This window comes from Mytilus trossulus, chromosome 4 (genome assembly GCF_036588685.1).
Source record: "Mytilus trossulus isolate FHL-02 chromosome 4, PNRI_Mtr1.1.1.hap1, whole genome shotgun sequence".
NCBI classification, from domain to species: Eukaryota; Metazoa; Mollusca; class Bivalvia; order Mytilida; family Mytilidae; genus Mytilus; species Mytilus trossulus.
The window spans coordinates 27,441,985-27,553,461 of record NC_086376.1 but is presented as its reverse complement, the minus strand read 5'-3'; the positions used below and the strand labels follow the sequence as shown (position 1 = coordinate 27,553,461).

Below are 111,477 nucleotides of genomic sequence, written 5' to 3'. Positions count from 1 at the left end.
GCTTATAACTCAAAAACCAAAGTATTTAGAGCAAGTCTGACAGAGGGTAAAATTGTTAATCAGGTTAAGATTTATCTGCCCTGAAATGTTTAGATGAATCCAACATTCCATTGTTAGGGTGCTGCCCCTGAATTGGTAATTTTGTTGTTTTTGGTTAGAACATTATTATAGATAGAGATAAACTGTAAACAGCAATAATGTTCAGCAAAGTAAGATTTATAAATAGGTCAGTTGACCGCTTTATGGGTTTTTGCCCTTTATAGTAAATTTTTAACCATTTTTCGTAAATCTTAGTAATCTTTAAGAAAAATCTTCTCCTCTGAAACTACTTGGCCAAATTAAAACAAACTTTGCCATAATCATCATTGGGGTATCTAGTTTAAAAATGCGTCCGATAACTTGGCCAACAAACCAAGATGGCCACATGGCTAAAAATAGAACATGGGGGTAAAATGCAGTTTTTGGCTTATAACTCAAAAACCAAAGCATTTAGAGCAAATCTGACAGAAAGTAAAATTGTTGATCAGGTCAACATTTATTTGCCCTGGAATTTTGAGATGAATCAGATAATCGGTTATTAGGTTGCTCCCTCTGATTTGGTAATTTTTAGGAAATTTTGCTGCTTTTTTGTTATTATCTTGAATATTATTATAGATAGAGATAAACTGTAAACAGCAATAATGTACAGCAAAGTAAGACCTAAAAATAAGTCAACATGACCAAAATAGTCAATTGACCCCCTAAGGAGTTATTGCCCTTCATAATCATTTTTTAACAATTTCCATAAAATTTGTAGATCTTCACTTACATTTTCCACAGAAACTATTGTTATAGATAGAGATATTTGTAAGCAGCAAGAATGTTTAGTTAAGTAAGATCTACAAACACATCACCATCACAAAAACACAATTTTGTCATGAATCCATCTGTGTCCATTGTTTAATATTCACATAGACCAAGGTGAGCGACACAGGCTCTTTAGAGCCTCTAGTTAATTACAGGTATAGTGACTATTTTTCTCTTTAAATGGAAAATTATTTGACCAAATTAACCTTGAGCTAAGCCATCTTTAATTTTTACAGTGCATTAAGCTTTGAAATTAGAATAGTGGAATGAAAAAGAGTTAACAACCTGACCAAAGAGCAGATAACAGCCAAAGGGTCTTTAATGCAGCAAGAAAACCCAGCACGTGGAGGTGGGCCTTATCTGGCTCCTCAATAAAAATATGTACTAGTTCTGTGAAAATGGAAGTCATATTTAACTCCAAAACATGAACATGAACTAAAAGTGAAAAAACTTACAAGACTAAAAAAGGCCTGACTTAAGACAGGCGCTCCTGACTTAGGACAGGCGCAATAATACTTTTTAGACATGTTTTGTGAGATCTCAACTCTCCTATACCTCTAGCCAATACAGAATAAAAAAACACACAGTAATAAGCACAGTAACAGCCAGTTTAAAAGAAGTCTGTCTGATGTCAGAATTGGTAACTAAAGAAACTAAGGAAATAAGTCAGAATAAGTCTGTTTTAGATTGGTTAGCTTTTGAGGTGAATGCCGACATTTTTGTGCTTTGTAAAGAATATTTACATAAAAGATTGGATGTGAAATACCCGAACGTATAAGGTGAATGCATGTTGATTTATATTTACGAATGATGCCTTTGTACCGATGATAACATTTTGTAAATGTGTTGAATAGTTTGTGATATCGAAAAATTAATAATTGTTCAGTAATAAAGAGATTTATTTCATTAAAATCAAATATGTTGTTACTACACGAGCAAATCGAAAATGTTAATATGTATAAGCGCCACGAGATGGTGATAAGGAAACTTCACCATAAAAATGGATAATTAACAATAGGAAAAATTTTGGTATCGAGCTTTCCGTTAAGATATAGATATTATGATACGGGAAAGGGCAATGTTCATTATTAGAATTAGCTTTATTTTAAGTTGGTTCGGCAAGATAAATCTCTTAAGTGTACATACTGAAGTCGTCATTATTGGGAGTCAATGTATTATCCAAAGAAGTGTTATTTTAAGCAGATGTTGTTTCAATGAGTCTTCGCTGATTTGAATCATAAATTGTAACTCATAATAATAACAGGTCCATAGTAAAAGCTGTACATTTAGTCGACAGGATTTCCGTTAAATAGACGATATACGGAATCTACATAGCGGACACAAATCTTATCTAGTAAAAATTCAAGAGCAAATTCAAAGCAGGTCCAATTGACATCGAGTTCATTATACATGTTCTTTTGTTGTAATTCTTCTTTTTTTCGAACAGCGGTATTCAACTGTTGCCTTTATTGTATTAAAGATCTCAGAATTTGATCACTTGGTATTGCCATGAATTACTCAAGTCAAGGAGGAGTAACAAAATAGTGATCTCCGAGGCAAATATCAGAAAATTCTAGAAAAGTGAAGTCATTAAAAATTACTAATTTAAATACTATCCAATCAAAAATCTGCCATCTTCCTGACTTGTTACAAACTGAATTTATAGCTAGCTAAAGCGCCCTCTTGTTTGACAGTTGGTATTAGTTCTGTGTAAATTGACAAAATAGGGGAGGCAACCCAAACAAAAATGTTAATGTGACAATGATTGGGTCCAAGCAGCTAAAACTGTATAAACATACACCAGACACACCACACAACAGACACAATATAGGTTGAAAACTTATTTTACTTAGTTTAATCAACGTTATGAATAGAGTCCCTTTTTGTTGATAACACATGTACATTATTCTTCACCCTGCTCTTTAATTTTTGAAATTTGTATGGCAAAGGACAATCCCTCTTTACCAGTCAGGGGAACCTTACATGGTTTTTGCATTACATATTTTACAGGTAAATGACGAATTAAAACACAAAAACACAAGAAAAATAAATCGTAGGAAGATAAGGCACATTATGGCACAGAGCTTTGTTCATTACTACTTCCAAACTTAATTCTCCAACTTATTTAAAAACCACTGTTACAAACCCTCATTCAGATAAATAAAATCATCATAGATATCGGGACTAAATTTAGTATATTCGCCAGACGCGCGTTTCGTCTACAAAAGACTCTTCAGTGACGCTCGAATCCAAAAGAGTTAAAAAGGCCAAATAAAGTACGAAGTTGGAGGGCATTGAGGACCAAAATTCCTAAAAGTTTTGCCAAATACAGTTAAAGTAATCTATGCCTGAGGTAGAAAATCCTTAGTATTCCCAAAAATTCAAAAATTTGTAAACAGTAAATTTATAAATTTTACCATATCAAAGACAATTCATGTCAGCACAAAAAGTGCTGACTACTGGGCTTGTGATACCCTCGGGGATATAAATCTCCACCAGCAGTGGCATCGACCCAGTGGTTGTAAATAAACTCATCATAGATACCAGGACTAGATTTAGTATATACGCCAGACGCGCGTTTCGTCTACAAAAGACTCATCAGTGACGCTCGAATCCAAAAAAGTTGAAAACCCATGTTAGAACACATGCAAATCAATACGGACATTGCAAGTCGCAGACTGGAAATGAAAAATAAAAAAATAATTTCGTTAACGTTTCTTTGTCAACAAAGACTCGATGTCATCAATTTTGGGAACATCCTTCATCATAAATCAGTTAAATCGAAAAATACTTTTTTTAAATATTAAGGTTTTTCTACCTCAGGAATAGATTACCTTATCTGTATTTGTCCTAGCTTCATGGAATGTTTTGATCCTCAATAGTTTTCAACTTCGTACTTTATTTAGCATTTTAAACTTTTTTTATTCGAGTGTCACCAACGAGTTTTTTGTAGCCAAAACGCGCGTCTGGCGAAAATACAAAATTTCAATACTGGTATCTTTAACCAGTGTATATACCTCCCTATTTTAAAGATCAGTCTGTATCTATCAATTCTTATAACTTTACCAACTCAATTGCAACTACACTTTTAAATTAAAAACACGTGTTGCCGGATAAGAATATTGACGACTTTAAGTCTAGACCTCAGGATTGCACCTGTGTGAGTATCCCGTTCATATAGAATCCGACTGGCCACGTTATTACTCGTGACTTAAATATTCTTCATCAAAATTCTCTGCAAAATGTATTATCCAAAGACCCGCAAAATCATGAGCCTAAATCCATCAATTAGAAACACAACTTCAAAATACTGATGGATTCAGTTGAGGATTATGCTAGACAAAGGGTTAAATACGAGAAAGAAGACGCAGATACTCTTTCAGAATGGATTAAGGCTGCGAGCTTTATGATAAAAATAAAAAAGTGAATGGGTTTATGAAAACCCATGCTACATCAATCTTTTAAGACACAAACGTGCAAAACACTTGTCCTACCTCCATGAAAATTATGTTGGTGTCTCTGGAGATAAAAACCCAAATAATGTCGTTTTTGTGTGTAAATTACATAACATTAACGGCTTAAGAAATTAATCAGGTATTGGCAAATCACTAGGAAACACAATATATACGCTCGCAACACCAATCAAAGAGGAAATAATTGAAAGTCATATATCTGTTCCGTGGTTTGTTTGCATTTTCAACCAAAGATGAAGAACTTTATTGGAATCCTAAACTACATACAAACAACTGTATATTGATGAAGTTCTCCATGAAACCAGTTTCTAAATTATCAACATCAAAGTTATTATAGAACTATGTACCTATTTCTAGAGTTAGTGTGATTTAGATGTGAATACTGAAAAAAATCCTCAGTGGTTTAAGAGCAAGATACATTGTAAGACTCTTTCATCTTGCAACAACATTACAACTTTTGAATTTTCTATACTTTACACAAATATCCCCCATTCCAAATAAACAGACAGATTGGAAGAATTGGTCCCGCTTTGAATCAGAAAAAAGATCGGTCAATGCAAATAAGGAGAGATAAATCCTATGTAGAAAATGTTTGATTAAACATGTTTTAATAGCTCTCTTAACCTCTCACTTGTATCATATGACAGTTGCAAATATTTCTATCATATTGAGAACGATGTGTGAAAAAAACCAAACAGACATAAAAGATAAAAATGTAAAAAATAGGGGTACAGCAGTCAACATTATGTTATAATCTTAATCCCTATAAAATAAACAAATATGTCCAGAAGGAGAAACAAAAAGGCATATAAACAAAGCACATCAGCAAATAAATGGAAGGAATATCACAATTTTCCCAGCACAACTTGGTATCTTCCGATGAACTTTAAAAGTGAATTTACGAGATAAGAAAATCGGCAAACTACTGTCTCCCGCTTCTATGTTGGACTCTGGATATTATAGTTTGCATCCTATACATTGAATAAACAAATTGGAAAAGTTCAAATTGTCTTTTTTATTCATCGAACGTTTGGTTAATCAAGACAAACTATGTTTTTAACAATATCAATGTGGTTCGTACTGTAAGAATATATTGATAATTTTTTTTACACCTTTAGTCTAAATAAAGGCAACAGTAGTATATTGCTGTTCGAAACTCATAAATCGATTGACAAAAAAAGTACAAATACGGGTTACAAACATAAACTGAGGGAAACGCATCAAATATAAGAGGAAAACAACGACAAAACAGAAACACAACATTAAAATGTAACACACAAAAAACAAACTATAATATAACAATGGCCATATTCCTAACTTAGTACTGGACATTTTAAGTAAAAACAGCTGTTAAATTCAAACATATATTACAAATCTTAAAAAATGAAAATATTTGTCTAAACCTTGTTTCATATATTATATAATAAAATTTGGTGAACAAATGTTTGTAGTATGTGCGAATTATATGTTGCATCTTATTTCTTACAATTACTTTCTAAATTTAAATCGAACAAATTCGGCAAATAGAAATCGCTTTGCGTGAATATCGATCGTTAGATTAAAAACAATGTACATAACCAACTAATTCAATTGAAATAAACGAGAAATACTTATTGGGTATTTCTTTGTTTACAGCCACAAAACAGCATTATGTCATGACCAACGATCTATTAATTTAACAAAACAATTTTGGTACTGCGGAGGGTTTAATTTCAAAAATATGAATCAATACATTCTAACCTTTGAAAGTATAATTGTATTTTCAAAATATTTTCTGGACTCAAATTCTGAATATATCCACTGCATCAATATGTTTTGATAAATCTCGAACAAAACACTTAAATCATGATTTGAAATATATATTTTAATTACTGTGATAAAAAGATCGATAGGATTTTTGTATTTCTTTTTTTTCTTTGTTTCATTAAGAAACATTTAAAACTCAAACTAAAAAAATTCCAGAGATTTGATGCAGTGTTTAAAAAAAAGTAGTAATAACAGTGAAACAGAAAATAAAAATAATTATTAAACATGGAATTCAGGATATATGAAAGTTCTTTTTTTTTGTATTTTGTACTTAATCATATTGTTAGTATGGTTGATTTTTACCATCATAGAAGAAGCCCCTATATTTGCCTGATAATGTAATAAAGACATATTTAATCCCAATCATACTCCTCCGAACTCCTACAATATGGATCTGAAAGAAACGAAATGAATTAATAGGACTGTAAAATAATGTGTTTTATAAGATGGTGTGATACATACAGGAAATCAATTCAAAACCTTTATTTTACATTTTTAATCCACATAAAGCTTTTGTCATCCCTCCGGTATTATTTTTTTTATAAACCATAACAATCTGTCTATTTCAAAATGTTGGCATTATCTTTTCCAAAACGCTCATAGCCATTGCTGTAATTAAGGAAAGTTTTGAAAATATAGAGTAATTTGTTTGAAAAAAATGAAACATAAACTTCTCCTAAATTACATCAATCATTTCAATTAATTATAAATTGCACTAGTTGTGAACAGTTTGGCGGAAGATAACAAGCTCTAACATTTGCTTTGAAGCAAAATATTGTTTCCATCTAAAACCGTTATTAAAGACGAGAACGGGGGGAAGTGTCGGTTGTTTTCCGGTCTATCGTAATGACACGGTAGTAACAATGAGATGTAACCAAAGGCTTTAGGATCTACGTATTGGAAAAGAATTATTAATCACTGTGAGGATGCAATTACACACAGACATAAAAGGATGTTCTATAAAACAGATATATTAACAACGTTTTGTTGGTAATAACATCTTTCTACTATCTTAAGGGTTAACGTTTAATATTCCGTTTTCTAAGATCTATTATTGTCAATTTAAAGTAAATCATATCTATTTGTCTTGTTATTTCTCCTGTAGATTATCATAGTTAATGACCGACAAATCTTTATTAAATGTCCGCGGTTATTTGTCATATGACACTTAATTGTCAGAGTCATTATATAGTCAATAGGAGTCTATAGATAACGTTAAGAAAATTGAGGAATTCATCTTACGAAAATAATCAAACAGAACTACAATAACTGTAGGTATTCATATTTCCATTGTAATATAGTCTTTATTTAAATTAGTATTGGTGATTTCGACTTGGTTTGATTGTTATAATTAAAACTACAATAACCATCAGAAGCAAATATACTTTTTGTAAAATGATTATTAATTCTCTCAGTGTGGATTTCATTAACCATTTAAGATTATTTTACAAAACAAACTACCGGTATCTGAATAATTAATTGTATTTCCATAAATGGAAACATACGTTAGATTTGAAAAGCAGGTATATTTCTTGTAGCTGGTTTTTAATTTAAATAAAAGTCTTTATTGCGGTTAAAACAATAATCTTTAAATAATTATACAATGATTTAACACTTCACGCCAAACAAGACATTACATTTACTCTATTATGAACAAAGGTCTTCGATGTTGAAATTTATTCGGAGTTTATTGATTTTATCTTTGCCCTTTGAAACCGACCCTTACTTATAGTTTCTATCAGAGATTTCAATCTTGATTGTTGTATCTTATACACAATCATTGTAATGATGCATTATTTTTCACCTTGGACCTGTGGCGTACATAACTTAAATTATGGTTTCTAGATTGGTATTTGACTAAAAGAAATGCATATAAAAATAGGAAGATGTGGTACGATAAAAATATGAAAATTTAATAAGATTTAGAATAGATCAAATGACAAGCAACTATAAATCACCGAACCGCCTTCAATAATAAGCAAAACCAATACCGTATTGTATGCTATAAAAGGGCACGAAATTACAAACATTAAATAATTCAAACATGTAAATCAATGAATTGATTTATGTTAAAAACACAGTGAACGATGAAGAAAATATATAAGAAAGGTGGCAACGGTATCCACCGAATTACATGTTTCTGAATTGGGACAAACACATACAGAACGTAGCGCTTCTAAACATGTTTGCATACGCCTCCCATTATCGGATTGTCGTTTGTTTCTGCATATTGTATTTGTTTTTCGTTTAATGTTTTGTACTTAAATCAGGCCGTTAGCTTTATCGTCTGAATTGTTTAACATTTGTTATTCTGGGAACTTTTATAGCTTACTATGCAGTATGGGTTTTGCTCATTGTTGAAGTCCATACGGTAAATTATAGTTGGTAACTAATATGCCATTAGGTCTCTGAAGGAGGGTTGCCTCATTGACTATCATACCAATATTATGGTCTTTTGATTTGTATACAATAGTTATCAAAGGTACAAGGATTATAATTTAATACGCCAGATGAGTCTACATAAGACTCACCAGTGACGGTCAGATCAAAATAGTATTAATACAGATCTAAATGTACTCGTAGTAACTTAGAGCTGGTTCAAAGTCAGACTCAACTAATGTATTCTTATATTTTTGTCTTTTATTTTTACTAATATGCTTTGTTTATACGCCTTGTTTTTGTTTAGGTTTTACATATGACGTGGTTTTGTTCTTATACATCCCATGGTTGTGTTATTGTCTTATGATAATTTCTGTATTTTTGTCTCTCATTCTTGCTAATATGCTTTGTCTATATGCCTTTTTGTGTTTCATTCTTATATGACGAGCCTCTATACATCCCGTCATTGTGTTATTGTGCCATGGTAAATGTTTGTTTATATATTGGTTTATTTTTACAGTGATTAAGATAATAGCACATTATTGACTGCTGTACCCCTATTTTTGGCATTTTTACTTATTATGTCTACATGTATTTGATTTGTTCACACTTCGTTGTTAATATAATGGGATGTTATGCGACTGTCATACAAGTGAGAGGTTTAGCTAGCTAAAAAAACAGGCTTTATCCACCATTTTCTTCTAAAAAAATGCCTGTACCAAGTTAGGAATATGACAGTTGTCTATTCGTTTGATGTGTCTGAGCTTTTGATTTTGCCATCAGATTAGGAGCGTTCCGTTTTGAATTTTCCTCGGATATCAGTATTTTTTTTTATTTTACTTTCTAATACAAAAACTATATAAGAATTAAATATCAATCGGTACGCATCCGCAATGTGCCAAGGATACACATGTCTGCAACCACTCAACATTCCATCCTAGCCTGGACCAGTACACTAAGGCCAGATGGGAATGGAACTAAGGCGAAAATGTAAATTTAGATATAAATATTGAATAAACAAAATTAAACATTTTTTTATAGCAATTTTTACAACATTTAATTAGCCAATTGTTTCTCTTGAATTATTATTTTTAATAAAAATGACCATTTTTATGATTTCAAAAGTTGTGAAATCAGAAAAAAATCTACAGTAAAATATGAGTCAGTTGGAAAGTTGCTTCTGTTATGCTTAATTGAATATATCGAAGTTTCAATTGTATAAATTTTATGCAATTAGAAAATTTTTAATAATCAAATTATCCTTTACATTGTGCAACACAAACAGTTAAAAAGACAGAGAAGATTACAACTTGAAGGAAAATTTCGTCAGACAACAAGTAGAGAACCATTTCTGCAAGCTGATTATGATGACATCAACCAAATACTGATATTTCAACTGCTGAAAATTTACGACAATTGTGCACTGCAGACACCGTATACTGTGATGAAAATTTATACACAGCACCTCCAATGTTTGACAGCATATTTGACTACATGCATGCAGTATGGTGATTCTCAAACTTGGAAACTAAATGAACATTGAACATTCAAATGTGTTCACCGGTGTCTTGTTTTTCACAATATAAGCTGTATGGAAATATTTTTCATGTTATATGTATTAGTGCTTTTTTCTCATTCTATTATTTATAACATGTACATTTTCTTTATTAGTATGCAGATTTAAAATTGTGCTTTGAATTCAGGGCTGATTTAGAAATAAAACATTTGTTATGATAGTATGTTATTTGTCTCTATTTATTCATTAAAATATGAAATATCCATATAAAATTGTCATATCTAATAAGAATTTATTTAAAAAATATAACACATTCAGAAAAAGAAGAGCAACTACAAAAAAAAAGAATTATTTAAAAAATGGGACACCAAAAATTAAAAAAATTTCATGATAGAATTTGACATCAAAATAACAATTATCAAATAGTTGCAATACAAACAAAACTTAACTTAATTATAAAGTTTACAAAAGCTTCCATTTCGCCTTAGTTTATTCTTATGTACCTAAAAATTTGTTCTAAGGCAAACTGGGATTAATTTTATATAATTATATTGACAGCTAAGGCGAAACGAGAATAAGCCATTGTACACATCAGTAGAAAAAATCGAACCAAAATAAAAAAATCAATTAAAAACAAACCCTGCAGACACAGAGAATTCGCAGCTAATAAAAGTTCAAAGACAGTTAAAGCCGACAAATAAACAACGTTTTCTTGTTCATTAAAATAGTCTTACTATTTTCACACCTTCTGGTATGAATTATATAATTTTTCTGTGGTAGCTTCTACCTGGGATGAGAATTCAGACACTGTACAAAACATTGAATGCAATTAACAGTAAGCAGGGTGTCAAGGACAAAAAGAGTGTAAGCAAGGTACACCAATGGAGGAGCGAAAGATACCAAATGGACAGTCAAACTCATAGATCGGAAATAAACTGACAACGCAATATTCAGCACTGCCTCAGGTTCGAACTTTGAAAGGGGCCTTGGTGGCAGAGTGTTCTAAGTAATGGAACCTATGTATCGCTACTAGGTTATGAGTACACATGCTGAAATTGACATGTACACTCGACTCCAATTTTGAATGATTAGGATTGTCTAGTTTCCTACTGAATGATGTTTCCTCAATCAAGAAAAGACACATCACGGCTAAACAACACAATCGATCAATCAATCAATCAAACATTGGAATGGGTATTTATATGCGTCAAGCTGGAATTGGCTACCATATCTAAATCATTTAACGTGGGATATAGATTGGAAACGATATTTGACAGGGGGACTGACAGAAATAGGAATATTACAATTTCAACAGAAGATTATCTAGATAGAAGTAAACACTTGTTTCGTTTTTTTTAAATAAAAAAACCCATGTAGAATGAACAAAAGACAGCAAATAAAAACAAGCAAGCTGTATTGCTTAACAGAAAATTAGGGGAATATTTTTTTATTATTTACCTTTATTTGATAGTTTTTTCTCTGTTTTTCTGTGCATTTGGTATGGACTTCCAACAAATTTGATTTGGGCGTCACTTATACATTTATGAAATCGAAAGACGCGTTAATTGTACTAAATTATAAGTATGAAATACAAGTGAGCATTAATCAGTAATACATTCAACAAACATATCTCAAATCCATTACATATCCAAACATTCAATGATTAATTTCTTTCGATTTTATTGTATTAATAATAACTCTTTGTTGTCATATAAGTAAAATTATACTTGTGACATAACCAAAAGTAACAAAAACAACAAAATAACTATTAAAATGTTTAGAATAATTTGATTTTGCTGTAATTTTTACTTAATCGAAAAAGTGTATACTATATTTGTATGTACTATAAACGACAAAAAATGATTTCCTGACGTCATTTGTACCATTTACTTAACTTGCTTCAAACGTACCTACTCGGCCATTATCGCTATGCAGTTGTTTCTTCGTGCAACCAAAAAGGTCGAGTAGTTCCGACTGAACCTGCTTTTGTCGTACAAAAACTAATCGTGGAATCTATGATAAGTTTATCTAATCCTTTGTTGTTGTTGTTGTCTTTGTAAAGATTTATTTGTATGAGAGTCTGAGTTTTTGTAGGCAGTTCTATAGTTTGTCTGTTATATATATGTAGGACTCTGAACTGCGATGGTTCTCCGAACCGCGATGGTCACGCTGAAATGCGATGGTCTACGCCGAAGTGCGTTGGTTAACACTTTGAAGTGCGATAGTGATATTGTAACGCTAACTTGTAAGAAACGCTGAAGTGCGTTGGTGGGTACGCTGAAGTGTGATGGTGGGTAGGCTGAAGTGCAATGGTCTAATTTTGGCGTTGTTTATAATATCTTAACGCGACGGTCAGAAGTTGGAATCCTATCTAATGTGGAGGTGTAGTGGTTAGTGTGCTCGCCTCATATTTGAGAGATTGGGTTTTTATTTCTGTTCAAGTTTAACCAAAGACTTTAATTTTGTATATGTCAATCATCCACTTATATAAGCATACATCAGTGTGGGGTCAGAAAGTAGACTGGATGGCAGGGAATAACGATAAATCACACTATTTATACTTTGTCTACTAACAATAAATCATTGAAATTTTGCATTAAGACAGATTATACTTATTTCGGAATTTTAAGCGGACAGAAATTGAAGTCCCCTATGTTGTTTTCGAGATATGTCTTTATATTGCGTGTTGAAGTGTGATAAGAAGAAAAACCCGCTAGGTTCACTTAGCAGGATTCAACTTAATTTATCAAATATACTTCTTACTGAACTAGTAACATATTTGTTTAGGGGCCAGCTGGAGGACTCTTCCGGGTGAGGGAGTTTCTCGCTGCATTGAAGACCGATTGGTGACCTTCGGATGTTGTCTGCTCTAATGGTCGGGTTGTTTTCTCTTTAACACATTCCCCATTCAAATTCTCAACTTTATTAGTAACTTGTTTTTGTCATATCACATCTAGGAAATTGCTCACAACACTCAGTCATCCATTGATCTGATATCATAACAGTTTAATGATTGACTCGTAGCTGCATCTCCACCCATGACCAAGTTGGGACCAATCGGTTTTTTTTTTGCCTATCTTGTTGCAGAAAATTATTACTGTAACCACAACAACATTACTGAGATTGTGTGTTTTCTCACAAAGCAGGATTCAACTCAAACCGCTGAATAAAACAAAATTATCGCTTCTTCATATAACAAAAAACATTGCTTATAATTAATTTTATCTTATTAATAAGTTGTCAGCACAAAATAATGTGAAGGATACTGTGAAAAAAGTCAAAATTAATAATAAGATCAAAAATTTTTACTTGTCGTACAAAGCTTTTCCGGCATCCTTTTTGTACTTCCGAACAGCTCATTCAGAGACCAAGATCATCTTATCCTTTAGTCGCCTTGTTCCCATTGATTTACATATTTTGGTAACATTTGGTAACCCAATGTTCAAAACTGTTCGGGACTTGAATCTTTCGTTTAATTCTATTTCCATTTCTTTCACTTACGCTTAACACTTTTAGCTACTAATCATCTTATCCTCCTGTCTGGATTTTGAGATTTTGTAATAACGTTGAATTTAAAAACTTTAAAATATTCAACCTTTCAAATGTCATGCAAAACTATCGCACTCTAGCGAAAGGATCATCGCACTTCGGCGTAGACCATCGAACTCCAGCGTTCAGTGTGACTATCGCACTTCAGCGTCCCCATTGCACCTCCGAGTCCTACATACTTAAACAGTTTTGGTTGCTTGTTCCCAATTATTAAAACATTAACCTTTTGTTTGTTGTGTTGCACATTCAATTTTGTCAATCTGAGGGTACTATAAACAACTATTATACTAGTGGTATGATTGATTGAACTCACAATTTTGTTTTGTGAAATGCCTAACAGGATCGGAATATTGTAGTTATGTTGTGTTATGTTGATTGATAGTCTTTGAAATTTTCAGTTATTAAGGATTTTCGATTTGTTTATTTGCCTATGATTTCGGTATTTTTGTTATACTTTTCATACTTTTGAGGGTAAAATAAAAGCATGGGCTTTGCAATATTTTAATCTGGTGGTACACATTTGTATCCACAACAAATCAAAAGCACAACATTATAATTTATTGAAACTTAATTTTTTTTAACCATATTATGCAATTGTGCACATCTGACTTTGTTTTCGATCCGAATTATCGTCTTGTTTGGATTAGAAAACCAAGGACTTTACCATTGGTTTTTCTAGTTATACCCATTTATATATACGGAAGTCTTTAATATCCCTATTATTTTTCGAAACCTTCGCCATTCAATGCAATTGAGTTTCTTTTTTTGTTTTCTTGTAAAAAAATCATGAGGCTTTCGTAAAAAAATCATTGACCTTACGGATCTGGGTTATCATTTTGTGAGTATTTCTATATGTCATCTGGGTTTTCTGTTGTGGATTTCAAATAGATGTTGTATGTTCCAATGTCAGTCGGACGAGAATTTTGTATACCCTTTCTTTAATCTTAGGTGGACAATATGTATGGTTCTGCATCAAAAACCTTTAATACACTTGAAGCTTTCTTGCAGATGGTTTTTTAAATGTGTTCATATGCAAGGGAGAAAACGAATAGATATTTACATTATGTTAAACAAAAACAAATACTAGTACTCACTTGTTTATAGAAAAAAAATGACTCGTGAAATTGATGCCTTTGAAGTACTACTCCTGGATTTACTTCCATTAGTAACTCTGAAACCAAACATATATTAAGCCATTAAATGTGTTTAACTATTTGACTAATCGAAGGAGGGAACGACCAAAAGGAACATACAAATAATAACCAAATATAGTCAAGCTCAACTATGAGGGACATACAAATACTAATCAAATATATTCAAGCTCAACTTTGCCTGATTGAGTTTTACCTTATTTTGTTAATATTTTCAAAATTTGGAAATAAGTAATGTTAAATATAAATAAGTAGTAACACATAGAATAATTGTTGGTCTTGAGGGGACGAGCTTTCCAAAATTATTGAGATACAATTGAGACAACAACAAAAAATAGAAAAAGGAAAAGAGAAAAAAAAAAGAAAATGGCTCAACAAATAAATGTATACACAAGTTATGGTAATTGTTTTTCGTATCATATGGAAAAAAAAACCATTTTGATGTTTGTGTTTTGAAAATTGTGCAATAGAAAGTATTTTGAGTTAATTAATTGAACTGTCACAGAGAATTCGTAATAGAAGAAAATAAATGGTCTGAAAGCATAATATTTATAAGTTATTACAAGGATAAATTATATTAGTTAAAGAAATGCTATTAACTATAAGGAGATGATAGAAGTAGTTATGATTTAATTAATAAGATTTTTTATGTAAAATACAGCGTTTAACCCGCAATCAAATTCATTTACTTCACGCGATATTAATGTTGTCGTGACGAGACTTCGTTAAATACACGATTACTAAATGATGAAGTGGTTATCATTTCAATTATAAGCTTATTTTCACGATATGTTTAAGAGTGTATTAATTATTACTTGTATAGCCTGTAGCGACTATTTTATTTTCCTTTTTTCAAAGAAATCCAATGCAATTGATCTTCTACGCGAGTTCCTTAAGCAGCTTATGAAAATTGACAGAACAATAAGTTTCCGTTCGGGTAGTGTCTAGTTACATTGTACCTGGCGTAAGCTGTGCCATTCAAAATAGTTTCCCGTTCGGAAATGAAAAAAATCGCGGTAGGAATAGGGGAACTTGGAGGTTATGATTTATGTAATTTAATTCATTTGATATCATTCTCGAAATATCAATTTCATGATTTTTATTAAGATTGAGGGAACATAAGTAACTTAGAAAAGATACCTATATATTTTATGAAGTTGTTCAATTTGATTTAATCTGATTTAAGTTTTTGATTGGCCTCATTTAAATAAAATTCAGCAGGTGGAAAGATCCCCATTACAAAATCAGAATGCAATTTACGAACTATTAGTGATCACGATATTCATTATAACTATCAGTAATTATATCTCTTGGAAAGAGATAAATTCTGACAAGTCCAATGTGCGTCACGGAAAACTATCACAGTCTTAACATAAATGGATAACAGTCAATCAACTTCAAAGTAATTCTCAATTAATTTCTAACGTATTTCGTGAGACTCTGGATTTTCCGTATTTAATGCTATTTGAAATAAATATAATTTTATAATGACCTTTAACATGAAACAATGATATTTACTCATGTTTTTCTAACGTTCGGAATGATTTGGGTTTTACACATGTATCTACCTTTATATTTTCTTCAAAGCTACTATGTGAAGATATTTAGATAGATATTGATTGTCCAAAAGAAGTGGGAGATTTCACCGATGTTACAGAACATATGAATTTGGAAATGATTGGGTGCAAAGTTTTAAAATTCTTTTAAACGTTCAAATAGACATGAATAACTCTACAATGTATCCACTAATACTATGTAAAGGTATTTGAATATTCTCTATGTAAAATAGAAAAGTAATATGTCCCCCTTATAAAGAATGAACATATAAATTAAAAAATGATAATGTATACGTTTTATTCAAACGCCCATATTGAGTGTGACTAACTTTACAACATGTCAACTCACAGGATAACATACAGTGCATGTTCGGAAATTGTCACCTTATCGATATTTAAGGTCTAAATTATTAACGTCCATAAATGAAAAAAATTATCTTAAAGCTGACAGATTTTATCCGTTGGTTTTCACCATTCCTTATAAAGACTCTACCTCTAATTTATTCACAGCTTTGAAATATAAACTAAACGCAGCTTGGGTTGCAAAAGCACCCGAAGATATAAATTCAATATCAGGTATATAAATTCAAATAGCATGTTTTAAAAGAACCATAAAAAGGAGGACACAACTGAACACCATTAGCCAGACAACTCAAAGCCATTTTCTACCCTCGGAACAGACATTTTTTTGTACCTCCAATCTGGAAGTTGTTTGAAGTTTTATACAAAGATTCAACTAATATTGATATAAACCACAAACAGCACAACACTCTGATAGTTGTCCTCCGTATTTGCATTATGTTTTTAACACACAATAATGTACAATAGTATTTTTTAAAATAAATGACTATACCAATGTCATTCAATAGACCACTTTCGAGTTCGTCTGTCATTGGAAAAAAAACTCGTCAATAATGTTAGTTGTTACGGAACTAGTTAAAAGCATTGGAAGATAAGTTGCAGAACACTTACTAGAGGCCAAATCAAATGATAGTTTACTAGTTCTAGGTGTATTTTAGGTAACCAATACATGCTAGGGAAATCCAAATGTTCAAAAGAGGCCTTACGCTAGGTTGTAGTTATGATATATTTGTTCACTACGTGACTCTCTGTGAAGCGGAAGGACTTGAATGCATGTGAATTTTAAATTTCATTCATAGGAACGTCCGTGTAGTATTAACGACATACCACAACCACATTGTTGGCTGCTTTGTCGGCCGATACAAACACAAACCGCTTTGAAAGTTCTTGAAGTTTATTTATTTTTCTGGAAATAGGTGTATTGTTTACTCTATTATTTATTTCTGAATTATTTTTATAATGTGATAATCCAATATTCACATCATTCTTGCGTCTATAAAATAAGAATCAAGAGATTTTTTATTATCAGATTTTGCAAGTTAACACCATTTTTTACAAAACGAGGGAAGCACGTTTTTTGTGACCTGACGACACTGTTTGCAATCTATTTTAGATGGTGGACGATGTTTTTTTTTCACAATAACATGCCCATAGGGATTATAACTGTTCTTCGACGATTCACAGTTTAAAGAAGTATTGTTTTCTACATTGACGTCTGATGTTATTGACTTATAATTGAAAATAGAACTCTTAAATATTTTTATGTATGTGTACGAAACAATAAGTGAGTCTTTGTTTTCAAAATAAGGAGGTATACGGTTTTGAATGGTAGATTCGTTAGATATACTCGATAAGTTGATAAAATCAATACCGCGTCTGAAAATGGTCGCGACTAGTCTTCACAAGTCATGACCAGTATTCACAAGTCCAGACATGTCTTGACCTGTTTCGACTCAGTCTTGACCTTTAAATTTAGTCTAGACTAGTCTGAATCAGCCCATTTATCTCAATTACACATTGATCTCACAAAATTCCAGATTATTTGGTTGTTTGGTTTATTGCTGCCAAATTAAAAGAAAAGATTTAACTAATATGTTGCTCTTTATTGCTACCTCATTATAAATTGATTTTACAGAATGCCAGCTTGTTTTACTATGTTTTATTATGGACTTTCCGAATTGATTTTCCTCTAAGTTCAGTATTTTTGTGAATTTAATTTTTACTGTCAAGTTTAAGGGTTTACATTTAAAATAAGGGAAAAAAAGAAGCTAAAACGTTCAGTTAAGACTAAATTTATACAGTCACATTTAACTTTTTCAAATAAACTTGGATTTTCAGCAATCATACATTGTTCTTACATAATGTCAAGTTGTTTGGTAGTTTGGCTGATTCACACCAGTCTAGACTAAATTTAAAGATAGAAACTGATTGATACAGCTCTAGACTTGACAAGGCTGAGTCGAGACTTCGGACTACACCAAATTATCAATTACTTAATCAAACATATTAAGTAAAATCGAGCCCAAAGTCAAGTACAGTTAAGTGCAGTTAAGCACTGTCGAGATCATGTCGAGTCTTGTCAAGTAAATAATTTATTATGTTCTCAACCTTACTAAACGAGCACACAATATAGTATTTTCAGACTCTACGCAGCTTGTAATGTTTGTTTTGATACAACGGATGAAAACAAAATATGAAAACATCCCTTTATAAATTCTGGATTTACGAAATGTTGGAAAATTTATAACTTACTAAAAAATGAAGAGCATATAAAAAAAGACAAAATGTATAGCTAAAAGTCGGGCAAGGGATCAGATCTTTACATGATAGATATATTCCTTATTTTCAAAATAAAGCAAATTTGAACAACACAATATCCAACTTTTCTTTCTAGTATCGATGGACGTAAAGCAACCAACCAACAATCAATCAATCAATCTAGTATCGAATTATGTGCCACTGTTCCACAACAGAGGTATTTATCCAATGGTAAGGTAATGATTGTTTTGCAATAGATGTCTCTTTAATTGTGCTCGAGATTAAAGTATGTGACAATCAAAACTTTTTTTAAAAAGATTTATAAACACCGATTGACAAAAAGGTTTATGCAAGATAAGAATTATATCATTTTAAATATTTGCCTTAGTCTAAAGTTCATTTTTATTTTCCTTTTAATTGTAAATTAAACATATATTTGGATAGGATATACAAAAGTTATTTTCAACGCAGAAGGTCATGCTTTACTTGCATATCGTATCTCAAACAAAAACTAATTTCCTACCATTAACTATTCACATTATTTTCAAATTGAAAACGATTTCTTTCAAAATCAGCTTTTAAAAGCAGGGAGCCGGAATATTCTTTCTCACTAGCAAAGGAAATTACTAATTGATTTGACTTTATGTAACTTTGCTTTTTGTAAAAAAATCTGAAATTTAAAGCAGTTTATGATATTACCTATAAAAGTCACAACCGATCAAATTGCTTACTGAATTCGCAATGTTTATTTCCTACTCTTTTTAATTTATAAAAAATCTCTTTATTGGTAAATGACATGTATAAATCTAGATGAACACCATATTTTTAAACAGTTAAAATTTTGAATAAAAAAGATAAACCTTATGTTTTTAATCAAAATTCGGTATTACGCTTTTGTAATTGTTTTATCAGTTGTAGTAATTTTTTGAATATGGTTCTTTATATAAACATAGCTTAAAACACGAGAAAAGACACCGAGGGAAAATCGAAGAAAAAAGCTGAGAAACACAGACTAAAGGTCTAAAAAACATAATAAAAACCAGACAAATAACAGTTCACCAGTTTGAAGATAAAGCAGCACTAGCTTCACCAAATACCGGGGAAAAATCAGTGAAAGCTAAACAGTTCCTTTTGCTTATGTTGTACCCGCTGTGTTCGTCATTTTAAGCGAAACTCGTTGGTAATTGGCTGTTGATGTCGTCATAGTTAAGTAAAGAATGATGGGAATGTGTTGACTTTTACAAGTGAAACATAAAATATATTCGTTGTAATGTTTTGAAACAATAATACCATAAATGTACAATTTCTTCAACCATAAACGATAAAATGATGTACTTTGTAGGAGACACTTAAATCTTACTATAAACAAATGTTGGTTGATTTGCTTTTATGGATTAAACAGCCCTCTGAATAATCAGGACAGGAAATGGAAGCCGTGAAATTATATATCAACTATAAAATCTAAATTTTCTTTCCAAGTATAAAAAAATACTGTTTTTAAAATTAAGTTCTCATTATCACTATGTACTTTACAATATGCAGCAAATTGTATTAGTATTTGGTGCATGAACTTGATCAAAAGTCACCAAAAATTTGATTTCACAGTAAGATTAGATCATTTACTAGTATATAGAGAAATAGAAGTTAGAATATAATGATATCTTTATCGCTCACGTTCAAAGATCAAGCCGGTCTGAAGACGGTCACCAAACACAGTTATTTCGTAGAGAATTTCTTTAGACAAAAAAAACCCCACAAATTCAAAAAAACACACGCCTGTTCTATCCAAAACAGATTGTATAGTGTAGTGTGCTACTTTTGGAACAGATTATATCAAACTAGTAGAACATTTTATCAGCTTTAACTCAAGATAATTTTATGTTAAAGGTGTCTGTAACTCAGTTTGACAGCTTCAGACATACTAATTTTTGACCTATTCAAACTGGACTCAATCACCACTTTACCTAAACATGCATGCCTCAATTTGTTTTACCATATAATTGCATCCCCTAACTTACTACTGTTGCTTTTATTTGTACTTTAAGTATAAAGAAATAGATTTCGAACGTTTATGCAAGCTAAACACTGTCCACACTAGGGACTCTTAATCAAAGGACGAAAACTGTGTCCCTTGACGAGTCCTGTTTTTTGAAAGGAACTGTTGATGTATCAAGTATTACGAAGGTATACTGTTTGTGGAAATGTACATTGTGTGACCGTTTACGGAAATCATTATGTTATTGATTTCTTGATGAATTATCCTCAAGAGATTATCGAATTGGCTATTATCATCATTATTTTTTTATTTTTTATTTGTTTTTGTCCTTTTTAAATTCTGATGTAGGTATATTGAAAAAAAAAATACTCGTTTCTTAGATAGTTTTCTTCAGGAATACTGGTGACCAAAAGTTCAAAAAACAAAACAATAAAATCTTAGTTACCATTAAAACCATAAAACAGGGTGGAAAACACACAGCCAAAATAGTCGAAGGACCACTTTGACACAATTTCATGAAATGATATTATATACATCATACAAGTACCTAAATTTTGTTAACTACTATTGATACCCTCTAACAGGAACGGTAGTAGTTGTACAAACGATATGATTTTTTCGTGCGCCAAACAATTGTTTCTGAATAAACAAAATCATCATATACCAAGATATAATTTATTTTTATAAAGACGCGCTTCTCGTCTACAAAAGACTCGTCAGTGGCGCCCGAATTAAACAAAAATTACAACATTCAAATTTAGTGCGAAGTTGAAAAATATTTAAGCATTTAATTTTATTGTCGATTTCATTGATATTGAAGGTAAAGGTAATATATTTGGTTAACTTGCCTGCTAGTTGAAACGTGAAGTCTTTATTAGGTTAGGTTAACTACCCTCTTTTAAGAGTAGACTAGTCCGACAGATAACCAATCTATCTATTTGTAGGATAAGACTTTTTTGAAAAGATGGGTATTATACCTTACCTAATAATGACTTCACGGTCCAGCTAGCAAGTAAGCCAACCAAAGATATTACCTTTACCTACTAACTCATTGCAATCGGCTGTAAAATAAATTGGGCCTTTATTCTAATTTACGAACTATGTATGCATTACTTATTACAATAGATACAAATTGTGTAAATTATTGGTCAAAGATATTAGTGAGTTTTGTTACATACAAGATGCTTTTCGTACTGTATTTTTTTATTATCTATATTAATTTATTATGTGTAACCGTTTATGAGGCAATATAACGCTAAAACTATGCCTTCGTTTTTTCCTTCTTTTTTTCGTTTTCAGTATGTTTTCCAGTCATTTTTTTTTACCTCTTGCAACGAATATTAACATATTCAGCACAGCTTAAAAAAAATTCTATCTATGTCAGGTATTCAATACATATCTTTTTTTAAACATCAGTGAAAAATTCTAGACGAAAAATTAAAATGCTTGATTTTGTCTTCAATTTTGTAATTTCCTGACGTCATGGTTACTTCATTACACACTGAAATCATATTTGGATCTAGTAAATGAAGGGTGCAGAACGCATATTACCAGAAGCAGATCATTCATTATAATGAACCAATGACATACTAAAGATTCCAAAATTATTTACTTCTTAAAAACGATAATGTTAAAGAAAAAAATGGTCAGTCTTTTTTCTGTTAACCTACAGTGTTTCTGGTGTTCCGTTTCCTCATATAGTTGTCGTATTTCCGTCGATTTTAGTTTGTAACTCGGATTTGTTTTTCTTTCGGTCGAATTTAGATATACTACTATTGCCTCTATTTATTGCTACTTAAAATGTTTAAATTAAAATTCTGGTACCTTTGATAACTATTCTAAACAGATAACCGTATATTGTCTTAACATTTATTATATGTAGTTTTGAAAATCAAAATTGTGAATTTGTATAGTATGTTTGTCAACGAAATTAATGAAAATAACATTGTTTATATTTCCTGCGTCCACAACATTTTTTTTATATTTTAAAACCTTCATCAGTAACGTTCAATAACAGGAAAGCCAATAATGTACAAGCACTAAAAATCGACATTAAAAAATAGACAATTTCATCTAATTAAAATATGTTAAAACTAGCTAGCAATTTGAAAATAAAAATCTGCGATAAATGTTCTTGACAAAATAAAAGAATGATGATTGACTTGGACTAAACATGTATTATTTATATTGATTATGAAACAAATTATAATAATCACAGAGAGAGAGTGTAAAAATTAAGATACACGACCTTCACTGAAGAAAAATCCCTGTAACAGTTAGCGCAAAAGGATAAATGTATGCACTATATGAAGACCTGTATCATGCAAATATTCGAAGGGGGAAATGTCAAAATCAAAAAGAGAAAATCGACAGTAAAAAAGATAATTGAGTAAAATACCTTGGAAAAAAATGCTTCTAGGTATTTCATTCCGAGTTATATTATATCAAACGATATCTTTCCAATTTTATATTCTAAATAATATTAATTGAAAGGAACTATAAAGAAATGTTTTACTAGTTCCAATACAACAAATAATAAGTATACCAAACAATATAGTTAATTACTCGGGAAATGCAGGTCTGCCAGATGGTTTCCTTAAGTAAAAAGTTTCCTTTCCTTAATGTATCTTAAAATGTTGATATTCACTTAACTAAAATTGAAGCAATGGTTTTAGAAAAAATCGTCAGCAAATCAATAGCTATAATTAAAACAGATTGAAGATTATAATTAGTTTTGCCGATCCATTAGCTTTAAACTCATGTAAATCTATTACAAATTTCATATCCGCTTACAGTGTTTAAAACACTAGACACACATGTCGCTCGCCGAGGGGTCTAATAGAAAAAAGAAGAAAATTGGTTAAAACTAATGGCATCACATAATTCAATCTTAAGATCATGACAATACCTTGTCATAGGAAAAAGACGTGTGTCTTCTTTACATCTTTTAATTGTCAGGACATTAAATCTCCCAATACAAGAACGATAATAATTTAGCTGTAATGGGTGATCGTATAAAATTGCTTGTGGAAGCTGGCGGCGCTTAATCCGTAATGATGCTAATGCTTGTAATGGCTAAGACAAAACGGCTTGTCTATTACTTAAATTTCTAAGATGAAACGTTGTTCGATCTTGATGAAAGTAAATGGAAATGAGTTTTTCCGGAGATATCAACTATCAATTGACAATTAAAGTCATTATTGGTTGTCGTTAAGAGGCTCGTAATCTCAGGTGGTATATTGAGAGACCCACTGAAGAGAAAGAATTAATGGAATTTTGGATCAAAAGAATTTACCTGCCTTCTATATTTTATTTCTTCTTAATTTGCATTCAATAAAAAGGTACATTAGTTTTTTGAAAGAAAATTATGTTGAAAACCCTCAAACATTATATCATATCATTTCTGTGGCTGATTTAATGTGAACTGGAATGAATCAGACAACCACAATAATAACCCAGTCAATAAATCTCTATGGTTTGATTTTTCATATTTAATTGAAGCTTTAGAAAATACGCATCAAAAGCTTATTTTTCGAGATAAAATAATAATTTTACCATTTTTCGTTTTTTTTTTATGAAGTATGTGTCTTAATGCTTTAGAAATGTGTTGGAAATAATTTGTGAAGTATCCTCGATGCCTCTGCTGGTGGACTATTAGTCCCCAAGGGTATCACCAGCCCAGTAGCCAGTACTTCGGTACTGGCATGAAAATACGGAATTTTTGTGTTATTAAAATTGGCTGTTACAAGATATTAGAAATTATTATAAATTATATAAGGAATGTATCTCCGTCATGCAAAGCTCTGATTCCTTTCACGGATTTGGCTACACTTTTTGAACCTTTTGGATTATAGCTCTTCATCTTTTATATAAGCTTTGGATTTCAAATATTTTGGCCACGAGCATCACTGAAGAGACATGTATTGTCGAAATGCGCATCTGGTGCAAGAAAACTGGTACCATTAATTTTATTACGACCACTGGGTCGATGCCTCTGCTGGTGGACTATTAGTCCCCGAGGGTATCACCAGCCCAGTAGCCAGTACTTCGGTACTGGCATGAAAATACGGATTTTTTGTGTTATTAAAATTGGCTATTACAAGATATTAGAAATTATTATAAATAATATAAGGAATGTATCTCCCTCATGCAAAGCTCTGATTCCTTTCACGGATTTGGCTACACTTTTTGAACCTCTTGGATTATAGCTCTTCATCTTTTATATAAGCTTTGGATTTCAAATATTTTGGCCACGAGCATCACTGAAGAGACATGTATTGTCGGAATGCGAATCTGGTGCAAGAAAATTGGTACCGTTAATTTTATTACGACCAGTGGGTCGATGCCTCTGCTGGTGGACTATTAGTCCCCGAGGGTATCACTAGCCCAGTAGCCAGTACTTCGGTACTGGCATGAAAATACGGATTTTTTGTGTTATTAAAATTGGCTGTTACAAGATATTAGAAATTATTATAAATTATATAAGGAATGTATCTCCCTCATGCAAAGCTCTGATTCCTTTCACGGATTTGGCTACACTTTTTGAACCTTTTGAATTATAGCTCTTCATCTTTTATATAAGCTTTGGATTTCAAATATTTTGGCCACGAGCATCACTGAAGAGACATGTATTGTCGAAATGCGCATCTGGTGCAAGAAAATTGGTACCGTTAATTTTACTAGGCTGCGTGTTATTATCATGATTGACATTGTCTTTTTCGTATATAAATCGGATGCTTATTGCATTGTGAAAATCTATTTGTTCGTCCATCTTTAGGTCATAGTGTTATAGTGTATCTGTCTGTATAAAAATATATACTTTTTGATTGCCTAATTTGATCTTTTCATCCCTTTTTGTATTTATCTTAAAGATTAAATTTTGAAGTAATCGACGACCGCAGTTATGACACAATTATTTCTCAGTTGTACATAAATAACGGACATTTCAAAATAGTTAAATTACCAACAAGTTAAAATGTACAAATAACAACAATTATGTAACTAAAACTATCATTATTTGGTTCACCAGTTAAGACTGTTTATTTGTTCTAATAATTTGAATTGATGTTACCTACTTTTCTATGACTGACAGTTGTAATTAATTGAAAGGTATTTATAAGCTTTCAATTTCAAGTTTGCTTCAAACAGGTTGCTAATCCCGATTAACCTTTCTTAGATACATTTAGAGTTTTACCTGTGTGTAACAAAAAGTCTTCATTCAATCAATTCTTGGTTTTTAAAATACATTCCTTTACAAAAGCTTTACATTCCTTTTTTCATTTTTATTTATCCAATTATATGTCGTTTTCGAAACATTTATCATGAAGAAAAAAACCTTTGGAAACAATCAATTTGGTAATAGTTTCTTCTCAAATTTAACTAATCGCAATAATTTAAAAATCATTAACTCTTACTTTGATTATGGTTAGTTACCATTTAACCTAGACAACATACGTATTTTCTTTCTGTAAAAACAAAAATTATGTTTGCTTTAACATCGAAAAACGTTTTCAAAAACTAAAACTGAGAATATTTTGAAAGCAAAAAATCCGTAAACTTAACGTTTCTTTTTTAAAATAAAATGGAAGCACGAACATTTCGTTATTACATTTCATCTATTTTTCTGTAGTAATGAGTTTCAACAATTTAAAAAAAAATTAAAAGATTAAATTCTTATCACTTTGCTTCAATCGTGATTCGTACTATAGACCAGAATCGATTTATAAATATTAATTCTGGGTCTGCAACATATAATGATGTTATCTTCTTCAGGTTTTGTTCTAGATTCTAATATCGTTATCGGATATTAAAGATTTGAACAATGGTAAACTACTGACGATTCTAATTTAACTCCACCTTTTTCAAACAGACGAATAGGAACATATTATAAATTATTTCCAAGTAATATATGAAGCTGTCTAAATAATACACAACACAAACAATGCACAGAAATTTTTAGAATCTTTTTTTTGCGCTCAAATAAAATATAGTTTAAGTACCTTCGTATACCGACAAAGAATATGCAATGCAATAGGCACTCACTGTGTTTCTCTTATTGCAGTATAATAACTGTACACCAGCTTCATAAATACTTAACAAAACACCAATTGATAGGTACGATAGGCAATTAGAACCAATATTTAGATGATGTACTATCTACAAATAAGTAAAATCACAAAAATACTGTACTCAGGGTAAAATTCAAAATGGAAAGTCAATAATCAAATGACAAAATCAAAAGCTAAAACACATCAAACGAATGGACACCTGACTTTGTACAGGCACTTTCCTATGTAAGAAATTGTGGATTCAATAAATTTGTGAATGAACTATAAACCTTGTTTTATAGTTAGCTAAATCTCTTACGTGTATGACAGTCGTATAGATTTCCACTATATTGACAACGATGTGTGAACAAACCAAACAGACATGATTTGGAAAATAGTCAAACTATTTTTTGTAGTGAACTCAATAATTCAAAAAAAATATGAATCAAAATCTGCCTTGAAAGAATTACCGTAGTGTTTTAAAAGATGTTAACTTTTAATTGATATGAAACCAACAGGGAATGACCTTATCAATTAAATTTCATGTCAGCAAAAATGCACTAACTACTTGGCTGGTGATATCCTCGACATCGACCTTTAGATTGTAACAACTCGTCAAAGAAACCATGCGTATGATATAATACGTCAGACACGCGTTTCGTCTATATAACTCGTTTTGTCGTCGCTCGATTCAAAACAGCTGGAAGTCCAAACTGCAATAACGATGTTGGATAGTAATGAAAACCAGACTATTCTAAATGAAGTGCCAAATCTGATTACTATATTCAATACTCTTACTTCCAAATGGAAAATTCGAAAAATACCATACCGTTCTTGTAACATTATTATGTTGACCTTTTGGCAAAAAATGAGAATCATATTAGATACATATTAAAACCAGATACTTAACAACATCCGGAAGTGTTGTTCTAGACCTGAAAACATTCCATATTTAAAAAGTAAAATAGAAAAAATCACAACTCCGAAGAACATTAAAACGGAATTTTTATTATAAAATGCCTAAATCAAAAGCTAAAACACATCTAACAAATGGATAACAACTGTCATATTCCTGACTTGGTACAGGCATTTTTAATGTAGAAAATGGTGGATTGAACCTTGTTTGATAGCTAGCTATACTTTTCACTTATATGACAGTCGCTTCAAATTCCATTATTCAAACTATGCGTGAACAAAACAAGAACAAACAGATACAATAGGTAAAAATGGCAAAACAGGGGTACAGCAGTCAGCATTGTGCTAAAATCTTAATCATTACAAAAACAAAAAAATGTGACATAGAAGATTTTATCTATGTAAAGTCCACTAATACAGGATTGCAAGATCGAAGGACCGCGACCGAACATTATGCAGTTTTTAGAAAAAATAATTTGGCTTAGGGGTGCACTTATATATGCGAAATCTAATGCCTCGACATGGTTGCATATACATTTTTTAATCAGTCTCTTGTTTTAGAGTGACTTATTTATACGCTATTGTTTACCTTTTATTATTGTCTATGTTTTATATGTATATGCATGAGATAAGACTTTGATATAATATTTGTTTTGTCTTGTCTTGTATCTGTAGAAAACTTATTTCAAACGTGATTGCACATCCAAATAAACGTGTCAACAATTCAACTAAATAATAAAAATACCCCGATACGACCGGTCTGTGTTTTGTTATTTGTTTTTCTGCTTTGCATTAATCTGATGAGTAAAGTACTATTCAACAGATTTTTATAATATGCTAATATGTCGTACTGTTACACCACTGTCCCAAGCTATAGAAGGGTTGGGTGCCCAGTAACATGTTTATACCCTACACATTATTTATGTATTTATCAAAGGTACCAGGATTATAATTTAGTACGCCAGACGCGCGTTTCGTCTACATAAGACTCATCAGTGACGCTCATAACAAAATATACACATGGAAAAAAGTATTGTAACACCAAATTGAAATTGAAATTTAAAAAACACTCTTTATTTTTTTGTGATATAATTTGGTAAAATTGAACTAGTTAAACATTATTTAAGTATCACCTGAGTTTTATCAATAAATATCGACTCGATAATTTTTTATCTGCACATGCAACTACTGTACCCGTAAACAGCAAAACAGATGTTTTTATCCTCATTGTTTTCAACACTTTAAATAACCAAGTTTTTAAAGTTATGTGATTGACACCTTGTAATGGGTCCTTGACAACTCTTAACTGCAGCAAGATGGCAGATTATCAGCATAAGAGAAGCAGGGATGTCGCTGTAACAACTGCACGTATTGTTGGCTTCACCATTCCACTATAAGTCGTTTTTAGAATAAAAATCAGGCAATAAACGCTGTTAAAAACCTTCCGAGATAATGAAGACCCCCTATACCACTTGCTAGAGAAAATCAAGCATAATGAAGGCTGGTCAGTAGGAAACCCATTGCATACAATACAATCCTGAAAAGAGAGTGGTGGCCATACAGGAGCCTTTTAACAAGAACTGTTCGAGATCAACTCATCGCTACTGGTTATCGTGCGATCAGACCATTTCGGAGACCTTTGCTAACGAACAGACACCCAGTTTTCCGTATCCAATGTAGTGCAGAGCTCACCAAAGTTGGAAATTAGCATCGTGGAGGAAGATCCAATGTTCGAATGGAATGTGGTTCATAGTCCTTGACCCGATCGTAGCCCGGCTTTGAACCATATCGAGCATATACGGGACACTATTGGGCGGAAAGTGCGCGAAAGGACACCCCAGATCAAACACATCATGAAATAAACAATAGCCTTTATCAGAAATGGTTGCTGCTACCTTAGCAACAAATTAGTCGATTTATGGCAGGAATCAGATGACGTTAAGATGCGGTTATCCGTTTGAATGGAGGCTGCGCACAAAGTACTAATTTTTTGGCGTATAACGATCAACCATGATGTGAACAGTCATTTGAAGATTAATTTTGAAATGTCTGACATTGTAAAGTTCGACTACAATAAAAGATGTAAAATGCATTTTTTTGTACAAAAATCACTTCATTTTGTTATTAAAATTGTGGTTATATAAATCTTTTTTTTTTAAACATTTATTGTTCGTTTCAATGCTAATGTTATCCTAAACTATGTTTCAATAATGTTATACACATATTTTAATATATTTCATGCAAAAAAAGAGGCTGATTTTTCAAGTTTTAAAAAATCAAGGTGTTGCAATTTTTTCCATGTGTATAGTTATAACCCAAACAAACACAAAGTTGAAGCGCATTGAGGATTCAAAATTCCAAAAAATTGTGCAAATACGGCTAATATATATATAAAAAAAAGAAGATGGGGTATGATTGACAATGAGACAACTATCCACAAAAGACCAAAATGACACAAACATTAACAATTATAGGTCACCGTACGGCCTTCAACAATGAGCAACGCCCATATCGCATATAGTCAGCTATAAAAGGTCCTGATAAGACAATGTAAAACAATTCAAACGAGAAAACTAACGGCCTTATTTATGTAAAAAAATGAACGAAAAACAAATATGTAACACATAAGCAAACGACAACCACTGAATTACAGGCTCCTGACTCGGGACAGGCACATAAATCAATAATGTGGCGCGGTTAAACAAGTAAGGTCATCTATGCCTGGGATAAGAAAATCCTTAGTTTTTAGAAAAATTCAAAGTTTTGTAAACAGGAAATTTATAAAAATGACCACATAATTGATATTCATGTCAACACCGAAGTGCTGACTACTGGGCTAGTGATACCCTCGGGGTGAAACGTCCGCCAGCAGAGGCATCGACCCAGTGGTGTAAATAGTTATCAAAGGTACCAGGATTATAATTTAGTACGCCAGACGCGCGTTTCGTCTACATAAGAGTCATTAGTGACGCTCATATCAAAATAGTTATAACCCAAACAAACGCAAAGTTGAAGAGCATTGAGGATCCAAAATTCCAAAAAGTGGCTAAGGTTATCTATGCCTTGGATAAGAAAATCATTAGTTTTTCGAAAAATTCAAAGTTTTGTTAACTGGAAATTTATAAAAATGACCACATAATTGATATTCATGTCAACACCGAAGTGCTGACTACTGGGCTGGTGGTACCATCGGAGACGAAACGCCCACCAGCAGAGACATCGACCCAGTAGTGTAAATAGTTATCAAAGGTACCAGGATTATAATTTAGTACGCCAGACGCGCGTTTCGTCTACATAAGACTTATCAGTGACGCTCATATCAAAAAAGTTATAACCCAAACAAATACAAAGTTGAAGAGCATTGAGGATTATGTGCCTGTCCTAAGTCAGGAGCATGTTATTCAGTGGTTGCTGTTTGTAGCAGTATATCATAGAAAAATTTCGATCATTGGTTTTTAGTAACTTTTTACATAAGGCAGGTCGTTATTTTTCTCGTTTGGACTGTTTTACATTTGTCATTTCGGGGCCTTCATCAATGTGAAAAAAAATCATAGGACATAAAGAATATAACGGGGTTAAACATGTGTATGAGCACACAACCCTTTTCTGACCTGGGACCGTGGGGTCACAGTACAACAGTTCAATACAAGAAAAAAAACTATATAAATCAGTTGTATTCGGTTGAACTGAAAAGATAGATACGAAGTACAAAAACAACTAGCGTATAAAAATAGACACCAATCATCGAAAAAACAGTACTCGCAATTACTACACGCTAGCTCAAAGCCAATTACAATTAAATAAACAGTTCTCCCTAATACAGACTAACTTATTTCAAACGGGATAGCACATCCTCATTTTTACGGAGATGTTGTTTACCGTGGCCGGAAATTATGAAACTCCTGGTAAAGTTATCGATCTTTAATCTATATCACAAGGAGGAAACATCTTAAATTCATATTTATTTTTAAAATCGGTCTGTTCCTATTGTATCATAAGTTACTTCAAAACCATAGCATCTAAAGTATTTATAACTATAAACAAGCATTGCAGGACCTTGATTTAGAACAATACCTTTGAAAAAAAAACTGTTCCCACTCGCCTTATAATTACAGCCCCTCAGGACATGTCATTACTGTGAATTCAAAAATAATTCAACCTGAAAATCTCCGAAAGGTAATTTCTCATGGTCTTAAGATTAAAGAACCCCAACACATCAATTGGTACCATAACTTCAAAATACTTCTGTATTCCATTAAGGGCTACGCCAGAGCATGGACTAAACGAGAAGTTGAACTGGACATTTTGTCAGAATCGGTCAAAACAATTAGGTCTCTGATTCAACGTAGCATTCATACGTTGCAAAACTGTGTGAATGATCGACCAAAGTCCGTTTTCAGAGACAAAAAGGCTGTGAAATGTCTATCATCCCTTTATGATAAGTATATTGTTGTTCTGCGGACACAGCTTTAAATAGTATTGTCTCTGCATGTAAATCGTATAACTACGAATGTCTTGTAAAAGAATTAGGAATAAATGAGCACTCAGGTAATCCCACATACAAAGACACATCATTTGACATTGCAATTGGAACGAATTGTGTCCCTCTTCTTGCTAACTTGTTTCTTTATCATTATGAGGTTGACTCCATAAAGGAACTTCTTAAGAAGAAAGATAAGAAGTTATCAATATACTTTAACTTTAATCCGCTATTTAAATGATGTTCTTTCACTTAATAATTCAAAATTTGTTGACTATGTTGAATGCATCTATCCCATCGAACTAGAGATAAAGGATACATCAGATACAATTTAGTCGGCCTCATATCTTGACTTACATCTAGAAATTAACAATGAGGGTCGGTTGTAAACAAAACTTTACGACGAAAGAGATGATTTCAGCTTTCCAATTATGAACTTTCAATTTCTAAGTAGCAACATTCCAGCCGCACCTGCATACGGGGTATATACGATATTCCCGTGCTTGTACTTCCTATCATGATTTTCTTGACAGAGGGTTGCTCCTCACAAGGAAGCTATTAAACCAAGAGTTCCAAATGGTGAAGTTGAAATCATCCCTTCGTAAATTTTACGGATGCCATTTGTAATAACATGAGCAACATGTAGATCAGGATCTACTTACCTTTCCGGAGCACCTGAGATCACTCCCAGATTTTGGTGGGGTTCGTGTTGCTTATTTTTTAGTTTTCTATATTGTGCCATGTGTGCTATTGTTTGTCTGTATTTTCCATTTTTAGCCATGGCCTTGTCAGTTTATTTTCGATTTATGAGTTTGACTGTCCCTCTGGTATCTTTCGATCCTCTTTGACAAGGAACAGAACATTACATTGAACAACAAATCGGAGGACTTACCTTGTGTGTATTAGATTCCTAAGCTTCGCAAAATTCCGTACAAACAACGGTACACTGCCGGCTTATCTGTATTTTCTAATAAAGAATTGTCCATTAGATTGACTAAAATTCTGTCCTCACTAAAAGAGGGTCTTTATAAATACTGTTAAACTGTTTACTCGCGTAGTGGTATTAACCATATGTGGATTCTTAAAAATATAAAGAACTGCTAGATAATTTCAAATCTCGGACTTTTTTTCTGAAATTAGTTCTATCAAAACTGTTGGTTTTTCAACCCTGTATACCACCATTCCTCATGTAAAATTGAACAATCGTATTACTTTGGGATAACATAAGGCATATTTTGTTAATAATAAACAAAAGGGTAAAAATGCTACACAGAGAAACGGACGGCATTCCTATTGAAACGAACTGTGTGCCTCTCCTTGCCGATCTTTTCTTATTTTTATATGAAACGAAGTTCCTTCAGACACTTGTCAAAAACAAGAAGATCAAAGAAACCAGGTAATTTAATTTCACTTTCAGATATATTGATGATGTTCTTTCTATTAACAATTCGAACTTTTCTGATTGGGTTCTATTTATATATCCCTCAGAACTAGAAACTAAAGAAACAATAGACACGGCTTCCTCCGCCTCATTTTTAGACTTATACCTCGAATTTGACAAACACAGTCATCTCAGTACCAGAATCTATGAGAAACGAGACGATTTTAGTTTTGAAATAATCAATGCTCCCCCACCATAGTAGTAATATACCAACTTCACCTGCATATGGGATGTATATTTCACAACTAATTCGATATTCAAGAGTTCGCAGCTCGTGCTCAGGATTTGTAAAACGTCACCAGTGTCTGAGCAGAAAGTTGATGTACCAGGGGTATGTCAAAGAATGTCTCGTCCTTTTTATAAAAAAAGTTTCATCGAAAGGTACCAAGACCTACTTGATAAATATTCCGTGTCAACTTCACAAATAATACACGATGGTGCAGTAAAGATTCTGAGTTCTGACGTTGTTTATCATCTTTATAAGCGTTATAATGTTCTTTTATTTGTTTTTATTAATACTACTTTTACCGTTTGTTTCCTTTTTCTTTGTGTGATGTCCATTTGACGAGGCTCTATACTTATACATCCCGTCATGGTGTTTTTTGTACTAATTTTTGTTTGCCAATGTTTTGTCTATGTGCCTGTTTGTTCTTTGTCTGACATGGCTCATTTTTTTTTAGAGGAAATACACAGTTAACCTCTAGACATGCGCCAAGATTTTATTCGCTTTTTAAAATCCCCAAAATGTTTTTTCAAACCTCTAAATATTTTTCCGGATGCAATGAAATTATCTTTACTAAACTAAATGACGGCTGTACATATTTAATATGTTGTATGAATGAAAATAGATAAGTCCCCCTTTTAGAATACAAACTCGTTGGCTTTTAGCATACATCTCTATTTACAAGAAACTCTTTTTTTTTGTCGCATACGTTAGTTTGAATAAATGTATTATTACAAAATCTTCAAAATTCGAGTTAAATGAATATAGCGATTGGCATGTTCAATAGTGACATTGTTGTATTTCAAACTTTAAAATATAAAAAAGAAGAAGTGGTTAAATGCCAATCAGTTTAAACATATTTATTTATAGTGGATTGGGAAACAAGTTTTGCAACTTATATTAGTCCCTTTCCACTTTGCGGGTGCGATACTGGTGTCACCTAACGTTACACACTCAAAGACGTAAGACAAAATAAAAACGTTGGAATGCATGTTGTTCAGATGGTTTTTTACAATAAATTTCAAGGATTGATTTGTTTTCCTAAGAAGGATTTTTTTTCTTAGATAAAAGATGTTAAGCTTTAGTTTTATTAACAAATTAAAAATAAAAAAGTAACTTGAATTAAAACCATTTAATTATATACATTTTAATTATAAGGGCAATCGATTCCTTTTTTATGGATAATCTATGCACTGCAAATGCATTCATTTTTGCACTCCAGAATGTCAAGGCAAAAGGACTGCGGCATATCTAGCATGGCAGTTCTGCACAACTTGAATATATGCAAGGGAATTAGCGGGAACAATTATTATAGCTGTTTTTTTTCTATTAATTTGTATTCTAGCGGATCCTACTATTATAGTCCGGAAAACACTTCAGCTCCGCGAGGAAATCTCCGAGTCTCCTCACCCCTTCTTTGTGAATCGATAGAGCTTCAAAATAAAACATTAATTTTAAAGTTTTCTTATTAAGCAACAAAATAAAATAGCCGTATTCCAAATCGTCTGTGAAAACTGCAATCATGACAATTAGACGGAACATTAGAAGCATATTTTATTAAAAATAACGTCAAGATCGTATGTTGGGACATTGTATCGGACATTTTAGTTTTATCTGATATCTTGTATATTAGATATAATTTATGGGAATTTAATATTAAAATAGAGATAAATGTTTGTACTTTTTTCCATTATAAAAAAAAATTATGTAGCGAATGGCACTGTATTAAATAAACATCATGTAAACACAGAAAACGTAGCCCTACGTTTAATTTGGTTTGAAGGGGACAAAATGTCGGACATTGCTAATCAACTCGAATAAAAAGAATTTGTTTTAAAATTTCCTGATTATTGCATGAGGTGAAAGTGTGATCTTTGTACAAAATACTAGTATATGAATTATTTACTTTCGACATGGGGATTGCTCTGGAATTCCCTTTTTGGGACAAATTAAAAAAAATTACGGCAACCCTTTTGTCATGGGACACATAATTTGTATCATCTTGATCCCTTTTTCTTATATTTCCGTCTTTTCGAGAGGGAAAAATCGACAGTACGTCATCGCCCACTTGTAAATTGTTTGTTCTAGACAAACTTTTATATCGTTTTGTAAAAAAGATTATATGTTTTTTACGGTATTCAGAATTTCACAAAACTTAAAGTGTAACGCGGGACAAGAAAATCATATTGCAAAATAAAGGTTTAATTGAGTTTTTATTAATGAAAATTGTCTTTTACATATACAAAATGGTAATAATCTGAAAGAAGAGTTTAAAAGCTTTAAAATGATATACAACACTTTATAATATCATTGTTTATGTTTAAAAATTAACAAAATGAATGTGTCTTGTCCGTGATTTCACCAAAGTAACACCAGTAGCGTGCGACGTTTCTTAAATAGCAATAAAAGTGACCCATTATCATAATTTTTCTTATAGCATATTTCAGTTGCTCAAAATGAGATATATTGATGTTAATTTTGATTGATTTTATTTTGCTACAAGAATCATACGGCAACGAAGACATAAAGAATGAAAGGAAAGATTCTTTTTCGAATCTACAAGGGTGTCTTTGACGTGCAAGAGATGTGGCTCTCTCTTAACACGGGTCAGCAATTTATCGTCCCCTTCCAACGGAGACTATCATCGTTTCCTCAAGACCATACTCGCAAATGGTGTCAAGGGAGAGCCGAAAATTGAGTTCCTGAATTTTTTAATCCCGAATGAGATGCCAATGAGACAACTCTCCACAAGTATAAAGAGACCAAATGACACAGTAATTAACAGCTAAAGGTCATCGTGAGGAACAGTAAGAATAGACAAAGTGTGTATACTATATTACAATCTACTGGTTTAGTTGTACAGTAGTCGTTTTGTGTCATCAAAATATTTTCTGTTTTGAGTTCAATTTAGATATTTGAATGGCTCGTTACGTAAAGTCAAGGTCGTTATAACACCACATTCTAGTATATGTATGTTTTATTACCATGGAAATTTTTTATATACAATGTATGCTTATCTTGGTACACACAAGAGCAGGAACAATAAATTAAACAAACTGTTTTATTTTTTGCAGACTTCATTTATGAAATGATATTATCCAATGAAGCAATTTTATCAAAGATCTCGGTCGACACAACAGATAAAAAAACAAAAACTAAACTCTACTTACCTTTATAAGTACTTAATTGTATCTTTTAAAAAAAGTATTGTAAACTATTTTTGAAGAATGAGTTTTCTATAATCAGGTTGAAAATCAGATGGTATATATTGAAATTGGTGGGAGAAAAATGTCATCAGCACTAAACTTCGAAAAATGTCATACCACTGCTTCTTGTTGTTTCGGATTCTTAAAGGTATACACATTTATTAAACCATAAATGCAATATTAAAAATGGATATTGTTAAAATACACAAACACTTTATATTTAAAAGAAATATCGAAGCGAAATTCAAACTCAAAATCGAAGACCAGCTGACAACCCAATGACAAAACACGAAATGCGACGAAAAGACAAACAACAGTCTCCAAAACACAAGATAGAGAAATGGACCGAAAAACACGAACTCCACAAAAGAACGGAAGGATAGTTCTCCGGTATAGGTGCATACAATTTTTACTTTCATCGTTAACCTTTTCCCAAGTTTTAAGTTTCAGCTCTCGTGATGAAGGTTACACATAAAGATGTGAGCACTATAATGTCGGCGACATGTTTTCCTACAATCACTTGAGCGGTGAAATTGTTAGAGGACTCCATGACACTAGGGTACAATATGAGGAATGGCAGAAGTTGGAATATAATGTCTATCTTTATGTTATGACGGATGCCAATATTGGATAAACTCCTGTTATGTGTTTATTTAGAAAACTATTTTTTTTTAAACAAACAAGTATGGACACAGACGCAAATTGTCAGTGGGGTTAAAGGTCGTTACAAATGTATTGAAAGCTAGACTGGAAATGTGTATTAACAAATTGAGTTGATGTGTACATGTCTTCATTCAAATGCATTGACTGATAAAAAAGGTGGCTTCAACTTCCACCCCTCTCTATGAATTAGTTGTTTGAGTGTTTGAATATGGAGTTTGTTAATAAATAAATAGCTGCACTCTAAGCACATGATATGTCTTGATTCCTTTAAAGGTTGAACTATTTTGTTTTGTACAATTATTAGTCTATTTGTTTTCTCATTTCATTTGTTTTTAAATGTCATTTTAAGGTCTTTTATAGCTGACTGTGCTGTATGAGCTTTTGTCATTGTTGAAGGCTATTTGGGGACCTGTAGTTGTTAATCGTGTTTTAAATTTTGGAATGTAGCTGAAGTCAACAGACATAGACAATTCACCCAAGTTTTATAAAATGATGTGGAAGTGTTTATGTGAATAATTAAGATGGGAAATAAGGAAAGTGTCAAAGTGACAACAACCCAACCATAGAGTAGACAACAGCTGAAGACCTCCAATGGGTTTTCAATGTAGCCAGAAACTCCTGCACTTATAGGTGTCCAAAAACTATAAAATCCCTTATTTTTTTTTAGCATATATAAAAATTCATAACACAGAAATGTATAATCTGAAATTTTTTTAAACAAAACATGCATCATACCACATCTTCTTCTTTTTTTTTTTTTTATATCTGTTATATAAATGAGACAAATACTAAATAACTAGAGGCTCACCTTGGTCTATGTGCATATTAAACAAAGGACACAGATGGATTCATGACAAAATTGTGTTTTGGTGATAGTGATGTGGAGTTCTTACTTTACTGAACGTTCTTTCTAATTACAATTATCTCTATCTATAATGAACTTTGCCCATTAGTAACAGAGGAAATTATTTTGACCATTTTGGTCATGTTGACTTATTTGTAGATCTTACTTTGCTGATCTCACTTACTTTCATTACTGCTGTTTACATTTTATCTCTATCTATAATTGTATTCAAGATAATAACCAAAAACGACAAAATTTCTTTATAAAAATTATCAATTTTGGGGCAGCAACACAACAACCGGTTGTCCAATTCATCTGAAAATTTCGTGGCAGATAGATATTGACTTGATAAACAATTTAACCCCTTGTCAGATTTGCTCTAAATGCTTTGGTTTCAGAGTTGTAAGCCAAAAACGGGTTCTCCGATTCATCTGAAAATTTCAGAGCAGGTAGATCTTGACCTGATAAACAATTTTACCCCCATGGCAGATTTGCTCTAAATGCTTTGGTTTCAGAGATATAAGCCCAAATCTACATTTTACCCCTGTGTTACGGGGCGCCGAATGGGACTGTTGTGGTTTTGTACAAAATTCAATTCTGTCATAACAAAATCATTTTTGTCTTACAAAACTATGTGCTACTGACTTGTTTTGTGAGAACTTCAATTTTGTGTAGACAAAATTCATTTGTGTAGACAAAATTCATTTTTGTCATGACAAAATTCATTTTTGTAGACAAAATTCATATTTGTCATGACAAAAGTCAATTTTGTCTAAAAGGTATGCAAATATAAACATATTTGCATACAAAATTGACTTTTGTTACCTGATATGGAAATTAAATCACAAAAGTCAATTGTGTGAGGTAAGATTCAATTTTGTGAGACAAAATTAACTTTTGTGAGACAAAATTTACTTTTGTTAGACAAAATTGACTTTTGTGAGACAAAATTCAATTTTGTCAAGTTTGTTGAGACAAAAGTCAATTTTGTCAATTTTGTTGAGACAAAAATCAATTTTGTTAATTTTGTTGAGACAAAAATCAATTTTGTTAATTTTGTTGAGACAAAAGTCAATTTTGTCAATTTTGTTGAGACAAAAATCAATTTTGTCAATTTTGTTGAGACAAAAGTCAATTTTGTTAACTTTGTTGAGACAAAAGTCAATTTTGTCAATTTTGTTGAGACAAAAGTCAATTTTATCTCACATTGGTCAATTTTGTCTCACAAAAGTCAATTTTGTCTCACAAAAGTCAATTTTGTCTCACAAAAGTCAATTTTGTCTCACAAAAGTCAATTTTGTCTCACAACAGTCAATTTTGTCTCACAAAAGTCAATTTTGTCTCACAAAAGTCAATTTTGTCTCACAAAAGTCAATTTTGTGTAACAAAAGTCGATTTTGTATGCAAATTAGTTCACAGAATCCAAACCAAACCTGTTTTGCATACAAAATTGACTTTTGTCGCCCAATATTCAAATTAGGTAACAAAAGTAAAGTCTGTGTTACAAAAATGAATTTTGTCATGACAAAACTAACTTTTGTCCACCGAAAGATAATTTTGTATGACAAAATTGAAATTTGTAGTATGCTACAAATTTTGTTAAACTGAATTCATTTTTGTTGAACAAAACTCATTTTTGTCCGTACAGAATTGAATTTTGTCGACAAAAACACAAGAGTCCCATTCGGCGCCCCGTATGTGTTCTATTTTTAGCCACGACGTCCTTCTTGGTTGGTTGGCCGGGTCACCGGACACATTTTCAAACTAGATACTTTTATGATGATTGTGGCCAAGTTTGGTTTAATTTGGCCCAGTAGTTTCAGAGGAGAAGATTTTTGTAAAACTTTACAGACGACGGACGCCAAGTGATGAGAAAGGCTCACTTGGCCCTTTAAGGCCAGGTGAGCTTAAAAATAGAGATGTGTTACGATTGCCAAAAAGACAACTATACAAACAATGTTTAAATGGAGTGAACTATAGGCAACCGTATGACCTTCAGCAATGAAGTATATAAAAGGTCTCGACACGAAACATATGAACCAATTCAAAGTTCATTTGATTAATAAAAAAAACATTGACATCGATCACAAACTGGATAGAAATTGACCCAAACGATGAAATATCAAAGTTAAATCGGATTTAATTATCAATTAAGCGTACAGTGAGCTATAGTTGCTTACAAACTTTTTTGGTGGAAAGGAGTCTCAATTGGACATAGCGGTAACCACATCTCATCATGACATGGTTTGTCAGAAAATACAGAGTGCTTTTATCTTATCTTTATTTCTTTTCGTTTCGACTCAAGTTAAGGTTTCAAGGTTAAGTTTTTACTTATTATTAAGAATTTTTTTTATAAATTTTTAAATCTTATTGAATCAAACTTTTCACAACTTGAAAACGACTAAATGCTCTTTAAAAATCTTGTTCATAGATTAAAAGCCTTCAGATTGTTAGGAATTTTAGGTCTACCTATTTGAAAATCATTATATGTAATAGATGATATCACTCCAAAGTCAAATATAATTTAATTTCAGTAAATATCTTTGTAGATACTATATATTTTTGTATAGTAAATAAACTCCGTGTCATCCTATAAGAAGAGATATACGCTACCTGCAAATGTATTGCTAACAATGAAATTGTTGCGATTTTTGTAAAGACTTGTTGATTGATAATATAAACAGCCAAAAAGGATCCAAATACTAGTAGTACGATTAAATCGGTTTAAGGTTAACGGTGGCAAAATTGTTTTTCAGGACAACTAAACATAATGCTGTAAACTGGAAATAAATAAATAAAATGAATATATCATTTAAATCATATATATTGAAGACCTTGCTTCCCCCGGCCCGCATGTTACCCTTGAGTACCGAGAGTATACCAGCAGCAAAACCAATCAGGTGGGAGAAACAACAAATTAATATAGAATTTTGTATGCGAAAAAAAATAAAACCAGAGAACAAACTTCACAGACAATAAAACAACCACAGGCCTTGAAGATTATTACTCTAATTCGTCTATCTATATGTGTGTCTATGTATCTATTCTTCTGAAGACTAAAATAGGAACAATAATGCAATGAAATAGAATATAACAATTAACAATTTTAATTAAATAAAAAAATATTGCACAACAGTTGAATGATAAGGAATAAAATAATGAATCCCGAGTTAATATATTTAGCATACACATTGTGTAAATATCTTCTTAAGAACTTGTTTTATGAGTCACATTAAAGTCTCCATTATATATTTGAAGACGAAATTATCGTTACAAATATAAAATTTCTAAGCTCAAAATTAAACACTTCTAAGCTTAAAACTTTTTTCTATAAAACATTCGAAAAATCACAACAGAAACGTTAAATTATTACGGAATTTACAAAAACAATACATAGTCTTTTTCATACAATGCCCGACATTGATGAACGAACGGATGGGTTCATCTGTGAGAAACCAGCAGACAAATATAATGGTTCACAATAGTTCACATGTGGTAATGACGTACTAAGACAACTTCTGTTTGCTTCCGGAACTTGCGCAGAATCTTGTGTTTCGTGGTACAGCACAGGTACTCGAATAAATCTATGCGAATTTGCAACATGTGACATATTTGCTGCTTCTAGTTCGGCCGAAATCTGACGCTTCCATTTATTTCGACGATTCTGAAACCATATTTTGACTTGTGTTTCTGTAAGTTGTAAAGAAGATGCCAATCCTGCTCTCTCTGAACTTGACAGATAACGTTTCATATCAAACGTTGATTCTAACTGAAAAACTTGACTTCGGGAAAATACTGTCCTGGTCTTTTTCTTTCGTCTGTTCTTTCTGTCGTCGTCATTTAAGTCAGACATTGAATCATCGTGCTTTTGACCATCGTCTGACCCGTCGCAGCATATTTCATCGTCATGATCAACAGACACTGAATCGTCTTCTTTTGTATCTTTGTCATGCGTGATGCACTTATCCGGGCTACGAGATCTTTTGAAAGGAAAAGACGTTAAATCTTTATCATGTGTCCCAGGTTTCATACCAAGTCCCAATGAATCTGAAAATACAAAATAAACATATGTATTATAGTTACTATATATAAATGTATGAAAATATGATATGATTGCAACCAAAGACAAAATGACACGGATGTAAGCAACAATCAAGTTCACTGTGTGGCCTTCAACAACGAGCAAACAAATGCTCAAGCACAAACAGTGTCATATTCCTGACTTGGAACAGGCACAAACCAGAAATTGCCATATTGTAATACATGTACTGGATATATCAAATATTTTCACCAAACCAGAAGACACGACCATTGAACCAGCAGAGTTTAATCAAAAGACATTAATAATTGAAGCTTTTGAAGTGTGTTGTTCATTTTCAAGCAATCCCTGCACAAGTGACATACCGAAGAAATTGCATAAAAAACCTGAAAGAGTTAAAGGAACTCAGTTTTTCTTTTGTTTATTTTACTTTTTTTTTCATCTTTTTTTTTTAAATTTTAAATTCAGCACATTGGTGCTGACGTGAAATAACAAAGATGCGGGCACTATATATATCTATATATACTTGAGGGGGTTGTTTTGACATTGCTTTTGACGTAATTTTTTACATTCTCTGATATCTAAAATATATTGAAATTTAGTAGTTTTCAAATGTGTTTTGTTTAAGATTAATTCTAAAATACAAGATCACAACAAACTGAAATGAATATTTCGAGTGGTTTTCTTTTTATACTTTCATACATTATTGCAGTTGGTTATTTAATGGCTGGTTCTTATGAACTCTTCGATGTTGAAACTAAACGCTTTACATCTATGCATGAGCATTAAGAATTTCTATCATTTATCATTCACTATATTGTAACTTAAATTTTGGTTAGATAGAAATTAATTATAGTGTTTTCCAAGATTTTAATCACTTCGAAAGGAAGAAATAATAACATTAATATCAAATTCTGTTTTGTCAAACGTTTATAACATGTTTTAAGATTTATATTACAAATTTAATTGATTTTGTTTATTTCTAATACTGGTGTCATTTTCAAATTAAAGAAAAACGACAATAGAAATTTATTTCCTGTGGTCCTCTTGTAACAATAGTTTAACATGCTAGTGGAAGCTCGGCTTCGTTTTTCTTTCCTTTCTATCAATTCATTTTGTTTTTGTTTAGAATTCCAAATCACTGTCATTATCTTTTCAATAAAAATCATCTGGCGGCTAATGAGATGTTAAGATGATGTCGACTTTACGCTGGTGAATTCCCAGTCGCATGTCGACCTGATATTCAAGAGATATAAATTTTGTGATCCGTGATTAATTCGCCATATTCATCAAAAATAAGAGGATTGTACATAAACGCACAAAAGAGTTGAAGTGGCTTTTGAGTGAATTATGTGAGTGTAATAGTCATTTAGGCTTCATCTCCCTCTTGACAGTTTGAAGCATATTTTAAGAGCAATTTATTGACTTAAGAGCTACTCCACTATGTGTGGTATTATTAGTCAAAGAGGAAAATTATTCAAATGAATAACTATCAAATAAGATTTGTAGGTTTTAATGAAAACACTCAATTTGTAACGGTATGTCGCAAATCCTTGTGACACATGCATCAAGTTCTTTCTATCTCTTAAAAGCCTAAATTTCTTTTATACTATGACTGTTTAATTTCTATTTAGAGGTTTATTGTTTTCAAAGGGTAATGAAAGAATAATACGTTAAGATTGTTTCAGTTCAATGCTTTGCGCCACCAGCCATTAACGTTTTATTAAAAAAAGATTTAAAGTTTTTTGCTGTTTATTTTTTTTTATAAAAAGAATTATATGACGGAGATTATTCCAACTAAATACCAACAAAAACCTTACATACTTTGAACAAGCCTGATTTATCGCATTTAGCAATTGTGTGTTCACAAAACGTTAATAATAACTTCCCTATGTATCGTTTTGTAAAAAGTAATTGTAGCAAGTTATAAAAATGTGGTCAATTAATTTGTTGTTCGTCAATTACTCATCTTTTTCAAGAATGGTTGCATTCTCTTCGACGTTAATATAAAATGTTTTCGTTTGCAGAAACATAATTTTTATGCATTTCTTCAAATTGCTATATAATGTATGGATTACAATTTTCAGTATAAAACGAAGTTTTAAATCGGATCGAGCATGTCACCGGGCAAAATTAACAATGCAAAGTAAATTTAAAAAGCGAAAAGAAAAGAGAACTGTATTAAAAAGTCTGATTAATTTACTAAAACTGTTTCCTCCCATTAAACTCTTTCGTAGGGCAAAAATGGGGATTTTTTATTCTAAGACCGTTGACGTGAGAGTGGCACATATTTCTAGCGTTAAAAAATGCATGTTACAAGTCAAAAATTCTATACATTCTATTAATTGTTAATTTGCTGTCGTTCTCAATATGCTTTAAATATTTGCCACTGGATATTAAGCACAATTAAATACTACAAACCTTCAAAGGACAAGGGTTAGTTAATAAGGTTTTATTTTGTTACCTCAAAATTTTGGTTGAAAATAATTCATAATCAATTGTGGTACTAAAAGTTTATATATTAAGATAGTTTTAAATTTTTATCAATATATATTATTTTTGGACTTGAATGTGGGTAACATTCCTCTAAAAATGCATATCTAAATCATTTCATCATGTTATCATTCTATGTCTTAGTATTAAAGTTTGACCGCGTAGTCCTCACGATTTTTTTTTATAGATAAAATCGTATCTAAACCATAGAGAAATAATTCGTTGTTCCAATTATTCACACAAGTTAACGATTAATTGTGAAATTATTATAATGAAATAGAAGTAAGAAAATATCTGTAAAAAAACTCGTTCAAGATGTATCAAATTATTAAAATATTTTCCTTTGTCTTTTACACCACAAAAACATGTACACATTCTTCTTTTAGATAGAGAAATGGATAAGAATATACAACAGACATTCTATGATATCATTATTGCACTATTTATGCTTACTTCATTCAGAAAAAAAATCATATGTAAATTTTGTGATATATGATGTTCAGTTAACCAACGAATCACGACGTTTGTTATAATTTGCAAGACGCAATATTTGAAGAGGACCCGGAAACTCGAGGTTTTTGGTTTAACATTTCTTCCATTAAGGGTAATGGCATTCAATGCAAATGAACAAAAGAATATTGAGAAATATCGATTTCATGTGTTGCTTTAAATATTCGAAAGAATCGTTTTTTGGCGAACCAACAAGTTACTTTTTTTTGGCAAATAAAGGGAATTAAACAAAAAGAAATTTATTTTAAAACAAGTGGTTAGTAATTATAAAACACGAGAACGGAATAGTAATAGCAAACTTATAAACACTAGGATTTATATCTCATGAATCGACAATATTAAATTTAGCTTAAGCTCTAAACTCTAGTATCAAAATTAATAAATTATGTCTATCTAAGAAGAGCTGGGTAAGAATTAACTCGATTATATCACATGTGTATGTTCTGTATTTTAGGTTACACCTCCTTGAGGCAAAGCCAACTTAAGACCGATTTTGCTTTTTCATTTTTAGAACTGTTTTAATAACTTCTTTTAATGTTATTTTAGAAAAGAATTGCATTGGCATTGAAATAACATTAGTACACATATTTACCAAACTAGTAACGCTTTTCCAAACCTGCCATAGATATAGGAAGATGTGGTATGAGTGCCAATGAGACAACTCTCCATCCAAGTCACAATTTATAAAAGTAAACCATTATAGGTCAAAGTACGGTATTCAACACGGAACATATATATATATATATATATATTATAGTAATGCCTTTTAGTTTATTTATAGGAAGTGTACACAATTGTAGTCCTAATACCACTTTATACGCACTGTATTTACCGTCAAATTTCATATTGAAATAAAGCATCCTTATGCTTTTTGCTATTAGCATATATGTCTCGAAATTCAATCATAACAAGATAGTTAACATGATTGAAGTCCTAAATATAGGATGAGTAAAATAGTCTATGGTAACTAACTATAGTATAGCGTCTGCTTATATGTTAAATTTATTGTATAGTAAAAAAATATATTCAAAACATACACCGCAGACACAGCCAAAATCGGCGACTCTTGTCAACAGATAGATATAAGAAGATGTGGTATGAGTGCCAATGAGACAACCTTTCATCCAAGTCACAATTTGTAAAAGTTAACTATTATAGCATGTATAGGTCAAAGTACGATCTTGAACACGGAACGTATATATATTTTGTTTTATTGTATTTTCAGATAAAATTGAAAAATATAAATAAATATCTTAAAGGCGAACTCTTTGATTTATTATAACAATTGAACTTCATATGTCAAGTTTGATCAATTAATTATTTTTTTATGAGTTATTTGTATTTCGCATGTAATAGTCATGCAATATCGCAATCTGTATAAAACGATATTTAAAATACAATGTTTCATGTTTTTTTTATTTATATAAAAGAATCGTAGCACATTTTCAGTACTTTCACTTTTATAAAATTTATAATCAAAATGAAAATAAATTCAAATGATTATGTTTCGGTGTCTGAGAAAAGTGATAGAAAAGTCAAAAATTAAATTCTGTAAAACCTAGATAATTCCAAAAATATTCCAAATTCATGCTAAAATATGTTTCGTGTGATGCAATATCAATTACTGCACGATAATAACATTAACAGCTACAAGATTAATGCACCAAGTGCCCATTTCGACAAAACCCATTCCAAACTTAGAAGAGCTAATAAAACCGAAAAGGACAGAAAAATAAAACAATAGACGGACAAGAAACAGAGCTATGCATAATGTCTCATTATTTATACTAGTATATCAATTAGATTCGTTTAAGTCAAATTACTCTTTCAACTATGGTGCACTTTGATATATAATTTCAATAAAAATTCAAACTTATTACCAAAATGTTTTATTAATTCAAATAATTTATAAAAATAACAATATACCGACATTATCTAGATATGTTTTAGGCTTATTCAAATGCCAACAATTTGAAAGAGTAGATACATTAAATAGAACAAACAAACAAATTATAAAACAAACAAACAAACAAACAAACAAACAAACAAACAAATAAATAAATGAATAAATAGATAGATAAATGAATAAATAAATAAATATATTACCTATTAAATAAACAAACAAACAAATAAAAAATAAAAAAAAGTAATAAAAAAGATAAATAAGTAAAAAAATAAAATAAAATAAAATAAAATAAATGAATAAATTTTATCAATTAAAAGATGAATCAATAATTAATAAAATTATTAGAAATTAAAATAATCATTGATAGTTACATGAATAAATAGATACTTAAAATTAGATATTTAAAAATTGATAGATAGTTGAATAAATAAAATTAAATACTAGTAGACAAATAAATGTTACTTACGTTGATAGGTTTCTTGTTGGAAGTGTTGTAACATCTGATGGCCGGCAGCATACCATTGGTACCATGTAGATAGTGGATTCAAAAAACATTGCTGTGGTCCAGATAAAACATTTTTAGCTGGATTGTCTGGAAAATCTAATTTTGAAACAATTGCTGGAGCATTCGAACTCTCCTTTTTACTGTTTTCATCACTATTGTCCAGTATGCTACTTATGCTAAACGATTTTCCGGTCTCCCTTGGTTTTTCGCTTTCAGACATGATTTTCAAAGTTTTTTTTGTTGATTTACAATAACACTTTCTGCTATGGCACTATGATGAACTTTTCTTAACGTTTTGAATTTTTATAAATACAAAACAAATAATTCTACTCAATAAATAAATTACTTGTGTTTTTGACAAACACTGTGGTGTGTATGGTTAGTGCGGAGAAATTGCTTCGAGTAGTTGACTGACGTACAATTAGTGAAAACTACATACATTTAAATTCACTATTAGCGATTACCGATAACATCTTGTTTTAACAATGCAGGGGCTCATATTCCTTAACTTTATAATCAGACCTAAAGCGTGTCTAAAGCGATTCTAATAACTTAACTCCGCCCAAACCATCAATAATTACAGACTCAACTTCGTATCTCCTAAGCTATTGGAGGAAACAAGATACAATAATTATGGTTTTATCCAGTGTTGAAATTTTGTTCTTTGTCGCTTGTATGCTTCATGAGATTTTTATTGCTTAGAAAATCAGTTTTAGATGGTGAAAATACTACAAGTTAGAATTAAAAAACGGTGTACCAAAGCTCTCCAGCTGATAGCCAAATTGTTTAGATTGAATCATTATAATTGTCTTCGTTCTCTTCATTATTGAGTTGATAAATGCTAGCAGAAAGGTGGAAACGAAATCTTTATCATTTAAAGGATTAAACTTTTGAACGACTAATGTTTGACTTCACCTGCTAAATGAAAAAGTGAAGATTTAAGCGATTCGCATAAAATTAAGTGACATAGCCCCAGGATGTCCCAATTCCGCTACGATTAAGAACGATCGCTCGTTCACTGATGTGTCAAATTACTCTATTTATACACACAATATCGCACAAAATATCTTGTACCATTATGGTAACCCGGGGTGTTTAGCATTGTTACCGAGTCTGTAACACACGTTTTGTCGATGTGTCTCTTGTTTGGAAACTCGAAAAGTCAGTGTGACATAGAAAATCGTTAATGTATAAAGTTATCTATTAGATATAATTAGGATAATAATCCGTTTCACAATTGGAAACAAAAATGTTAATGTTAATCAATTAGAATTTGGTTGACTAAATATTCAACGATTCTTTATAAAACCTCTTTTAAATTCGTTGAAGATTTTTATCGTTAGGCAACAAATGACTAATATGTGCATTTTTTTTTTTAAATATAAACAAAAATTGATATCTTCAAATGAAAAGATTATAAAAAATAAATAGTTAATCGGTAGGTATTTTTTTTAAATATTTGTAAATAGACATACCGTACTTTGACTAATAATGGTTAACTTTTATAAATTGTGACTTGGATGTAGAGTTGTCTCATTGGCACTCATACCACATCTTAATCTGCATATAATTATTTCGTTTAGTCGCTGATATTTTTTTTATCAAGGAATTGTATCTTTGAATATTCCATTTCTTGATTTAATGTAGTGCACATCTGCGTTTTACCCCAGTATATTGAAACAAAAATTCTTTATTTGAATAATTGTCAAAATACAACACTATTGTTATAAATATCATCATTATCAAATAACTTGATAAATTTATTATAATCATCATCACCAAATTATAACTATTATTAAAAATACTTATCATTGTTGTTTCAAACAAATTATCATAATTTTAGAAACAAACGTTCTCATTGTCGAAAGCCGTACGGTGACATATAAGTCCTTCACTATATATAGGTTGAGTGATACGCATCACAGTGTAATTTATAAAAAATAAATAAAAATAAATTAAATATAACGTCACCAATTCAGGATAAAGTTCCACGACAATCATCTGTATAATGTGCATAAAGGGAAATTTTGATGTGTTTTTTATATTTATATTTCTAATTATCATGGTTTATTTATGTTTAATTTCAGGTTTTCGAAAATATATATTCACATGTCAGATTTAAGGAAGTTCCGGACTGTTTATCAACTATGCATTCGATAGTCACGCTGGTATTGCATTCAGTTATATGTATTTGTGGTCAAAATTCATTTTTTTCATTTTCCAACATTAAGGTAACGCATTTAGTTAAACTGAAAAGTTTGGTTTTGCGGTGGATTGTTTTCATATATGATATACTATTTAAAGTATTCGGTTGTATTTTTTTACGAGCGGGACCAGGTATTTTTAAAAGATATAGCAGTTATGGTGGTAACAACTTTGCAGTATGGAGTAGTGGTATGATTGCTCATGAGACAATTATCTATCATGAATGAAGTGACAACGGGCCTTCAATAATGCACAATTTTTTTTCCAAAAACATCTTATTGTCGGCTTTATAAGGCCTAGACATTAACAATGCGAAACAATTCAAATCAGAAAACTTACAGATTTAATAATGTAAAACAAAACAACTTACAGAAAAACAAACATGACCGCAATGAACCAACTACAACCAATGATATAAAGTCCCCTGATTTAGGACAGGAACATAAAGAATGAGGCGAGGTTGACGTGTTTGCTATACTCTCAACCCTCCTTCTTACATGGGAAAGTGGTGTAACAACACAATAAAAGAACACACTGTCAAGATAAGTTTCAGTTGACTTGAAAGATTGGTACGAAACACAAGACACCTAACAAAAAAACTATAGACAAAAACACTCAAATAAGAGGAGTACTTGCAGTTATGTGAAGCTAGTTTAAAGCCAATCAAAACTTATTTTTTCCAACTTTAAATATTTTATTTCACTTCTAGTTGTGAACAATGTCTCTTAGCGATACAACAATGACGCTACGATTCATCTCTGTGTTATTTGCTAATGAAACAAGGGGATCTGATAAGGAAAACAGATCTTATGTTTATATTCTGTGATAGTTGCATTTTACAAAATTTGCAATGCCAAAACATATCAAGATTTTTCATAACTGTACATATATAGCGAGATATTTTTAGTAAAGTTTTCAATTTTCAAAAACGAAATCAGGCTAAATACATTTTGTACTAATAAAAACAACATTTAAAGAAGAGTTTATCCAAAGAACCAATAAGTTTACATGAATCATATCTAAAGTTCCCGGCTTAATCAATAGTTTTATATTCTACTTTGTTTGTTTAAAATTCGTTATACTTTCTTACAAACGTAAATATTTCTGTGGAAAAGTTTATTTCAGATCTGTAAGTATCATAACAAAAACTTTATCTTTCAATATTTTTTGGTTTTCATACAATACCTCATGAACAGTTATCTATAGTTATTTTCTTGGGTTTTTTTTCATATTGCACTTATTACTTATAGGAATTTTTGGTCCACAATGCTCTTCAGCTCCGTCCTTTATTTAGCCTTTTTTTAGCTTTGATTCGAGTCTTTAATAGACAAAACGAGCGACTGGCGTAATTAAATCTGGTATTTATGATGAGTATATATGCACATCGTAAATAAAGGCAATTGTAGTATACGGCTGTTCTAAATTCATAAATCGATTGAAAAAAAAAAAATCTGGGTAACAAACTAACACTGAGGGAAACGCACCAAATATCAGAGGAGAGCTACGACACAACAGAAATACAACATTAAAACGTAACACACCCAGAAAAAACTATAATATAACAATGGCAATTTTCCGGACTTGGTACAGGACATTTTAAGAAAGAAAAAAATGGTGAGTTGTAACTGGTTTTATGGCATGCCAAACCTCCCGCTTTTATGGAAATGTTAAATATAACATTAAGATAATAACATTACATGACAGGACTACAATATAAATAAATGGGAGAACATATAGGACAGAGAAACACACAAATAATAGCTTACAAAAGATATCAGGTTTAAAATTTAATACACCAGGCATGCGTTTCGTCCACACAAGATCAACCAGCGACCCCAAGATGAAAAAAGTCCGGAAGCCAAAACAAGTACAAAGTTGAACAGCACTGAGGACCAAAAAATGAAAGCCAGAAGAACATCACCATTCAAAAAGGGAAAATTTAATTCACGATAAGCTCTTAAGTGATATATGCATGGTAAAGGAGTAGGTCCAGTAAGACCCCTTTTTGGCCCCAAAGTATAGCAGTTCTACAAAATTGTTAAAATGTAAACCTTTAGTTATTTATTGGACAGTGGAATGCTTCTGCTACATAAATATGGGCTGTTTTTGACAATACAATACACATATATCGGGTACAAACACCATGAAGTCATGCTAAATTACTGAAATCTTCACAATTCTAGCATTTTAGTTAAATTTTAGACGGTTTTCGTGTAAAACGAAAGTGGCCGCATTCGTGTTCATCCTTAATAATGAAATGTAATTTGTATTTTATGATAATACATAACATATATAAAGGTTGAGGATGAACACGGATGCGGCCACTTTCATTTTTGACAAAAAGCATCCGAAAAGTGACAAGTTTTGGCATATTTGGTAGATTTTTCATATTTGAGCTTGAATCGGGTCGTTTTTAATGATTAAATCAGTTAAAATCTTTCACATAAACTATTGTTATTTTGTTGTTTGTTGTTTTTTGTTAAAATTTGTATTGCCATAATCATACTTTACATGTTAAATGACAATAATAGTTATCAAAGGTACCAGGGTTATAATTTAGTACGCCAGACGCGCGTTTTGTCTTTAGAAGACTCATCCGTGACGCTCATATCAAAATATTTATAAAGCCGAACAAGTACAAATTTGAAGAGCATTGAGGATCCAAAAATTTCAAAAAAGTTGTGCCAAATACGGCTAAGGTAATCTATGCCTGGGATAAGAAAATCCTTATTTTCCTTAATAAAATTGATGATCGTAGATTTAGAAATAATTGTGAAACACGGATTTTTAACTAGCTCTAGCTAAGCGATCTTATTTGGATTTGGCTATTATTTCAGGTAATTTATTTCATTTATAAAGGCAACAGTAGTATACCGCTGTTCTAAATTCCTAAATCGATTGAAAACAAATCCGGGTTACAAACTTAAACTGATGGAAGCGCATCAAATATAAGAGGAGAACTAAGACACAACAAAAACACAACACTAAAATTTAGCACACATAGAAACGAACTATAACATAACAATGGCCAATTTCCTGACTATAACTCTTCAACTGTTTCGGTTCTAATACATCATTGGCTTTAAAATGTTCGGCTTTGAGCGTTCATGCTGAAGGAAAATTGAGAAAATGGCTTCAAAAGCATAAAATTTATAAAGCGTTGTTTTCAATTTATTTTGATTGTGACAATACATTTTAAAGCTTTGTCATAGTTTAAACACCATCAGTTCCGATTGAAGGTGTATCCTAATGGATACGCTTATTTGTATGTTGTAAAGAAGAACCGTTATCTTTAAAAAGTATGTTTGGTAATCAACCTTATATATTGCAATAAGCTTCCATAAGGCAAAGTTAACACTATCATGGTTGGTATGACTTCAATTGTGATCATGGCAGTTTTGATGTTTACATAATTTTATTTTATGTTATATTGGCTTCTCGAGCTTTTGGTCTCAGGCGTACACCTGATGACAGACGGTCATTTCTTCAATGGCTTATTTGGTGGACAGTTAACTCTTCATGAAATAATAAGTATTACGACAAGCTTTTAAAAATGTAAAACAATTAACAAACCAATATTTTCATTCCACAAATATTTTGTTTCCTCAAATGTATTTTTTTAATTCCAAATTAAGCTTTGATTTATATTTTAATAGAAAACTGTTATCTATGGTTTCCAGCGCTCTTGGAGCTTATTTCGAAGACAATTTGGTATAATTTTTGTAAGTATCTTACCCTGTAACATAAACAAATTATACCAATGCGTGGAATTTAAAGATTCTAAATGAGTACTTTCACATTAAAAAATTGTCGTATTTAGCATTCTGATTATAAATGAAGGTTTTTAATATTTACAAGCTATATAATTTTCCACTCAATTATATGTATTGATTATCCTTTACTTCTTCTGTATACTGCACGAGTTGTCGGTTTCATTAGTTTTCATCACCATAAACTGTTTATCACTTTGTTAACAATCTGTTGTTGGCAATTATTATAGAAATGTATCAAATTTAATTTGTAATTTGTACGGCTGTAACAAAATATCCATCTCATTACTAACAATTTATTTTCCTCTTTCTGATCATAAATATAATGAGAACAGGTGAATTAAATTCTTGTAACGTCAAATTAGGTGCTAAATGCATATGGCTATTCTAATTATTTACACCATAAATCTGAGTGATCAGGTAAAATACAGCTGCTTACTTTTGATTGAATATCCAGGTATACAGATTGTTACACCTTTATGTGTGCAATTGATAATAGAATTGAGATAAAGATCTATTGTCATTGGTAATTATTGGCAAATCTTGTCACTTTAGTTCCTTTGATATGAGTCGTTACAGTAAATGATCATTATTAATATATAAATTGTTATCTGTAAATATATATACTTTACGAATTATTTTCCTAATTAGTTTGTTGAACACCACAAACTAGCTATAATTATGATTTCAATCTATTTTCGCGACTCAATTTTGTTGTCTAAATACACGTGGTAATACCGCGGCTTTCACTTGTTATATCGACAGAAAAAAAATACATTAAAAATTACCTAACTGCAATGTAAATTCAAAAAGGGGAAATCAAAGGAAAAAAATACTTACAAAAAACTTACTCAAAGTGAAATTCTAAAGGGGGAAGTTCATCACATCTGACAAAATGAAACGCTCGTCTATATAAACAAAATTGGTGAAATCGTCTGGGTAAATCTGTTTTTTTATTGCTAGCTAACCCTCTCACTATGTTACAGTTTTACCTACTTCTGTTTAATTGACAAAATTGGCAGTGCATACCCAAATAGATTTAATTTGTAACATTGGGATTCAGCAGCCGAACATGTGTAAACATACATCACAGGCATACAAAAAGGACTTTGATTTAAACATCAAACAAAACAGTTTAAACATAAACCAGAGACTAACCTACACAAATGACTCAAACTTTAAATAACATACACTTTAACATGACAATAACGAAATAATAAAAATAGTTTTATAGTTGGTAGGCGGCACCAGCACATGCAGTTTTGCAAATTATAATCTAATGTACACTTTCCATATAATTGGGAACCAGAAGATAAAACATACAGACATACACACAAATGACTAAAATTTAAAAAAAAATGTCATACACATAAATTTGATAAAGACGCAAACAAAAGAGCTTATGTCGTTAATATTACATACGATATTGTAAATAAGTTCCATATGCACTTCCCTGATTAAATTAAAGTTATGTAAACTTACTAGTATTACTATTAGAAATACAGTTGTACAAAAGTAAAACAAAATGAAAGCACTTTAAAAACTGAGTGAGTCGAACCGTACTTCTGTACCCATCCGCATCAGGAACGGAAAAGTCAGAAACCCGATAGCTAAACGCACTAATACGGAGTCACGTCAAGAGCAAACTGACCGTTATAAGAATTTATAAGTATCGGTGATCAAGTATTGCAATCGGACGTTTGCGCTTTTTGTTCTACCTGTAACGCATGAATATATGCGCTCCAAACACTAAAGCAAATTTCGGTCCAAACACTTTTGCACCTTTAATCTAAAATCCCTGAATGAGCTGTAACCATTTCTTAACGGAAACAATAGTCCTCTATGTGTTCATTCTATTCCCACACCGAATTTCCGAAAAAAATTATCATCATTTTTATCCAATTAAGCCTTTTTCAAATAGGTGAAGATCAAACATAAATATTTAAACCAACGACAAATTGTGTCAAACGGGGCTTCAAAATATTTGAGATTTAGCGTTTCCGATTAAGGCTTATCCAGAAATGCGTTTCAAACATGTTATATTTAAAATTTAATATTCATATTGACTTTGAAGAAAGAGTCTTGTTGATAAATAAAGGCAACAGTAGTATACCGCTGTTCAAAACTCATAAATCCATGGACAAAAAACAAAATCGGGGTAACAAACTAAAACCGAGGGAAACGCATTAAATATAAGAGAACAACGACACAACACCGAAACGCAACACACACAGAAACGGACAAAGCAACAGACAAAACACCACGAGAACAACAAATATAACATCAAAACCAAATACATGAATTTGGGATAGACAAGTACCGTGCCACGTCTTATCTCAATATCTCAAAAATAAGAGAAAACACAAACGAATCAACGTTAAAATGCAACACACACAGAAACGAACAATATTATTACAATGGCCATCTTCCTGACTTGGTACAGGACACTTTTAAAGGGGAATAAAAGTGGTGGGTTGAACCTGGTTTTATGGCATGCCAAACCTCGCACTTTAATGGCACAGTTAAATAGAACATTGAAATGACAACATAATATTACAGTACTACAATACAAATAAAAAGGAGAACATATTAGACAAAGAAAAGCATGATTAATAGAAAACAAAAAGCATCAGGTTTAAAATTCAATACGCCAAAAACGCGTCTTGTCCACACAAGACTCACCAGTGACGCCCAGATATAAAAGATCGAAAGTGAAAAAAGTACAAAGTTGTACAGCACTGAAGATCAAAAGTTGAAAAGGTTTTGCCAAATACGGCATTGTTTGTATGCCCAGGATAAGAACATTCTTATTATATAGAACAATTCATGCTATTGCAAACAGTAAATTTTAACAAATGAATATGAAAGAGATATACATAATGAAACTGAAGTATTAACTAATTACAGAAAACTAATTACAGAAAACTAAACCCGAATAAAAGTAAAATTATTTTTCATTCGTCCTCTTAACATGCTGTCTTTTTCATCTGACACAAGATTGGTTTTAATTATCTACCTTGATTCGTGCTTCAACAACACTTAAACCTTCATAACCCCTTGGAATAATGCATCCAAACAAACTAAATATCTATCAAATATGATAATAATAGAAGCACCAATGGCTCATTAATTCAGATGAATTGATAATTCTAAAAAGCAGAAATGTGTTTAAACTTATTTAGCATTTAAAAAAACTAACTAATATTGTGTTTTGTATCAGTAGGAACCACCCAATCCTTACTTAGAATCATGCAATAGTCTCTATATAACCACTTTAAATAAAAAAAAAAAGAAACACAACCATTAGTTTAAGATTGAGAAAACATCGTACTATTCACTTGTTCATCATCCGAATTTATAATCAATTAATCTTAGGTTAATACTACTTTTATAATTCGAATAATTTCCTATAGCACATTAATTCCTTGAATTATTTCCATCTAATATGAGAACTTCAAAGTATCTTGTATTCATAGAATAATTATAGGCATGGCTAGTATCAGAGAACTAAGCAAGAATGAAAAAAAAATGATTAAAATAAAATATTAAAGTAAATTAAATTGATAAATAAATAAATAAATAAATAATGCTGTAAATAAATAAATAAATATTTTACATTAATTTCATGTCTTTTTTTGTAAGCGGAATGTAAATGCATAATTATTTGAATTTGTTCCTGATTATTTAATTATGCACTGGGGGTTTCTTATTACTCTTACAACATCCTAGTTAGTCTGATGTCTATCAAACACATTTTAAGAGACTTTTTACATTAGCTTCCTTTATCCTCAGTATCTAAATTTAATCAAGTAGATCTCTTAAGAGTATCGTTCACTCTCCAATAATTTACCCTTAAACAGCTTAAAGATTCTCCACAACGACATCAATAAAGATCTTAGCATAATCTCCTTTCATTTTATATAGCAGTTAATATTTGGATTTTGTCCCTAGGGGAAACCAAAAAGCACTAAGTGCACAATTTTCTTTTGCTTTTAGATACGTTAAATCCAGGACACAGGGAAAACGTGCGAGATGAAAATACGTTCTGTCGATTTATGTTGAAAGTAAAGGATTGTTCTCGCCAAAAACCAATTAAATCGACATCCCCATTAAGTCCAATGACAGTTTCTTGATGTCCAGTTGTAGGCTTTCGCTGGTAAGCTCCCTTTAAGTTTAAGTATTATACAATTTGCTTCAGATAAGTGTAAGTCGTATTTAATGCACTATTGAACGCAATCAAACATTTTAATCTCGGTATTTGGTTGGGTTCATGTTGCTTTATCTTGAAGTTTTCTATGAAGTGTTTTTGTGGCTGTTGTTCTGACCATGCTCTGGTTTGTATTTATTGTCTCATTTGTTTATTTTTACTTTGTTTTGTATACTTCAAAATGCAGAATGTCTTCTTAATATTGAAATTGCTATATTAAACTTGAAAATGAACAAATATTTGTTGAATGATCTAAATCTTTTAGTATATCAAGTTAAGGGAGAAAAATTGACCTTATCATTCCATGATTGCCGTACATCATGGCGATTTGAATGAATGATATATCTTATTGCTATTATGGTACGGTTCAAGGTGGCATAATTTTCATCCTTCATTAGTTGCTTATCGTTCGATAAAACTGACTTTTATGTTTCATTCTATTGGTGTTCAACTAAATTATCAACGGAGAATGATGAATCGAGAGACTTCGAATAGTATCGGTTCGGGACATAACGGTACTTTAACATTTAACAACCTTGCAATAAAAAGATAAAATCTATGGACAAAATAGTATATTGTAGTTTACCCTTTTCTCACAGTTTTCAACCGTTATTGCTAGAAATTCAAGAGACTGGTTTTCGGAAGTATCTTATAACTAAGACAAGTTTTATGGTAGTCTTAGTTAGATATGTTTTCGAAAGTGTCCAAAGTAACGATATATCATATCTTTCGTCGTAATCTTAGAACACCTCGCAACATGAATTGTGATGGTCTAATAATTATCAACTACAATTTTTATTACCGGTTCTTAAGTTTATATTTATTTATATAGTGGATTGAAAACAAGTTATTGCAACTTTCACTTTGTATCAGCATTAGCCTGCCTTTTCCCGAAATTTACAAGGGTGTCATTTACGTGCAAGAGATATTACTTTCTCCTAACACCGGTCAGCCATTCATCGTCCCCTTCCCAGGGACTATCGTCATTTCTCAAGACCATACTCGAAAAAATAAAAATTACTGCTTCTTTTCGTGTTTATTTTCATGTTCATTAGATTTACAACAATAGTTGTGTTGCTCAGTCGGCTAATTCGGAAATATTTGTTCTTCTCTACTTGGTCAAAATCTCCTGCGACGTAAAATTTTGAATCTTTTTTCTTTCTTTGAATGACAAACATACATCATTCTTATTTCTTATCTTATATAGAACATTATAAAAAACGTTTGTGCACGGATATTTCGTTAAGCGGGTACTTGATTTACGAATCTTAAACAGTTAACAATCAAAATAACACTTCATGAATACAATTCAATTCAATTCAATATTTTATTTAAGTCTCATCTCTCAATAATATATAATACAACATTACATTAAATGTAAAAATATATAAATATAAAAAGAGGGCCATTCTGTACAGAATTACAAGAGACTACCACATTAAAAATTATATAAAGAATGCATCTATTATAAAACATATTGACATTAACATTATTTACAGTATAAAACATTTCTACGTCTATTTGAAATAAGATTACAGGCTTTGGCACAGCTACGAATCATATTATTATCTGTAAATAAAAACACTAATTTCTGTTTATCATCATGAGACATAAAATCACTATTAAAATGTGTTGCTTCATCAAATAATTTTGTTCTAAAATCATCATACAAAGGACACGATAAAATAACATGGGCTTCATCTTCTAAAATATTCATACAATTATCACATACTCGATCTTTTAAAATTAATTTTTCAAATCTTCCCGTTTCTATTCTTAGTGGTGCTACACCACATCGAAATTTGGCAAAAGAACTCCTTTGCGAAAATGGCATTGGAATTTTACAATAAGTTTCCATTTCAAAACTGTTCTTAAATAGATTATATGTACGAAGTTTGTTACCAACTTTACCAGATAAAGCTTTCTCTGATTGTAAATTGCCTTGCCACTGTTCAACATATTTACTAAACATTTTAGACATAACAGTATTGACAACTGAGGTACTATCAACATAATCTGTAATGATACACAAATGTTCTGCATTATACTCAGAAAACGTTTTCCTTACATAAAAATTCCAATTTTTTATACGCTTATTTTTTTATACTCATAATGTCTGCCCATATGAAAATTTTTCTGTTTAAACGCTCAGAACTCATATTGTTCAAACGGCACCATAGTCGAATTAAGCATTGCCATTGTTTTTGAAAGATAGATATCCACCCCATATCCCCTGCAACTGCAGCATTTGGAGTATATTTACCCACTCCAAGAAAAATCTGCAAGCTTTATTATGGATGGCATTTATAAAAGAAAAATTTTTGCAACCCCAAATACCAGCACCATATTCAACAATTGGAAGCACCAAACTCTCATATAATTTTGAAAAGACATGATAATGCATAAACGCTAAGTTTACGATTAATTTGTTTTTTCATATATAGTTTCATGTTCATTATATTGAGCGAAAAAAATATTAGAATTATTTTATCTATATTTTTCAGTTTAAATGTATTTTTATTAAAAAAAAAAAATATTATTTTAAAAACTAAATTTAAAAAGTTTACCTAGACAGTCAAAAGAGCATCATAGGTATGTCTATTTTAGACTAGCTTTGATTTACATTCAATAAATTATTAATTGATAGTCATCAGATGGTCATAAAAATTGTCCTAAAGTAAATCCTACGACGTATCTTAGGACACTTTCGAAAACCAGGCCAAAAGTGACTATGATTTATGGAAAAAATTTTTATAGAAAAAATATTTTGGATCATTATCGCATGTTTTACCTTTGTTTGTATTAAATATTAAAAAAACTATTTACACAAAGGAGGTAAAATATTAGAATGATACAAATTAGAGGGTTTCAGAGCAATTGCATGGGGTTTGGTTTTGAATCTACACAAAGCACTTTAATTATAATTTGTTTATTAATTGTTGGCTAAACCTGGTTTTATGGCTACCTAATCATTCACTTGCATGACAGTTTTCTTGGTACTGATGTTGTTTATAATCCAAATAAGGGATACCGTTATCTTTTATTTGTCATTGTAAATTATTCATCTCTACTGTTTAGTCCATTTTGGTAATATCCTTTTGGCGTAGCTCGATACCTACTTATATCGCCAATGTCTTGTTGTTCCAATGTCTTTTTATTTTGTATTCTTGTAATCTATTTTTGCTTGTGTGCTATGTCTGTATGTCATTTTGTTTTTCCTTGTTGACACATTTGTTCGTTTTATAGTGATTATCCTGTGACTATCATACCTACTCATATTAATATAGTCCCAGGTATATTACCATGTTGACTGATGTAGCCCTATTTTTGACATTTTTACCTATGATGTCTGTTTGTTATTTTCACGCATTGTAGCTTTTGGTTTTGCCAAAGGAATATCTACTTTGAATTTTCCTTGGAGTTTTATATGGCTATTTTATCTGGTTCCGTTATATATATGCAAAGTGCAGTTTGATTATGAAAAGTAAATATGAACTCCTAAATAAGGCAACAGAAGTATACCGCTGTTCGAAAGTCTTAAATCGATTCAGAGAAAACGAACCCCGCTTAAAAAATAAAACCGAGATAAACACATCAACTTTTAAAGGAAAACAATAAACAACAAAAACACTAAAGTGTAACAAAAAACCAAAACGACAATACAACACACAGAGAAACGAACTATAAGATAACAACTGTCATTTTCTAAAAAAAAAAAAGAGTAACATTATCGTTTCGATGCGTCAACTGATGGTATACAAAATTATTGTGTCGATATGTCAAATAATGGTATGCAACATTATTGTATCAATGCGTCAAATAATGGTTTGCCACATTAATGTGTCAATGCGTCCAAAAAATTTATGCAACACTCAGTCATTGATTCTATGGCATTGAAGACTTGTGTATAATAAACAAAACCTTCTTGTACAAACAAGAAAAAATATCCAATTCTATCATACACAATCATCATCAAGATCTGATATTAATCAATTTACTTCTACATCACTAAAAATGTTCTGTCTCAAATCCTTGTTTTGGAAATTTCTTTTCAAAATCTCTCAATAAAAAATTGAAAACAACACGTTTAATAATTTCTTGCGCCCGAAGCGCTTTTCTGGATTTACCTTTATCAGGAACGCTCAAAGCCAAACATTTGAAATCCGAAGATAAAAAAGTACCGTAACTGTTGAAGAATAAGTCAGCATAACCCCACATATATTTGCTTACCTACACAAGCGCATACTGAAAGAATCAACTAAAACTGAAAACCCTTTCTTATGTAATATTCCCAAATACACATATTCAAACAATCAACAAGCACATAAAACACTATGCTTAAGCATGATAGGACATATACTCGCCAATACGATACACTCAAAATATATGAAAGATTTCTGTACTAATCAGACATAAACTAAAATAAGTGATGCAGCACATACACATATCAAAACAATCAACAACACCAAAACAATTAACAACACCAAAACAATCAACAACACCAAAACAATCAACAACAACAAAAATAATCAACAACAACAAAACAATCAACAACAACAAAAACAATCAACAAAACCAAAACAATCAACAACACCAAATGTTAATTGTTTACGTGAATCGTACAAAAAGTCCAAATTAATAGTATTTTTGTTTTTGTCTTAAAACCTACGTTCAACATTTATTTACATTTGAAAAAAATAAAACGGATTCCGTGAGTTGTTAATTGATTTCTATATAAATGCTGAAGATTCCAAGAATTAATTGAATCATTACTTAAATGGTACGAAAACCCACAAACACCAGACAAGAGATAATAGCCTATTTAGTAGCCGATGAGTTGATCTAATTTCTCACTACATTGGATAATTTTCCTGTGTCAATGAGATTACAATCGTGACAAGTGTCAATTTGGAGCCAGAGAAGCCATGTTTATGCAATTTTCAAGCCGAAATATTTGTCACTTCCGATTTCCTGATCTTGAATTATCTAAAATCATTAATGACGTGTTTAAGAAGATTGTCTTTAAGTTATTCGATCATGAAGAAAAAGAAATTGCTCAAGGGCTTAAATGACTCTGATTTCATCAGCAGACGACATCCTTATTAGCAAACGATAAGGAATCTGTTAGTTGATGCAATTACACCATTTTATCAATTGTCAGAAAAGTTTTGACGGTAATTAAACTCGAAACAGCGCTAATCTCTCGGCTGGAGGATTTTTGGAGTTTCAATTAATCCATAAACCGGTAAAAGTTCATAAAGATGAAACGTCAGTTAAAGTCATTTGTGCTGACTTTTCAGTTGGTTGATTATCACGAACTTAGATAAACATCTTTGTCTGTATATGGGAATAACTGTTCTTGTTGTGCTTTGTAACTATATTCATTCTTGTGTACTGATTTCATTTTTCAAATATATTATAATTATTTTGTAGTTTATCGTAAAAAGAAAAGGTATAAAGTATTATTAATTTTGGATTTTTTCATTCCTCATGGACAAATATAAGTGTACACCGGTACAATATTAATTTTATTTGGGTCATTGGAATTCCTTTCATATGATTGGTTACAAGCACTTCCAGTAATGATTGTTTTTGGTCGGTTATTTTGTTCATTCGAACATGTTTCATAACCAACTACAATATAAACAACATTGTGGCTTGAATCAATTATTTCCTTTTAGTCATGGTATTTTCTGGTTTTTTATCCGACTTGTATGCATTTTCTCTGTATACTTACAAATTTAAAATCGACAGTTGCCAAAAAAATTTTTTTTTTCTTGTATCCATTTTCAACATTCAACATTCAATTTCAACATTCAACATTCGATTTCAATATTCAACATTCATCATTCATTTTTTTGTTCTTGTTTCCATTTTCAACATTTAACATTCGATTTCAGCATTCAACATTCGATTTCAATATTCAACATTCAATTTCAACATTCAACATTCGATTTCAATATTTTTCTTCTCTTGTATCCATTTTCAACATTCAACATTCAACATTCGATTTCAATATTCAACATTCAATATTCAATTTTTTTTTAATTTTTTCCATTTTCAACATTTAATATTCGATTCCACAATATTCAACATTCAATTTTTTTAAATTTTTTTTTCTTGTTTCCATTTTCAACATTTAACATTCGATTTCAACATTCAACATTTGATTTCAATATTCAACATGCAACATTCATTCAACTTTTTTTGTATTTTTTTGTTTTGTATCCATTCAACTTCCAACATTCGTTTTCAACATTCAACATTCGATTTTGAACTTTCAACATTCGTTTTCAACATTCAACATTCGTTTTCAACATTCGATTTTCAACATTCGACATTCGTTTTCAACATTTGTTTTCAACATTCGTTTATGCGTGCAACATGTTTTTATTAGAATGTCTACTTTATGAAGATCTTAGACATATATTGTTTTATGAGGTTGAACATTTTAATGTGGATTTTAACATTTTGTTAAATAATGAAAAGTTGATTTTTTATTCAATAATGACAAAGTTTTAGAAAGTGTCGCCAGAACCTGCTATAGCATTTTAATCAGAAAATATATAGTTGATTATGCTGTATTATAATGATATTCATAATTTAAGCAAATATATATTATATATAATATGCACAATATCTTATTGTTTTTTAATAGTATTGATTGTACAGTCTCTCATAAATCTTTTAAGATTGGCAACTTCAATCGGAATTTAAAGTTTGTTGTTATACGTGAATTTGTTATGTACCCGTATGAATATTTTATTGTGTCAAGATATGTAATTGAATGTGGTGAGACTTAAATAAAATATTGAATATGAATCTCAAAACAGTTGGCAGATTTTTCGGAAAATTTCACTATAGATATATTTTTTTTTGCTTATTTTTTTTTACATTAAAAAGTTTAGCTAAAACGAGAGGCTACATTTTTTCCAATTTAAGGTTAACTATTTCTTCTTTTTTTTTTGGCAATTACACATTTAACAAATTTAATAAATACTTTTAAAGCAATAGTGAAAAACTGTTAGGGCAATTACTCTAAAACGGTTCGACATATTTAAAAAAAAACAATCACATTGAGCTGGTCATATTTACAATTTTTATCTTTTATTTTTTTCCATTTCACCGAACAGATAAACTAATGATTCTAGCCTTGTAAATGTATGATTATAACTAAGGAGTAAGTTGGCAACATATTTTTGTTTTGTGTTATAGATCCTAGTTATGGATATATACTTACTTTCAGATATTTCATCTGCATATGGGATATACATATTTCGTTTGTTCGGTATTCAAGAGCTTGCACCTTCACAAGTGCCTTAGCAGAAAATTGATGAACCAAAGTTCATCGGAAGGTACCAAGACCTTGTTGATAAATATTCCGTATCAACTTCACAAATACCGGGAAAAAGCGATGGTCTTGAAATATAGTTTATAGATATAGGAAGATGTAGTGTGAGTGTACTGACGTTGTTTATCATCTTAATAATGTGTTGTAGTATTGTTTTATTTGTCTTTATGAATATTACTTGTACTGTTTAGTCTGGTTTTGTTGATATCCATTTGACGTGATTCTGTATACATCCCGTCATTGTGTTATTTTTCTATGATAAATTTTGTAGCCTTGTCTTGCATTTTTGCTAATGTGCTTTGTTATTATGACTTTTTGTGTTTTTTCGGAACATATAACGTGGCTCTGTACTTATACATCCCGTCATTGTGCTATGTTGTATCATAAATTATTATATTCTTGTCTTTCATTTTTGCTAATATGCTTTGACTATATGCCTTTTTTTGGCTTCTTTGTTACATATTTGTTTTTTTAATTTTTATAGTGATTAAGATTATAACATAAAGCTGACAGCTGTACCCATATTTTTGACATTTTAACCTTTTGTGTCTGTTTATCTTGTTCACACATCGTTGTCAATATAATTGAAGTTGATGCGACTGCCATACGAGTGAGAGAATAATCTAGCGTTAAACCAGGTTTAATCCACCATTTTCTACAGAAAATGCATGTATCAAGTCAGGTATATATCAGTTGTTATTCGTTCGTTTGATGTGTTGAGATTTTAATTTTGCCATTTGATTATGGACTTTCCGTTTGAAATTTTCCTCGGAGTTGTCTAATTTTTTATTTGCCTTGGAACTCATTATTTTTGTTATGATTTTTACGTAATTGATTACGGCTATTCGAGTACTGCACTTTTATCTGTCTCACAAGCCTTTTCAATACTTAAAAAATTTATTGGTTAGACTAAAATGTTTTATCATCTTCAGTTATATGACATATCGGGTAACCACTATAATAGCTTTCATTACATATCGCACTTCGTTTCGCAGTTAGTTTTGACTCTTTTTGTTATATATTTCTGATTCCAGGTTTATTTGATATAACTTCGCTCTTAATTTAACATAAACTCATTGAAAGTAGTTGAAATTCTGAAGTGTACGTAGACTTGAGTCATAATTAATATAACAGTTACAGTTAATTTTTTTTTAAAGCAATGATAAGAAGACCCATGTGGATTATTTAAAATAATTTGCAACAATTTGCTGCCATCATTTACTAACGACAGATCAAGGGTTGGTGGTTGTTGATTAATCATACATCTCATATGTTTATCGACTAAATTCATAATAACAACCTCTAATAAATTTTAGATATTTCCGAACAGTTGCATCATCAGTTTCCCACTGTGTCCAATCTATCTCTATCACGACCAGATACTCCGTACCAGCAACACCAACGCAGTCGGGGTAAAATGAAGGCAAAAAGACCAACAGACTCCAGTCTATAAAATAGGTTACTACAGTCCGCAATATCCAACAGGATAGCCGGACTTAAAAATCCACACATCATCATCAATCTATCTCTGGAAATCTAAGGTCCACTGTAAAAGGCACACCTCTGAACTTCTCAAGTCGACTTAGATCATTTGAATCAGTTTAATCGGACGACAGGCGATATAAACAGCCTAGCAGTAAAAAAGTGAAAACACAAAAATACCGAATCCGAGGCATATTCAAAACGGAAAGTTCCTAATCAAATGTCAAAAACAAAAACTCAAAACATTTCAAAAGAATGAAAAACAACTAACTAGGTACAGGCATTTTGATAAGTAGAAAACGGTGGATAATACATGGTTTAGAGCCATCTTTCCTGTAAAACAGCCGCACTAAATTCCATTCCATTGACAACGATATGTGAACAAAAAAACCAGACACATTAACATGGTCTTTTAAACTAAAATTATAGTAAAATTAGTTTTAAATTGTTTTCATAGTTCAGACTGCTTCACCTTTTATTATAGGGGCACTAGCTGTTAAATTCATGGTCACCGTTTTGACTCAAATTCACATATTTGATTTATAACAATGTAATTTTTTCAAAACTATCAACAGTCTAAAATAAACAGTATACAGAGCATGGGGTAGATAATATGTAGGTTCGTTTTGTGTGATTTTTTAATCTAATTAACTATCGATATGACCTCAGATGACCATGTAAGCGATGTAAACATAAATAAACATATGAATAGATTAAACACGTGCAATTGCACTTTTATAGGTCTGTTTGATTTTATTTTATAGGTTAAAAATATATGTTTCTCATTGTTTTTAACCTTTTAAGAATGATTTTATGTGGAACGAATCGGTAATCAATTGATTTACCGTATTTTCACTTTCATTGCTGACATTATTTTTCTTTAAATAACCAGTACACGTACAACGCATGCGTTGTTAATTTCTAGCTAGGAGGTTAAATTGAAGTTCACATGAATACAGATTTAATGAGGTCGAATTATTCACTTGCAAGTGAATAATTAATTATCAATGTTTCTTAGCTAAATTTGACAAAATTTAACCTTTTTGGCTGCTAAAAGCGAATTATTATTTCACTATTTCTCTTTCATTATTGATTGAACAAAAAAAATCTTACTTGAGATTTTTTATATATCTCGTAGCTAGTGCCCCTTTAAGGATATAGTTTCATTTATCCACTAGTGTACATCTCGGTTGACATAGACAAATGTTTATCTGGATAAAGACAGCGTTACAAATATTTCTTAACAAATTCTGCAAGAAATTTCAATACAACCATCGGAATTTGGATTGAGGGACTTTGACCCAACCCAAATGTAAATAAATTTTCTTTTAAAATTAAGTTGTTAACAAGGAACAATTTAAAACCATAAATCTGATAAAAAGAGACAACAAAGGAGCGAAACGTAGAGCATAGTTTTCATCATAATATCATTTAAACACTAAAAGTAATGGAGGTATTTTTTTCTTAAGTCACTCCTTTGAGCTCATTGAATTATGAGGGGAAAGAGTTCTTCTTTTGAAGTACTTCTGTTAATCAAATGAGCTAAATCTAAGTAGTAGCAATTTCAAAGAATGAATGAAGACAGTTGTTAATCATACTAATATTGTATGAGTAGTCTTACCTGTCTTAGGAAAAAAGAAATATAAATATTCAAATATTTTGAATTGACTTTGATATAAATACACAGGTTGTGCAAAATTTTAAATAATTACTTGGACGAGAATAAAATACTGATTCAATACTTTAATAATTCAATTGTTTAAGTTTGATATTTCATTTTTTTCAAATTATAGTTCATATAAAGTAATGTTTTAAAATTTTGGGTTAACAGAGTAACTATATACAACTGAATATCTAAAACTAAGTAGTTAAGGGTGAATCATCAGTCAAAATTTGATACTTTTAATAGTTCTTACGTTGCACTGTTACACCACTGTCATGGGTTAGGAAAGGGTTGGGATCCTGCTAACAAGTTTAACCCTGCAACTGTCAGGAGTCTGTAATTCTGTGGTTATCATTTTTTGCTGCGTTACATATCTGCTTCGTTCATTTTTTTTTTACATTACTTATGGTGTTACTCATCTTTTTGAATTGTTATACATTTGTCATTTCTCTTGTGAGTAGTTGTCCCATTGGTAATCATACCACATCTTTATTTATAATTGAAGAAAAAAAACAGTTGGAGGCCAAATCAATTATGAAGTTGATGAGCCGGAAAAACAATAACATTATAACAAATCTGTGCAAACATTTTGCAACATGTTGAGTTGAATCTGCTTACCCTTCCAGAGCAACTGAGATCACCCCCAGTTTTTGGTGGGGTCGTGTTGCTTAATCTTTAGTTTTCTATGTTGTGTCTTCTGTACTATTAATTGTCTGTTTGTCTTTTTATTTTTAGCCATGGCGTTGTCAGTTTATTTTCAATCTACGAGTTTGACTTTCCCTCTGGTATCTTTAATCTCTCTTTTCTAAAAGCTGTATGTAACTTGGAGTATAAAAACCTAAGTGTTTAAATTTTTGAATATTTTGTAAACAATTAATTTACAATAAGTTACCATATCAATGATATTTCATGTCAAAACCAGAGAATAGACCCAGGTTGTTGTGGTTAGTTTGATCAACCTTGCTTTATGAAAATCACAACATTTTTAAGATCTTGTAAGAAGTATGAAATTCACACAGCAGCTTGTATAACTGTGTGATCAAAGCTACTGGAAACCCACCATTATCATAATACCATGAGAATCTGTATTCTTAGCAGCTTAAATATAAGACAGAATATTTTACAATTGTTTATTTACAAAATCGTCAATTGGTTTTTCATACATCACTCACATACCATGTATTCTTAACAAATCAAATGTCTATGAAATTCTTTTAAAATGCACCAATAATTTATTTGCATAGAACATACATGTGTTTCAACATCTACTCTTCAAGCTTTCAGTTAATATAAACTGATTATAAAAATAATACAAATTATGTATATATACCATAAAAAAAAGAGTCAACGGGTATGATAAGCACTAACTTCTAAAGACTACAACTATTTTTGAAAGCCTTTTATATAATGTTCTATCTTTTAATATGCAAAGAATATATTGCTTTTGTTCTAGTAGTATGCAGTCATACAATTTTAATACTACAACCATTATAAAAAAAGGGCTGCAAATATTACTGAGTTATCTTACACATGTTGATTTTTAACTGCAAAAAATATGTCATGTTTCCATATTAAATATACCATCATTTAAATAGTTTAACCACATCAATTCTTCATTTATTTTGATCATATTCTATACAGTCAGCTTAATAAATATATAATCAAAAGTAATCAAAACTTACTTTTACATGCAAATCATGAAATCATAAAAAAAAATCAAGACCAAAAAAAATCCCAATTTATGAGTATACAATTCCAGGTGTGCTTACATTCAATCACCATAAATCTAATGATATAGATTTCAATAGTGCAACCATGACTTTCATTTATTTTATACAAAATATTTTCAAAATTTACTTCACAATCCCTCAAGTTATGATAAAATATCTAAAAACGGAAAAAGAAAATCAAACCTGAACCTGAACCTTGTCAATGTGGATTTCAGTTAATGTTCCTATTATAGGGCATATCTAATTTCAGAAAACTGAAAAAAAATCTGAAGTAACATAAAAACATACATTCATATCAATTACATAAAAAGCTTGCCACAAAAAAAAGTCAATACCGAATTAGGTGTTTAAATATACTGGTATACCAATTCTAAATCCAGAGTAAGAAAGAAAATAAACTTGTTTAAACAAAATCTTGTAAATTTTAACTGTACTAAAAAATGTGATATGTAAGAAAAGGCCATTTAGATACATGGATTTGTTAATTTAATTGTGAATTATAACTTACATGAATAGTTTTGTCACAAATTGTATTGAGAGGTAAACATTGAGTCAGTGTATAAAATGAAGCAAAGCTTAATATAGCTATAAAATGAGCAAATGTTTATAAAGTAATCAATCCTGTTGATTTGGTCACATAATAAAATATAAAAGTACATGAAGGATCTCAAATATACAACTAACATTAACTTTGTGACAATAATCACAACTAGATAGCTCTAGATAAAATTCTAAGTACTTTGTGTGTTATTATTGATATTTTCTGATTTTACATTGATAAGTTGGTTTTCAGGTAAAAAATGCTTAATGAGAATTCAAATTTATTATTCAAATTTGGAAATGAAGAAATTTAGGGAATAACTAATAAAAAATATGTGGAAATCCACATCTTACACTATCACAAATAAATGGATGTTTATTGCAATGTCAGATTTCAATTAAATCTTGATTATAAATAAAAACCTGGTATTAAATTACTATACAGAATCCTGTTTTTAAAATAAATTTCCAATCTATGTGCTTATAATAAGTAAAGAATTTTTTGTATTATATTTAAATTATTCCACGACTTCCACATAATTAGCAGGAAACATCCCAGTATGTCCACTTGGCCCTGTACCTGTCCACCATCCTTCGTCAATCATATCTACATTTGTTATAGTATCACCAGGGTCAAAGCTTATCTCTGTGTCATCAGCTGTTAAACGAAACATAAACATTTGTAAAGTTAAACTTGGAACCATTACTTCATGGTCATTCTTTTATATGTATATGCATACATTTTTTTTATAAATTTAAGGGTATGATAGGGGTTTGCTAATTAAATAGTCAGCTATCAGTTTGTTTTCTTCTCATTTCTAGAGGACGTGATAAGAGTTGTATAGTTTCTTCAATAAATGTTGTGTTCAGAGAAGAAGTAAAATGTCTTTCTACAGCTGTTGACAGCAATATTCGGAAACTTATATATCTTTTTCAATGGAAATTCTTATTTGAGATATATTGATGAATGTCAAAATTGGTCAACTCATCAGATTCATTTAACTTGTTTCCATATATATCCTACACTTGAAACTAGTTTTGTTTTAATACATGTTTTAACTGCAACTCGGCTTTGCTCATTCCCAGCTGTTTACAGTCATATTTTACTCTACATTCTCCAAAACCATTAATTATTCATTTTACTAGTCATCTGTCAATTATTATGTTTACTTACTTGCTTGATAGTCATACAATGCTGTAACTGTTGCAGTGCCCCCTGGTGTTACTGTGGTGCCCCTGTGTATTGTTTACTTACTTGCTTGATAGTCATACATTGCTGTAACTGTTGCAGTGCCCCCTGGTGTTAATGTGGTGCCCCTGTGTATTGTTTACTTACTTGCTTGATAGTCATACATTGCTGTAACTGTTGCAGTGCCCCCTGGTGTTTCTGCTGGTGCCCCTGTGTATTGTTTACTTACTTGCTTGATAGTCATACAATGCTGTAACTGTTGCAGTGCCCCCTGGTGTTACTGTGGTGCCCCTGTGTATTGTTTACTTACTTGCTTGATAGTCATACAATGCTGTAACTGTTGCAGTGCCCCCTGGTGTTACTGATGGTGCCCCTGTGAATTGTTTACTTACTTGATTGATAGTCATACATTGCTGTAACTGTTGCAGTGCCCCCTGATGTTACTGCTGGTGCCCCTGTGTATTGTTTACTTACTTGCTTGATAGTCATACAATGCTGTAACTGTTGCAGTGCCCCCTGGTGTTACTGTGGTGCCCCTGTGTATTGTTTACTTACTTGCTTGATAGTCATACAATGCTGTAACAGTTGCAGTGCCCCCTGATGTTACTGCTGGTGCCCCTGTGTATTGTTTACTTACTTGCTTGATAGTCATACAATGCTGTAACTGTTGCAGTGCCCCCTGGTGTTACTGCTGGTGCCCCTGTGTATTGTTTACTTACTTTCTTGATAGTCATACAATGCTGTAACTGTTGCAGTGCCCCCTGGTATTACTGCTGGTGCCCCTGTCTATTGTTTACTTACTTGCTTGATAGTCATACAATGCTGTAACTGTTGCAGTGCCCCCTGGTGTTACTGTGGTGCCCCTGTGTATTGTTTACCTACTTGCTTGATAGTCATACAATGCTGTAACTGTTGCAGTGCCCCCTGGTGTTACTGTGGTGCCCCTGTGTACTATTTACTTACTTTCTTGATAGTCATACAATGCTGTAACTGTTGCAGTGCCCCCTGGTGTTACTGCTGGTGCCCCTGTCTATTGTTTACTTACTGGCTTGATAGTCATACAATGCTGTAACTGTTGCAGTGCCCCCTGGTGTTACTGCTGGTGCCCCTGTGTATTGTTTACTTACTTGCTTGATAGTCATACAATGCTGTAACTGTTGCAGTGCCCCCTGGTGTTACTGTGGTGCCCCTGTGTATTGTTTACTTACTTGCTTGATAGTCATACAATGCTGTAACTGTTGCAGTGCCCCCTGGTGTTACTGTGGTGCCCCTGTCTATTGTTTACTTACTTGCTTGATAGTCATACAATGCTGTAACTGTTGCAGTGCCCCCTGGTGTTACTGCTGGTGCCCTTGTGTATTGTTTACTTACTTTCTTGATAGTCATACAATGCTGTAACTGTTGCAGTGCCCCCTGGTGTTACTGCTGGTGCCCCTGCGTATTGTTTACTTACTTTCTTGATAGTCATACAATGCTGTAACTGTTGCAGTGCCCCCTGGTGTTACTGTGGTGCCCCTGTGTATTGTTTACTTACTGGCTTGATAGTCATACAATGCTGTAACTGTTGCAGTGCCCCCTGGTGTTACTGCTGGTGCCCCTGTGTATTGTTTACTTACTTTCTTGATAGTTATACAATGCTGTAACTGTTGCAGTGCCCCCTGGTGTTACTGCTGGTGCCCCTGTGTATTGTTTACTTACTTGCTTGATAGTCATACAATGCTGTAACTGTTGCAGTGCCCTCTGGTGTTACTGATGGTGCCCCCGTGAATTGTTTACTTACTTTCTTGATAGTCATACAATGCTGTAACTGTTGCAGTGCCCCCTGGTGTTACTGCTGGTGCCCCTGTGTATTGTTTACTTACTTGCTTGATAGTCATACAATGTTGTAACTGTTGCAGTGCCCCCTGGTGTTACTGCTGGTGCCCCTGTGTATTGTTTACTTACTTGCTTGATAGTCATACAATGCTGTAACTGTTGCAGTGCCCCCTGGTGTTACTGATGGTGCCCCTGTGAATTGTTTACTTACTTGATTGATAGTCATACAATGCTGTAACTGTTGCAGTGCCCCCTGGTGTTACTGCTGGTGCCCCTGTGTATTGTTTACTTACTTGCTTGATAGTCATACAATGCTGTAACTGTTGCAGTGCCCCCTGGTGTTACTGCTGGTGCCCCTGTGTATTGTTGGTCATCTGTAGGTTGTTCTTCTTGTTGATAGTTTTGTTCATCATACTGAACAGTTTCTTCATGTTGAACTGCTGGAATTGATGTTTCTGGCTCTAAAAATTATAGCATTTTGTATGTTTTAAACTGTTAAATTTAATAAATGCTGTTAAATTGTTCATAAACTGTTATAAAATTCCAAACAAAAAAAAGTCTTTAGTGCAAGGGCCACTTAATCCTTTTGAACCCAAAATTAGATTTCTGCTCTCACTCTCCAAAACAAATGGCCCATAACTTAAAGGCCATTAAAACATTAAAGAACAATAAAAAAACATAATGAAGATTAATATCTATTATACATTGTTTTTCAAGAAATCATGGTTTTTTTTAAAAGTTTAGTCAACTGGTGATATAATAAATTAATAGGAGAGTAAGTTTATCAGGCCTAGGGTTTCCACTGGCTGTTGTGAAAGAAATTGGTAAATCAATAATAGTTCTCAGGAGTAAAATTTTACAGTATGACTAAAAAAATTAAAATAATAAAAATAAATAGTTGTTGTAATTTGGTGTTCATTTATAACAATGTGGATTATAATACAGATATGTAGAATAATACTAAAAGAAACTATAATGCTGCAAACTGAAATTGTTTTAGTTCTAAACAAAAATCTGTTTATTAAAGTTGTCAAAAATAAATTTTGTTTTGGAAAAAAGAGGTGGAAAAATAAGAAATCGACACAGGGGAAACCCTGAATACATTTTTATTTATGTTTTTAAATGAATTTCTAATAATTTTCTTTCCCTCCCCATGTATAACTCTTGTGATTTTTCATATTTTAATGATCTACAATCTTACCATCCTCCCATACATCCACATCTTGTTCTTCATCTGAATCTTGTCTCTGAGGCATTCCTTCTGCTAACAAATTTCTGGTTTTGGGTGTACTCTCTGTTGATGGGGGTGGTGATGTTTGTCTGGGTGGTGAAGGACTTCGGGGTGGTGATGGCTCCCTGGGAGGGGGTGAAGGCTCTCTTGGTGGAGGTGAAGGTTCCCTCCTTGGTGGTGATTGCTGTCGTGGAGGAGGTGATGGTTCCCGTCTTGGTGGTGATTGCTGTCGTGGAGGAGGTGATGGTTCCCGTCTTGGTGGTGATGGCTGTCTCCTAGGAGGTGATGGCTGTCGACCAGGGGGTGGACTACGTTCCTCTTCCCTTGGTAACTGTATCGGTTGTTTTCTGGTTTGTTGATCATTGTTTTCTCCTTGAGACAGGAAATCTCCTCTCAGCTTCCTATAAAAAGTAATAAAACATGAATATTTCTTCACCAGGATTTCATCTATATCATTGAAAGGTTATAATAAAATAAATGTAAAAAAATTATCAAAATAATTTGTATCATATTATTCTAAATAGTAACATAAACTTTCTTGAATGGTAAGAATGTTTGTCAGAAGTATTTCCCAAAAGAAACATTTACCGTACCTAGATTTTACCATGATAATTAAAAGCTGCACTTGTTTGGCATATAGAAAGAATAAAATGAAATGTTTAGAAGGTTTTAAATTAGAAGTCAGTAAAATGGCCTTGTAAAAAAGTTGCATGAGGATATCTTAAAGCTATAAATATAACCTAATATATCACTCTAAAAAGGCCCATAACTCTGGATAATTAGACTAGTAAATTTTAGAAATCAAAAAGGAGTCTACATTCACTAATCCCAATAACAATCTAAATAAAGAGCTGACAAGTGATATGTGAAAAATTACCTTATCTGATAAGATTGAAATCTAGCTAATAACTCTGGAATTAAATATTTAAATTTTCAAAGTCAAAAGCTCTTATCCTCTCTCCAAATTTACACTTTTCGGAACAGATGTTTATTTTATTTATATTCAATGTGATTCATTTGATCTCAGTTCTGTGTTGGTCAAAATTCAATTATATGTCAATTTTCCAGCATTACTTTGAATTTCTAAATGTGACATCACCAAAAAAAGGTGACTATGTCACATATAACGAACTTATCATTTAGCAGACAATTTAAAAATAAAGATACAGATTGTCTACATATAGTGGAAAATTGAAACAGATTCCATCACCCAAACATGAGTGATACACTATTTCTTCACTCTTGACAGTTGAAAAATAAATAATTAAAAAGCTAGGCAATCCTCATATCATAAATATCAAAATTTAATTGTCCTGAAAAGGGAAAATTGTATTAAAAAAATTCTATCCTAAAAGATTTTCAAATTTTCCTTGGCTTATAGAATTTACAACTATTGTGAATTTATTTCATTCTAGTGTTGCCACAATTGTGAGAAAATTCATCATTTCAAGAAAGCTTCATGTAGTAGTTTATCTTTTTACACTATAAACTTGTAAATAGTTGATTAGCAAAGTAGTGATAGAATAAATGCTTACAACAAAGAACTAGCTAACTAAAAGAGCTAGTTCACTATAAAAACTACATACCTTGGAGGTGGTGGTGCTCGCCTGGAATCTTCATCTGTTTGTGATTCTCGCCTCTTAAATAAATTTCTGGCATTTGAAGCTGATGTGGAAGCTAACTTAGTGGCCTCCTATAAAATATTTAGGTTCGTTATATTTTGTGTACTGTAATGCATAATTGAATATACCCAATATACCATTTCATTAAAACTCTTAAAGTGTACATTTACTTAAATTGTATATGACTTTGTATTATATAGTGAAACCAATATCAGGAACTTTCTATGCTTCTATGAAATAATCTGAGTACAAAGTCCATCGGAGAGTATGTTCACCTTTAAAATTGTAGTTCTAATCTGAGTACAAAGTCCATTTGAGAGTATGTTCACCTTTAAAATTGTAGTTCTATTTGTTCTTATTGATTTCCAGTTGATGTCTCCTTTATAGGAGATAGCAAAAATAAACTGTTCACAGACACATTAATAATAGAAATGTATGGACTTACTGCAGCCCTTTCCTTCCTCATTATTTCACTCCTATGAGCCCTTTCTTCTTCATCCTTCACCTGTCTGCCCTGTTCAACTTCCTATAATAAATATATGAGCATTGTGAAAAAGTTTCGTACGTTTAATTGAGACAAACTCAAGGTAAAGAAGGGAAACAAAAAATGCCAGTATTTCTAATATGACAACCTATTATCAACCAGTACAATCATAGTATATCTGCTTTTAGCCCAAGTGCACACATTAACAAAAATTGCTGTTCCGCATCAGGCCCAACATAATTATACTACCAGGTATTCTCAATTTTCAACATGAAAATCCACAGTTTACATAGGCAAAGATTCACATACAATATATAGTTATCTCTATTCTAAAGGAAAATAAACAAATCAGTCCATTTGAATTTATATTTTGTGGTAAAATTTCAGAAAACGAAAATTCTGCTAAATGATTTTACTGTCTTGGCATGGCAACAAAACCAGGTGTCGTCATATGTATTTTTCCGTAAACAAAAAATCAAATGGAAACACCAGGCTTTTTAAAGCTTCTTGTACACCTCAAAATTCAATAAAATTACTTTAGAAGTATATATATATATGTGATAAATGCAATTAAAAAATACTATCATTGAGAATTATATAATATTACTAATACTATCATATGGGGGTAAAACGGAACAGCCAAACCCTTTAATGTGTATAGGGCTTTCATGGTTTACAAAATTACGGAATTTGTCCTATTAGAATTGAAATAATTCCTGGTAGTTGTAGATTTGTTTTCATATAACCATGGATTGGGCATTTATATTCGTGTTTTCCTCCTCGCTAATGCTCAGGGTAAAATAATTAAGAAATAATTCCTTCGTGTCAGGCTCTATGCTCATTTTAAAATGGGTAGGCATTATATTTGTCGATATTTTACACTGAGCATTAGCGAGGTGTAAAATGTGATCAAATATAATGCCTACCCATGTTAAAATTAGCATAGAGCATGACACGAAGGAATTATTTCGATTCTAATAGGACATTTTCAGTAATTTTATAGGTCGAAGCGTACGAAAATACCGTAAAAATGATCAAGCTTTTCCCGGTTTTTTTCCTGAGGAGTCTGTGCATTACATTTTATATTTGATAAGTTTAAAAACTACAAGCAGTGTGAATATAAGTTGTTTTTATAAAAAATATATAATAAAAGTTTATTCCTGCTGCTTAAATGTATACATTTTAAAGGATAACGATGGACATTACATTTAAACACACAGTAAGTTCGTGCGCATGTGTCAAACATGTTTTTTATGCTCATTAGAACACGGCTTTGTTTACAAAGCGTAATAAGGACGTCATATTAGAATCGAATATAAATACCCAACCCATGGTTAAATGAAAACGAATCTATGGCTGCCATGAATTATTTCTTAAGTTTTCCATTTGTAATAACTCTAGGAAGATAAAACTGACGCCACCTAAATTATATCTTGACCTGTGTTAAGTGGTAATAAGTATTGTGTATAATTTTCATACATTTAGTTCTGGTTAAGGTTAAATAAAATTAGAGAATGGAAACCAATTTTGGGACATATGGACGGACAAGGGCAAAACTTATACCCCCTTCACAATGGATTAATAATAAATAATTATTTACCCATCTTTTCTTTTCTTCTTCATTATCTATCTGACTAGCTCTTCTTTCTCTGACTTTTTGTTCATGAACAACTTTCATTCTCTCTTTCACTACTTTGTCCCTGTCTTCTGCCTCTTTTTTCTGAAGTTATAATAGTTTTTTTATTTATTAAACTGCATGATGCCAAACTATTGTGTTAAAGAATAGATACAAAATGGATATTATATCTATTTTTAATCCATGAAATAAAGTTAATCTATGGAAGACTGTTATCAATAAAATTCATAATACATACAATCAAACAAATATTTTTCTTATATCAAATATTTTTTCAAAAACCTTAGTGCATTTATGAACTATTAAAGACCATATATTGAGTTGGTATTTCAACAATGCAAAAAAAAAGTTTTAAGTTGATGGGAGCAAAACTTCATCAATGAAAATTCAATCCTCAAATTTAACTTGATAAAGGACAAGCAGTCCAGAAAATATAAAGCCTCCTTTCTCCTGTAGCTGTGGCTTTATGAAAATGTGGTGGTATCTAAACTTATTATCTCGAGGAATCAAATATTAATTATAGTATAACTAATCGCCGTATTTGAATATAAAAAATAAGACAACGCGTGACCGAACGACGCATGGATTAAACGAGTGCGCAGCACGAGTTTAATCCATAGCGGCGTTCGGTCACAAGTTGTCTTATTTTTTATATTCAAATACGGCGATTAGTTATACTTTTTATTACATTGTCAAATTGCTTTTTTTTTATGAAATTAATGTAGAAAATGTAAGGAACTATATGGTTTTCCTACGCATGTTTTGTTTCCACGTTATCGACGTCTTGACAACGCCTATTGTTGTATGACGTCAGAGAGTGAAATAACCACGTTTATTTCACATGTGAAATTATCGGATTTATCTAACTGGGAAATCAATGTAATTCATTGCAACCAATGTAATAATTTTTAATATCTATGTAAAAGGATATCTGGAGTAAAAGTGAATGAGACAAAAACCTAACAGAACAAATTGAAGAAAACAATGCACATAGAAATAAACATTTTTGATATAGAAAAATATCTATGTTACGAATAGCTACAAATGAACACCAAAATTAAACCATTTAAAGAGGCACTTTTGTATCAATAACACAATTATTCAGTAATGCTTTATATAGATATAAGAAGGTGTGGTATGAGTGCCAGTGGGTCCATAACCATAAATGGATTTGTATTTGAACTATAGTCGTTTTTGTTTTTCAAATTGACTTTTGTGACTTTGATGGAGAGTTGTCTCATTGACACACATACCACATTTTCTTATGTCTATTGTACATTGTATACAATATTGTACAAATCTGAAATTAGTGCATTGGTAAACAAACTTCAGCATAAAATGAAACTGGGTTATGAGCATAAGATAACATAAGTCAAGTTAATGGAAAATCTGAATAAATTTTAAAGATTTTATGATGTATTAATTAATGATAAGTGTGTGCTGATAAAAATAAGGCAAAGTCAAGTATTTTTTCCATTTAAAAAGGAACACAACTCAAGAAAAGTAAAAGTGATACCATCCAAATTCAAATTTGATGTGCATTGAGTAAAAGTTTCATAAAATTTAGTTGATGCAAATCGCAGTCAGAGAATGGACGTACATATGGACAAAGGTTAACCTTAATGGCCACACTGCCTAACAGAATAAGGTATTATAAAATAAAGAAAAATCTGTCTAAGGACATGAATTCCATAGCTCAAGGGTTCCAATATTCAAAATAAAAACTCATAACTCTAAAACATGAATGAATCACTGCCCACTATTGGATTGCTGTGATTCTTAGCATTGTGTATGTTTTATATAATTTGCATGATGCTTACATAAGTAAGGGTGAGGAAACAAAATAATTTAAAATTATAAAGGGCATAACTCTAGAACAGTGACTAAATTATGCCTTAATTTGATCTCTGTCTGTGAGTTTTGGCTCTCAGTTTTGTGTATTAGTATTATAAAACTGGAATCGAGCAAACTGAAGTAAAGCATACAGAAACAAAAAGGGAACAAAGGGAAGGATGGATGTTCCAGGGTAACACTTTCATGCCCCCTTCACCTAGCAAAAGGGGAGGGGGCATTACGAATAGTTCACCAGCAAACTACACTAGAAAAAAAAAATATAGTTACAACAATATATATTATAAATATGCATAAATTATAGAACTCAACTACAAGTCAACATAAATACTCTATAAGGCTACACACACAAAGATTTCTAAGGAAAGCGTTTAACAGACTATTATAATTTAAACTTGGAATTATTTTTAATTATGGAATTTGCTTGATTTCTTGTTATAGAATTTTTTTTTATAAATTCCATGTTTATTCTATACTGAAATGTTCTGTGCTGCGCACAACGCTTTCTTTTACAAAGAAAATATTATATTTTCAATAGAATGTACTGTGCCGCGCACAACTCTATCTACCCAACATACATTGTATGGAAAATGTTATGAACCACTCATATGATCATAATACCAAAAAAACATGGAATTTATTAAAAAATTTAAACACAAGAAACTATGCAAATTCCATAGTTAAAAATTATTCCAAGTTCAAATAATAGCCTGTTTTTTCTATTTAAGTTGAGAAAATGAGGTAATTGTCATTTATTTTCCACTAAAATTATATCAAAATTTCTAACATTTGTAAAAGAAATGATTAATTCTCAGACTGCTGACTTATAGATTCCTTTTGTTCATTCGTAAAATTACTTGAAACTTAAGGGGAGGTCTCAGTGACTGTGTATTATAGTCTTTAATAATGATACGTCTGTAAAAAATTAAAAGATGGCACTTTGAGATGATATTTGAACAGTCTATGTGGCTAAATAAAAGATATGTGTAAAACATTAATGATTAGTAATAAAAAAACAAACACTTAACAAAAATATAAAATTAGTATTATTAGTAAAAGTGACACCAGTTATAAAATATCAGTAAAATCCAGGTAAAATGTAAAATAATCATGCTAAATAGTATAAATCTTAACATACACAAAATAAATTAATCAGAAATTAGTCTTTTGGAACATGATAAACATGCATTCAAGATGTATTTTTACAACAGAATAATTGAGAACATCAGTTTAATAGTAAATAATAAGAAGTAAACAAGAAAATGGATCTTCTCTTTTATAATTGCAGACTCACATATAATATAAATCAATTCTTTAATATCATGATTACTGAAAAATTACATATTTTGTGATTGAAATATTATTGCCAAAAAATCACAAGATAAGTCAAGCAAAAATGGAATTCTATAGTATTACTTGTATGCAGTTTTTTTATATCACATTCATGTCTGTTTCAATTTGATTTAAAAAAAAAAAAAAAAAAAATTATCTTTGTCGCAGTAGTAATTTTTTAAAGTAATCTTTTTATGAGTTGCATAAATAAATGAACAAATAATTGTATACAGTATAAGAAAGGAGAAACAAAATATATATAGATAAGAAGACCAAAGTACCTAGAATAAATTTCCAACAATACAAGATAAGCATGCACTACACAAATAGGATATACATCTATAACAAAGTGAAGCCATTCAACACACTGTGTTACCTCACGTTCCCTCCTCTCTTGGTCAAGTTTCTTTTTTTCTAACCCTGATTTCTTCTTATCTTCTTCTACTCTTCTTTGTTCTTCTTTCTGATCATTCATTGATGAACAGAACATTTTTAGATCATTTAACACATAAATATTTGTATTATATGGTAACCTTACCATTTTGGGTACATTTTTCAGCAATTTATCCAGTTTTTTCTTCAAGTAACTGATGGCTATGAAGAGCATGTTTTGTTTTAAACTATCGGTAATTTATAATGTCTTCCATGTGCTAAGGTTAAAGGTTTAATGTGTAAATTCAGAGATTATTGCAGGTAAGGTATCTTTTTCAATCAATCAAGGTAAATCGAGGAGAAATGGGAATAGCTATGATTGGTAAAAACATTTTCGGAAATGGTTTTGGCTTTATTGGGTGTTTTTTTCAGCACTCTTTCCAATTATTTTGTAATTAAAAAAAATGGATCCTAGCATAAGGGAGATAACTGAGGAATGTTCTTATTTTCAATTAGTGCAATGAATTAAGGGAACATAAAATGATATTACCTCTTTTTCTGCCCAGAACTGATCTCTCTGTTTTGTGTTTATATCTCTGGCTGCAACTGTTCTCTGATAAACAGATCCCTACAACAAGGAAATAAAATTGTATTTAAGGTAGATCACCAGTATATATTTTTTGAGACAGATTTTTTTTATAATTTGCCAAAATGAAGATTTTACTATGCTCTTTTCAAAAATATAATAAAAAGTATGGGTCACCATGCTATTTTTCAAGCAATGAGTCGTTGAAAATTGCCAAAATTTGGTTAGTTTGTTCATGAAAAAACACATTATTGTGCATAAAAAAAATTCTATGAGATAGAATTTTGAAATAAATTGTTAGAAGAAAGGTTTCATAATATGTTTTAAGAAAATAAAAAGAAAACATGGTGTCACCGAACTTGTTTTCTTGCTACAAGTGAAAAAAAAAAAAATCCCTATTAGACCAGTATAAATTTTGTACTAAAAGAGTTATCTCCCCTTAAATGGCTCATTTGAAAAAAATGATTTGAAAACCAGAAAAAATGATATTTGTTAAAATATTTTGTATAATACTATTAATTAATAAGTTTTCTTCAAATAGAAAAAACAGTCTAGCTATTGAATTGCAATTATGTTTCTTAATTTGCAGATTTAGGCAAATAACTAGACCGATTTTGTACTGTGATTGTACAATCCAAGATGGCGGTATACCATCAATCTACCTTAATAGCACTTTTTTTAAAAGTAAATGTTCAGATACAAGAAGCAATATTTATAGATCATCGTTGATCATCTCAAAGAAATAATGGGTCAGTAAGATGAAGGGAAATCTTCCTAAAATAGCCATAAATCTAAATAGCACTTTTTAGCAGAAATTTTTCAAAGAATAAGATGAATAAGTGTAATTTTCTAAAGGGTCTTCACATCACTCATTCACCATACTATAAGTCAGTTTTGCCCTTCATGTTGCCAAAAAACACTTATGGAATATTTCGTTTGCCTTGAGATATTGCTGGAAACATGCAATGTGATGTCTAGAGGCATCAGACGGGATGAAAGCACCATAATCTTTCTCAAAGGTTGCTTATACTTTAAGAAAAGCTGACATAATTGTTACTAAGGTTATTCCAAATGATTTGGGTATGTCAGATTTAAACATCACCTTTTTTTTGGAAAGGGTATCTAATACTATGTAGAACACAGATACCATATTGCATTGCATATGACTGTTTTCTATATGATATTGTCACATTTTGAACTTTCATTGTGTCATTTGGTTATTTGTAACATGACCAATATTATGTTAGGTTTAAATCAAAAACAAAAGTCAAAATTGAAAAAATGCCAATTCCCATTTTTAATTGTATCTTTAATTAATTTTTAATTGTAACTTTTGTAGTGTAAATGTGCAAATAATGGATTCTAATGAAATTTTGTTTCATTTATCAAACATGAAATCATGATTTTTACAGCAGATTATATAAAACAAACAAACCACAGGTGCTGGGCTATCATCTTTAGGTTTAGGTTTTTCTTTATGGAAGCTGTAGTTTGATCCTGAAGATTTTGCCACTTTCTTTGTAACATCATCTGGATCTATGTCTTCTTCTGTTCTGGCATTAATAACTACATGTATACCCTAAAAAAAAAGGAACATAAGAGGGGCATAAGCTATGAATTAAAAAAAAAAATTGTAGGCTGTGGTTGGATGTTTGTCTTTGGCAGACTATATATGGTTACCTATAGGTACCCAAAGGTAAATATCAAAATATAAAACCATGGTTACTGAAAGGTACCTATCATGGGTAACCAAAGGCTGCATTAGGCGAATATCCAAACACAGCCTATATCAATGCAACTTTTCAATTTAACTTTTAGTGAAGATGGTCATCATGTGTTCATTATGATATCACTCATTAAAAGACAAAGATGTCATCATTGAAAGTGATACAAGAGACACCAGGAATAACCATTTTTTTTTACTGAATTTCCCATGCATTGTTAATTGTTTCTTTTGGACTTTTGTAATTTTTCGATAAACATAATAGTATGCCTTCAATAAAATATAATTGTTGTCAAATAAATAAACATAATTTTTACAGCTAATGTCCCTAAATATCATTCAAAATACAGCATTGACAACTACATGTATACCCAATAAAATAGAGCATTCAAACCTTTGTGTATATCCTATAAAATAAGACAATCATTTCAATTTGTATACCCTAGCTAGACAAAAGAGCATTTTAAATATAGTGTAAACCCTTTAAAATCGAGCTTTGGAGTGTACCCTATAAATAGGGCATTAATTTCTATTTGAATACCCTAGACAACAGAGCATTCACAATTTTGTGTATGTCTGACAAAATAGAGCATTCACAATTTTGTGTATGTCTGACAAAATTGAACATTCACAATTTTGAGTATACCCAGTAAAATAGGGCATATAAAACTATGTGTATACCCTAGACAATAGAGCATGTACAATAACATGCATACCTAGAAAATTCAAAACAAGTGTTTAATTACCCTATAAAATAGAGCAATGCCAACTATGTGTATACCCTAGAAAATAGAGCATTCAAAAATAAGTGTATGTGTTTCACTGTGTGGTTGGGTACATTATGATTGGATGGTAATGTTAGATATAAGTAGCTAAGCAATATTTATCCCTGTGTATTGTGTCAATTTATTTATTCAGCTTAACCAAACACCTTTCTTACCCTAAAAAATTTCTGAATATCTGGTAAATGGTTTGCACATTTAAACTTCATGGATTCTGGTGCTGCTTCACCTTGCTACAAAGAGAATTATATAGATTTATAATCTAGCAGTATATATAGTTATACTGTATATTCAGAAATTATTGAGATGTTTTTATCATTGCAAAAAAGGCAATAGGGCTATAATCTCAAAAAATTTAAACTAGTATTATGAAATGTTTTAGATGAATTTAAACAGGTTTTTTCTCAATATCGCAAAAATTAGAATAGCATTTTAGTCTACAATGACAAAACAGCAACAATAAATGCATGCAATAATCTCTGAATTTACAGTACCGGTCCGGTACATACAACAAGATTTCTTCTGAAATTTTATTTCCTGGTCTTTTATTGATCCATTAATATTTCTCTTGACAGACTGGAATACAATTTAAAAAATCTCAGCCAGCAAGCCCTTTTCTCAAGAATGAACCAAAGAAGCTGTCAAATTACATAATTTACCCGTGAGAAATCAAAATTTGATGTGTCCGAGAATTTTTAAATATGATTATATATAAATATATTTTTAACCAATTATATAATCATGTGGATTTTCTAAAATGAAAATCTTTTTATTGAATTCTACATATGTTTAAGTGACAGAAATTGTGTATTATTGTGCAATCTTTCCACCTTGTAATGGTAGTATTGACAGATATAACATACATTCCTAGTAGAAGGTATGATAAGGTGATGACTTACCTATACCATAGCCTACAGCACAGTGTTTTATGTCATGTAATATGTACACAAAGTAGATTATCTTGTACTCTTACATGTATCATAATGTATCATGTATATAACACTCCATTTAATCAAATGGCATATTAATGTTAATAGTACTTCTAAAAGTATGAAATGTTTTTAATATTCATACTTCAAGCTATATTTGTAACCTGTATACTGTCAGAGATACACACATTTGTTATAGATGGTTTGAACAAATGATAAAAATATATACTTAAATTGTTTTATTTCAAACATGAATGCAATATTTGTTATAAACCTGCATAATTTCAGATACTTATAAGTTACATTTGTTAAATATGTTTAAAGAAAAGATTGAATATTAAACAGGATATAAAGGATTTCTCAGACATAAATGAATTCTAAAAACAAATAAAATATTTCCTTTCATGTTTTTGTTTGAAAATTATAGGAAATAGGGAATTACAAATAAAAAGAGAGATACACAATTGTATGAATGTTTCCTTTAAACTCAGTTGAAGGTTTAAGGATGCATGAACAATAAATATGATTTGCTGATTAAGAGAATGAATGCTATTGAGATACATGATTAACACAGACTGGCAACTATAAACCCCCCCCCCCCTTTTAAAATGGCTGGTGGCTGGATCCGCCCCTGTATAGATAATGAGTACATATTTCGGCAAATTTGTATTGGAATTCAGTATGAGGTACTTGCCCGGATAACAGGGTTAATGAGTACATATTTTGGTAGATTTGTATTGGGATCCAGTATAATATACTAACCAAGTTAATGAGTACATATTTTGGAAGATTTGTATTGGGTCTAGTATAAGATACTCACCCAGTTAATGGGTACATATTTTGGTAGATTTGTATTGGGTCTAAAATAAGATACTCACCCAGTTAATGAGTACATATTTTGGTAGATTTATATTGGGTCTAGTATGAGGTACTTACCCAGTTAATGAGTACATATTTTGGTAGATTTATATTGGGTCTAGTATAAGATACTTACCCAGTTAATGAGTACATATTTTCATAGATTTATATTGGGTCTAGTATAAGATACTCACCCAGTTAATGAGTACATATTTTGGTAGATTTATATTGGGTCTAGTATAAGATACTCACCCAGTTAATGAGTACATATTTTGGTAGATTTATATTGGGTCTAAAATAAGATACTAACCCAGTTAATGAGTACATATTTTGGTAGATTTATATTGGGTCTAGTATAAGGTACTTACCCAGTAAAAGAGGACATATTTTGGTAGATTTATATTGGGTCTAGTATAAGATACTCACCCAGTTAATAATAAAATTTTCGTAGATTTATATTGGGTCTAGTATAAGATACTCACCCAGTTAATGAGTACATATTTTGATAGATTTATATTGGGTCTAGTATAAGATACTCACCCAGTTAATGAGTACATATTTTGGTAGATTTGTATTGAGATCCAGTATAAGATACTCACCCAGTTAATGAGTACATATTTTAGTAGATTTCTATTGGCATCCAGTATAAGATACTCGCCCAGTTTATGAGTACATATTTTGGTAGATTTGTATTGAGATCCAGTATAAGATACTCACCCAGTTAATGAATACATATTTTGGTAGATTTCTATTAGCATCCAGTATGAGGAACTTGCCCGGTTAAAGGGTACATATTTAGTAGATTTGTATTGGCATCCAGAATGAGGTACTTGCCCGGTTAACATGGTTAATGAGTATATATTTTGGAAGATTTATATTCGGATCCAGTATAAGATACTTATCCAGTACATGAGTACATATTTTTGGTGAATTGTATTGGGTCTAGTATAAGGTACTTACCCAGTTAATGAGTACATATTTTGGTAAATTTGTATTGGGATCCAGTATTTTGCAGTAGGCATACATGATCTTGGAACCATTCAGACTATCGGACATCTCTTCAAGTCCACCTTCTACAATTTACATATAAGCTATTTTCAAAACCTATAAAATTCAGTCTAAAATAATAGTTTGTAATTTTGCAAAAACTCCTTTCAAATATATAAAATAAAAGCTCAAGTAAACAATCGATGTATTGTGTACACATTTATTAACTGAGGTATCTATTTATTGGTCAGCTTAGGTTGTTTGGTGTCTGTTTCATTTACACAACGTGCACAAATCTCCTTTTTATTCATATATATCATGTTTATTGTATGACTAAATGGACCATGTTTCAGATTTTTTTGTCATAATCAATGGTCCTTACTTCTCTTTGTATCATCAAGTTTTACAATAGTAGAGGTATATAGTTACTTTGAGAGTCTTGTATGATTTTAATTTTAGTTTCTTGTGTATTATTTGGAGTTTAGTATGAAGTCTATTACGTATCACTGAACTAGCATACATATTTGTTTAGGGGCCAGCTGAAGGATGCCTCCAGGTGCAAGAGTTTCTCTCGCTACATTGAAGACCCATTGGTGGCCTTAGACTGTTGTCTTCTCTATGGCTGGGTTGTTGTCGCTTTGACACATTCCCCATTTCCGTTCTCAATTGTATGTCTCGTTATAACTATATCACATCAATACTGATTGATTTCTTGCATCTTATTTTAGGTAACAATTGTGTCTATGTTATTTGAAACTGATATTCTTAATGATAATTCAAGCTACAATGTATGGGGGCATTGTTAATTTACTCTGTAAATATAACATGTACTATACCTCCAGTTTCCACACATTTGAGGACTGGTGTCTGAACTTCATATCCAAAAACTGCCCTGCAAATTTAATTTGTTCGTATAAGTAATCTTATAAAAATATATACATATGTCAACATGGTCAATATCAATTTCATTAACCATGTTGACTACATGTATGTCCATCAATGGTACATCTCATTAGTTCATAGTTATCAAAGGTACCAGGATTATAATTTAGTACGCAAGACGCCCGTTTTGTCTACATAAGACTCATCAGTGACACTCATATCAAAATATTTAAGTTGAAGAGCATTGAGGATTAAAAATTTCAAAAAGTTGTGCCAAATAAGGCTAAGGTAAACTATGCCTGGGATAAGAAAATCCTTAGTTTTTTGAAAATTTCAAGGTTTTGTTTACAGGAAATTTATATAAATGACCACATTATTGATATTCATGTCAACACCGAAATGTTAACCACTGGGCTGGTGATACCCTTGGGGACGAAACGTCCATCAGCAGTGGCTTTGACCCAGTGGTGTATATAGTTATCAAAGATACCAGGATTATGATTTAGTACGCCAGACGCGTGTGTTTCGTCTACATAAGACTCATTTTTGATAATTTTTGCTGTTTACAATTTTTCTTTATCCACCATTATGGCATATAGTTCTCCAAAAATGCAAAAATGCATAAAATCACCATTAAATGGCAAGGACTCCTATACGTGTGATTGTTGGCAGCAGGATAATTATCAGGCACAATTGTAAAACTAGATACATGTATATAGTACCCAAAGTATAATTATCACCCAAAGTTTGGTTTGAATTGGCACAGTCATGACTGTAGTTTCACAAAGCCATGAAAGATGATGATGGAAGTGTTTAACGACCTTGACTGGCAATACAGCCTTTGCACTGCATTTCACAAAGATTTTTTTATAGTGGTAAACAGAGGACTAAAGCCAATTGATGAGAATAGAGCTAGAAAAGAAATAAAAGAACAAAAGAATTCATTGCTGAATTAACCATGTTAAACATATATATTATATAAGCATGATAAGTTTCATACAATTCTGGCAAGAATTTGTACACATGAGAGTGCCAAAAAAATCCATTTCCAATATAATTAGTATTTTCAGGGGCATAACTCTTTATAAAATTGTTGATCAACACTGAATTTATCCCAGACAATACTGATATTCAAAATTCAAACCTATTATATAAGTTTTATTGTACAAATGAAAGCACTTACAAAACCAGATGGACAGGGACAGTATTGCAGTACATGTATAATTACAAAACATGTACATGTAATATGCTATTATAATATAAATGTATAAAGTTAACCATTAAAGGTCAAAGTGTGGTCTTCAACAGGGAGCCTTGGCTCGCAATGAACAGTAAACTATAAAGGGCACATAAATGACTATTGTAAAACAATTCAAATGTGAAAACCATTATACTTAATGATTATATCTTCATCAGTATTCATTATTTCTCCTGGCTAGGTTAGCATGGTTAGTAAGGTTACATATTATTTTTTCAAAATGTGGGTTTTTATTGTCTTTGCTCTGAACGTACAGGAGACATGATTTTTTTCATAAAAAGTGAATTACCGTACAAGCTGATATTTGAACTGAGGACCCCTAGCACAGTAAGCCATCCCCCCTTTACAAGTAACCCTTATAATGAATGTAATCATAAAGTTTCTTAAAATTAATCATGATAACACCATTTTATACATTCATTGTAATCAATTACATTCTGGTTACTTTTAATCAGAACTTGCATGATTACTGATTACATGTGATAACATTGTAAAATGTAATCGATTACAACTGATTACGATTAGTGATTATGATTTTCTGCACCTGCTCCTCTACAAACTGAGTTAAAGGAGTACACCACTAGCTCAGCAAATAGAAGGCAGTTAATCACCCATTACATTATCATGATTGTAAATCTATCGCCAGGCAATTAAACATTGTAGGTATTTTAAAGGCAATGTCTGCGCATACAATTAGCAAATTGCCATCCATAGGCTACGCGTATCCACATCCTGTTTAATATAAAAAATGGCATCGGATCAGGAATGAAACGTGATATATATTGAGAATTTGTCGCAATTAGTGAATCAGAATGTTTTTTATTATAAAATACAATTTAAAAATATTATTTTTCATACTCTTTATCGTTCTACACGAAATCCCCATATTATCAATAGTTTCTGATTATATTTCTCTTTTCATGCCGATTTGATTGCACTTTCTTATAAAACCGTATGTGGGCACGTGTACCCAAGAATTGCAATTTGGCTATTAGTACCCACATGCGGGTATGCACATACACTGTCTATTTTAAAGGAGAAACACCCTGGACAGTGACACACAATTAAAAAATAACTGCAGAATCTCTAAATCTCCAGTACTATTTTGTTTTATCTGCATAGTATTTAAAAGATCAAAAGGACGATAAACCGTTAGGGAAAGTTAATGCATGCATTGTACAGTTGTATGAATAATATTCTGAATCATCCGTACTTCACGCGGAAGTCTTTTGATACTTTTATAGATATTTCAGTGTAATTGAATTAATTGGTAAACCTCTTTACAAAACGTAAGAAAGTGTAAATGCTCACCAATCGACATTATTTTTATCACTGACTACTTCGTTATAAGCCTGTAAAAGGGCTTCTTTATTTTTCCGCAAATCTATCGCCATCCTCCCTTTGCAGGTGCTTGTGTTATACGTCACCACTTCTGGGCTAAACAACGGAAGTAGTTTTTGGGACTGTTTGATTCCTACAAAATGAAGTCTTTCAAAATATTTTGTTTAATACTTATTTAAATTGTTCCTTTTAAGATTTTTTATTCAAAATTTGCATTATTAGTACATAATCCATATGATAATTATCATCATTAACATTCAGATTTTAAATTGTTTTGATTGAAATTGCAGAAGACAAACCGGAGTAAACCTAATTCTGAACAATTTGATATTTTAAGAACCAAGCGTAGCCTTTGTTGATAAATAATCCGACAACGAAATAAACAACGTTCTGTTTGAACACGTAATATTTGATGCGAAGAAACAAAGATGACAGGTTTTATTTCACACATTATCTTTTGATAAATACTTATTTACTCAATATCTAATCAGATTAGTTTTATTCTTTTGTTATACAATAGATGGTCACATCTTGCGATGATGAGTCACATAAAAGGAGAGGGAATAAAATGCATCCAAGCGTAAATTTATTTCCATATGTACATGTGACAACTTAATGTTTAGCTAAGCTTTATATCAATATTAATTATCTTTAACTGATAAAAGATGTACGCCTTTTTGAATAAAATATTTAATAGATCTTGAGATTTACAAATATAAAGATGCATGTTTCTGTTTGGAAAGTTTAGACTTCCTCATTATACTTGGACTTTGGAGAGTGTCTATGATGGAATATTTTGTAGTGATATATGTAAGGGAAGCTACTGTTCTAAGCTTCTTTCGGTTCGATATTTGTTAAAATATCTTTAATGTGATTCGATAGGTTATAGGGGGTGGGTCTTTTCACCACCGAACACCACCGCACACCGCCGAACACCTCAAAAACCACCAACCACTAAGAAAAACTTTGATATTATATAATTAAACGATCAAATAAATTAAATTACATATAAATTAATCAATTTTTCGATTTTTATGGGCATCATTTTCATGTTAAAATCGAAAATCAATATAAGGAAAAACGTCTCCGGATTCATCACTTTCCGGATTACATTGCGCGTGTTATAAAATTCAAATATATTCATAATTAGTAATCAGTTCAAGTATCCTGGATCTCTGTTCATTGGTTAGATTTTGATATTTTTCTCTTTTATTATTTTTGGTACAACTATTTTATAGAAGAGTTAGAAGAAGAAAAAATGACAAAAATATATTTGTGTCCATGAGCCGATGATGATGAGGGTCAGCGGAGTTCAAAAAGTGGGGTGTTATAAGACTCTTCCTTTCTGTTTTCTGTAGATATTTGGACTTTTAATCTTCACATTGATAACGATAAAAGACAAAATAATGAACTTTTGGGGTGTTCGGTGGTGTTTGGCGGTGTGCGGTGGTGTTCGGTGGTGAAAAGACCTACCGGGTTATAGGACTAGAATAATCATTACTTACCACTATTTTTGGACAAAATTGAACTAAAATTGTCAAAATCAGTTGATTTTTATATCTTATTAAAGGTTTTATTATTGTCATGTACAATCACGGCTGGTAATCTACACATGCAGAACATTTGGTTCTGCAATGAAAACAGTGAGAGGATTTTCTGGTTGTGCTTGAGTGGAGCAATTGACACCGCTTCGAAAGGTTTATACATTTCTAAATCGCAATTTTCTTATTTGACTGATCAAAATATTAAAAATCGGAGAATGCTATGCTGTGGTGAATACTTGAACAAAAAAGATACATGTATCATTTACTGTTGTACGTGGAGTTGAACTTCTACAAAATCAGTTGCCGCACGAGAATTTGCCTAAAAAATTGACATTTAGATTTTAAATTGGTTGTAATTACATGTACACACCCTCAAGTTCAAATTTACTTTTTATTCAGTCAATGGGTATGAATGACATTTTGGGCGACGTGTAATCTATATTATTATCAATTAAAAAACATAATGATGACAATGAAAACATTTTAATGTTTTTGTGTTACATTTTATGTATACATTTTTTGCATTTAAATGCAAACACATATACATGTACAATGTACATTTGTACTTATTGTTCAATCAACACTCCATGAAGTCATTGAAAAATAAAACACAATTAGTGTTAAATATATATATTTGCTTCTTTCATTGACAGGTTTAACCAGATAAACATATAAATATAAAAATGGTTCAAACAGCAAATCTGCCAAAAGATAATTATGAGTTTGTGAAATGTGTGGTGGTTGGTGATGGAGGTGTTGGAAAAACATGTCTGACATGTGCCTGGTCAGTTGGCACTACATACAAACTGGAAAGCCTGGTCAAGTCACATGTATCTACAGTCTTTGCTATCGATCATTTCATAAAAGACAAACAGGTATGCTGTTCTGAATAAATGAGAAAGTAGAAGGTACATGTACATTTGGGGGTTTATATGTGTCTATAAACTTGAATAGAAAATAAAATGTGATTAGTTTCATTATTGATGACATTTTGAACTTGCTTGATATTGACCTTTATGATTAAAATGTATTAGGTGCATACAATTTGACCTTGGGTCATTGAAGTAATAAACATCCAATTCTGTAATAAACAAACCTGACTTCAGGTACAGTCGGTAAAGAGCACATGCACCACTCAAATTGTTTTTTTAACTGCAGAAAAAGAAAATTCTTTGCCTTTTCAAAACTGCTAATGAGTAAAATATTTTGAAGTGAAATAGCAATCTTTCATTGAAAATGTTGAAATACATAAGTTGAACTCTAAATACTGCAATTTTTTTTTCAAAGATACAGTTTATTAAATATACAATCATTCCCTCCTCCCCCCCACAAAAAAATTTAAGATAATGTTCTTTTCTAGAAATAAAGTACAGTACATTGTACATGTACATGTACATGCATATTTTTTGCACCCAGCTCTTTTTGTAAGATAATTCATAAAGCTACAAGATTATAAGAAACTGTCCTCTGAAGATTTTCTTACACCTACATGTACTTTTATAATAATTTTTTTTTATGGACACCTCTGTACATTTTTTATTTACAAATTATTGTGGAAACTGATATAGCAGATGTGGTATGAGCCCCAATGAGACAACTCTCCATCCATCACGACCTATGTTTGTTTAAGTCAATTAGGTTTCTGATATATTTTGGTATAATTGTTTAAGATTTTATACGTATCTTACAAGTCTTATAATTGTTTTTAAAATATTGTTTTAGGTATCTGACAGATCTTGGTGCAATGTGGATGGGGTACCAGTTTGTTTACATCTCTGGGATACATTCGGTTACCATGATAAAGATAGGGGATTTGCTTATAAAGGGTAAGTTTTGGAAAGAAATTTGTATAAGAGGGTCTAAGTAATGCATTATTACAGAAATTTCTTAATTGAAATGGATACATATATAATGAAAACAAGGTAAACATTCAAAATATGAAAAGTTAGCGTTTTTCACTTCAAAAAAGGAAGAATACTGGGTCAACAATGTAGACAGCAAACTAAAGTGATCCTTATGATTTGTTGTAGTCAGGAGAAACAAATATTTTTAAAGGACTAATACTGGTTGCTTGTTATTTTAAACATGGGAGATAATTTTGTGCACTTGATCTGGTCTTCCATGAACTGATCAATTGACTACACAAACATAATATGGTTAAAAGAATTGTTCAATCATACATTGTACATGGTTGGAGGCAACATTTCAGGTCATTTCTTTTGTTTATGAAATTTAAGTATCAGGTTTTACAGAACGATTAGGCTCTTGAACTATTAAAAAAAATATATAGGGGAATATCCTACATACTTTGCTATGATTTTGCTGCACTAAGTGCTACGATACAAGGAAGGTTCTAATATTCATTTTGTATGTATGGAAGACCGTCTAGTATTCAATATAAAAAAATCTATGTATAAGCACCTAGTGAACATTCTTTTATATAGGTCACATCACTCATTTTAATAAATAACAATACACATTTAACCAAATAGTAGTTCAGACAAGGTTAATTCAAGATTAACTTTAATTGATAAATTTTCTGTCATTATTTACAGGGCAGATGTAGTTTTGCTTTGCTTCAGTGTTGTCAAACCTTCATCTTTGGACAGTGTCATAAGATTTTGGGTTTCGGAGATAAAGTCAAAAAGTAGCACAACACCTATAGTGTTGGTTGGTACCCAGGCTGACATGAGATACAATTGTTATGACGATGGCTACAAAGCTATGGACAAAGGTCTGGTGTACAAGTAAGTTGTGTGTGAGGTCATGGAGTTTAACATAAATAAATTACCACATTTTACCACGGGTTGGCCCTTTATGACAAATATTTTACCCTGAGCGATAGCGAGGGGTAAAATATCGGCATAAAGGGACAACCCGTGGTAAAATCTAGATATATTCAAGCCCCCATGAATTATTTCGATTCTAATAGGACAAATATGGTAATTCTTTTGGATCGAAGCGCTCTAGATAGAGGCTGACATTTGCCGTTCCCATAAATAAACGCACCATTCAATTGGCGTAAAAGAACGGACCAAACTGAATTAGTGACATGCTAAACTATTTACAATAATGATTTTAGAGAGTTTTGTGTGAATTTAATGATAATTTACTTATATGTCTTATATATTTAAAAAAAATTGGCTTATATCGCAATTTAGCATCGTTTGTTTACGTTTTCTAGTTGTGATGATTTTCGGTTTCACAAGCGTGTATTTACCATAAAATGCTTATATTCTGACGTCGTTGTTCTATGACGTCAGGTAGCTCATTGATTAAAATACATATGACTTTGGAGTACAATAGGAACAGCCCTATCAATATATTCATATTTTACCACGGGTGTGTACTCAAAGCGTATGAAGGACGTCATGTTAGAATGTTTGTTATATGTACTTGTAATACACAGAGATATTGATAAGACATTTACTATGTGTAAATTTGATAGTATCTATGTACTTATGAAGATAACACATGTACATGTATGTGTGTCCAAAAATTTCTGATATAGACATTATTCAAAATAATATCTCTGAATTGTATGAAATTCGCACTTACACTGTATGTACAAATGTACATGTAAGAAAAAAATGACAAAGGAATAAAATTGAAAATGAAAATGGAAACCTATATTTTTAGGTAAACCTATGGTAAACTTCATCTATAATATGAAAAGAGTTTCATAGAAAACTATAATGGATAAACAAAATCTCTGTCCAGCAAAAACAAAAGAACAAGAAAACAAGTATTATTGCACAAACAGCTCCCTTAACCCAATAGTCTTATTGCATAATTTATGACAATGATTAATATTTTATGACAATGGTTATACTTTATGACAATGACTATACTTTATGACAATGACTTTACTTCATGACAATGATTATACTTCATGACAATGATTATACTTCATGACAATGACTATACTTTATGACAATGATTGTACTTTATGACAATGATTATACTTCATGACAATGACTAAATTTTATGACAATGATTATAATTCATGACAATGATTATAACAAATGAGCTTTTGAGGATGATTATAATTCATGATAATGATAAATGATAATGATGATGATGATAAATGCAGCTATTGCTTGTTTATGAAAAAAACAAATATTTTATGTTTTAGAGAAGTAAAACCAGAACATGTTATTTTACCAGAAAAAGGGAGAACAGTTGCAAAGCAGATAGGTGCACCATACTATGAAACAAGTGTTTTAACACATCATGGTGTGGATGATGTCTTTTTTAATGTAATCAGAGCAGCCATGATTGAAAGAAGAAAGATCAAATTTTGGAGTCCACAACTACGCAGAATAAAATATCCACTCATCCAAAAGCCAATGGAATGGCCAATGAGATTGTTTCCAGAGATAAAAGTCCCTGAGAGTACAATAAATGAAGAACTTGCTGAGATACATACCAGACAAAATGTTGGAGATATGTTGATTAGTGTGCGGGATGTCTGCTTTACAGCTCATAGGGTAATACTGGCTTCCTCATGTCAAATATTTGAAGAAATTTTAATGGCAGACTATTGTAGTCATGACAAATCTGCTGTCAAAACTTCTGAGACAACACAGCAGACAGCATTTTGCCATGACATTAAATTACCAGGATTTGAAACTATTGAATACAAGCAATGTCAGGACCCATTCAATAGGATGCATGGAGAAATGATCACTGTATTAACTGTAGCAAGGGAAGTAACTCCTCTTGCTTTGCAATATGTATTAGAGTATTTATATACTGGCACAGCAAAAGAAGACTTTGACATCTTACCGGAAGCCAAACAAGCTGCTGAGCTTCTCCAGTTAAAAGATTTACTTTTGCAGATTTCTAATCTTCAATCAAAGGAAGCTTTCCTGAACTCAAAATTACAAAAGCAATTTAGACATGATAGATGTGATGCTTTAAACAGAATGGCTATTCACAAAGGAGCATTTACAGGTAACAATCTTGATATTACTTAAGGATGTTTGCTACTCTGTTTTAAAATAACAAGCTTTTTAAAAAAAAAAAACTGCTTGCAATTGATATTATATAGTATATAGATCAAAAAACAATTTTAAAAATGAAAGGTTCATGTGCTTGTTTCAGGATATATATATAAGCCATTGAAAATTTGGCAGGAAATAATTCTCTCTAGATTTTTCATACACTTAACATTTGTACCTTTCTTCTTTCAAAAAACAATGTAGAAATAGATAGGATTTAGTAATAATTTGTTAGATGACATTTACACTATATGTTATCAAATAATTGAGAGAAAAGAAGTGGTTAGTGGGCTTGATTTTTACTGGCACTTCATAGAAAAAACCTGAGGATTCTGAATACTGTAAACCAACTTATTTTCGCGAGCAATTGACGACTTTCGCGAGTAGAAAAATAACGCCAATATAAATCGTCGTCAATCTTTGATCTTTACTTAATAAATGTCATCAAGTTAATCAGATAATTGCTAAATTAAAAAGCCACAAAGTTGTCAAGAAAGGGTAAAACATGAAATACAGTATCCGCGAAAATAAGTTGGTTTACAGTATATATCTGGCAAATATTCAAAAACAAGAGAAGCAGCATTCCTTGAATGTAATTTAACTCTTCCAGAATTTTATCATCCTTTTGCATACATTTGATCAAAACAGATATTTAATGTAAAGTCTAATATGGAAAACACAGTCTTCTTTAAATTTTGTCTCAAATTTTGTTGACTTAGAATTTCACAATAAGTTAAAAGTTTGCAGTTAATAAGTTGAAATATAGTAATTTATATCAATTTACTCTGTTTGAGTTAAATTTAGAATTGTTCAAGTTTTGCCTGATTAAATTGTTTTTTTTCTGACTAATGTTATATGTGGTAACTGATGAGAAAGCTACAGTTTTCCATTGATAATCATATACATTGTTTTGAATCAAGAACAGTTATAATCATTAAACCAATGTGAACTAAATATAACAATAGACTTGGAAAATAAAGATGTTTTTATTATGGTTGTGTGCACATGAAGCTGAATATAATGAAATAGTAAATTTATGGCCTAGAATTAATTGTAACCCCTATTTTCAGAAAACATAACTTACCCCGGTAACTTAAAAAAAAAGTAAATTCTTGTAGTAGATCCCCTATTATGTATCTATTTTGCTTCCAAATGAGGACAGAAATGTATGAACGTACTATAGTGTCTGTTGACTCTGTTCATCCATAAGTAACTTAGTAATGTCCACAGTACTTAAAAGGATTTTAACTAAATTTATACATTATACATTGAAAACTTGTTTTCAGATGTAAAGTTTTCCTTGGATGATGATATTGTAAGTGCCCACAAACCATTATTAATGGCACGTTGTGACATGATGGCTGCCATGTTTACAGCTAATTTCATGGAGGCCTCTGCTCCTGTGGTATGTTCAAGATTTTGAATTTTTATGATGCAATATAAAAGTCTGCATTTGCAATATAATGATATGATAACCATGATAACAAGGTTTACTAGGGACAGTTGATGACAACAGAACTGCTGACAATTTTTTTTTTTTTTGAAAAAAGAAAACAACACTGAAAATGAAAATTGTGGACAGAATAGCAAACAAAAGGATATCCATTTAGAACCTTCAACAAAAGGATCCATGGTTAACATGAAATAATCATATTAGTCATCAGTGCTTAATTATTTTAAAAATTCTGAAAAAAGAAAAGTCATTTATAAATTGTAATTTCTAAATCTTGTTCCAGATGTTAAATCCAAAGTCAAAACATGTCTCTCAGTTGTTGACAGGTGTGACTGTTGATGTGTTCCATGTTCATTAAATTTCAGATCCCCTTACCAGGTGTGCCTATTGATGTGTTCCATGTTCATTAAATTTCAGATCCCCTTACCAGGTGTGCCTATTGATGTGTTCCATGTTCATTAAATTTCAGATCCCCTTACCAAGTGTGCCTATTGATGTGTTCCATGTTCATTAAATTTCAGATCCCCTTACCAGGTGTGCCTATTGATGTGTTCCATGTTCATTAAATTTCAGATCCCCTTACCAGGTTTGCCTATTGATGTGTTCCATGTTCATTAAATTTCAGATCCCCTTACCAGGTGTGACTGCTGATGTGTTCAAGGTTTTACAAGAGTTTCTGTACACTGGTTGTGTAACAAATGTAATGGATGTGGATTGTCTGGCTTTGATAGAAGTGGCCAACAGGTTCTGTCTTCCAAGGTTTGTCAAGTTGATAGAGAATGCCATTGTAGAACAGTTCCAGATGTGGGATGACCAGAAAGTCAACATTTTAGAAGATGTCATTCTCTTGATAGAACCATCACATGTAAGAAAGTAGTAGATATGTTTAATTACTTTAATATATAGAATTTTGTTCTCAATATTATGTGAGCATCAAAATATTATGTTCTGACTTAAGCTTGTGTAAGTACTTTTGTTAAAACAACAGCAGGCCAAGTATTAGTTCTAACATCAATGTAAATACATTGCTTTCAAGGGTAATGATTCAAAATGTACGGGTAATAAAGTGTATACCTATTTAATTTGTTCAGGGTCAAATGCATGGTTACCTGTTCTTCCCCCATTTGCAGTTCAGTTTAAGTAAAAATTCTTCATTGAAACAATATATATTAAAAATTGTGCAAAACATTTGATTTGTAAGTGGTACTTTAGCATTTATAGGAGTGTTATTGAAATTGAAAATTGAAGAATGCGAGGGAATCAGACTTTGGACAGGTTAACTTGCAAACTCTATCACAGTATGGAATTCAACTTTCCACCATAGCAAATGAATTAAACAAGGTGTAAAATATGAACTTGCTCACAGAAGATTTGGCTGAGTTCCAGTAAAAACAATTGATTGAATATACATGTACTAAATGCTTTGATAAAAAATAATTATAAATGGACTGAATTTCAAGTTTTTAGTCAGCTGTCCCAAAGGGCCAAGTGAGATTTTCTCATCACTTGTCGTCCGTCCTCTATCGTACGTCATCTGACGTGGTCCTTAACTTTTACAAAAATCTTCTCCTCTTCAACTACATGGTCAAATTTAACCAAACTTGGCCACTATCATCATTGGGTTATATAGATTAAAAAATGTGTGCAGTGACCCAGCCAACCAACCAAGATGGCCGCCATGACTGAAAATAGAACATAGGGGTAAAATGTAGATATTGGCTTATAGCTCAGAAACCAAAGTATTTAGGCAAATCTAACAGGATCAAATTGTTTATTAAGTAAATGTCTATTTGCCCTGAAATTTTCAGATGAATTGGACAACCAGTTGTTGGGTTGCTGTCCCCAAATTGGTAATTTTTAAAGAAAATTTTGACGTTTTTGGTTATTATCTTGAATACTATTATAGATAGAGATAAAGTGTAAACAGCAATAATGTTCAGCAAATTAAGATCTACAAATAAGTTACATGGCTAAAATGGTCAGTTGACCACTTAGGAGTTAGTGCCTTTTATAGTAATTTTTTAACAATTTCATTAATGTGGTAAATTTTTGAAATTTTTTACAAAATAATTTCCTCTGTTTCAATGGGCAAAGTTCATTATAGACAGAGATAATTGTAAGTAGCAAGAACCTTCAGTAAAGTAAGAACTTCAAACACATCACCATCACCAAAACACAATTTTGTCATGAATCCATCTGTGTCCTTTTTTCAGTTACACAATGCATACCAGCTTGCTGCTTGGTGTTTAGAATATGTTTGTCAACATTATCCAGACGCATGGAAATACAACAAACATTACATGCAGGCATTATCCAAAGACAATCTGAAATTTTTGGAAAAAAACAGATGGACGCCAGCATGGTAAATTTATATTCTATATTTAACGCAATCTTCTGAATTATCAGTTAATTTAAGTGTTATTACTTCTACTTACAGCTCCTTGACAATGTATGGTATTGTTATTTGTGGTATTATTATCATTTAAAATACTAGGACTCCAACCTTGGAATGCAGGTTATACTTTTTATTGTATTTTAATATTTCTTATAGAACCATGTTTTTTTTCAAAAAGCATAATTAAAAAAAATATAAATTTTGAAATCTTCTGGATTACATATTACAGGCTGGCGAAAGGATGATTTAAGTCACCAAAGAATTTTAAAACTTGCGGGGCTGACTGACTTCTGTGCGAAGTCAAATCCCAATCAAATCAGTATAAGGGAGCCAATTCTTGATTTACATGTCGCACAGGTAAACAAAAATTGCAACTGACAATAAAAATCAAGATTATGCCTAGTGAGAAATACATGCATTTTAAAGAATCTATGTATATCCAACATGAATTTTGCAGGTATGTAAATGAATATGAGTTGTATAACAATGCTATCAATGAAGACAGCAAGAAGAGACTAATACAGAGACAGGCACAGTTCACACGATTACAGCGATGTACAACAGCATGTCTTTGCTTCAGACGACCTTCAAGATTTGCATTTGAAGATACTGATATAGAAGAAGTGCAGGGTTGAATATGAGAACAAAAAATTATGAAAAAAGCCAGTGAATCAACAATACTAGCATTTCATTGGTTATCATTTGAGGTTTGCTCATCTGTCGTTTCCATGGCTACTGTATCTGGTGTGTTCAGCAACTGTTGTCATGGACCACTGTTATTATTTTAGAATGTTAAATTTAAATACTCATTGAATACAATGTCCCTGTGGTTTAGATTATTTGATATCAGCCATATTGAACCAAAATTTAATTTTAAGAAAAAAGCAAAATATTTTCTTCAAAACTAATTTTATAGGAAATTTAATTCAATAAAGATTATAAGCTGTCTTATTTAACGCAAATGACCACATACTTAATAGCAAAGATTGATTAATACATGTTAAATGTGCATGTTCTTGAAATTTCTGTTATTGACGCTTTAACAGTCAAACAAGAATATCTGTATTGCAACATGAAAAGTAATATTGTAAAGAACATGATAGTTTATATATTTTTTTTGTTACTTACAATAAAGGAGTATGTTCGATAAGGTCATAAAATGGCCCCGTTTTTTTGCGTAAATTTAAAATTCGGATTTACCGACCAATATCACGCTAAATTATAGCCAACACATTGACTAGCTAGGATGTGAACCATTTTGTTGAAAATTTTACGTTTCTGCGTTTCATTATGACGTCACAAGTTGTACTCATATTGATTTTTCATGAAAAAATCAAGGAAAATGGGTGAATTTTCATAGATCATTGGACAGGCAACATAGAGCGCATACGTCGACAACAAAGATCTTTTAAAATAATGTTTGTGAAGACATTTCAAATTTTTTATTTGAGTCTTAAGCTTGTCAACGCCTGCGCTCTATGTTTCCTTGTCCTTTATTTGGCCAAAATCTAGCTGATTTTGTCATATTTCACCAAAATCCCTTATCTTGACCTTTTTTGGATGTAAAAATCAACGTCATAGAATTAAACTTTGACAAAAACAGTTCTGTTTAACTTTCTAACATGTCTTTAAGGCAACTTTAGACATTTATTATCTTTTAACTCTGAACTTTATAATTGGGGCCAAATATGACCCTTACCGAACTTACTCCTTTGATATAAAAATGTTTTTCTCAGGGTAAAAATCTGCTCTATAATGAGTTATTTGAATATTGAATCTAATAATTTTAAAAATGACAAAAACTTTGTGGTCATGAGTTCATAGATCTTAAATCATAAATTTCAATCAATACTTCACATGAAATATAGTAGGATATTGACACTTTTTATTTGTTACAATGAATTAAATAATTGAATATTAAAATTTTTGTTTGTAAAGTCAGTAACATGTAAACACATTTGTAAGATATTTTTTTTTTTTTTTTTTTATTATCTCTGCACTGTTTATCATGCTTATGAGGGTGAAATAAAGTTTGTGTTAGGGTATGTATTTTTTGGGGTAAAGGCAATGTGCATTACTTGAAATTTTTGTTGGTTTATATAGTAAACAGCAATACTTTTACAGTTCCTATTTAAAAAGCTTTTATGACAGCAATATTTTGCAATTACTTTATATGTTTATAAAGCTTGTATGCCATTCAAATATATATTTTTTAATTATTCCAAAGTCATGTAAGGTCAAGGCCTTGTAAGTTATTTCCTTTTTAACTTGATTTTATATAAATATACATCCTATAAAATGAAAAAACTTAAATTTAGTACACTAGTTTCAAAATAAAAGTTTTGTTACTAACATTCACATCTTTAAGAACTTTATATATATATATATATATATTGATTTATAATTATTGATTTTTTTACCTGTGTCTTTAGTGATACTTGTTGAAAGTCTGTTAGTGCAAGTTCATTGGTATTATATTAGCAGGAACCCTCAAACACACACATACATATATATAACCATAACCTTTTGTAATGTCAAATGTTAAAAATAAAATATAAAGCTACCAACGATCAATTTCCATAGTTCAACTTTTATTTTTATTATTTAAATGTCTGAGAAATAGTTATTTTTAAATTTGAATGGCAAAATGCTTGTTACTGACTGTATATAACTATATATATATACTTTATCTTAATTTATATGGTATTTGGTATTTTTAATTTTATGTTGTTGTTCCTCATTCATACTGGCTTATCAGTCATGATGTCTGGTTCATATTTGTTGTCAGTGGTGACATGTAGGCTATGTTGTTTCATTTGTATGATTTTTTGGGGATTTTTTTTTTAACATCTGAATTTTATTGACTAAAGACAATATGTACATTTATTGACAAAGGTATGATTATAATTCATGTTGAGAACAAAAAATGAGTCCTGAGTGCTTATGCTGTATTTTTTTAAATGAAATTCCAATAAGAGTGCTATTTTTTTTCTCACAAATTTTGATAGTGCTTCAGTTTGCTCAAGTGCTAAAACTAACAATACTTACATTGATAGTGCTTCTTTTTGCTTAAGTGCCCAAACTAACAAAACTTATTTTGATAGTGTTTCTGATAAGTCCAAGTGCTCAAACTAACAACACTTACATTGGTAGTGCTTCTATACTTGTCATTTTATAACATTAAGTGCTTCTGTAAATAACCTCAAAACGTGATAGGAAAAAATAAAAAGATTTTTAGACATGAGGCCAGCAATTTGTTGTTTTTAATGCTTGAACTCTGCCAGTACCTAAACAACTCAGAACATGTGTGTTGTTATGATGTTATTCAGGTGTTAAATTTACTAGTGGATGTTTTTGAATTAGTGAAAAACAGTTTAGATGTAAATGTGCCAATAAATTTAATGTAGGTATATTGTTACAATTTTAATGCAGGTTTTAAATTTACCTGCCAAATTTGTTTGAATTAGTAAAAAGCTATGTCGATACAAATGTGCCAATAAACTTGGTGAAGGTGTATTGTTAAAAATTTAAATACAGTTGTTTAATTTACTTGCCAATTTGTTTTAAATTAGTGATTTATTTTAGAGTGCCAAAGGAATATAAATCAGTCTTTTTATGCCAAATTATCTGTAGATTTTTATCAAAAATTAAACATGATTATTATTTGCATTGATTTTTAGCATTTTTACTGTTTTTTACATTTTTATTGGCACCTGGAATATTTACCTTTAAATTAATAAAATTGAACCTTTTTTTTTATTGTATTCGAACGAAAGACATTTATTGATATAAACAATCCAATGAACAAATACAAGTTTTTTTCTGTTTTTTTTTGTTAATTTGCTAGTTAAAATTATTACAACACAGGAGAAGTAATCAGCCCAATAATACATGATTAGGAATGTCCTGAGATTTATAATGTTCATTTAGATAAACTATAATCTGATTAATTTGGTAAATTTACACACTAAGTTTGCTACTCCCTTAGGGAAAGAATCTTATTCAATTGTGTTAGACCGCTTTTGGTTACAAATCTCTCTTGTTATACTTTTATCACAAACATGTCTTTATTATCTGTGAGTAAATTAGATCTGTACTAGAGATATTTTTTGGATTGTTAGTCTCTTTGATAGTTTTTTGTGCTTCATGCAGATCTGATCAGTCAAACCAAGTTTATTCTTATATTGTGCTGTTTCACCATTGTCCCTGGTTGGGGAGGATTGAGTGCTTACAAATAGTTTAAACCATGCCAACTTCTGTATGTGCCAGGCTCAAGTCATGACTTATAAAGTCTGTGATTCATAGGTTGTGTTTGGTTGCTGTCTGTCATACTTGTTTTTCATTTATTGTTTTATCACCAATCAGGTTGTTTGATTTTTCTTGTTGAATTTTCATGACAGGGCCTTTTATAGCTCCAAAGGATATGGGTTTTCCTATTGTTGAAGGCTGTACAGTGAATTATAATTGCTTACATTCATGCCATGTAGTCTCGGGTGGATAGTTGTCTCATTGCAATCAAACCACATTATTTTTGATAGTATCTGAAATTTCCAAATTACTAGTATCTAAATAATGTTCTATTGCTTTCATTTATCAATCTTATTGTTTTTAAATGTTAATTTCAAGAAATAAAAGAGGTGTTTCCTTATAGAATGATAAGTTTAATTTAGTTTCAAGTCTCTTCACCATTAGATAAACCTTTACATATCTGTTTCGGTTTTTTGTAAAGGTTTTACGAAGAGGAAGAGACTTCTTACATGATATGTAAAAATCCTTTTTGGAACTTCAATGTTCGTGAACTTAAATATAATTCTGTGTCATTGGGTTGCTGTCTCATTGACCTATATATCACATCTGATTTGATTTATATTTATTAAAAGGTTGTGATTTATGTTTATTAAAAGATTGTTATATTATTTACAAATATACTGTTTCTCTGATGAAATTAACAAAAATTCCTCTTGTGATAAAAAAAAGAATTACTTTGAGGATAATATATCAATAGTTTTTGGGGTGTTCAAAATCTTAACAACAGTGTAGAAAGCTTTTCTCAAATATTGATTATCCTAATGATGGGTTACCATAGTTAACTTGCAATCTTCTTATCGATGAGAAATAGATGATTACAATTTTAGTATTGCAATATTTGCATGATAATTTTATAGGTATGAGAACCAGTTACAAAGACTTCAAGTCACTAAGTAATAGAAATTCACCTTTAATCTGTGCATTGATGTGAGATATTAAATGTTTAGTTGCAAGACAAGAAGAAACTGTGTCAAATGAACCAAACACATATAAAGGAGGGCACACTATATTCTTGGACCAACAAAAAGCATTTGATCAGGCGGATTGGGAATGGATAGATTTTTGTTAACCAAAAACAAATTTCACACCTCTTCCTTTACTAGATCGTAAATTATGAATTTCTGTCACTTGAACAGGATTATCAAATACTATTTTTAAATAAATGACTTTTTTGGGGGCGAAAAATGTGAAAAGCTGATGATTGTAATTGGGAACTGAGGGAAACTGATTTTTAACCTATAGCTTTTATTATGTATTATATGTGAGATGTATAGTATATTGAACTGCAAATTTTTTTAATCAATTGTGGAAGACCATTGGAAGCAAAAATTTGCAACCCTTTTCTTATAAATGGTACTTGAATTGAAATGTTAACATATAACTTGCATATTGAGTACTATTAAATAACTGAAATAAGCAATTCTCAACTTATTTACTTGTCCAATTTTCAAGGAAAGTTGAAAAATATATTAGGCAAATTTAATTCTAAACAGACTTCAAATTGAAGTATTTTTTAAATACTTACATATTGTAGTGCCTTTCTGATGTATGTAAGTTGAATTTTTGATTTTTTTAATTAATTTTCCCAATCTTGCATAATTTCAGTGAAATGTGTAGAAAACTCTGCATTAAAATACACTTTCAAATCACTGAGTTTAAGATTTTTACACCAGCCGATGATTATATTAAATAACTAGTCAGTAGAAGTTTTGGATTGATGAAAGATTGTTCAAAGATAATATGCATTGATAGATATGAAGAATGTTTTTTTAAGTTAAAGAAAGTTAAAATGAATGATTTTTGTTAATTGTAATGGTTAGGGTAACTGCTAGATATAATTTTTCACCATTTGTCTTTCCAAGATTATTACTACTTTTAAAAATGTTATTGTTAATAGTTAATGTGGATTGTTTTGAAAATAATTATTTTATTTCACAGATTATATTGTGATAATCCACTATATGTAGTTAGAAGTAGAAATATAATCATTTCAATGCTATGTACCGGTATTCTTTATTTAGTAAGTATAGATTTGATGGGCTAAGGATCAAAATTTGTGTTTTATATATAAAAAGTGATAGTTTTAGAAGAATGAAACAAAATATGACAAGATTTAGATAAAGAAGTTATTCTATGATATTATTTTTTGTTATTTTCTTTTCCTTGTTATATAAGGGTATTTCTTTATTTTATAAATCAGTCTTCTATTTATCATGTTTATGATATATTCTATATCTCACGTAGCTTTATCATTTATTTGTGTTCACAGTTGGAGTAGGAACAGAGAGTGGGGGGTATTCTTCTATATGGTGTTCCCACCCCAGTGTTTAAAATGTATTTATTATCACCAGATCTGAAAATATATGTAGTACCTTTGAAAACTGATTGAAATTATATACTAGCTATATGGAAGTTAGATTGGGACTTATCTTGATTGACATGTTGAAGTTAGATTAGAGTGAAAGTACTGGACTAATTATGATTGACATGTTGGAGTTAGATTAGAGTGAAAGAACTGGACTAATCATGACTGACATGTTGAAGTTAGATTTTAGATTAGAGTGAAAGAACTGGACTAATCATGATTGACATGTTGAAGTTAGATTAGAGTGAAAGAACTGGACTAATCATGATTGACATGTTGAAGTTAGATTAGAGTAAAAGAACTGGACTAATCATGATTGACATGTTGAAGTTAGATTATAGTGAAAGAACTGGACTAATCATGATTGACATGTTGAAGTAAGATTATAGTGAAAGAACTGGACTAATCATGATTGACATGTTGAAGTTACAAAGTGTATCTATGTTGAAGTGTAGGATAACACATTGTGTTCATTGTGAGACAATCATTGCCATCTATCAAAACAACCATATGTCTTATTTTGTTTCTGAATAGATTGGTTATCATCTGTCTCTTAGCAGTGATGAGGTATAGAAAGTCACTATGAAAATAAATATGTAACCAGCATTAATGAGATGATATCTTTCAACCATTATGATGTTTCTGGCTATCATCTGTCTCTTATAAGTACTAAGATGTAGAAACTCATCATAGAAAGAGATATGTATAAAAACATTAACGTTACAACTAAACATCTTTTAATCATTTTTATGTTTCTAGTCTTATTTATCCATGTAGCTTTGTTATGCTTATATTTTGTGATATATTCAATTAAACAAATAAAAGTATAATGCATTTTTTCTTTAGCCTATAAAATGTCAAAAACGACTGAAATGTGAATGACAAATCTTTTAAAGCTTATAGCAAATTTCTAAATTTGAATTAACCGAATTGCAAACAGCATCTATATGTAGATAATACCTATGGATGAGGAAAACCACGATTAATTTTGGGTAAGTAAGGTCACAAACGCTTTTGATTAGATCAAATGTGAAGGTCAATGTATTTTGAAATTTGAATAAAAAGTTTGGTTTTTGAATGTTCATTTGTCCAACCTTTAGGGAAAAAATGGTCTGATGATATTTTATTAGGGGAGGACACCTCATTGGACAAAGGTTGAGGCAAAAAAAGGTTCAATTGGTTGATGAAAAAAGTAAAATCACAAAAATACTGAACTTAGAGGAAAATCAATTTGGAAAGTCAATAATCACATGGCAAAATCAAATAAAAAAACGCATAAAAAACGAATGGACAAGAACTGTCATATTCCTGACTTGGTACAGACATTTTTCAAATGTAGAAAATGGTGGATTAAACCTGGTTTTATAACGCTAACCCTCTTACTTTGATGACAGCCTCATCAAATTCCGTTGTATATCATTGAAGCGTTAACTAAACAGACACAATAAATAAAAAAGTCAAAAGTATGGGTACATCAGTCATCCTCGTATAGCAATTTTAAAAGGAACAATTTAACAGAACACAAAAACATCTATCTACAAACACATTCATTGATTTGTGTGTCTGACGTCAGAAAATTTTATATGTCGCAGAGATTTGTTGTTCAATGAAGCATTAAAGGTTAAGGCAAAAAGAGTTTCCTTTTGGCGAGGACGCCGCATTGGGGCAAAGGTTGAGACAAAAAAGGTTTCAGTGGACGATGTAGCCTTATTGGGAGAAAGGTAAAGGCAAATAAGTGGTTCCTTTGGGTGATGATGCCTCATTGAAATAAGGTAACTAAGGCAAAAATAGTTTTTATTGTACAAGGACGTCTCATTGGGGCAAAGGTTTAGGCAAAAAGAGGTTCAATTAGGGGAAAATCATCATTGGAACAAAAGTTAAGGAACAAAGAGGTTTCAGTGGGCAATATAGTCTCATTGGGAGAAAGGTTAAGGCAAAAAGTAATGCAGAAGTATGTACTTGCCTTTTGAAAGATTACGCCATTTCGTCGTCATCTTTAATTCGGAACCATCGTTTCAATTGAATTGGTGTTTTACCAAGACAAGGGGTTTTACTGTTTCTACTTTTCAGTACGAACATAGGCTCTTGGTTTAGGAATGGAGCAAATGTTTTATTTTAAGCATATTTGATGCCACAAGGGAAACGTTAAGGGATACATGAATATCAAAATTATAAAAGTCTTCTCTTACTCGTGATTTATGGATTTCACTGGCTCTGCTACATAACAACCAATAATTTTATTTACAATGATTATGATTAATGACACATATGTCAATATATGTTGAAATTAAAGCAAAGACTTCCTTGAGGCAGAGTTTTAAGTATAGACCAAAAAGGTTTCAAGAAGGTATTCTTACCATGTAATGTTGTCATTTTAGCGGTATATTTAAAATTGTCATGAAGCACAAGGTTTGGCTAGC

The 111,477-nt window shown here is 31.1% G+C and overlaps 3 protein-coding genes across 7 annotated transcripts; 1 reads left to right on the top strand and 2 right to left on the bottom strand.

The window, feature by feature from the left end:
• Positions 1-41,843: 41,843 nt before the first annotated feature.
• On the bottom strand, positions 41,844-48,689 carry LOC134713838 (homeobox protein HMX3-like). Its single transcript, XM_063575112.1, has 2 exons — positions 48,125-48,689; positions 41,844-42,757 (listed from the first exon to the last, which is right to left on the bottom strand). Exons 1-2 carry the CDS (start codon positions 48,381-48,383, stop codon positions 42,114-42,116), a joined length of 903 nt encoding a protein of 300 aa, XP_063431182.1. The 5' UTR covers positions 48,384-48,689; the 3' UTR covers positions 41,844-42,113.
• Positions 48,690-69,957: 21,268 nt separating this feature from the next.
• Positions 69,958-92,107, bottom strand: LOC134714998 (drebrin-like protein B). Of its 4 annotated transcripts, XM_063576811.1 has the most exons (13): positions 91,960-92,107; positions 89,345-89,400; positions 88,482-88,594; positions 85,893-85,967; positions 84,665-84,808; positions 83,194-83,271; positions 82,648-82,734; positions 79,053-79,172; positions 77,414-77,494; positions 76,933-77,039; positions 75,317-75,747; positions 74,409-74,576; positions 69,958-71,769 (listed from the first exon to the last, which is right to left on the bottom strand). In XM_063576811.1, the coding sequence occupies exons 1-13, from the start codon at positions 92,040-92,042 to the stop codon at positions 71,630-71,632; spliced, it is 1,683 nt and encodes a 560-aa protein (XP_063432881.1). In that variant the 5' UTR covers positions 92,043-92,107; the 3' UTR covers positions 69,958-71,629. The 4 variants fall into 4 exon arrangements, with proteins under 4 accessions (XP_063432881.1, XP_063432882.1, XP_063432883.1 ...); XM_063576812.1 differs by lacking the exon at positions 82,648-82,734; XM_063576813.1 differs by lacking the exons at positions 88,482-88,594; positions 89,345-89,400; positions 91,960-92,107 and adding an exon at positions 88,062-88,104.
• Positions 92,108-92,318: 211 nt separating this feature from the next.
• Positions 92,319-109,114, top strand: LOC134714997 (rho-related BTB domain-containing protein 2-like). Of its 2 annotated transcripts, none has more exons than XM_063576810.1 (9): positions 92,319-92,424; positions 94,187-94,408; positions 95,256-95,359; positions 96,089-96,280; positions 97,669-98,489; positions 99,823-99,941; positions 100,615-100,854; positions 102,203-102,351; positions 102,842-109,114. In XM_063576810.1, the coding sequence occupies exons 2-9, from the start codon at positions 94,217-94,219 to the stop codon at positions 103,017-103,019; spliced, it is 1,995 nt and encodes a 664-aa protein (XP_063432880.1). In that variant the 5' UTR covers positions 92,319-92,424; positions 94,187-94,216; the 3' UTR covers positions 103,020-109,114. The 2 variants fall into 2 exon arrangements, with proteins under 2 accessions (XP_063432880.1, XP_063432879.1); XM_063576809.1 differs by lacking the exon at positions 92,319-92,424 and adding an exon at positions 93,497-93,686.
• Positions 109,115-111,477: the final 2,363 nt, after the last annotated feature.

What these genes read in the sequence shown, in the direction of transcription:
- LOC134713838 (XM_063575112.1), bottom strand. Translation starts at nt 48,383, where the DNA reads ATGTCTGAAAGCGAAAAACCAAGGGAGACCGGAAAATCGTTTAGCATA. An exon ending in CCAACAAGAAACCTATCAAC is followed by an intron (nt 42,758 to 48,124) that starts GTAAGTAACATT and finishes TTGTATTTTCAG; the next exon opens with ATTCATTGGGACTTGGTATG.
- LOC134714998 (XM_063576811.1), bottom strand. Translation starts at nt 92,042, where the DNA reads ATGGCGATAGATTTGCGGAAAAATAAAGAAGCCCTTTTACAGGCTTAT. An exon ending in AAGAAGAAAAGAAAAGATGG is followed by an intron (nt 77,495 to 79,052) that starts GTAAATAATTAT and finishes TATTTATTATAG; the next exon opens with GAAGTTGAACAGGGCAGACA. An exon ending in TGTGGATGTATGGGAGGATG is followed by an intron (nt 74,577 to 75,316) that starts GTAAGATTGTAG and finishes TATAATTTTTAG; the next exon opens with AGCCAGAAACATCAATTCCA.
- LOC134714997 (XM_063576810.1), top strand. Translation starts at nt 94,217, where the DNA reads ATGGTTCAAACAGCAAATCTGCCAAAAGATAATTATGAGTTTGTGAAA. An exon ending in ATTTCATAAAAGACAAACAG is followed by an intron (nt 94,409 to 95,255) that starts GTATGCTGTTCT and finishes ATATTGTTTTAG; the next exon opens with GTATCTGACAGATCTTGGTG. An exon ending in AACAGATGGACGCCAGCATG is followed by an intron (nt 102,352 to 102,841) that starts GTAAATTTATAT and finishes TGAATTTTGCAG; the next exon opens with GTATGTAAATGAATATGAGT.